Consider the following 144,179-nt stretch of genomic DNA (forward strand, 5'->3'; position numbering starts at 1 on the left):
GAAATTTGAAGATTATTGAATTCGATTTTGTGTTTAAAAACAAAGATAAGAAAGATTTGTCGAAAATGTGGAGAGGAATCGATACTCTCAATGGTTTCGGTTATGAGATTAAATAAATTGATGGATCCTAAACTTCCTTTCCACCTTTGAAATTCTATATATGCTTATTCCAAGCAAGAGATTTAAGAAAAAAAAATGATTCAAATCAATGGATTTTTAAATCCATTTATTTGAAATACAATCACAAATCCAAATCCACTAATCCAAGCACAACCTTAAATTTCTTGAACCTACATATACTGGAAAAAATAGAGTTGGTTTGACATGATTCTAACTTCTAAGATTTTTTGTCGATATTTTTCGTGCTTTACGGTGCTATAACGCCTTCTATTCGTCGCTGTGGTCTACACCCAACAGAACCAAAGGTGTTTCTTCTACAAACATAAAATATGGCCTCGGGGTAGAAGTTGATGTAGCTTCATTTTGAATATTGATTTTCTATCAGAATTTTATGTTATGCTTTATTTTTCCCAAATCTAAAATCCACTCGCTATTTAGGGTATTTCAAATTTCCCGTTTTGCGTCGAGCCTCCCTGCGTATCTTCGACTCAATTTCTATTGTTTCTTCTCCTTATTATTTTTTTTTTTGACTTATTCTGATTACTGCTTTGATTTATGCATTCATGTGTGTTGAAGGTGACCCAGAAAAGCGACGAGGATTATTGTGCAGAATTCTCGAGTGGTGCTTTTTCTATAATATCATAAGGATTTTGTACTGATTTATTCTTTCATTAAATTGTAAAAAAATGGTAGCAAAATTGTGAAAATTATTTTGTTTTTTGCCGTCTTTTGTAATCTTGCAATATGATTTTTTCCCTTTTTCTTAAGGAATTTGAAGGAGAAATTAATACTGTGATGTTGAAATTTGAAGATTATTGAATTCGACTTTGGGTTTAAAAACAAAGATAAGAAAAATTTGTCAAAAATGTGGAGAGGAATCGCTACTCTCAATGGTTTCGGTTATGAGATTAAATAAATTGATGGATCCTAAACTTCCTTTCCACCTTTGAAATTCTATATATGCTTATTCCAAGAAAGAGATTTAAGAATAAAAAATGATTCAAATCAATGGATTTTTAAATTCATTTATTTGAAATACACTCTCAAATCCAAAATTCACTAATCCAAGCACAACCTTAAATTTCTTGAACCTAGATATACTGGAAAAAATAGAGTTGGTTTGACATGATTCTAACTTCTAAGATTTTGTGTCGATATTTTTCTTGCTTTACGGTGCTATAATGCCTTCTATTCGTTGCAGTGGTCTACACCCAACAACACCAAAGGTGTTTCTTCTACAAACATAAAAGTTGGCCTCGGGGTAGAAGTTGATGTGGCTTCATTTTGAAGATTGATTTTATAGTTAATTTCAGAATTTTATGTTATGCTTTTTTTTGTATTTAATTTATCATGTATACTTCATATTTTTATGTTTATGTCATTTGGTTGGTCCCTTATGAAATTTTTTAGAATGTCGTAAATATTATTTTGTAATGTTGCGTTGGAAAATTGTATATTAATTTTATTTTCAATTTTTTTTAATGATTTATAATATTAGAATTTTTATTTAATTTAATTTTTTTTTGAAAAAAAAAGACAACAATTTTTTTCCTGTTGTCGTAAGGGTTTAAAACTGTTGTAGAAGGTCCTGTTGTTAAAAGTCAAGCTCAAAGACAACAGTAATCACAGGACAATAATTGTAAGACCCTGAAATTAATTATTTCGTGATTAGCAGAGTTGATTATTATTTATTTTGGAATTAGTGAAGATTAATTGAGCAGGGATTTCATTATTTAATTTGAAGTTTCAGGGATCGAATTGCAAATTGGTCAGTTGACTAGTCTTTGAGGAGTTATTATTATTATTATTATTATCCATCACCATCACCATCACCATCACCATCACCATCACTTCTCTCCTTCCTCCTCTCTCCCATGCGCGTGAACCGAGTAGCCCTGGATGGCTTTTCAAGCTTTTCTTCCTTCCGATTCGCACGATCCGACTGTCAGATTTTCGTTTCGAGTTGAGATTCACAATCACCGCAATGAGGGCATCGTTTTGACGTAAGTTTCGCTACGATCCATGAACTTTGATTTTTGTCGGGTTGTCAGAATTTGATAATTTTCTAGTATGTTGTTCATGAGCTAGCATAAACCGTGTATTCGAAGTCGGTTTGGAAAAAGATCGAAGTTTGGATTTTATATGATTTTTGGAGCATAATTTCGAAAATGGGTTTTTGGATTTTTTTTGGATTTGGTCGTTTATATTGGTTTGGAAGATGGTTTGAATTGTGTGGATGATGATTGTTGAGTTGAGATTTTTAGTTTGACCGTTTATAGCCGTTATGCCATCGAAATCGAGTTTTGGATTATCGGTTGTATTGTTTCGGTTTGATTTCCGGGTTTGTTTGAATTAGTAGATTGATATTGAATCCGTATGTTCAACATTTTCAGATTTGGGTTGAAGATTCGGGTTTGGAACGAACTTGGGAGTTTGAACCGATTCGAGAGTTGAAGACGGTATAGTATTGAACTTCTTGTATTGATTCGTTTTGATTCGATTCGATATTGATTGAGTTCGTTGTCATTTTCAGATTTGAATCCTCGACGTACTTGAAAGGTAAAAGACGACATTGAATTGAATGGGGTTGAATGCTCGAGTTCGATTGATTCTTGAGTCCCGAAAATCACAAATTGCATGTTTATTTGTTGGTGTGAACTTGATTGATTTATTTGTTTACACTTGCATTCATATTGAGCCGAATATTCGATTCGTTTTAAAATTAGACGATTTAGGGAGCTATATTGAAGTGGCCTTGGATTTTGAGTTTTTCCAAGTGCTAGAATACTTCTTATAGTTGCTCTGAAGTCTAAGGGTTTGAGTTGTGCGACATCCACCCCGAATGGGAGTGTAGGTGGGTTGTTTGTAATAACATAACCCCGGGATCCGAATCGAGTACCGATTGTTATTTCGATTATCTGACTTGATAATCCCGATGTTTTGAAGTCATGCATACATCCACTCTCATTTGATTTATTTATGATTGATACATTTCAATATGAGGTGTTTAATTGATATTATATGCCTGTCTTTTTTACTTAGAAATTATATTTCTAACTGGGTTATCCGGCTGTAGTTTTTGTTTGTATGTGTACTTCACAACAGGAGGATCAGGAGCTGGACTGTAGTAGCCCGGTTCCATTTTACAAGATTAAGTGATTTTAAACATGTTAGAAAATGACATATAATTTTAAAAATGTCAAAACATGTATAAGGAGTCCTTATTTGGTTAAAACAAGTGGAAAATCAGATCCGGAACGTCCAAAAATGGTGGGGTAGGTCCCGGGGGTCCCGGAGGACCATAACCAGTTCGGAAGCATGAGAAACAGTTCGGAGCTACCGGGAAGATCGGAGCTTCCGATCCAAGATAGGAGCTTCCGATCCGAGAACGGAGGTTCCGATCTCAACCAGAAACAGGTGTCAAGGAGATTGAAACACGTGGCCAGATGCAGGAGATCGGAGCTTCCGATCCTGCGATCGGAGCTTCCGATCTCGGCCGTCCAAAACGTGGGAAACGTGCACCGATCGGAGCTTCCGATCAGGAGATCGGAGCTTCCGACGTGGCCTATAAATAGGGGTCTGAATCCCTCATTTTTAAGTGCAATTTTCCCTCTCCTCTCCCGGTAATCGCTCTATTTAAGGGCTTCGGGACTCTTTCTTTAAGAGTTGGAGTAGGAAATAGTTTATTTTATAGCGGACAGTGTCCGCCGTAGCAGCCAGGTGGCGGAGCTTTGGCGAGGCATCTAGGAGTCGTAGCTAGGCTATGCCTAGGCTCTGGGGCATGCGACATCAGCGGACTGACGATGGACGAAGGTATGGCTTTGGTTCCCTATAGTAAATAGGGAGTAGGCTATAGTTTAATTAAGGCTTTTAGAGCCTAGAAGGTGATGTTTGGCATGCTAGGTAATGCATGGTTATTTATGCTGTAGTGCTGCATGGTAGGCTTGGACCTAGAGGGGGAGCTTCTAGGATCTGCCTTAGTAAGGTACGGAAGTATTATTCGAGATATCCAGATTGAGTATGCATGTATTATGTGTTTGCATGGATTATGTGATTGCATGTTTTATATACCTTTATATACAGCATGTCATGACTGTATGTTGCATACATGAACATATTGAGCTTTTACCTTAGAGGTATCCTGTAGTAGGGCGCTCACCCTACGAGTTTGTGGATGGTTGGATACGTAAGTCTTGTGTCAGGTCACCTTTATGGTTGGACACATGTACTAGTATCAGGTCACAATTATCCACTGGGTATATGAGCCACCTCCTGATGCGACGGCGCAGCGTGCTATATACCCTGGGCCCGGTCTATGAGCTTGTTTCTTGATCTGAGAGTTTTGGTACCCAGTTCACTTGCATACATGCACACATAACACCGTATACTCATACTCTCGTACTGAGCATGTTAGGCTCACTTTCGGTTATTTTCTGTTGGCTGGATGCCCTATTCCATGGGGCAGATGCAGGTAGTTCTCCCGGAGACAGGGAGGTTAGGTGGTGACCAAGACTGGATAGCGGGGTTGACCACTAGGTTTTGCTTACCTGGTATTTGACTTACTTTAATTCCGCAGTTTCTCTGATTAAGATTATTTTATTAATTAATTGCATGCTTAAGTTCTGATTAGTAGGTGATCACGGTGCAGGTCACTACACGGACCGAGTCGTCTGGGGTAGCTCGGGGTGAGAATGATAGAAGTGAGACAACATGTGTCGTAGGGTTGTGCCTTTTGGACTTGTATTATTTTGATTAGTCGAACGAACCCTATCGTCAAACTTATTATTGTATTTTGGGCAGAACTTAGAATATTGTATGTTCTAATTATTGATATGTATGTGTTCTTGAGTTTAGAATTGATTGGAGTTGGCTTTGTTTGATTTTCAAGGTTCCTGCCCTGTTATGCCCATTTGGCCTGCGCGCACGCGCGCGAGGATCCTGGAGGGGCTCTATTTGTGTTACCCGCACGCGCGCGAGCATCCCGCGAGGCTTCTGGCCTCTTTGCCTGCACGCGTGCGAGGCGATAGCTCGCGCGGGCGCGAGGCTTTTTAAAAAAAAAAATTTGATTTGTTTCCTCGGCTCTTTGTGTTCGATTGTAGTTTATTCTTCGAGATTAGAAGATTAGAAACGGGGTCTCACAATAATCATGGACAATTTCATGGACACATATATAAGCACTGGTTGACGTGACATCTTGTAATGGTTACCAATATATATATATATATATATATATATATATATATATATATTTAAAGCTAGTGTACTGTTATAATATTGAAATCCAAAACCGAAAGCAACATATTTTGTGTCGAGAAATCACAATTTCCGCTTTGTATGTCTGTTTTATTATTATTATTATTTAAGAATGGAATAAAATTAAATTTGTATTACCCATTCCATTCCATTGTTAATTCGGTATGATAGCAATAATATATAGGTATGGAATATAAAATATCATTCCATTCCAATATTAATTACATTCATACTTTATTCAATTCATTCATATCAATCATGTACTTAATGTCTATCTTAGTAATCATTAATCTTTCAATTAATTTTGGCAATTTTAGTACTTTACGTACATTAGGATGTGGCACTGTATCTGTCATGACCACATTGACGTCGGCAAAATTATTGAAATTGCAAAAAGAATTACAAAGATGATTGACCAAGACTTATATTTGATAACATATATATAGGATCAAAACCGGAAAAACAATACAATTCTTCGTTTTTTCTTTTCTTTTTTTTTCGGCGTACATGTTCGTATAAATGGGAAGTGTGAAGACTAGAGTTGACTTCTCATTAGTTTTCATTGGATGGTCAGGATTTAATCTTAGATATAAATCATGATCCGGTGGCTGAGATCTAATTAGGAGCTTGGTTTACTAATCTGTTAAGTTAGTTAGCAGAGGTTATAACAGAGTCTTTAGCAGATCTATTTGGTAATTGAGATTAGATCGATTGAAGAGAGAAAAAGATTATCGTATCCTCTGAGAGAATTCGAGATCTACACTATTGGAATCAAGCTCATCTCTTCCCTCAAAGCTCGAACTTGAGACAAGAGCACAAGATCCAGGAGCTGCTACTGAATTCCAGATTTCATTGGCTAAGTTTTTCTTTTCCTGTTAGTAAAGATTGTAGTGGTTCTCGTGTGAGGGTTGTAATGATTGAAACTCTTGGTTCTTATTTAATTCACATGAGAAATATACCAGATCCTTGGATGTAGGATTGAAATCAATCTGAACCAAGTAAATGTGTTGTTCTTCTATTTTCTTGCATTATTATTGTGCTGTGATTTTGTTGGCTTTCTTGTGTACTGCGTTTTTTGAGAATTCAATTCTTTGAGTTGATTTAGTCCTCTCACTCTGCCCGTCGGTCTCGGGTGGTAGGCTGTACTCAAACTCAGAGTAGTGCCAAGAGCTCGCTGAAAGCTACCCCAAAACCTAGAGGTAAACCTCAGATCTCTGTTGCTGACAATACTCAACGGAATTCCGTGCAGACGAACAAACTTTTGTACACATAAACGTGCCATCCGATCAAAAGTAAATTCCCGATTATAAGGCAAGAAATGCGCGGACTTCGACAATCGATCGACAGCAACCCAGATAGCATCATAATTCCTGGAAGACATCGGCAAGTGGGTGACAAAATCCATCGTCACATGCTCCCACTTCCACTCAGGAATCTCTAAACTCTGGAGCAATCCACTGGGTCGTCGAAATTCTGCCTTGACCTGCTGACACACAAGGCATTGAGACACGAACTAATAAACACTGCGTTTCATCCCTTTCCACCAGAACCTCTGTAGTAACCCGCATTTCTGATTAGTGATTAAATTAGTAATTAATCATGTGATCATGTTTAGATTAAGTAAAACATGATTAAGTAAGTTCCTGTTGGGATAACGGACTTCAGAAATGGATTCAGAGCACTCGAATTAATTGAATTGGTTCAGCAGGATCGGACGGTCCGAAGAGGAAGTTCGAACGATCCGAAGAGGATCGGAAGCTCCGTGCCAGGATCGGAGGCTCCGATCGAGTTCGGACGCTCTGTCGGCAAGTTCGGAGGCTCCGATCTGGACCAAGGCACACGTCATCATTTACGTCAGCAAGGTGACATCATGACTGACGTAATATTGAGCGATCGGACGCTCCAAAGGTGCGATCGGAGGTTCCGATCGAGTTCGGATGGTCCGAACCGGGTTCGGAGGCTCCAAACGTTGCCTATAAATAGAGGGTCTCTAGAAATCATTTTCTCGCACCGATTCCCTCTCTTCTCTCTGATTCCTAAGCCTTCTAACTCAGATCTAGGGAGATCTAGGCGTCCTACGGAGAATCCGGAAGTGGCTTAGTGATCTAGACGTCGTCGCGGAGCTACGACCTAGTTTTGAGGCTATCGTCAGCAAAGGGCTAACGACGGACGCAGGTATAGCTTTGGCATCCTAAAAATATTTAGGAGTATGCAATAGCTTAATTAAGGCTTTTAGAGCTTAATTGTTGATGCTTGGATATTTGCATTGTAGTAGCAGTAGACTGGACTAGTAGGCTTGGAGTCTAGGTCAGTGGAGCTAGGTTTGACCAGCAGTGTTAGAGGTACGTAAGTACTGACCGAGATAGCCGGCATGATATATTTGCTTATATGCTGCATGAGTATGTGCTATATGTTTTATCATGTTTTAGCATGTTTTACCGTCTTAGCACATACATGATTTTACGTGTGACTGCATCCGGAGAGATGTGAGTCATTGACAGTCTCCATAGGGAACGATGATCTCATTTTTTACTCGAGTCAGGTATGACAGTTTCCATATGGGACTTGTATCCTGTTTTGGATTCGGGTCAGGATGGGGTTGGCTCAGCCCTGATATGGAATATACGAGTTGTTGGAGAACGGCGATCAGATCAATCAGAATTGATACCCGGTGCAGCGGAAGTTTAAAAATTTTATATGGAACGATTCCATAATGGGTATCAAAACTTTACGATTAAATTGTGTGTGTAAAAATTAAATAACAATTATAAATTTTTACCTCCAATCTTGAATCGAGATTATGGACACCAACAGATTACTCTGCTCTTGTTGTATATCCCTGGAACTGATGGACGAACTGTTCTTCAATCAGGTCCACGAACAGAGATTTAATCCCTCTGATAGATTGCACTAGAAAATCTATCAGAAGTTTCTACGAAGAGAATTAACGAATTTGATCCGTTAAACCAGACTGCAAATTCAAAATTCACAGACTGGAATTTTTGACAGAGAGAGGGAGGGGGCGGCGGCCACTGTGTAAAAACAGCTAGGGTTTTCAAAAATATTTTGTGACCTCTGTTCTGTAATTTCTGTACTGCAATAACTTATTTATAATGTGGGCTGCTAATAGCTTAGGGCCCATTAGTTATAAGTTCAAGCCTGACAAGCAAAGCCCGCATGTTCAGAAATTAATATAAAATTCATCGTGACTCAGATTGATAAACCAATTTCACCAATGTTCACAGAAACCATTTCTGCATCTTTTAGAGTCAAGATAAATTTTCTGAATCCGAATTCAGTGATTTCCAAAAATGCCCATCCCTATGTAATTTTAGGAAATCTTACTCCTCTACTCTTAAATAAGAAGTCCCACTTCTTTGTTCATTAAATTTAACTCTTTAAATTTAACTATCTCAACGTGGATTAAAAATCCATTACTCTGTGTGACCCTCAATGGTTCGGGGATACAGCTAGCCGTGGGCTCACAACTCCTTGTGACTCGGAACAACAATTTCCGACTTGCCCATCGAATCATGGTAAGAGCGCCTAGCAACATCGCCCCATGATTCCCTAGGTATCACTGATTGTGCCTGCAAGAACCAATAGATTTTGGTTAGCGTACAGTACGGTCCCTTCATCCATATATCCCGATCGAATCAGCAACCATTGGTAAATCGAGAGTCGTTCGAGATTTGATAACTATGCAGTGCATCTTAAAGATCAAATAGTGACATCGCATGTGCTACTAAGAAACCATTTCTTAAAACACATCATGTACTCTGGCCAGAGATTCGTCACACTAATATCTCCTCAGATTGCATAGGATATCCACACTCGCAAGTATGTGGTGAATCCTTGACAACAAAGCATCGACTCCTATATGTGTTGTAACTATACCCAATCCCGACACCTGATGACCCCAATAGAGTCGGTAAACGAGTCAAAGCATAGTACTAACATATAGAGTCTCAATGATGTTTCAAGTAGTAAGGACTAATGGTGTACAACCAAAACCGCGGACTTTATCCACTCGATAAGTGATAACCACTTGGAAAGTCCGGATAGGATAGTTCGATCATTCATCGTATGAATATCCATTTGCATGCTTTGAACTTCTCTATGTTCCATACCAATGAAACGTGGTACTCGGCATCGCAAATGCTAGTCTCAATCTCGAGCGATCATTATCCTTATTTACGGACGGCTCAATCGACTAGGAACCATTTAGAATATACAGTGACTATAAGATGTGTTTCATGATAGACATCCCCATGTACTACCACATCTTACATACACTATAGTATATTCAAGGTCTTTATCAAAACAACAATAGTATATCACAATATAACAATATGAAGAAAGATAAAGTCATTGCCATTAATAAAAGTGTAAATTATATTAAACAAAAGATTGTTTATACAAAGAGTCATCAAAGCCCTTAGCCACAAGTTGGCTCACCGGGCACCCACTCTTTCACGAGTACCCCGCGGAGTAGCTCTCTAGCCGGTACTGTATATTCCCGGCGCCATGAGCAAGTGTTTTCACTTGAGTTTTAAATCATCTGTATGCGCATATTTGTATTTATATCATTGCTTCGTATTGAGCGTTCTAGCTCACGCCCCTGTGATTGGGTATTGTGTACCTCGTGGCAGGGCAGGTTTGAGGCTGGACGGTCCAGGAGGCTCTCAGCAGGATTGAGCTTTGGAGAGGGCGAGGTTGTAGAGGGTAGGGATTTATTACCCTGAACCTTCGATTTGGTTGTATAACAGTATTTATACACTTGTGACAGCGTCGATTGTATTCTGCCGATTGGATTTGTTGTATTTTAATTATCCGCACTTTATGCTTAAAGCTTTTATTGCGTGCGCTTTTTCTATAACTCTGATTAGGTAGTGGATCCGGGTTGGGTCACTACATTTTTGGTATCAGAGCGACGCATTGCAATGGGAATATCGTAAAGCGGATTAAGTAATTATCTGTTCTTATGTAACAGATGGCAGATTACGACGAGAGTCTCAGTAGCATAGACGGCGGTCGTTGGGGCGATCTGGATGATCGTAGACGTCGGAGACAGCCCGAGGAGCACAGGCGAGTAAGCATGCATAGATTCAAAGAAGTTAGCCCGAATCCTTTGACGGGTGGTGAGACAGCCGAAGAGGCGGAGGATTGGATGGAGAGGATGGAGCAGTGCTTCCAGGAGTTCCATTGTACGGCTGAGGATAGGATGGAGATTCTTGCCTTTATGCTTGAGGGCAGAGCAAGGAAGTGGTGGAGATCTACTTCCGCACCGTTCATAGCAGCCAGAGGTGCAGCTACTTGGGTGGAGTTCCGTACTGCTTATCAGAGATTTTATTTTCCTCCAGCTCTTTGTCAGGCAAAAGCCAGTGAGTTGCTGAGTTTGCAACAGGGGACGATGACGATCGAGGAGTACCAGCAGAAGTTCTTTGATCTGCTACCCTTTTGTCCTCATATTTCTGATAGTTCTATGGCGAAGTTTGATCATTTCCTTCAGGGGTTGAACCCTGACATTCATCGTATGGTTGTTGTGGGCGGCGATGGGACTTACGAGGATTTGGTGAACCATTGTTTCCAGACCGAGGACAGTATTCGGAGGAAAAGGGGACTTTACTCTTCTTCTTCCAGGCCAGTGAGCTCTAGTCCTTTGGGTCCGAGAGGACAGTCCTTCAAGAAGCAAGGAGGTACTTCTTCTTCTTCCTCTGGATCTGGTGGGGTGCATCGTTTTGGCGGACAGAGACCGAACCGGTGTACTCAGTGCTGACGCAGACATCCGCCAGGGCAGTGTGGTCGGTCAGCCACTGCATGTTTCCAGTGTGGCCAGGAAGGTCACATGAAGAGAGATTGTCCTATGCTGGTTGGAATAGCGAGTGGTTCCGGAGGTTCTCAAGCATATGTTCAGCAACCTCAGTACCAGCAGCCACATTTCCAGCATCAGTATTCGCAGCAGCGCCAGCATCCGCAGCAGTCTCAGAGTCAGCCTACTCAGACTCCTTCTCGGGGTCATTCTTCGTTGAGACCACGTACCCAGGGTCAGGTCTTTGCGCTTAACCAGGAGCAGGCAGAGGCTGACAGCGATCGGATGATTGCAGGTATCTGTAGTTTATGTGGTTTTCCTGCATATGTTTTAATTGATACCGGTGCATCGCATTCTTTTGTCTCAGCACGTTTTGCTAAGAAGTATAGATTGCCGTTTATTCCTTTAGACGTATTGCTAGTGGTTTCTACTCCTATGGGGAGCGAGGTTTTAGCCAAGCGTCTAGTTGTGGGTTGTGTTTTGGATTTCGAGGGACATCAGCTTAGTGCTAACCTAATGATTCTAACAATGGAGGATTTCGATTGCATCATTGGGATAGATCTATTGACTACCTACCGAGCGATAGTGTATTGCTATCAGAGGTTTGTTCAGTTTCCTCCAGAGGATGACGAGTCATGGTATTTCTATGGTAAGGGAGCGCGACCCCCAATGCCAGTGGTTTCAGCTCTGAAGGCACGACATGCTTTAGAGTCTGGCGGGAAAGGCTACCTTATCTACGCCATTGACACATCCTTAGGAGAGCCAGATATCCAAGAGATGCCAGTGGTTCGTGACTTTCCAGATGTGTTTCCGAAGGAGATTCCAGGTTTGCCACTAGTAAGGGAGATTGAGTTTGGCATTGAGTTACCAAGACTCCTTACCGATTGGCACCATCAGAAATGAAAGAGTTGCAGAAGCAATTGCAAGATCTTCTTGATAAGGGTTATATTCGACCTAGCGTTTCGCCATGGGGAGCCCCAGTACTGTTTTTCAAGAAGAAGGATGGTTCGATGCGGTTGTGTATTGACTACCGTCAATTGAATCAAGCGACATTGAAGAATAAGTATCCTCTTCCGCGGATAGATGATCTCTTTGATCAGTTGCAGGGTACTTCTGTCTATTCGAAGATTGATCTTCGGTCTGGGTATCATCAGTTGCGAGTTCTACAGGAGGATGTTTCTAAGACAGCATTTCGTACGCGGTATGGACACTATGAGTTTCTAGTGATGCCGTTTGGTTTGACGAATGCTCCAGCTGTTTTTATGGATCTGATGAACAGAGTTTTCCGCGACTTTCTGGATAAGTTCGTGGTGGTGTTCATCGATGACATTTTGGTGTATTCTCGCAGCATGGATGAGCATGCCTACCACCTCTATACTGTACTGCAAGTCTTGAGGGAAAGACAGTTGTACGCAAAGCTGAGTAAGTGTGACTTCTGGATTGACCGAGTGGTGTTCCTTGTTCATGTCATTTCTCAGGATGGCGTATCTGTTGATCCTAGCAAGACAGAGGCTATTCTAAATTGGTCACGACCGACTACAGCTTCTGAGATTTGTCGTTTCCTTGGTTTAGCAGGATACTATCGTCGTTTTGTAGAGAATTTCTCTCAGATAGCTAAGCCTTTGACTCAGTTGACGAAGAAAGACGTTTCTTTCGTTTGGTCTGATGCTTGTGAAGATAGTTTTTGTGAGTTGAGACGCCGTCTGACGACAGCTCCAGTTCTTGCTTTACCGTCTAGATCAGGTGGTTTTGTAGTCTTCACTGATGCTTCTCTCCAGGGTCTGGGGTGTGTGTTGACTCAGAATGGCCACGTGATCGCTTATGCCTCCAAACAGCTGAAGACTCACGAGGAGAACTATCCCGTACATGATTTAGAGATTGCAGCCATTGTCTTTTCTCTTAAGATATGGCGTCACTATTTGTACGGAGAACGATTCGAGATCTTCAACGATCATAAGAGTTTTAAGTATCTGTTCACTCAGGCTGAGTTGAACATGCGGCAGCGTCGTTGGATGGATCTATTGAAAGATTACGACTGTGAGATCAAGTACCATCCAGGTTCTTCTAATCCCGTTGCTGATGCGCTTAGTCGCAAGGTTTATGTGAGTTCCCTTCGTGCCAGTTCGGTTTCGGAGGCAGTGGAGGAGTGTTGTTCTTTGGGATTCACGTTCCGACATAAGAAAGAACAACAAGGGATTCGTGTCTCTTCTGTGCTTGCAGAGCCAGCGCTATACAGACGAATTCGGGAAGCTCAAAATTCTGATCTGAAGACTCAGAAGTTGGCCCTCCTGGCTGAGAGTGATAATACTTCTGGTTTTCATCTGCAAGGAGACGGTCTGTTATGTCTTTCTGGTCGAGTTGTGGTACCTGAGGATTCTACTTTGAGGGATGAGATCTTATTGCAAGCTCACCGCAGTCGATTCTCTGTACATCCAGGCAGCATGAAAATGTATAAGGATCTTCACACTAGATTTTGGTGGAAAGGGATGAAGCGCAGCGTTTATCAGTTTGTATCCCGATGCCTTGTGTGTCAACAAGTCAAGGCAGAGTTTAGACGACCCGGAGGATTACTTCACAGCTTAGAGATTCCTGAATGGAAGTGAGAACATGTGACGATGGACTTTGTCACCCACTTGCCGATGTCTTCCAGGAATTGTGATGCTATTTGGGTTGTCATGGATCGGTTGTCGAAGTCAGCGCATTTTCTTTCCTATAACCGCGATTACACCTTTGATAGGATGGCGCAATTTTATGTGCGGGAGATTGTGCAATTGCATGGGATTCCGTTGAGCATTGTCAGCGATAGAGATCCGAGGTTCACCTCGAGATTTTGGGGTAGTTTCCAGCGAGCCCTTGGTACTACTTTGAGCTTGAGTACGGCTTATCATCCAGAGACGGACGGACAGTCGGAGCGTATTATTTTCACTTTGGAGGATATGCTTCGCGCGGCGGTGATTGATTTTGGTCCAGCGTGACATGATCATTTACCCTTGGTGGAGTTCGCTTACAACAATAGTTTCCATTGCAGCATTGGCATGTCACCATTTGAGGCTCTTTATGGACGCCGTTGTCGTACACCTTTGTTTTGGGACGAGGTTGGTGAGCGTCAGGTTGAAGGTCCTCAGATGATTCAGCAGATGATTGATGAAGTGGAGTTGATCCGACGCAGGATTAAGGCAGCCCAGGATCGACAGGCTAGCTACACGAACACTCACCACAGGCCACTTCATTTTGAGGTAGGGGAATATGTTTTCTTGCGTGTCTCACCTTTCCAGAAGGTGATGAGGTTTGGTCGCAAGGGTAAGCAGACACCTAGATTTATTGGTCCTTTCGAGATTCTTGAGAAGGTTGGGGATGTGGCTTATCGTCTGGCCTTGCCACCTGATCTTTCGGAGATCCACGATGTGTTCCACGTGTCCTTGTTAAGGCAGTATGTGGCGGACGAGTCGCATATTTTGCATCCGACTGAGGTAAAGGTAGACCGAGATCTATCATATGTGGATAAACCCCTACGGATTCTTGACAGGAAGGACAAGGTACTTCGTAACAAGCGCATACCATTGGTTATGGTACAGTGGCAACGCAAAGGGACAGAGGAAGCTACTTGGGAGTTGGAGAGCAGGATGTTAGCCGAGCACCCCGAGTTATTTTGAGATTTTGTACTTCCTTGTATCGAGTTATACTTGTTCAATTGTAATAAAGAACATTTGGTTGGCTATTTATATTTTCCTCTAAGACTAAAATTTCGAGGACGAAATTTCTTAAGTGAGGGAGAATGTAGTAACCCGCATTTCTGATTAGTGATTAAATGAGTAATTAATCATGCGATCATGTTTAGATTAAGTAAAACATGATTAAGTAAGTTTCTGTTGGGATAACGGACTTCAGAAATGGATTCAGAGCACTTGAATTAATTGAATTGGTTTAGTAGGATCGGACGGTCCGAAGAGGAAGTTCGGACGATCCGAAAAGGATCGGAAGCTCCGTGCCAGGATCGGAGGCTCCGATCGAGTTCGGACGCTCCGTCGGCAAGTTCGGAGGCTTCGATCTGGACCAGGGCACACGTCATCATTTACGTCAGCAAGGTGATGTCATGGCTGACGTAATACTGAGCGATCGGACACTCCGAAGGTGCGATCGGAGGTTCCGATCGAGTTCGGACGGTCCGAACCGGGTTCAGAGGCTCCGAACGTTGCCTATAAATAGAGGGTCCGAGAATTCATTTTCTCGCATCGATTCCCTCTCTTCTCTCTGATTCCTAAGCCTTCTAACTCAGATCTAGGGAGATCTAGGTGTCCTACGGAGAATCCGGAAGTGGCTTAGTGATCTAGACGCCGTCGCGGAGCTACGGCCTAGTTTTGAGGCTATCGTCAGCAAAGGGCTAACGACAGACGCAGGTATAGCTTTGGCATCCTAAAAATATTTAGGAGTATGCAATAGCTTAATTAAGGCTTTTAGAGCTTAATTGTTGATGCTTGGATATTTTCATTGTAGTAGCAGTAGACTGGACTAGTAGGCTTGGAGTCTAGGTCAGTGGAGCTAGGTTTGACCAGCAGTGTTAGAGGTACATAAGTACTGACCGAGATAGCCGGCATGATATATTTGCTTATATGTTGCATGAGTATGTGCTATATGTTTTATCATGTTTTAGCATGTTTTACCGTCTTAGCACATACATGATTTTACGTGTGACTGCATCCGGAGAGATGTGAGTCATTGACAGTCTCTATAGGGAACGATGATCTCATTTTGGACTCGAGTCAGGTATGACAGTTTCCATATGGGACTTGTATCCTGTTTTGGATTCGGGTCAGGATGGGGTTGGCTCAGCCCTGATATGGAATATATGAGTACCCCGCGGAGTAGCTCTCTAGCCGGTACTGTATATTCCCGGTGCCATGAGCAAGTGTTTTCACTTGAGTTTTAAATCATCTGTATGCGCATATTTGTATTTATATCATTTCTTCGTATTGAGCGTTCTAGCTCACGCCCCTGTGATTGGGTATTGTGTACCTCGTGGGAGGGCAGGTTTGAGGCTGGACGGTCCAGGAGGCTCTCAGCAGGATTGAGCTTTGGAGAGGGCGAGGTTGTAGAGGATATGGATTTATTACCCTGAACCTTCGATTTGGTTGTATAACAGTATTTATACACTTGTGACAGTGTCGGTTGCATTCTGCCGATTGGATTTGTTGTATTTTAATTATCCGCACTTTATGCTTAAAACTTTTATTGCGTGCACTTTTTCTATAACTCTGATTAGGTAGTGGATCCGGGTTGGGTCACTGCAACCTCGTACGTAGATCCTTGTACATTTTCATGCTGCCTGAATGTACAGAAAATCTACTACGGTGAGCCTGTGATAGAATCTCCTCTCGTAACGTGGAATCATCGGGAACTACTACACGTCCAGAGAGACACAACATACCATTATTCTGCAAATGAAAACCAAAGGTATTCCCATCATGAGCCAAACGAGCTAACTTCTGCGTCTTCGGATCAACGGTCTGCGACTCACGTATATGCGTATACAACACTGGTTCGGCAAGTACAGATGAAACGTGAATTCCCTGTTGTTCCTTATTGTGTCGAAAAGTGAAACCCAAGGAACAACACTCCTCTACCACTCGTGCAACCGAGCTGGTACGAAGCGAACTCACATACACTTTGCGGCTAAGAGCATCCGCAACTGGATTAGAAGTGTCTGGATGGTACTTGATATCACAATCGTAGTCCTTCAGCAAATCCATCCAACGACGCTGCCTCATGTTCAACTCAGCCTGAGTGAACAAGTACTTCAAACTCTTATGGTCAGTGAAGATCTCGAACTTCTCATCGTACAAATAATGCCGCCATATCTTAAGAGAAAAGACAATGGCTGCAAGCTCTAAATCGTATACGGGATAGTTCTCCTCGTGAGCCTTCAATTGACTAGAGGCATAGGCAATCACATGACCTCTCTGTGATAACACACATCCCAAAACCTAGAGAGAAGCATCGTTGTGAACTACAAAGTCACCTGATCCAGACGGTAGAGACAATACTGGAGCTGTAGTCAGACAAGGCCGCAACTAGTGAAAACTCTCCTCGCACTCCGACGTCCAAACAAAAGGTACATCCTTCCTCGTTAGCTGCATAAAGGGCTTAGCAATTTGAGAAAAGTTCTCCACGAATCTCCGATAGTAGCCTACCATCCCAAGAAAACTACGAATCTCTGAAATTGTTGTCGTGCGCGACCAGTTTAAAATGGATTCAGTCTTACTAGGATCAATGAAAACACCATCTCGTGAAATCACATGACCATGAAAGACAACTCGATCAATCCATAATTCACACTTGCTCAACTTAGCATACAACTGCCTCTCTCTCATTATCTGCAATATAGTACGGAGATGGAAAACGTGCTCGTCTATACTACGAGAATACACAAGGATATCGTCGATAAACACTACCACGAACTTATCCAGAAAGTTGCAAAATACTCTCACTACAAGAAAAAAGGCCAACAACAACGATTTTTCCGCGTTGTAGTTGTCCCAGAAAAAGTGTTTTCGTAGGCAGTGTTGTAAAAGACCGCGGTCAAAGACAACACTTTGAAAGCATTGTGGTATTTGAAAAAGACAACGCTTAAAAAGCGTTGTGGTAGTTGGAAAAGACAATGCTTAAAAAAGTGTTGTAGTTTAATGCAAGGACAATGCTTTAAAAGCGTTGTGGTATTTGGAAAACACAACGCTTAAAAAGCATTTTAGATTAATGCAAGCACAACGCTTTAAAAGCGTTGTGGTATTTGGAAAATACAACGCTTAAAAGCGTTGTAGATTGAGTAAAAGACAACGCTGAAAAAGTGTTGTTGTTTCTAGAAATGACAACGCGTAAAAAACGTTGTCGATTGAAGCTAGGACAACGCTTTTTAAGTGTAAAAAAGCATTGTGCTTTCTAGAGATGACTTAAAAAAACGTTGTGCTTCGTTGTTAATTTGGGCAAAAATAACCAATAAAAAACGTTGTTTTCGACTCTTTTGTTTTTCAAATTTAAATGTCTATATAAATAACATCATTAAAATATATGAAAGTGCAAAACTGTGGGCAAAATATTCTCATAAAAAGTACAAGATATGTACCCAAATCACACTAAAACACATTTCATACTGAAAATCTTGGTAATATTTGTCCCAATCCTTAAGCATGAGGATCAGCATGTACCAACAAGGTATCAATAAGCATTAGCTATGTATGCTACTAGAAAAGAAAAAAAAATGTGATTTATGTTATTCCTACTTAGTTCGGTATAGAGAAGATATGAGTTCCCCACGAATGTGACTATAGAAGGAAATGTTGATGAGGCCCAAGAGAATCCCCACCACAATCAGCGACGATCTCCGCCACCAGTAAGAACCAGACTTCTGAAATACGACATTAGATAACTCATGTTAAATTTAACACAGCAGGGGAAAACGAAATTTGAAATAATTGAGAAGGTAGGAAAATCAAAGATGAGTGGCAAACAACATACTATGCGCATTTATGGAGAAAACGAATGATATAATAGAGCCGCATATAAGCACATAAAAAATAACTTGAGAGAATAAGCTAGCTAGAATCTACAGTTAAAACATTAAAGAAAGCCACAAATAACGAGTAAAGGAGTGCATTTAGTTTCCACCAAATGAAATTGAGGAAGATTCCTTTGAGATACTTCGAATATATTCAGGTTCAAGCATAGGCATTCGGTGGGAAACTATGCATAAACCTAGTAGAAGAAGGAAATTCAAATCGAATGGAACAAATTTATCAGACAAATATAAAGCTCTTTCATTTAACATTAGATACCCGTTCCTACATAAGTAGAATAATAAGAGCGTCACGTCCCGAGTCCAGGATATGATGTAATAGACTAACAGATGTAAACCTCATAATGAAAATAGACAGAATATTTCAATTCCCAGAAAATAGCCATAGTTACCTGATTTTTCATTTTTAACAAGAAAACTTCAAGTTGATAAGTGGTTAACAACCTATTTACCCAAAGAGTTGAGAAAAAAACCATGTCATTACATCTAAATCGTGCTGGAAATTAAGAAATTTTACTAACCAGTAGCTCAAATCTCACTTGTCTCCAAGTAAATAACAACCCAAAATGCCAATATCAGCATTTTCCAGCAAATCTAACCGATGAAAAATTCTCATATGATGCTCTCCTTGGTTCATAAGTTGGTGTTACATATCAAACATCAGGAAACAGAAAATAGACTAACAGATGTAAACCTCATAATGACAGAATATTTCAATTCCCAGAGACTTAAATCCGCACTCCAACACGATAGCCTAAGGAGCAATCCAACATAAAAATCTCGCACAAAAAAATATAAAGAATGAAACAAGAAACTAAAAAGAAAATCATCAGGCTTTTCTAAAACAAGAAATTAAGCAGAGAATCCTCAGGCTTCTCTGAAATAAGGATGAATTAGATAATGCCTTTGACATCAAATTACTAAAATGTAACATTAACATAATCTTCATCCACCAATCATGTTCATACATATTAAAAATCATGCACCAGTACAGAACAACCTAGGCCTCTAGATAGCTGTTGCAGGTTGTTATCTCCACTTAAAAAAACTTCGGTAGCAGTCTAATTAATTAACCAATCCTTTTCAGAAACTTTACGCATATTAATTAATCTGGATGAAAAAAAGTGAGTTCGATTGCCATATGTTATATATTAATTCTTGGTAATCAAGATAAACAGAGTTCCAAGATTTTAACTTCAACGACTAAAGCAACTATCTTTGTGCAATAAAATCTGTTATATATATCAAGTATTTAATTTTACCTCCAAGCTTGTGTGAATACTTCCAATAGTAGCATTCTTCAAGACACAAAATACATGTGCATACCTATTCATAAACGTGTTCTTGTATACATTCTGTCAACTCCGAAAGCACCTCTTTAATTTCTTCTAAAGAGTACTTACCTTTTGAGAACTGTCGCATAGATTATGTTAATAAAAAATCAATCAACAATAACTTTGCAAATTTAAAACAATTTAGTTGTAATTATTTGAGTTAAAAAAGATTACTATTGATCGTAGTGAAACATTCTCGATATTCTCAACTTCTTGAATAATTTGTCTCATATATCTCATCACATAAATATCACATTGTTTTGCATCTGGTTGTCGAGGACCCTATGGTGGTAGAGAAAAATTGTTGGTGACAAATTTAGATATTTAAACATAAATTATGCATACCTGTACTACTACCCACATAGCATTCTTCCTACCCTTCCTTCCTTTGATTGAGTTAAACAATCTCAAGGCCCTTCATATACTTGATATATGAGTTTTTGAATGAGTGAAATAAATATTTGATAAAAATAAATAAATATGAACTCACATTTCCACTACATATTTCCAATCATCATCATGAATGCGGTGACTTAAGGAATCCAACACATAAATAACCTCCTTGTATGGTTGAATAACAGTGAGAATTCAATGACAGCTACGGAAAAAAAAAATTTAGTGATTATAATTCAATAAATTATCGAAATAAAGCAACCAAATTGATATTTAAATTTTTACTTACCCGATATTACATGGCGCCAAAACAAGTTGATCAACCGATGCACCAGTCAGTCTATTTGCTAAAGCACTCGCCCTTTGGTTCAACCTTTCAAGCTTACTCTTTTTGTCGTATGTAGTCTCTTCCATATCCGAGATTCTGTGTGGATTCACAAATCTGAATTTTCCTTCCATGTTATCTCCCAACATTTTTTTGTAAAGATACCTTTCATTGCAAATATAATAAAATAAACATGCATGTAAGCACAAATATGAAGTTGCTGAATTGCTTAGTTTAAACCAAAAAAATTACAATATATAGGATTGCCTGATATTGGCCCAACATGATACAAATGATCAATGTCCTCACAGTGCAAAAGAATTACACAATCATCATCGAACACCTCACGATCTAAACGGAGTGATATAAATCTTCCTTCACCCAAAGCATTCTTGCTATAACAATACATCATATGTAGTGACATTGGGACACCAGGTAACACAACATGTGTTCTCTTTGGGTGGTGTCAAATCCTTCTTTCGAGGCTTCTATTAATTGTAAAAACATACAAGTTAGATAGGTTGAATAATGAAAAAAGTTACAATATCACATATACCTTATCCTGCTCCACTATCAAGTGTTATGACCAAGCCACATGGTTCCAAGAGCATCACCCACTACTTCACATTCATTTGCAATAGGAAATGGCAAAGGCACTGATTTCTCAATTACTACATCAATAGAGACTCGGTAGCAATTCTTTGGTAATGGAACCCCATGAAGCAACTTTTGAGGATCAACACAAATAATTGTACCATAAGCAACAATATTTGTGCTAGATTCCGAAGTTAATGCAGCTGATTTACCCTAAAAAAGACAAATGGGCATGACAATAAATTTTATTACCTCTATTTAATATGACTAAAACTACTGCCATACCTGTAAAGCATCGACTTTGCTCAAAATATGCACGTCATAATCATTGTCTTCCATCTTGGCTTGGTTAACTTGATTTTTCACTGAGCAACTGCCTTTGTCCTCCATTAAAACGTTGCCTGCACCCATGTTAGACATCATTGTTTCAAGTCTTTGTATAAGTGCACCTTGTTCTGAAATTATTCTATTTCCATCAACTTCCTTTCATGCTCATTGATTACATCTGTGGGAACTCCAACGCTCTTCAATGTTCTGCCAGCATTGAAATATAAGGTTGGAGTGACATGACCTCCAATCCCCCTCACACGCCCATCATATTCTTTGGTCTCAAGTGCTTTTGTAAGGATATCCTCTTTTGTCCCTTCAATTCTCAGCACACCATCTCGTTTTTGTTGGATATAATCATCCTGCCATGCACATTAAAAGAATAATTAATAAAACAATTGTCATTTCAAAAAAATTGCTGATTTTCTGAAATGTGAATTCACTTATAATCTTTTGTACTCTTTGAGTCAAATCCTTCCCTTCAAAGTCTCCTGCTTTGTTGGCTCGTCCTTTCTTCCACATAATAGCCCTGTTATTGTCATCATCGTCACATAATTCAGCCGTCTACAACAAGAAAAATACAATAACATATGTGAATAAATTGTATGTGAATAATTTGGAGGGTTTGTAAAGAAATACTTACTATTTCAGACGCAAAGCGTGCATATCCCTTGCGTGAAAGCCGATGAGGATATACTTTTTGTTTTGTTCTATCTTTTTGATGCTCACTTAGTTTCTAGTCATTTCAAATATGCGACAAATAAAATTTGAATAATAGTTAAAGAATGACTTTTGGTTGATTATGTACAAATTATAAATAATAAATAATCTTAAAATGATGTCTCCAGACATACGACTGATGACAAACGCACTCCAATCAGCTTTTGGTATACCATGACCAGCAGGTGGCTCATACAACTCCTCAGGTTTATCAAGCTTGCTTAAAATAAACGTCTGAGTGAGATGGGCTTTGTATTGACGTCACTTACTGTTTGCTGATCTCAAACAACCCTTCTTCCACTTTGCGTCAACATTATATAACAACTACAAATAACAAAAGCGAAAATACATTAGAAAGATTTAATCACATAATATTAAATATATCCTAAATTTTAATACATGCTACATTAACCGAATCCCATATCAATTCTTTAACATCTCCTGGAACTTGCTTCCAAGTCTTGTAAGAAATCTTAACCTTCTCCCGTGCAACCACACCAATGTAATTTTGCTTTGCAATAGCAGCTTCTCCAACTGGCTGTCCAAGTTTATTGAATGAAACATCCTTTTTAACTCCTTGAACTCTTTGTATTGCAAGACTATCCATTTTTTTGCGACCTCTAGGAGTTCTAGTGGTTTCGGTGTCAACAGAATCCAACCCAGTGTTACCACACCAACTCTCTCTAGTGGCAGCATATTCTACTTTTTCTTTACCCTTGCCCATTTTTGCGTCTTCTCTAGTGGCAGCATATTCTACTTTTTCTTCACCCTTTCCCATTTTTGCTTCTTTCACTAATCTTTATTGTTTGCAATTGTAGAGGGCAGAACCAATTTCACTTTGTCATGTAAACCCCTGCATAGAAGAGTAAATTTAATAAGAACATAATTAAAGGTGCAAAACATTGTCAAAGATATTTGGGCAGCTCATCAAATAAGAAAGCACATCGATTTTTTGTTGGCTAAACTCACCCTTAAACGGCAACCATCAAAGTTCTAGCCATCTCTTCCCCTGACAGCATCTTCTGCATATCTCAAGAATTCTCAAACTAAACATAGTGGGATAAAATTAGTCGGATAAAAATTATATTGTTAAGTTACTCAAAACTAAATAAAACATGCTAGCATAAGCATTCACAAAGCAATGACAAAGAGGACAAGGCAGAATCTTCAATTCGATGCCCAATATGCGACCAAACTGCACGAGGATAGTAGGTACAAGAAAAGCAACGATATCAAGTTTGCAATTCAGCAAAAAAAAGAATATTTAATCAGGCAGTTCAATTATATCACAAAATCTCAAGTTTTCTTTACTTATAAATTATAGCTTTTTTCTATTTTTTTTGTGCGACAGTTCAATAATTTAATAATCATGTAAGATAGAAGTACTCTCAATATCCAAGATCTACTGATTTGCCCTTGTTCGATTACTGAATGTCAAAAAATATCTGATCATAAATAACAATGTCAAACAAGCATCTTCAAAGCGTAAATAACATATCAATGTAATTTTTTTTACAAACTCATATCAAAAGTGAAACTTCAGTACTTAATTATTTTTAACCCAAATCATATCACAGTCTTCACGAATGCATGGTTCATTGTCATCTGCAACATCAACATCCATTGGTGCTAACCCTCTGCTAGAAGACTGATAATGCATTGTAGTTTCTTCCAACTCTTCACCCATTTGTGTATTCAAAGTACTCCCTACTTTGAGTCTCAAGTACAACACTCCATAAATGATCTTCAGGATCTTCAATGTAAAGAACTTGCTTTGCTTGGCTCGCTAAAATAAATGAATCAGATTTGTATCCAATTCTATGGAGGTTTACCAACGTGAATCCAAGATCATCTACCTTGATACCATTACTATTCTCCAACCAATTACATTTAAACATAATTTGAAATTTGTGGTAATCAACCACCCATATTTCTTGTATTACTCCATAAAAATCCATATCTGACACGATAGGATGTTTATCCTTTGCACTAGAAACTTGCATTGTCATTGCAACTAAACTGACTCCGGAGTTTTGAACAACTCGAATATCATCACGATCTCTTGTAGCATAAGCAACCCCATCAATCAAATAACTAGAGTACTTTAAGACTTGCTTGGAAGGTCCACGCGTCATCCACTTTAATATTTTGAATACTTGATAAGTGGAATGATTATCTACATGTGAAACCTATATTATTTATGTGATAACTTATTATTTATGCACAATCATGATAATGAATGTACGCCAATTGGGATAACTAAATGAACTCACACGATCAAGCAACCAGGTACTAAATGTTTGGTTATGCTTATCCTGTAACCATCTCTTGGACTTAGCCCTTTGTGGAAATCTTGCATTCAAATATGCCATGTGTTCCCTATTCAAATTATTATTAAGAGTAAGCTAACATGTAGATTTAAGAAAACTTAATGAACATATTAGTAAGTGGAAGAAATTACTTGATATAGCGATCAATGTCAACATCATTTTCCAATACATAACGATGTTCTTGTTGCAACTCATCATCAGTAATGGATTGCACAACTGCAGCCGACAAAGGCTTAGTAAGTTCTATTTGTCGATGACTTGTAGGGATCCAAATTGTGTGCAAACTACGAAGATAGTCTGAGCAAAATTCAACCGCCTCTTCAGCAATATAACATTCAGCCATGCAACCTTCCGGTCTATTGCGATTTCGCACATAACCTTTCAAAATCTTCATGTATCTTTCAAAGTGATACATGAAACGACCCTAACTCTACTTTAAATAATAATTAAATAAAATATGGATTTTTCAAAAATTTTTGGCATGACCTATTTATTAATATAACAACCCACCTATCACAGACAACAAATTTAAAATCACAACCAACAACACTAAACAAGATAGACCGAAAAAGAACGGGAACCTAAGAAAAAGATTTGTCATACAAACAACCAAATGTTAAATAATTTGATAATTACATACCCAATAACTTACAATAAATCCTTACGTTTTCATTAATCCAATCAATAAAATAATAGACTTTAAAACATTAAAATTTGAACTACTATTGTGGAAGACTGGCATAGGTCGGAGGGATGTTCCGTGCCCGCATCGCAGTCCACTCGATAGTCTTGCTCCTCGATCTCAATGAAATACTTCTCACCTGAAAACAATAAGTATAGTGAGTTTAAAAGACTCAGCAAAAATATGGGGGAAATAACGAGTACTACATAAATACAAGCACAAGCAGATTAAAATATCTTGTAATAAAATACTTTGTACCCTTAACTTAAACAATTGATTTTTAAAAGAATGAAGTGAACATGAATGGAATATATGCATGGCTAAGTCGAGCATGAGCAATGTAACTAAATAAACTGTACTGAAACATGGATATAAATGATTTAAACTTAGATCCTTGAATTGTGACTCTGTAGTTTTCAATCATGATCATGGCTGCAGTGCACTATGCCGCAAGAAAGTCAGGATATTTTCCAACTCGTCTTGCCCTGTGGGTGGTAAGGGAAGCCAAAATTCCTCTCAAGTCGTCCAAACCCATAAATTTGGTAAGGGAAGCTAAGACGTCTCTTAACTCGTCCAAACACATGAATATTTTGGTAAGGGAAGATAATACGTCTCTTAACTCTTCCAAACACGTGATAAATGTAGTCATAATCATCTCACTTTGTTCGTAAAATGCTTTCTTTCATTCTTGAATATGGGACTTAGCATGCATATGTAAATATGACGTACATGTAAACATTAATCTATAATCATGCAAATGACTCACACATGTATGACCGGGATGGTGATTTAGGAGACAAACCAAATGAAGAAAATCTAAACCATAACATTGCACTTAGGACAATTTAAGCGGTTTGCCCGTAAAACTTGTAATTTACTCAATTCTTTTTCAAAAAGAGTTCTGCTTGAAATCACGACTCCCACACACTTAGAATTAAATAAAGAGGTCATCCTAGGGGTATTATTTCTATCCAATCATTTTATAAAAATTTATTTCCGTACAGCCCCTCATTAAATCCAAAATTCTGCACCTATCCAACGAATAGCCTAGAACTCAACAAAAACTTAACCGAATTAATTCCCTCTTGAACCAAAATATTCCCAACATCTTAGACTAATTTCAGACCCGAGCCCTTGACCAAAACTTGAGTTTAACCCTGTTTTAAAATTTCATTTCGGGACAGCGCTGTTACTTAGAAAATTCTGCTCATGTCTTAATTCTATACACAACAAAAAATTTAGCCATTTAACTCCCAAGTTCCAAACCAATAAACTAGGTCCATGACCAATACTTAGGCTCATCTCAAACACTAAAAAAAACACACCCAATTAGCTCAACTTAACTCCATAGGAAAGCCTTGACCATCCCCAAAACCGAGCCCAAAACTCTAGCCAATTCGTAATGCACTTAAATTCAAATCCAACCACTAACTTCGAGTCATCCTAAGCACTACCATGTGAGCTAAATTTTCACTCATGGTATCCCCTAATCACCATCCACGCAACACAAATATCAACACCAATTTTTTTTAACCAAATGCCATGAAGAATCTGAAAATTTTGAACAACATGCTATGAAAAATTTCTGAATATTTCGAACCAACATACACATTACATTCAACATTTCAAGTCCAAAGATATTTCAACCTCATCAAACACATAATTTCTCAAGCATGATTAAGGTAAAAATCTCGGCTATACCATAACCGAAACAGGGCAAATATATATATATATATATATATATATATATATATATATATATATATATATATATATATATATATATATATATATATATATATATATGTGTGTGTGTGTGTGTGTGTGTGTGTATTTCGAATATTTCATGGAATGCAACACACAATATACTAATCTAGATGGTGAAGAAGGGAAGCCATATCCTTGCCTAGCTACCAAAATCGAAGACAAGAGCTGGAGGTGGACTTAGCTTCGACTCCTAGGGCTGCTAAAAATGGAAATGGAGGTGCTAAGAGGCTGCACCAGCTCGACCAGCTGGTGGGGAAGATGCTCCGCCGGTGAAGAAGAAGAAGCGGCGGCTGCGGCGACAAGAAATGGTTGAAGGAGCTGAAGCCGATGGGTTGCAAAATGAGCTGGAATGGAGTTGAAATCGAGCACAATGGAGTTAGGAAATATCGACCAGCTCGCTAAGGAGCTGCCTCACCGGAGATGGAAGCTGCTGGCGGCGGCTTGAAGAAAAAGAAGACGTCGATGGTTGCTTGGGAGAGAACTGGGGCAAGTCGTGTATATGTGGGTGTGTGTTAGGCGTTAGATTGAGTGGGGTTTGAGAGTGATTTGGCGCTAGGGTTATGTATTTAAGTTTAAGTGTGTAAGTATATGTGTATCTATAGAAAGAAAATGTGAGTGTATGAATTTTAGGGAAAAGTGCTACACACTTTTAAAAAGTGCCAATCCAAAATAGTAACTAGGAAATTAAAAATCAACACTTTAAATATTTTGATGTCACATCGATAAATAAAATATTTAAATAATAAAAAAAGCGATTAAAATAATTTAAACAAACTTGACGAACGATTAAAAGTCATTTAAATAAATACACAAGAGGAAATAAAACCTTGAAAATGATTTGCACAATTAAAAAGGGTTTAAAATAAATAAACTAGACATTTAAAATGATTTAAAATAACTAACCGCTAAACTAAGGCTATTTAAAATAAATAAGTTGGACACTCAAAAATATTTAAACAAATAAGCTAAACAATTAAAATAATTTAAAAGAATAAACTAAACAATTAATTAAAATCATTTAATTATGCAAGCTTAAACATTTAAATTATTAAAACAATTAAATTTCATATTAAAAATCATTTTGATAAATAAACTTAAACAATTAAAAACATTAATTAAATAGTTAGTAAAATAAAATCATTTGAACAAATAATAAAATATTTTATTAGCACATAATTTCAAATAAATAATTTAAATCAATTAAACGAAAAAAATAATAATCATAATATTTATTAAATTTAATATATGCGAATTAGTAAATTGGGTTTTAGGTAATACAATACATGTACCTATAACAAACTGGGCCACATAATTTCACCTCTCGCACAAGATGAACTGTTAAATGAATCATTATGTCAAAAACGAAGGTGGAAAATAGTTTTCAAGTAAACACAATATGATCACAATCTCTCTCTGCAGCTCATCAAACTTTGAGGAATCCATCACTTTATTACATAGCTCATTGAAGAAAAAGCACAAACGAGTGATAGTGTCTCTGACATGTGATAAGTGCATTTTGTATGCATTATTTTGTGATAGGTTTATGTCTTTTTTTGTGTGCATTCATACTATTTTTATGTGTTTTTGTAGTAGCCCGTACCCTAATTGAGTAATTAAAGGATTAATGCTAATTAAATAAATTGGGTATCGGACGGATCGGAAGCTCCGAAAGTACGATCGGAAGCTCCGATCAGGATCGGAAGCTCCGATGAAAGATTGGAGGCACCGATGATATTACGTCATCCATGACGTGTGGTTGGATCGGAAGCTCCGATCAGGATCGGAGGCTCCGATCACCCCTATCCGAAGTCAACAAGTGATATTTTGACACGTGGCAGATCAGGATCTTCGGAAGCTCCGATGTCAGGATCGGACGTTCCGATCGAGGTTCGGACGTTCCGATCGAGGATCGGAGGCTCCGATCGTTGTCTATAAATAGAAGGCCGAGAATTCATTTTCAATTGCCAATTTCGGATTTCCTCTCTACTCTAGTCGTATTCGAGTTGTTCTAGCCTTCCTAGGCTTGACCCGGGAGTCGTCGAGGCTTTCGATAGTCATAGCGGAGTTGTGCCCAAGTTCTGGAGGCATCGACATCAAAGGGCTAACGACGGACGAAGGTATAGCTTTTGCTTCCTATAAATATTTAGGAGTATGCAATAGCTTAGTTAAGGCTTTTAGAGCACTTTAATGATAGTAGTATCATTTGGCAGTGTAGAGCAGACTATAGGCGTGGACCTAGAGCTGGTAGAGCTTGTACTGATTTGAGGTACGGAAGTACTGTTCGAGATATCCTGACTGAGTATGCATGTATTATGTGACTGCATGGTTTATATGTCATTGATTTATGCTGCATTCATTTGCATACTGAGCTATCTCCTTCGAGATGTCTATTAGTAGGGTTTTTCCCTATCCTGTTAGTGGTTGGACTTCCATCGATTTGGGTTCGGCATATCCACTGGTATTATGGTATGGGAGCCATCTCCTGAAGCGACGGCACAACGTGCTACATACCAGGGCCCGGTCTGTCTCTGTTATCTGATCCCTGACCTCGAGTTTATAGGGAGTTCACTTTGCATGCATGTATACTCATACTCTCGTACTGAGCGTTTTATGCTCACGTCTCGTACTCTGTATTTCTGGACACCCTATTCCATGGGGCAGGTTTGCGATTGGACGAGGCGGGTGGATCCAAGAGGGGCTAGGCAGTGGTTGGCCAGCTGGAGCTTCATCTAGGTTTATTTATGTTGTTTTGGGTTGATACAGCTTTCGATTTGGTTGTATAATATATTTTCGATATTTACAGATTCCTTGCCTTGGGATTGTAATTTTAGTAATGTTTCCGCAGTTTATTCTGATATCTGTTTATTATGTTATTTGCATGCCTAAGTTCTGTTTAGTAGGTGATCCAGGTAAGGGTCACTACATTTATGGTATCAAAGCATGCATAGTATTATTGGGATTTAGACTCTGCATAAGGTAACCGTGAGATGCTTTTGTAGACGGCGAACTATGATGACCAGAGTAACCATGGTAGTGGAGGTGGACGCTGGGGAGATGACGATCGTGAGCGTCGTCGGGACCGTCATCATCATTGTCGTGATGAGGATCGTTTCACTGTACGGCGATTTCTGCAGATGGGTCCTAAGCCCCTTGTTGGAGGTGAGTCTCCGGAGGATGCGGAGAACTGGTTAGACCGTATGGAGATGACTTTTTAGACTTACCACTGCACCGAGGAGCAGAAGATGGAGACCCTTGCCTATCTTCTGGATGGGCGAGCCCGTAGGTGGTGAAGGTTTACTTCTGCACCCTTTATTGCGGCGAGAGGAGTGGAAACCTGGGCCGAGTTCCGCACAGCTTTTCAGAAGCTGTATTTTCCTCCTACACTCCGTCAGTCGAAGGCAGGTGAGCTACTGAGTCTGCGACAGGAAACCATGTCTATTGATGAGTATCAGCAGAAGTTCTTTGATCTGCTATCCTATTGCCCCGAGATTGCTGACAGCTCTGGGATGAAGTATAATCTGTTCCTTCAGGGCCTTAACCCTGAGATCCATGACCGTGTGGCGGTTGGCAACGACATGTCCTGCGAGGGTTTGGTGAGCCGTTGTCACCAGGCGGAGGACAGCATTCGGCGGAACAGGTCTTTCTCTCAGTCGAGGCCTGCTAGTTCTTTGGGTCGCCGTGCCCAATCTTTCAAGAAGTCTGGATCTACTTCTTCCTCTGGTTCTGGAGGTGTTGTCCATTTCGGTAAGAAGGACAAGTGTGATCATTGTGGGAAGAACCATCCGACCGACCGTTGCCATAGAGCTTCTGGAGCTTAATTTCCGTTGTGGAGAGACTGGTCATATCCGGAGGGATTGTCCACTATCTGGGGGAGGAGGTTCTGGTTCTGGTTTAGGATCTGGTTCACAGGCCACCGTTCAGCAGAGGTCGCAGGCACAGCCTGCTGGGAGTTCTCATTTGAGGCCACGAGCTTCTGGTCAGGTGTTTGCCCTGAGACAGGATCAGGCAGTGGAGGAGAATGAGAAAGTCATCGCAGGTACATTTCTGCTTTATGGTATACCTGCTCTTGTACTTATTGACACTGGTGCATCTCATTCCTTCATTTTTGCACGTTTTGTTAAGAGGCATAAGTTACCATGCATTGCACTAGACGTAGTGATGTCTGTTTCTACTCCGACGGGCCAATCTGCTTTGGCTAAGCGTCTAGTGATGGGTTGCCCTTTAGAGTTCGAAGGGAACATTCTGTTAGCGAATCTCATGGTCCTGGCGATGGACGACTTTGATTGCATTCTGGGAATAGATATGTTGACTACCTATTGAGCTTCAGTGGACTGCTATCAGAGATTAGTACGCTTTCATCCGGAAGGGAGTGAGAGCTGGTTTTTATATGGTGAGGGAGCGCGACCCCCGATGCCCTTGGTATCAGCTTTGAGAGCCTGTCAAGTTCTAGAGTCTGGCGGGGAAGGCTACCTTATCTATGCAGTTGATTTGTCCGTTGAGAGCATTGGGATAGAGAGTATTCCTGTTGTGGATGAATTCCCAGATGTTTTTCCTGATGAGATTCTGGGTTTTCCTCCTGCTAGGGAAATCGAGTTTGGCATAGAGTTGATGCCGGGTACTTCGCCTATTTCTCGAGCACCGTATCATCTGGCTCCATCAGAGATGCGTGAGTTGAAGATTCAGCTACAGGATTTTTTGGACAAGGGTACATTCGTCCTAGTGTATCTCCTTGGAGAGCTCCTGTTATTTTTGTAAAGAAGAAGGATGGGTCGATGCGGCTGTGCATTGACTATCGGCAGCTAAATTGAGTCACTGTGAAGAACAAGTATCCGTTGCCTCGTATTGATGACTGTTTTGATCAGCTGCAGGGCACTTCAGTTTACTCCAAGATCGACTTGAGAGTCCGTGATCAGGACGTAGCCAAGACTGCATTCCGTACTCGCTATGGGCATTACGAGTTCCTAGTGATGCCATTTGGTTTGACTAATGCACCGGCTATGTTCATGGATCTGATGAACCGCGTCTTCAGGGAGTATTTGTACAAGTTTATCGTGGTCTTCATTGACGACATCTTGGTGTATTCGCGTAATACGGAAGAGCATGTTTCTCACTTGCGGTTGGTATTGCAGACTCTTAGAGATGAGCAGTTGTACGCCAAGCTGGGCAAGTGTGAGTTCTGGATGGATCGAGTGGTTTTTCTTGGCCATATCATATCCAGGGAGGGGATTTCTGTTGATCCAAGCAAGATTGAAGCGGTACTTAATTGGTCGCGTCCGACGACAGTTGCTGAGATCCGTAGCTTTCTGGGTCTAGCAGGGTATTATCGTCGCTTCATTCTAAACTTCTCTCAGCTAGCTCGACCTTTGACGCAGCTTACTCGCAAGGGTGTTGATTTCGAGTGGTCCTCCGAGTTTTAGGAGAACTGCTATGAGCTTCGACGGCGGTTGACTTCCGCGTCGGTGTTGGCATTACCGTCAGGATCTGGAGGGTATGTGGTGTACACTGATGCTTCTCAGCAGGGGTTAGGTTGTGTCCTGACTCAGAATGGGCATGTGATCACATACGCTTCTAGACAGCTGAAGCTTCACGAGGACAACTACCCAGTCCATGATTTGGAGTTAGCAGCCATTGTGTTCGCTTTGAAGATCTAGCGTCATTATCTGTATGGCGAGAAATTTGACATCTTCACCGACCATAAGAGTCTCAAGTATTTGTTCACTCAGGCGGAGTTGAACATGAGGCAGAGAGGTTGGATGGACTTGCTTATGGACTATGATTGCGAGATTAAGTACCATCCGGGAGCTGCTAATCTCACCGCTGATGCTTTGAGTCGCAAAGTGCGACTATCCGCACTTCAGACTTGTTCGATGTCTAGTGCGATCAGTGACTGTTGTACTTCGGGATATACCTTCAAGCATAAGAAAGGTATGCAGAGTATCCAGATGTTTGCGATATTATCTGAGCCAGCTTTGTATTCGAGGATTCGAGATGCTCAGATATCTGATTCGAAGACCCAGCGTTTAGCTCATCTAGCTAACGAGGGTAGCTCGTCTGGATTTCATTACCAGTCAGATGGCTTTCTGTGTTTGTCTGGTCGGCTTGTGATTCCGCAGGATGAAGAGTTGCGAGAGGAGATTTTGTCTCAGGCACATCGCACTAAGTTGAGTATTCATCCTGGGAGCAACAAGATGTACAAGGATCTACGTACTCGTTTTTGGTGGAAGGGAATGAAACGCAGTGTTTATCAGTTTGTTTCGAGATGTTTGGTGTGTCAACAGGTCAAGGCAGAGCACCGACGACCTGGAGGATTGCTTCACAGTCTGCCTATTCCTGAATGGAAATGGGAGTTTATTACAATGGACTTTGTGACCCATTTACCGTTATCCCCGAGGAACTGTGATGCTATCTGGGTTGTGGTGGACCGACTCACCAAGTCAGCGCATTTCATTGCCTATAGCCGGGAGTACAATCTGGATCATATGGCTCGGTTGTACATTCAGGAGATTGTTCGACTTCATGGAGTGCCTGTGAGCATTGTCAGCGATCGGGATCCCAGGTTTACTTCTAGATTTTGGGGGAGTGTTCAGCGTGCGATGGGTACTACTCATAGTTTGAGTACTGCCTATCATCCAAAGACTGATGGCCAGTCAGAGCGCACTATCCGTACTTTGGAGGATATGCTTAGAGCGTGCGTCATGGATTTTGGTTCAGCCTGGCAGGATCATTTGCCATTGATCGAGTTCGCGTACAACAACAACTATCATACTAGTATTGGGATGGCACCTTTTGAGGCGTTTTACGGGCGACGTTGTCGTACTCCACTCTTCTGGGAAGAAGTGGGGGAGAGACAGGCTGAGGGACCGGAATTCATTCAGCAGGCGATAGATATTGTTGATCAAATCAAGAAACGGATTAAGACTGCACAGGATCGTCAGGCCAGTTATGCTAATATCAAGCGTAGGCCTTTGCATTTCGATGTCGGGGAGAAAGTGTTTCTGAGAGTGTCACCTTTCCGCAAGATTCTCAGATTTGGCCTTAAGGTCAAGTTGTCTCCCAGGTTTATCGGTCCGTTTGAGATCTTGGAGAGCATTGGCGATTTGGCTTATCGACTAGCTTTGTCACTGCATCTTTCTAGTATTCACGACGTGTTCCACGTATCTCTGTTGCGACGGTATGTGGCGGATGAGTCTCATATTCTGCAGCGGTCTGAGGTTCAGGTAAGCAAGGATTTGACTTATGTTGAGAAACCTATTCGTATCCTAGATTATAAGGATAAGATTTTGCGGAACAAAGTCATTCCTCTTGTTTTAGTTCAGTGGCAGCGCCAAGGCATTGAGGAAGCTACTTGGGAGCTTGAGGACAAGATGCGTGAAGACCATCCTGAGTTGTTTTGATTTCATTTTCGATTTGTATTCAGTTGTAAACCCTGTAAGCGTTTGACTGGAATAAAGAATGTTTCTGATTTCTGTATTACATTCAGTACTTAAGATCTGTTTTCGAGGACGAAATATCTTAAGTGGGGGAGAATGTAGTAGCCCGTACCGTAATTGAGTAATTAAAGGATTAATGTTAATTAAATAAATTGGATATCGGACGGATCGGAAGCTCCGAAGGCACGATCGGAAGCTCCGATGAAAGATCGGAGGCACCGATGATATTACGTCATCCATGACGTGTGGTTGGATCGGAAGCTCCGATCACCCCTATCCGAAGTCAACAAGTGATATTTGACACGTGGCAGATCAGGATCTTTGGAAGCTCCGATGTCAGGATCGGACGTTCCGATCGAGGTTCGAACGTTCTGATCGAGGATCGGAGGCTTCGATCGAGGATCGGAGGCTCCGATCGTTGTCTATAAATAGAAGGCCGAGAATTCATTTTCAATTGCCAATTCCGGATTTCCTCTCTACTCTAGTCGTATTCGAGTTGTTCTAGCCTTCCTAGGCTTGACCCGGGAGTCGTCGAGGCGTTTGATAGTCGTAGCGGAGTTGTGCCCAAGTTTTGGAGGCATCAACATCAAAGGGCTAACGACGGACGAAGGTATAGCTTTTGCTTCCTATAAATATTTAGGAGTATGCAATAGCTTAGTTAAGGCTTTTAGAGCACTTTAATGATAGTAGTATCATTTGGCAGTGTAGAGCAGACTATAGGCATGGACCTAGAGTTGGTAGAGATTGCACTGATTTGAGGTACGGAAGTACTGTTCGAGATATCCTGACTGAGTATGCATGTATTATGTGTCTGCATGGTTTATATGTCATTGATTTATGCTGCATTCATTTTCATACTGAGCTATCTCGTTCGAGATGTCTGTTAGTACGGTTTTTCCCTATCCTGTTTGTGGTTGGACTTCCATCGATTTGGGTTCGGCATATCCACTGGTATTATGGTATGGGAGCCACCTCCTGAAGCGACAGCACATCGTGCTACATACCAGGGCCCGGTCTGTCTCTGTTATCTGATCTTTGACCTCGAGTTTATAGGGAGTTCACTTTGCATGCATGTATACTCATACTCTCGTACTGAGCATTTTATGCTCACGTCTCGTACTCTGTATTTCTGGAGACCCTATTCCATGGGGAAGGTTTGCGATTGGACGAGGCGTGTGGATCCAAGAGGGGCTAGGCAATGGTTGGCCAGCTGGAGCTTCGTCTAGGTTTATTTCTGTAGTTTTGGGTTGATACAGCTTTCGATTTGGTTGTATAATCTATTTTGGATATTTACAGATTCCTTGCCTTGAGATTGTAATTTTAGTAATGTTTCCGCAGTTTATTCTGATATCTGTTTATTAAGTTATTTGTATGCCTAAGTTCTATTTAGTAGGTGATCCAGGTAAGGGTCACTACAGTTTTTATGTGTTTTAGTGCATGTGTGTGTATTTCACTGCTCAGGTTGATTTTGTAGGAAAATGGATTTTTGAAGTGTGAATTACGGAGCAGCTTTGTTTGAAAAATCAAATTAAATTCTAGAAGGATCTAAATTCAATCTCCACCGTTCAGATTACAGTTCAAGATGTTTTAAAGCTGCTGTCAAAATTTCAGCTCGATCCGACTCCTAGATCTTTAGTTATGAATTTTTGAAAATCGTCGCTCGGCGCAGAAAATTTGTACTGCGCGCGCGCAAGTCGGACGTCCAGACTTCTGTTTTTTAATGCCGCGCGCGCGCGCATGTTTCGGGGTCATATGTGTTCCGAAAAATCCTTGTTTTGAGAGGAAATTAACTGGTAGGCATTCCGGACCATATATATACAAGATATAACATAATTTGGAGGGTTTCGAAGTTCCAGAGCGCAGACAACACAGAGGAGGCGGCTACAAGGCTTGGGAGAGAAGATTTCTTCTTTTCTTCTTCTTATTTTTATTTTTGAATTATTATTTTTAATTATTGAGTAGTTTATTTTCAACCAAGATGACGTGATTGGGCCGAACAAATTTATGTAGAAAACTTGGATGTTTGTTTGGGATTTTTCAGAGTTGATTTTATTTTATTGATTGTCAGATTTATATTTGTCTTGTGAATAGTTTGATCAACTGTTTACTTGCATGTTAATCGATTCCAAGTCGACAGAGGAGGTATTGATTTCGATCACTCTAATAATTAACACATGGTAAAACCGACTAGAAATAGAATTCGGTTTCAGTGTGCGGTTTGGGTGTAAACTGAATTTTCACAAATATTTAATGCATTCAAATTTGATTAGAATTATGAAAGATTAGTTCATCAATATTTGAATAGGTTTGATTGTTCTAGAAATAGTCCTTTGAACAAATTAGGAGAATTCTCGTGAATTAAGATTAAATCTGAGTCCTAAATCGACTACATGTTACATGATTTGTTCGGTACCTACGTGTGTCTTGGTTGTCTCATTTTAATTATTTTTATCTGCAGTTATTTTAATTCTTATTTCTTTAGCAGTTTTTATTATAAATTCTTATTTTATTTAAATCAAATTGTTTTTTATTATTTTTTCTAGATTAAGTAAAATAATTAATTCTTGAGAATTGACAACAGTCCCTGTGGGATCGATACTTGGACTCTGTCCACTTTACTATTATTTGACCCGGTACGTTTGCCAGTAGATTTATATCACAGTGATTTAGCCGGTCAAGTTTTTGGCGCCGTTGCCGGGGACTATTTAGTTAATATTAGGATACATTATTTGTTTGAGACTAGATTATTTTTCCCCTTCTGTCTTTTCTTTCTTTTTGTTATTTTTAATTTTAATTTTATTTTTTCTTACTTGTGAGGTACTTGGAGATGGATCATCGACAGGTGTTCACAAGATTTGGCCAGCAATACTTGGAGCCTTTCGATGCTGCTTGGGGGAGATTCAATGATTTGGCGAACAGATTTCAATGCCATCACTTTTCGACTTACACCCTCACTAAAATTTTTTATGGTGGTTTGGATGAGATTACAAGAAGTTGGGTAGATTCTGGAGCTTTGGCCACTGCCAGTCAATTGTTTAGAAGAGATTAAGACAGTGCGATGCACTTGTTAAATGATATGGCAGATTTTGACTACCATTGGCATTGTGATCCTTCATTGCAAGGTTGGAGTCACAAATATCCTCCAGATATCAACTCTAAAAATTTTATAAACCAACCATCGGAGAGTCAAGAAGAGTGTGTAGGGTGTTCTGAAGATTATGTGGCTCAGTTGGAGATTCTTTTGCGGCAACAGACAAAGACAAATCAATTCTTAGAAAGTCGTATCAATTCTTGGAGTCTTTTGGATGAACAGATTGCGCTTCTTAGATAACCAAATTTTGAGATCTGCCAAGGGAGTGAAGTAACTGAGCCAGCGCATGAAAAAATAATTTTTGAGGAATTTTCTTGTGAAGAAGAGCCAATAGTGGACTTGGAGGAGGAAGAAACATACAAGACTACAGATTTTACCTCGTCAATGGTTGTTCCATGTACACCGTTAGAAGATTCTTTCTTGCCATTGACGCCACCTCCAAAATATTCCATCCTCCATGAGCTTCAGCCTGCAATCCGAATCTCCTTCCAAACTAATTAGTTCAAAATGAGTGTTGTTGGATCGACACGCTTAAATTGTCAATATCACGCCAAGCTTGAGGGCGAAGGAAATCAAGACCCATACGTAGAATCGTATGATTATTACTATGGGTGGCAGCCGATCTTTGATGGTTGCTTCTGCATAGTCGGGCATTAGACTATAAATTTGGCGCTGACTGGGAGGCAACCCAGTTTTCTTTCCCTTGTTTTTTATTTTATTTCTGGTTTTTGTTTTTATTATTTTATTTTTACTTCTTTCCCATTCCAGTTTGCCGAGCCTGCCGATATACACAATCTGCTACTGCTGTCCCAGCTGATATTGTCAAGAAGGAAGAGGACGAATACGCAACCAGGGGTGTGTTATTTTTGTTTTCATTGTGTGTTTGTTTTGCATTCTGTTCATTGTTCTAAAGTATTGACGGCAATGCTTTGGATAAGTATGGGGGGGGGGGGGGTAGACTAGTTTATTGCATTGGTTATTGTGTTGTTGTTTAGTTATTATGTTTGTGTTCATTCTGTTTGCATTCATTTGGTTTACTTTTTGTGTTTGGTTCATAATCATGCATATCATTTTGTTGTTGTTCGTGTTGTCTTGCATGAGTAGAATGATGAATGTTAGTCGATGATGATAGAGTTGAAAAAAAAATTAGAAAATGTTTCTTTTGATTGAACATGAGAAACTTTTGGTTGAATAGTGAATATTTTTAAGCACGCGTGTTAGACTGGTGTAGTGTAACGATGTAATTGATGATGTTCGTGTTTGTTTGACCATTGCACGACAATAGATGTTTGTTGATCATGATAGTGTCTTTGGATTCTTGATAGTTTTTAGACATTGCATGTATGATCTTGGGCGTACTTATAAAATTTTTGAAAAAACTTTTGTTGAAAATTAAGTTAACTTCATCCGGGTTACGAGCAGAGATTGAAATCCTAATCTCTTATTCTTGACTAATTATGCGGATTCCATGGGGTTAATAAATTTAAATTTTAAAGTAACAATTCCATCCGGGCTTGGACAATGATTGAAATCCTATATTTGTTCCATAGCTAAGTTTGCGGGTTAAATGGGATTGATGCTCCATCCGGGCTATAGACGAGGGGATTGAAATTTGAATCATATCTTAGTTATAGCTAAGTTTGCGGGTAATTATTGGGGCTTATTAAAAATATCGGATGCAAAATCCGGAGGTACGTAATTAATCTCAAGAAAGTTCATGTTTTTGTTTGGGATTGTTGAGATGATGGAGTGCTGGATTGTGATACTTGCATTGAATTGTCATAGGTCGCTAAGCATTCTTAGGACATATTCTTTTGAAGTTGCATGAAACTGGAATGACATGACATACACACACTTTTACATTAAATTGACAGTGTATTGTGAACAATTAAAAAGTTTTTGTGGTTTTTGTTGTTGAAGTTGAAACTTATCGGAGGCTATGTTGTTCATGATTCATTCTTACTTATGTCATTGTTTGCATATTATTTTTGTATGTCTTGCTCGAGGGCGAGCAAGATTTAAGTATGGGGGTGTTGATAAGTGCATTTTGTATGCATTATTTCGTGATAGGTTTATGTCTTTTTTTGTGTGCATTCATATTATTTTTATGTGTTTTAGTGCATGTGTGTGTATTTCACTCATCGGGTTGATTTTGTAAAAAAAAGGATTTTTGAAGTGTGAATTACGGAGCAGCTTTGTTCGAAAAATCAAATTAAATTCTAGAAGAATCCAAATCCTATCTCCACCGTTAAGATTAATTCAGGATTTTTTGAAGCTTCTGTCAAAATTTCAGCTCGATCCGACGGCTAGATCTCGAGATATGAATTTTTGAACATCGTCGCTCGACGCAAAAAATATGTACTGCGCGCGCGCACGAGTCGAACGTCCAGACTTCTGTTTTTTAATGCTGCGTGCGCGTGTTTCGGGGTCATATGTGTTCCAAAAAATCCTTGTTTTGAGAGGAAATTAACTGTTAGGCGTTCCGGACCATATATATACAAGATATAACATATTTTTGGAGGGTTTCGAAGTTCCAGAGCGCAGACAACACAGAGGAGGCGGCTACAAGGCTTGGGAGAGAAGATTTCTTCTTTTCTTCTTCTTATTTTTATTTTTGAATTATTATTTTTAATTATTGAGTAGTTTATTTTCAACCAAGACGGCGTGATTGGGCCGAACAAATTTATGTAGAAAACTTGGATGTTTGTTTGTGATTTTTCAGAGTTGATTTTATTTTATTGATTGTCAGATTTATATTTGTCTTGTAAATAGTCTGATCAACTGTTTGCTTGAATTTTAATCGATTCCAAGTCGACAGAGGATGTATTGATTTCGATCACTCTGATAATTAACACATGGTAAAACCGATTAGAAATAGAATTCGATTTCAGTGTGCGGTTTGGGTGTAAACTGAATTTTCACAAATATTTAATGCATTCAAATTTAATTAGAATTACGAAAGATTATTTCATCAATATTTGAATAGGTTTGATTGTTCTAGAAATAGTCCTTTGAACAAATTAGGAGAATTCCCGTGAATTAAGATTAAATCTGAGTCCTAAATCGACTACATGTTACATGATTTGTTCGGTACCTACGTGTGTCTTGGTTGTCTCGTTTTAATTATTTTTATCTTCAGTTATTTTAATTCTTATTTCTTTAGCAGTTTTTATTATAAATTCTTATTTTATTTTGTAGTGACCCTTACCCGGATCACCTACTAAACAGAACTTAGGCATGCAATTAACTTAATTAAACAGATATCAGAATAAAACTGCGGAAACCATAAACATTATACAATCCCAAGTAAAGGAATCTGTAATTTATCCAATAATATACAACCAAATCGAATAGCTGTAATCAACCCAAACAACAGTAATAAAACCTAGACGAAGCTCCAGCTGGCCAACCACTGACTAGCCCCTCCTGGATCCACCCTCCTCGTCCAATCGCAAACCTGCCCCATGGAATAGGGTGTCCAGAAACACAGAGTACGAGACGTGAGCATAAAACGCTCATTAGCGAGAGTATGAGTATACATGCATGCAAAGTGAACTCCCTATAGACTCGAGGTCAAGGATCAGATAACAGAGACAGACCGGACCCTGGTATGTAGCACGCTGTGCTGTCGCTTCAGGAGGTGGCTCCCATACCGAGATAACCGTGGATACGCCGGACCCAAATCGATGGAAGTTCATCCACTAACAGGATAGGGTACAACCCTACTAACAGACATCTCGAAAGAGATACAGCAAGATGCAAATGAATGCAGCATAATATCATGGCATATAAATCATGCAGTCACATAATACATGCATACTCAGTCAGGATATCTCGAACAGTACTTTCGTACCTCAAAACAGTGCAAGCTCTACCAACTCTAGGTCCACGCCTATAGTCTGCTCTACACTGCCAAATGATACTACTATCATTAAAGTGCTCTAAAAGCCTAAGATATCCACGAGCAGAATAAATGAAGGCAATCCTTGAATTAACTAAGCTATTGCATACTCCTAAATATTTATAGGAAGCAAAAGCTATACCTTCGACCATCGTTAGCCCTTTGATGTCGATACCTCCAGAACTTGGGCACAACTCCGCTACGACTACCGAACGCCTTGCCGACCTCCGGACTAAGCCCAAGAAGACTAGAACAGCTCCAAAAGGACTAGAATGGAAAGGAGAACTCGGAATTGGCAAATGAAAGTGAAGTCTCGGCCTTCTATTTATAGACAACGATCGGAACTTCCGATCCTTGATCGGAACGTCCGAACCTCGATCGGAACGTCCGATCCTGCCATCGGAGCTTCCGAAGATCCTGATCTGCCACGTGTCAAAATATCACTTGTTGACTTCGGATAGGGGTGATCGGAGCTTCCGGTCCTGATCGGAGCTTCCGATCTTGCCACACGTCATGCCTGACGTAATATCGATCGGAGCTTCCGAACTCACCTTCGGAGCTTCCGAACTCTACCCAAGTAATTATGATTAATTCCTTAATTACTGATTTTGGTTACGGGCTACTACGTTCTCCCCCACTTAAGATGTTTCGTCCTCGAAATCAAATCTTAAGTACCGAATGTAAATACAGAAATCAGAAACATTCTTTATTCAAATCAAGCGTTTACAGAGTTTGCAACTGAATACAACTTAAAGAATGAAATCAAAACAACTCAGGATGGTCTTTACGCATCCTGTCCTCAAGCTCCCAAGTAGTTTCCTCAGTGCCTCGGCGCTGCCACTGAACTAAAACCAAATGAATGACTTTGTTCCGTAAAACCTTATCCTTATAATCCAGGATACGAAGAGGTTTCTCAACATATGTCAAATCCTTGTCTACCTGAACCTCAGACCGCTGCAGAATATGAGATTCATCCGCCACATACTGTCGCAACAGAGATACGTGGAACACGTCGTGAATACTGGATAGATGCGGTGGCAAAGCTAGTCGATAAGCCAAATCGCCAATGCTCTCCAAGATCTCAAACGGACCGATAAATCTGGGAGACAACTTGCCCTTAAGGCCAAATCTGAGAATCTTGCGGAAAGGTGACACTCTCAGAAACACTTTCTCCCCGACCTCGAACTGCAAGGGCCTACGCTTGATATTAGCATAACTGGCCTGACGATCCTGTGCAGTCTTAATCCGTTTCTTGATTTGATCAACAATATCTATCGCCTGCTGAATGAATTCCGGTCCCTCAGCCTGTCTCTCCCCCACTTCTTCCCAGAAGAGTGGAGTACGACAACGTAGCCCATACAACGCCTCAAAAGGTGTCATCCCAATACTAGTGTGATAGCTGTTATTGTAAGCGAACTCGATCAACGGCAAATGATCCTGCCAGGCTGAACCAAAATCCATGACGCACGCTCTAAGCATATCCTCCAAAGTACGGATAGTGCGCTCCGACTGACCATCAGTCTCCGGATGATAGGCTGTACTCAAACTGAGAGTAGTACCCATCGCACGCTGAACACTCCCCCAGAATCTAGAAGTAAACCTGGGGTCCCGATCGCTGACAATGCTCACAGGCACTCCATGAAGTCGAACGATCTCCTGAATGTACATCTGTGCCATGCGATCCACAGAGTACTCTCAGCTATAGGCAATGAAATGCGCTGACTTGGTGAGTCGGTCCACCACAACCCAGATAGCATCACAGTTCCTCGGGGATAACGGCAAATGGGTCACAAAGTCCATTGTGATAAACTCCCATTTCCATTCAGGAATAGGCAGACTGTGAAGCAATCCTCCAGGTCGTCGGTGCTCTGCCTTGACCTGTTGACACACCAAACATCTCGAAACAAACTGATAAACACTGCGTTTCATTCCCATCCACCAGAAACAAGTACGTAGATCCTTGTACATCTTGTTGCTCCCAGGATGAATACTCAACTTAGTGCGATGTGCCTGAGACAAAATCTCCTCTCGCAACTCTTCATCCTGCGGAATCACAAGCCTACCAGACAAACACAGAAAGCCATCTGACTGATAATGAAATCCAGACGAGCTACCCTCGTTAGCTAGACGAGCTACACGCTGGGTCTTTGAATCAGACATCTGAGCATCTCGGATCCGCGAATACAAGGCTGGCTCAGATAATATTGCAAACATCTGGATACTCTGCATACCTTTCTTATGCTTGAAGGTATAACCTGAAGTACTACAATCACTGATCGCACTAGACATCGAACAAGTCTGAAGTGCGGATAGTCGCACCTTGCGACTCAAAGCATCAGCGGTGAGATTAGCAGCTCCCGGATGGTACTTAATCTCGCAATCATAGTCCTTAAGCAAGTCCATCCAACGTCTCTGCCTCATGTTCAACTCCGCCTGAGTGAACAAATACTTGAGACTCTTATGGTCGGTGAAGATCTCAAATTTCTCGCCACAAAGATAATGACGCCAGATCTTCAAAGCGAACACAATGGCTGCCAATTTCAAATCATGGACTGGGTAGTTTTCCTCGTGAAGCTTCAGCTGTCTAGAAGCGTATGCGATCACATGCCCATTCTAAGTCAAGACACAACCCAACCCCTGAAGAAAAGCATCCATGTATACCATATACCCTCCAGATCCGGACGGTAATGCCAACACCGGCGCAAAAGTTAACCTCCGTCGAAGCTCACGGAAATTCTTCTCACACTCGGAGGACCACTCGAAATCCACACCCTTGCGGGTAGGCTGCGTCAACGGTCGAGCTAACTGAGAGAAGTTCAGAATGAAGCGACGATAATACCCTGCTAGACCCAGAAAACTACGGATCTCAGCAACTGTCGTCGGACGCGACCAATTAAGTACCGCTTCAATCTTGCTTGGATCAACAGAAATCCCCTCCCTGGATATGATATGGCCAAGAAAGACCACACTATCCATCCAGAACTCACACTTACTCAGCTTAGCGTACAACTGCTCATCTCGAAGAGTCTGCAGTACCAACCGCAAGTGAGAAACATGCTCTTCCGTATTACGTGAATACACCAAGATGTCGTCAATGAAGACCACGACAAACTTGTCCAAGTACTCACTGAAGACACGATTCATCAAATCCATGAATATAGCCGGCGCATTAGTCAAACCAAATGGCATCACTAGGAACTCGTAATGCCCATAGCGAGTACGGAATGTAGTCTTGGCTACGTCCTGATCACGGACTCTCAACTGATGATACCCAGATCTCAAGTCAATCTTGGAGTAAACTGACGTGCCCTGCAGCTGGTCAAACAAGTCATCAATACGAGGCAACGGATACTTGTTCTTCACAGTGACTCGATTCAGCTGCCGATAGTCAATGCACAGCCGCATCGACCCATCCTTCTTCTTCACAAAGAGAACAGGAGCTCCCCAAGGAGATACACTAGGACGAATGTACCCCTTGTCCAAAAGATCCTGTAGCTGATTCTTCAACTCACGCATCTCTGACGGAGCCAGACGATACGGTGCTCTAGAAATAGGCGAAGTACCCGGCATCAACTCTATGCCAAACTCGACTTCCCTAGCAGGAGGAAAACCGGGAATCTCATCAGGAAATACATCTGGAAATTCATCCACAACAGGAATGCTCTCTATCCCAATACTCTCAGCGGACAAATCAACTGCATAGATAAGGTAGCCTTCCCCGCCAGACTCAGAGCTCAACAGGCTCTCAAAGCTGATACCAAAGGCATCGGAGGTCGCGCTCCCTCACCATAGAAAAACCAGCTCTCACTCCTCTCCGGATGAAAGCGTACTATTCTCTAATAGCAGTCCACTGAAGCTCGATAGGTAGTCAACATATCTATTCCTAGAATGCAATCAAAGTCGTCCATTGCCAGGACCATGAGATTCGCTAACAGAATGTTCCCTTCGAACTCTAAAGGGCAACCCATTACTAGACGCTTAGCCAAAGCAGATTGGCCCGTCGGAGTAGAAACAGACATCACTACGTCTAGTGCAATGCATGGTAACTTATGCCTCTTAACAAAACGTGCGGAAATGAAGGAATGAGATGCACCAGTGTCAATAAGTACAAGAGCAGGTATACCATAAAGCATAAATGTACCTGCGATGACTTTCTCATTCTCCTCCACTGCCTGATCATGTCTCAGGGCAAACACCTGGCCAGAAGCTCGTGGCCTCAAATGAGAACTCCCAGCAGACTGTCCCTGCGACCTCTGCTGAACGGTGGCCTGAGAACCCAATCCTGAACCAAACCAGAACCGCCTCCCCCAGACAGTGGACAATCCCTCCGGATATGAACAGTCACTCCACAACGGAAACAAGCTCCAGAAGCTCTACGGCACTTGTCGGATGGATGGTTCTTCCCACAGTGATCACACTTGTCCTTCTTACCGTAATGAACAACACCTCTAGAACCAGAGGAAGAAGAAGATCCAGACTTCTTGAAAGTTTGGGCACGGGGACCCAAAGAACTAGCAGGTCTTGACTGAGAGAAAGACTTGTTCCGCCGAATGCTGTCCTCCGCTTGGTGACAACGGCTCACCAAACCATCGTAGGACACGTTGTCGCCAACTGCCACACGGTCATGGATCTCAGGGTTAAGGCCCTGAAGGAACAGATTATACTTCATCTCTAAGCTATCAGCAATCTCGGGGCAATAGGATAGCAGATCAAAGAACCTCTGCTGATACTCATCGATAGACATGGCTCCCTGTCGCAGACTCAGTAGCTCGCCTGCCTTCGACTGACGGAGTGCAGGAGGAAAATACCGCTTTTGGAAAGCTGTGCGGAACTTGGCCCAGGTGGCCGCTCCTCTCGCCGCAACAAAAGGTGCAGAAGTAAACCTCCACCACCTGCGCGCACGGCCATCTAGAAGATAGCCAAGGGTCTCCACCTTCTGCTCCTCGGTGCATTGGAAAGTCTGAAAAGTCGTCTCCATGCGGTCTAACCAGTTCTCCGCATCCTCCGGAGACTCACCTCCAACTAAGGGCTTAGGACCCATAGCTAAGAATCGACGCACAGTGAAACGCTCGTCGTCATGATGACGATGATGCCGTTCTCGACGAGGCTCCCGGTCGGCATCACCCCAACGCCCACCAACACTGCCATGAGAACTCCGGTCGTCATGATTTGCCATCTACAAAAATACCTCAAGATGAGACTAAATCCCAAGAATTCTTTTGCATGCTCTGATACCATAAATGTAGTGACCCTTACCCGGATCACCTACTAAACAGAACTTAGGCATGCAATTAACTTAATTAAACAGATATCAGAATAAAACTGCGGAAACCATAAACATTATACAATCCCAAGTAAAGAAATCTGTAATTTATCCAATAATATACAACCAAATCGAATAGCTGTAATCAACCCAAACAACAGTAATAAAACCTAGACGAAGCTCCAGCTGGCCAACCACTGACTAGCCCATCCTGGATCCACCCTCCTCGTCCAATCGCAAACCTGCCCCATGGAATAGGGTGTCCAGAAACACAGAGTACGAGACGTGAGCATAAAATGCTCAGTAGCGAGAGTATGAGTATACATGCATGCAAAGTGAACTCCCTATAGACTCGAGGTCAAGGATCAGATAACAGAGACAGACCGGACCCTGGTATGTAGCACGCTGTGCCGTCGCTTCAGGAGGTGTCTCCCATACCAAGATAACCGTGAATACGCCGGACCCAAATTGATGGAAGTCCATCCACTAACAGGATATGGTACAACCCTACTAACAGACATCTCGAAAGAGATACAGCAAGATGCAAATGAATGCAGCATAATATCATGGCATATAAATCATGCAGTCACATAATACATGCATACTCAGTCATGATATCTCGAACAGTACTTTCGTACCTCAAAACAGTGCAAGCTCTACCAACTCTAGGTCCACGCCTATAGTCTGCTCTACACTGCCAAATGATACTACTATCATTAAATTGCTCTAAAAGCCTTAACTAAGCTATTGCATACTCCTAAATATTTATAGGAAGCAAAAGCTATACCTTCGTCCGTCGTTAGCCCTTTGATGTCGATACCTCCAGAACTTGGGCACAACTCCGCTACGACTACCGAACGCCTTGCCGACCTCCGGACTAAGCCCAAGAAGACTAGAACAGCTCCAAAAGGACTAGAATGGAAAGGTGAACTCGGAATTGGCAAATGAAAGTGAAGTCTCGGCCTTCTATTTATAGACAACGATCGGAACTTCCGATCCTTGATCGGAATGTCCGAACCTCGATCGGAACGTCCGATCCTGCCATCGGAGCTTCCGAAGATCCTGATCTGCCACGTGTCAAAATATCACTTGTTGAATCCGGATAGGGGTGATCGGAGCTTCCAGTCCTAATCGGAGCTTCCGATCTTGCCACACGTCATGCCTGACGTAATATCGATCGGAGCTTCCGATCCTGATCGGAGCTTTCGAACTCACCTTCGGAGCTTCCGAACTCTACCCAAGTAATTATGATTAATTCCTTAATTACTGATTTTGGTTACGGGCTACTACATATTTAAATCAAATTGCTTTTTATTATTTTGTCTAGATTAATTAAAATAATTAATTTTTGAGAATTGACAACAGTCCCTGTGAGATCGATACTTGGACTCTCTGTCCACTTTACTATTACTTGACCTGGTATGCTTGCCAGTAGATTTATATCACACCGATTTAGCCGGTCAACATGTTTGGGCAAGACACCACGTATGGCCACTGGAAGTAATTGCTGCATTAAAGTATGTTAGTAATGTGACTTAAGGCCAACAAGTTTCAAGTCCTTCATCGAAACAAAGTTTTTAACGTTGGATGAATAACATGTAGGTAATTGCATTCCAGACAAAGAATTCAAAATATTTCTTTTCTCATCCTTTGTAAGTGTATAACATTCTGCTGGAAGAAAATATTTCTTCTCCCCCATCACTGGAGCAAAATCTGTCCTCAAATTCATTTCAGCAAGGTCTAATCTAGCTGCAATATTCCATCCTTTGTTTTTCCCGGAATGTCAAGAAACGTACCGAGAAGACTTTCACAGACGTTCATTTCTATATGCATCACATCAAGAACATGTCTAACATATAGATGTTTCCAATACTCAAGTTCAAAGAAAATTGATTTTTTTTTCATGATGATTTTACATCATCCTTCATGTACTGAATCTTCCTTCTCATTTTTCCCCAATGACAATGAATTCTATCGACTTTTTTTAACACTTCATCGCCACTCAATGGTTTTGGTGCAGGGTTGAACTCTTGGTCCCCATTAAATACCTTTCTCTGCCTTCGATAATGATGATTTGCATGTAGAAACCTTCTATGGCCTGTGTACAACATTTTCCTACTATGTTTCAACCTTGTTGAATATGTTTCTTCACCACAAATAGGGCATGCGTGATATCCTTTAACAATACATCCTGACATGTTTCCATATGCAGGAAAATCATTGATCGTCCATGTAGTGACCCTTACTCGGATCACCTACGAAATAGAACTTAGGCATGCAATTAACTTAATAAACAGATATCAGAATAAACTGCGGAAACATTACTAAAATTACAATCCCAAGGCAAGGAATCTGTAAATATCCAAAATAAATTATACAACCAAATCGAAAGCTATATCAACCCAAAACAACAGAAATAAACCTAGACGAAGCTCCAGCAGGACAACCACTGACTAGCCCCTCTTGGAACCACCCGCCTCGTCCAATCGCAAACCTGCCCCATGGAATAGGGTGTCCAGAAACACAGAGTATGAGACGTGAGCATAAAACGCTCAGTACGAGAGTATGAGTACACATGCATGCAAAGTGAACTCCCTATAAACTCGAGGTCAAGGATCAAATAACAGAGACAGACCGGGCCCTGGTATATAGCACGTTGTGCCGTCGCTTCAGGAGGTGGCTCCCATACCATAATACAAGTGGATATGCCGGACCCAAATCGATGGAAGTCCAACCACTAATAGGATAGGGAAAAACCCTACTAGCAGACATCTCGAAGGAGATAGCTCAGTATGCAAATGAATGCAGCATAAATCAATGACATATAAACCATGCAGTCACATAATACATGCATACTCAGTCAGGATATCTTGAACAGTACTTTCGTACCTCAAATCAGTGCAAGCTCTACCAACTCTAGGTCCACGCCTATAGTCTGCTCTACACTGCCAAATGATACTATTATCATTATAGTGCACTAAAAGCCTTAACTAAGCTATAGCATACTCCTAAATATTTATAGGAAGCAAAAGCTATATCTTCGTCCGTCGTTAGCCCTTTGCTGTCGAGTGCCTCAAAACTAGGCCACAGCTTCGCTACGACGCCTGGATCGCTATGCCACTTCCAGATTCCCCACGGGACGCCTAGAATTCCCTAGATCTGAGTTAGAAGGCTAAGGAATCGAGAGATAAGGGAGGGATCGGTGCACTCAAAAATGAGCTCGGCACCCCCTATTTATAGACGGAGTTCGGATCGTTGGAACTGGGCTTCGGGTCATCCGAACACGTTTGGGTCGTGCGAACTGGGCTTCGGGTCGTCCGAACCCGATATTATATCATTGCTAACGTCAGAATGATGGCGTCATCCATGACGACTGTCGGCAGCACGTTCGGAGCGTCCAAACCACTCTTCGGATCGTCCGAACCCTGACTTCGGACCGTCCAAACCTTGACTTCGGAGCCTCGAAACTCGATGACCCTCAAACCATTTCCAAGTGTTCTGAATCCAATTCCGGACTCCGTTAACCCATTAAGAGTTCCCTTAATCATGTTTACTCTTAACTAGTAGGATTAATGAATTGATTAATACTTAATCGCTGATTTTGGGCACGGGCAACTACATTCTCCCCCACTTAAGATGTTTCGTCCTCGAAAACAGATCTTAAGTACTGAATGTAATACAGAAATCAGAAAAATTCTTTATTCAAATCAAACTTTTACAGAGTTTGCAACTGAATACAACTTAATAATTAAATCAAAACAACTCAGGATGATCTTCACGCAATTTTGTCCTCAAGTTCCCAAGTAGCTTCCTCAGTGCCTCGGCGCTGCCACTGAACTAAAACCAAAGGAATGACTTTGTTCCGCAAAACCTTATCCTTATAATCCAGGATACGAATAGGTTTCTCAACATAAGTCAAATCCTTGCTTACCTGAACCTCAGACCGCTGCAGAATATGAGACTCATCCGCCACATACCGTGGCAAAGGCAAGGCTAGTATGATAGCTGTTGTTGTACGTGGAACACGTCGTGAATACTAGAAAGATGCGGTGGCAAGGCTAGTCGATAAGCCAAATCGCCAATGCTCTCCAAGATCTCAAACGGACCGATAAACCTAGGAGACAACTTGCCCTTAAGGCCAAATCTGAGAATCTTGCGAAAAGGTGACACTCTCAGAAACACTTTCTCCCCGACATCGAACTGCAAAGGCCTACGCTTGGTGTTAGCATAGCTGGCCTGACCATCCTGTGCAGTCTTAATCCGTTTCTTGATCTGATCAACAATGTCTATCGCCTATTGGATTAACTCCGGTCCCTCGGCCTGTCTCTCCCCCACTTCTTCCCAGAAGAGTGGAGTACGACAACGTCGCCCGTACAATGCCTCAAAAAGTGCCATCACAATGCTAGTATGATAGCTGTTGTTGTACGCGAACTCGATCAATGGCAAATAATCCTGCCAGGCTGAACCAAAATCCATGACGCACGCTCTAAGCATATCCTCCAAAGTACGGATAGTGCGCTCTGACTGACCATCAGTCTCCGGATGATAGGCAGTACTCAAACTGAGAGTAGTACCCATCGCATGCTGAACACTCCCCCAGAATCTAGAAGTAAACCTGGGGTCCCGATCGCTGACAATGCTCACAGGCACTCCATGAAGTCGAACGATCTCCTGAATGTACAACCGAGCCATACGATCCACATTGTACTCCCGGCTATAGGCAATGAAATGCGCTGACTTGGTGAGTCGGTCCACCACAACCCAGATAGCATCACAGTTCCTCGGGATACCGGCAAATGGGTGACAAAGTCCATTGTGATAAACTTGAAAGAGTGGGTGCCCGGTGAGCCAACTTGTGGCTAAGGGCTTTTATGACTCTATGTATAAATAATCTTTTGTTTAATAAAATTTACACTTTTACAATGGCATTTACTTTATCTTTTATCATATTATTATGTTGTGACATACTATAAGATGTTTAGATGAAGACCTTGAATATACTATAGTGTATGTAAGATGTGGTGGCACATGGGGATGGCTATCATGAAACACATCTTATAGTCACTGTATATTCTAAACAGTTCCTAGTCGATTGAGCCGTCCGTTAATAAGGATAAGGATCGCTCGAGATTGAGACTAGCATTTGCGATGCCGAGTACCACGTTTCATTGGTATGGAACATAGAGATGTTCAAAGCATGCAAATGGATATTCATACGATGAATGATCGAACTACCCTATCCGGACTTTCCAAGTGGTTATCACTTATCGAGTGGATAAAGTCCGCGGTTTTGGTTGTACACCATTAGTCCTTACTACTTGAAACATCATTGAGACTCTATATGCTAGTATTGTACTTTGACTTGTTTACCGACTCTATTGGGGTCATCAGGTGTCGGGATTGGGTACAGTTACGACACATATAGGAGTCGATGCTTTGTTGTCATGGATTCACCACATACTTGCTAGTGTGGGTATCCTATGCAATCTGAGGAGATATTAGTGTGACGAATCTCTGGCTAGAGTACATGATGTGTTTTAAGAAATGGTTTCTTAGTAGCACATGCGATGTCACTATTTGATCTTCAAGATGCATTGCATAGTTATCGAATCTCGAACGACTCTCGATTTACCAATGGTTGTTGATTCAATCGGGATATATGGATGAAGGGACCGTACTGTAAGCTAACCAAAATCTATTGGTTCTTGCAGGCACTATCAGTGATACCTAGGGAATCATGGGGCGATGTTGCTAGGCGCTCTTACCATGATTCGATGGGCATGTCGGAAATTGTTGTTCCGAGTCACAAGGAGTTGTGAGCCCACGGCTAGCTGTATCCCTGAACCATTGAGGGTCACACAAGTAATGGATTTTTAATCCCCGTTGAGATAGTTAAATTTAAAGAGTTAAATTTAATGAACAAAGAAGTAGAACTTCTTATATCAGAGTAGAAGAGTAAGATTTCCTAAAATGACATAGGGATGGGCATTTTTGGAAATCACTGAATTCGGATTCAGAAAATTTATCTTGACTTTAAAATTTAATTGTTATTTAATTTTTACACGCACAATTTAATAGTAAAGTTTTGATACCCATGATATGGAATCGTTCCATATAAAATTTTAAAACTTCCGCTGCACCGGGTATCAATTCTGATTGATCTGAACACCGTTTTCCAACAGTGGTATCAGAGACATGTTGCTCAGATCAAGCGATTAAATTAATCGATTGTACAAAAATTTTTAAGCCTCGGTTTTTGAAACAAAACAAATTTTTAAAATTAAATTTTTGACGGGCAAAACACGGGCAGCGATTGGTTCGCTGCCCGGGGCAGCGATCCAAGGGCAGCGATTTGTCGCTGCCCAGGGCAGCGATGGTCGCTGCCCAAGGGTCAGCGACGGGCTGCCCGGCCCGAGCCCCTTTTGGGGCGCGGGCTGCCCAAGATCGTCCTGGGCGGCCCGGGAAAATTAATTTTTTATTTTTAAATAAAATTTTAATATGTTAAAATTCTATTTTTGGTCCGATCGAAAATTGTTTTTGATTGGTCCACGAGGCGTCGGATCGAATTGTTCGAGTCCGAAAATTTTAAAATTTATTTTTGGATAAATTTGAATTTTTGGAAAATTTATAGATTTTATCCGTTAAATCAGATTTTATGAAATTAATTATTTTTGGTACAATTGATGATAATATATGATCTTATGGAAATATTGAGTAAAATATGATTTTATATATAAAATTGGATTTTATATGTAAAATATGATTTTATTTGATAAAAAGGTAAAATATGATTTTGTATGTAAAATAAGATTTTATATATGGAATATGATTTTATCCTTTTTAATTTAATTGTCATTGCATGTTATCCAATAAATTAATTTTGAATTAAATATTATTGGATAAGGATGATCGATTGCCATGACCAATTTTGTAGGTGTATGTTAGGGAATTTACATTTGTTTTTATTGTTGTTGGATTTATTAATGGGCCTGGTTTATGGCCCAATATGAATTGTCATATGTAATAAAAGTGGGCCTGGTTTATGGCCCGTTCCCACCCCTTAAAATGTATCCCCTACTTGTCATAGTTATTTATTGTAAATAAATTATACTTAATGGGAGATGAAAATTTGAAGACGGAGGTGGGCCCAGCAGATAATAAAGACTGAAAAAATGTAAATTGGAAGCACAATGTAATAGGATTGCATTGCATACTTGCATATCACCTAGGATTGGACTTAGACTCGTGATTGGCAACCACGGGTCGATTAGTAATGGAATCGATCATCCTAAAATATAATATATGATATTATCGTTGTATGCATGTTTAGACTAAATTGTATGAATCCCGCAAGCATACAAATTTTAAATGATGAGACAAATTTTCAAAATTAAAATCCCTCATTTTAAATATGATTTAAAATTGATATCAAGATAAATAAAGGGAATTTAAATATTGTTTAAATGTTCCTACCTTCCATCAACGATCAATGTATGAGATGCTACCCGCGGATACGGTCCGACTCATATTATTGGGGGGGCCCGTTCGTCGGAAAGCTGTACATTGGATCGACACATGTTGTAAGTTGGGTGGAACTCCCATGGGATTTGCTCATATTATTGGGGATCCACATGGCGACCGTCCATCACAACTTAATATTGATGGGTCATCTTGACATGTCACAATAAACGGCGTCATATTATTGGGCCCTTATTGGACATGAGGTAAAAACATGGAGGTTGCATTGGAAGCAATTGGGCTCTACCTTTTGAAAATTATGGTTGGCTGATATTATTCGGGACTATAGTTTGTCAATTGGACTCCATGTTCCCACTAAAGAAAATGTTTCTGATTTTTACTAGAGGGTAGTGAAATCGTTAAAATAATGGGAGTGAGATTCATAAAATAAATTTCGCCTATTTTATGTCTTAGTAAATTAATTAAACAATCACTGATTATTGTCTGTTTCTTTTCAGTATTTCATTAAGATGAATTCGCGCAATCCACTATTCTCTATTCTCGAACAAAATAAACTGACAGGCGCAAACTATACGGAATGGTTCCATAAGTTGAAGATTGTCTTGACCTCGGAGAAGATGCTCTACGTGTTAGAAAAATCTCCTCCGAAGGAAGCTCCAGCGGATATAAGTCCGGAAGAGTTGGCCAAACTTGATAAATGATGGGACCATGATATCAAGGCCAAATGCTATATGCAAGCTTTGATGTCTGATGAACTCCAGAGGCGATTTGAGGATACCGTGAATGCTGCTGACATTCACGTGCAACTCAAGGAACTTTTTGGGGCTCAATCGAGAGCTAAAAGGTTCGCTACGGTAAAAGAGTTAATGACGTGTCGCATGCGTGAAGGGACTTCGGTCCGTGATCATGGGGTACGCGTGAATTGGCTCATTCAGAAGTTGGTAATGCTTGATTTGGTATTGGAGCATGAACTCAATGTGGACTTATTACTTCTCTCTCTTCCTTCATCGTTTGACATTTTTGTGGTGAATTTCAATATGAACAAGATAGAGGCCTCCCTTGAAGAGATGGTCAATATGCTTGTAACTTATGAAGCCACTTTAAAGAAGGATAAACCGGTTCTCTTGGTGGGCTCCTCTTCTTCTGCTAAGAAGGGGCCAAGTACAAAGGGTAAGAAACGTTCTGCCCCATCCAAGAAAACCGGACCCGAGAAGAAGAACAAGACAAAGGCTTCAAACATGGAAAAGTCCAAGGATGTTTGCCATCACTGCAAGAAACCCGGTCATTGGAAACGTAACTGCAAGGAATATCTAGAGCAGTTGCGAACTGCGAAGGGTATGTTTTATATTGAAATAAATATTCACTTAATACTACTTCTTGGGTATTGGATACCGGATGTGGATCTCACATTTGCAATGATTTGCAGGTGATGACAAGAAGTCGCAAGCTTAGAATGGGTGAGACCCAGCTGAGGCTCGGAAATGTTCTAGAGTTGAAGCCAAAGCTGGGGGAGACGTTTATTTAATTTTGCAGAACGATATTAAGTTACTTTTGAGAGATGTTTTATTTGTTCCAGACTTGATTAAAAACATTATTTCTATTTCTATGCTTGATAGAGATGGTTTTTCTTGCAATTTTGTGAATGGGATTTGCAATATTTACAAGAATGAATGTTTGATTGGAAATGGACAACTTGAAAATAATCTATATAACTTAAAATTAAAAGACATTCCAATAAATTATGTTGATAAACCGGTAACAACGAACAAAAGGAAAATCGATAGTCAAAACCCGGCAAACCTTTGGCATGCTAGGCTAGGTCATATTTCCTCAAGGAGGATGAACAAGCTAGTGGGAGAGGGCATGTTTGATATGTCCGATATTAACTCTCTACCTACTTGTGAATCCTGCCTGAAAGGAAAAATGACTAAATCTCCATTCAAGGGGAAACCTGAGCGTAGTCAAAATCTGTTGGATTTGATCCATACAGATGTTTGTGGTCCATTTAGAATTGGTACTCAATTTGGCCACACCTACTTCATTACCTTTACTGATGATTATTCAAGATATGAGTATTTATATTTAATGAAATATACGTCTGAAGCATTTGAAAAGTTCAAAGAATTCAAGGCTGAAGTAGAAAACAAGCTAGGTAAAAGTATTAAAGCACTTTGATCGGATTGAGGTGGAGAATACTTAAGTACCGAGTTTTTGGACTATCTAAAAGAGAATGGGATTCTCTCTCAGTGGATTCCTCCTATGACACCTCAGCTGAATGGTGTATCGGAGCGTCGTAATCGAACTTTGTTGGACATGGTTCGATCCATGATGAGTTTCACTGAGCTTCCACCTTCGTTTTGGGGCTACGCGCTTGAAACGGCGGTGTTGTTGTTGAACAACGTCCACACCAAAGCAGTGGATAAAACACCATACGAGTTATGGAATGACAAAACTCCTAAGTATTCGTACTTGAGGATTTGGGGATGTCCAGCTTACGTGAAGCAGACAGTGGGAGATAAGTTGGATAGTCGATCCACCTTATGTTATTTTGTAGGGTATCCGAAGAATTAAATCGGATATTATTTCTATCATCCTACTGAAACAAAAGTGTTTGTTTCAAGGAATGCCACCTTCTTGGAGAAGGAGTTCTTATTGGATAAGAAAGGCGAGATGATGGAACTCGAAGAAATTCGAGAAGAACCCGAAATACAAAATAATGATCCCATACCTCAAGAATCTTCAGAGGACACGCCTATACCAAGAAGATCCGAGAGGACTTCTAGACCTCCTATTCGATATGGTCTTCTTCTTGAAGGGGATCAAGATGAACCCGACGTTGGATGTGATCCAAAAAACTTGAAGGAAGCAATTTCTGATGCGGATTCAAATTTATGGCTTGAAGCTATGCAGTCGGAAATAGATTCGATGCATACAAACCAAGTTTGGTCTTTAGTAGATCCTCCCAATGGAATTGTTCCAATAGGGTGTAAATGGATCTACAAGAGAAAGCTTGGGCCTGATGGTAAGGTATTGACCTACAAGGCACGATTGGTGACGAAAGGTTATACTCAAAGACAAGGAGTTGACTATGATGAAACCTTTTCACCAGTTGCAATGTTCAAGTCCATAAGAATCCTTATTGCCATAGCTGCTTGGTATGACTATGAGATATGGCAAATGGATGTGAAGACTGCATTTCTTAATGGAAACATTAAGGAAGAGATCTATATAACGCAGCCTGAGGGATACACATCCATGGGAAGCGAGCATAAGGTATGCATGCTTCAAAGATCGATCTATGGTCTCAAACAAGCATCAAGAAGTTGGAACCAGAAATTTGATGAAACAATAAAGGATTTTGGTTTCATCAAGAACCCGGAGGAACCGTGCGTGTACAAGAAAGTAGTTAAGGATGCTGTGATATTCTTAGTACTTTATGTTGATGACATCCTACTCATTGGGAATGACGTAGGGATGTTGCAGTCAACAAAGATATGGTTATCAGGTAGATTCTCGATGAAGGATTTGGTGAGGCATCCTATATTCTAGGGATACAGATCTATAGAGATAGATCTAAGAGAATGATAGGACTCACTCAAGCAACCTACATCGACACTATATTGAAAAGGTTTTCAATGGATGAGTCCAAGAGAGGACATCTACCTATGTGTCATGGAGTTTCTCTATCCAAGTCTATGTGTCCCAAGACTGACGAAGAGATAGAGAAAATGACACATATACCATATGCGTCAGCCATAGGTAGTATCATGTATGGGATGATATCTACTAGACCGGATGTGGCCTATGCTCTGAGTGTCACGAGCAGATATCAAGCCAATCCCGGTCAAATGCATTGGAAAGCTGTGAAGGATATTTTTAAGTACTTGAGAAGAACTAAGAATGTATTCATGGTTTATGGAGGAAGAGAACTGAAATTGGAAGGCTATACCGACTCTAGCTTCCAAAGTGATGTGGATGACTCGAAGTCAACCTCTGGATTTGTGTTCATGCTCAATGGTGGTGCTGTCTCTTGGAAGAGTTCCAAGCAGGACACCACAGCGGATTCCACCACTGAGGCAGAATACATTGCGGCATCAGCTGCTGCTAAAGAGGCCGTTTGGATGAGGAATTTCGTCCAAGAGTTGGGCGTTATTCCTGAAGTTGTTGGTCCAGTCCCGGTGTACTGTGACAACACGGGTGCCGTTGCTCAGGCAAAGGAACCAAGGTCTCATCAAAGATCCAAACACGTACTGAGGAAATACCACATCATCCGGGAGATCGTGGAAAGAGGAGACATCACTGTCGAGAGAGTGGCCTCTGCAGACAATATCGCTGATCCACTTACTAAGCCCTTGCCAGGACCATTATTTGACAAACATCGCGAAGCAATGGGTCTACGTAGTATGACTAGTTGTCTTTAGGGCAAGTGGGAGATTGAAAGAGTGGGTGCCCGGTGAGCCAACTTGGGGCTAAGGGCTTTTATGACTCTATGTATAAACAATCTTTTGTTTAATATAATTTACACTTTTATAATCGCATTTACTTTATATTTTATCATATTATTATGTTGTGACATACTATAAGATTTTTAGATGAAGACCTTGAATATACTATAGTGTATGTAAGATGTGGTGGCACATGGGGATGGCTATCATGAAACACATCTTATAGTCACTGTATATTCTAAACAGTTCCTAGTCGATTGATCCGTCCGTTAATAAGGATAAGGATCGCTCGAGATTGAGACTAGCATTTGCGATGCCGAGTACCACGTTTCATTGGTATGGAACATAGAGATGTTCAAAGCATGCAAATGGATATTCATACGATGAATGATCGAACTACCCTATCCGGACTTTCCAAGTGGTTATCACTTATCGAGTGGATAAAGTCCGCGGTTTTGGTTGTACACCATTAGTCCTTACTACTTGAAACATCATTGAGACTCTATATGCTAGTACTGTACTTTGACTCGTTTACCGACTCTATTGGGGTCATCAGGTGTCGGGACAGTTACGACACATATAGGAGTCGATGATTTGTTGTCAAGGATTCACCACATACTTGCTAGTGTGGATATCCTATGCAATCTGAGGAGATATTAGTGTGACGAATCTCTGGCCAGAGTAAATGATGTGTTTTAAGAAATGGTTTCTTAGTAGTACATGCGATGTCACTATTTGATCTTCAAGATGCATTGCATAGTTATCGAATCTCGAACGACTCTCCATTTACCAATGGTTGTTGATTCGATCGGGATATATGGATGAAGGGACCGTACTGTACGCTAACCAAAATCTATTGGTTCTTGCAGGCACTATCAGTGATACCTAGGAAATCATGGGACGATGTTGCTAGGCGCTCTTACGATGATTCGATGGGCAAGTCGGAAATTTTTGTTTCGAGTCACAAGGAGTTGTGAGACCACGGCTAGCTGTATCCCTGAACCATTGAGGGTCACACAAGTAATGGATTTTTAATCCCCGTTGAGATACTCAAATTTAAAGAGTTAAATTTAATGAACAAAGAAGTAGGACTTCTTATATCAGAGTAGAAGAGTAAGATTTCCTAAAATGACATAGGGATGGGCATTTTTGGAAATCACTGAATTCGGATTCAGAAAATTTATCTTGACTTTAAAAGATGCGGAAATGGTTTCTGTGCACATTGGTGAAATTGGTTTATCAATCTGAGTCACGATGAATTTTATATTAATTTTTGAACATGCGGGCTTTGCTTGTCAGGCTTGAACTTATGACTAATGGGCCCTAAGCTGTTAGCAGCCCACATTATAAATAAGTTATTTCAATACAGAAATTACACAACAGAAGGCATAATTTTCGAAAACACTAGGGTTTTCTCTCTAATGGCCGCCGCCCCTCTCCTTTCTCTGTTAGAAAATCCAGCCTGTGAATTTTGAATTTGCAGTCTGGTTTAACGGATCAAATTCGTTAATTCTCTTCGTAGAAACTTCTGATAGACTTTCTAGTGCAGTCTATCAGAGGGATTAAACTTCTGTTCGTGGACCTGATTGAAGAATTGTTCGTCCATCAGTTCCTTGGATATACAACAAGAGCAGAATTATCTGTTGGTGTCCATAATCTCGTTTCGAGATTCAAGGTAAAAATTTAATTGTTATTTAATTTTTACACGCACAATTTAATCGTAAAGTTTTGATACCCATGATATGGAATCGTTCCATATAAAATTTTAAAATTTCCGCTGCACCGGGTATCAATTCTGATTGATCTGAACACCGTTTTCCAACAGAACTCCCATTTCCATTCAGGAATAGGCAGACTGTGAAGCAATCCTCCAGGTCGTCGGTGCTCTTCCTTGACCTGTTGACACACCAAACATCTCGAAACAAACTGATAAACACTACGTTTCATTCCCTTCTACCAGAAATGAGTACGTAGATCCTTGTTCATCTTGTTGCTCCCAGGATGAATACTCAACTTAGTGCGATGCGCCTGAGACAAAATCTCCTCTCACAACTCTTCATCCTGCGGAATCACAAGCCTACCAGACAAACAAAGAAAGCCATCTGACTGATAATAAAATCCAGACGAGCTACCCTCGTTAGCTAGACGAGCTAAACGTTGGTTCTTTGAATCAGACATCTGAGCATCTCGAATCCGCGAATACAAAGCTGACTCAGATAATATCGCAAACATCTGGATACTCTGCATACCTTTCTTACGCTTGAAGTTATATCCCGAAGTACAACAGTCACTGATCGCATTAGACATCGAACAAGTCTGAAGTGCGGATAGTCGCACCTTGCGACTCAAAGCATCAGCGGTGAGATTAGCAGCTCCCGGATGGTGCTTAATCTCACAATCATAGTTCTTAAGCAAGTTCATCCAACGTCTCTGCCTCATGTTCAACTCCACCTGAGTGAACAAATACTTGAGACTCTTATGGTCGGTGAAGATCTCAAATTTCTCGCCATACAGATAATGACGCCAGATCTTCAAAGCGAACACAATGGCTGCTAACTCCAAATCATGGACTGGGTAGTTGTCCTCGTGAAGCTTCAGCTGTCTAGAAGCGTATGCGATCACATGCCCATTCTGAGTCAGGACACAACCTAACCCCTGCAGAGAAGCATCAGTGTACACTACATACCCTCCAGATCCTGACGGTAATGCCAACACTGGCGCAGAAGTCAACCGCCGTTGAAGCTCACAAAAATTCTCCTCACACTCGGAGGACCACTCGAAATTCACACCCTTGCGGGTAAGCTGCGTCAAAGGTCGAGCTAGCTGAGAGAATTTGAGAATGAAGTGACGATAATACCCTGCTAGACCCAGAAAGCTACGGATCTCAGCAACTGTCGTCGGACGCAACCAATTAAGTACCGCTTCAATCTTGCTTGGATCAACAAAAATCCCCTCCATGGATATGATATGGCCAAGAAAGACCACTCGATCCATCCAGAACTCACGTTTGCTCAACTTGGCGTACAACTGCTCATCTCGAAGAGTCTGTAGTACCAACCGCAAGTGAGAAACATGCTCTTCCATATTACGCGAATACACCAAGATGTCGTCAATGAAAACCACGACAAACTTGTCCAAATACTCCCTGAAGACACGGTTCATCAGATCCATGAACATAGCCGACGCATTAGTCAAACCAAATGGCATCACTAGGAACTCGTAATGCCCATAGCGAGTATGGAATGCAGTCTTGGCTACGTCCTGATCACGGACTCTCAACTGATGATACCCAGATCTCAAATCAATCTTGGAGTAAACTGACGTGCCCTGCAGCTGATCAAACAAGTCATCAATACGAGGCAACGGATACTTGTTCTTCACAGTGACTCAATTCAGCTGCCGATAGTCAATGCACAGCCGCATCGACCCATCCTTCTTCTTTACAAAAAGAACAGGAGCTCCCCAAGGAGATACACTAGGACGAATGTACCCCTTGTCCAAAATATCCTGTAGCTAATTATTCAATTCACGCATCTCTGACGGAGCCAGATGATACGGTGCTCGAGAAATAGGAGAAGCACCCGGCATCAACTCTATGCCAAACTCGACTTCCCTAGCAGGAGGAAAACCCGGAATCTCATCAGAAAAAACATCTGGAAATTCATCCACAACAGGAATACTCTCTATCCCAATGCTCTCAGCGTACAAATCAACTGCATAGATAAGGTAGCCTTCCCCGCCAGACTCTAGAGCTTGACAGGCTCTCAAAGCTGATAACAAAAGGCATCGGGGGTCGCGCTCCCTCACCATAGAAAAACCAACTCTCACTCCCCTCCGGATGAAAGCATACTAATCTCTGATAGCAGTCCACTGAAGCTTGACAGGTAGTCATCATATCTATTCCCAGAATGCAATAAAAGTCGTCCATCGCCAGGACCATGAGATTCGCTAACAGAATGTTCCCTTTGAACTCTAAAGATCAACCCATCACTAGATGCTTAGCCAAAGCAGATTGGCCCGTCGGAGTAGAAACAGACATCACTACGTCTAGTGCAATGCATGGTAACTTATGCCTCTTAACAAAACGTGCAGAAATGAAGGAATGAGATGCACCAGTGTCAATAAGTACAATAGCAGGTATACCATAAAGCAGAAATGTACCTGCGATGACTTTCTCATTCTCCTCCACTGCCTGATCATGTCTCAGGGCAAACACCTGGCCAGAAGCTCGTGGCCTCAAATGAGAACTCCCAGCAGGCTGTCCCTGCGTCCTCTGCTGAACGGTAGCATGAGAAACAGATCCTGAACCAGAACCAGAACCTCCTCCCCCAGATAGTGGACAATCCCTCCGGATATGACCGGTTTCTCCATAATGGAAACAAGCTCCAGAAGCTCTACGACAACGGTCAGATGGATGGTTCTTCCCACAGTGATCACACTTGTCCTTCTTACCGAAACGGACAACACCTCCAGACCCAGAGGAAGAAGTAGATCCAGACTTCTTGAAAGATTGGGCACGGGGACCCAAAGAACTAGCAGGCCTCGACTGAGGGAAAGACCTGTTCCGCCGAATGCGGTCCTCCTCCTGGTGACAACGGCTCACCAAACCCTCGTAGGACATGTCGTCGCCAACCGCCACACGGTCATGGATCTCAGGGTTAAGGCCCTGAAGGAACAGATTATACTTCATCCCAGAGCTGTCAGCAATCTTGGGGCAATAGGATAGCAGATCAAAGAACTTCTGCTGATACTCATCAATGGACATGGCTCCCTGTCTCAGACTCAGAAGCTCACCTGCCTTCGACTGACGGAGTGCAGGAGGAAAATACAGCTTCTGAAAAGCTGTGCGGAACTCGGCCCATGTGGCCATTCCTCTCGCCGCAATAAAGGGTGCAGAAGTAAACCTCCACCACCTACGTGCACGTCCATCCAAAAGATAACCCAGGGTCTCCATCTTCTGCTCCTCGGTGTTGGAACACGCGTTTTCTCTGATCAAATGGATGTGATACCCGAAGCAGCGGAAGTTTAAAATTTTTATTTTGTGATATGGAACGATTCCATATCGTGGGTATCAAATTCTAACGATTAAAATTGTTGCAAGTAAAAATAAAACACAATTAATATTTTTACCTCTTCAAGCAAAGGCTTGATTATGGACTCCAACAGAATTAATCTGTTCTTCTTGTAAATCTCGGGAACCGATGACTTGCTCGATCAATCTTCGAAATTAGGTCCACGAATGGAAAACAGAAACCCTCTGATTGATTGCACTAGAAATCAATCAGATGTTTATCGTAGAGAATAAACAGATTTGATCTGTCAATTCAAAATGTAATTTTCCACAAAAATCACAGCCTGAATTATCTCAAAAAGAAGTAGAGGATTTTCGAAAAATCCCCTTGAAAATATATGTGTGTAATTCGAAAATTGCAAGAGGAATTGTGTGTAATTTTCGAACACTACAAATGTATTTAAAGATAATTTCGAGACAAGATTAAGTTATAATTGTATTAGGACTCTAACTCCTTAGGGCCCACAATCCATAAATTAAGCCCAACAAGCCAAGCCCGCTATTATAGAAATTAATATAAAATTCATCGTGACTCCGATTGGTGCACAGAAACCATTTCTGCATCTTTTGAAGTCAAGATAATTTTTCTGAATCCGAATTCAGTGATTTCCAAAAATGCTCATCCCTATGTCATTTTAGGAAATTCCACTCCCTTTAGTTAATAAGTCCAACTTCTCTTTCATTAAATTTAACTCTTTAAATTTAACTATCTCAACGGGGTTTAGTAATCCATTACTTGTGTGACCCTCAATGGTTCAGGGATACATCTAGTCGTGGGCTCACAAATCCTTGTGACTCGGAACAACAATTTCCAACTTACCCCTCGAATCATGGTAAGAGCGCCTAGCAACATCGCACCATGATTCCCTAGGTATCACTGATAGTGCCTGCAAGAACCAGTAGATTTTGATAACTATGCATTACATCTTGGAGATCAAATAGTGACATCGCATGTGTTACTAGGAAAACCGAGTAACCTAAAACACATCATGTACTCTGGCCAGAGATTCTTCACACTATTATCGCCTCAGATCGCATAGGATATCCACACTCGCAAGTATGTGGTGAATCCTTGACAACAAAGCATCGACTCCTATATGTGTCGTAACTGTACCCAATCCCGACACCTTATGACCCCAATAGAGTCGGTAAACGAGTCAAAGTACAGTAATAGCATATAGAGTCTCAATGATGTTTCAAGTAGTAAGGACTAATGGTGTACAACCAAAACCGCGGACTTTATCCACTCGATAAGTGATAACCACTTGGAAAGTTCGTATAGGGTAGTTCGATCATTCATCATATGAATATCCATTTGCATGCTTTGAACATCTCCATGTCCATTACAAATGAAACGTGGTACTTGGCATCACAAATGCTAGTCTCAATCTCGAGCGATCCTTATCCTTATTAGCGGACGGCTCAATTGACTAGGAACTGTTTAGAATATACAGTGACTATAAGATGTGTTTCATAATAGTGATCTCTCTTTATTCACTATCTCATCTTACTTACACTATAGTATATTCAAGGTCTTTATCAAAACAACAATAGTATATCACAATATAACATTATGAAGAAAGACAAAGAAAATGCCATTAATGAATGTAAATTATATTAAACAAAGATTGTTTATACATAGAGTCATAAAAGCCCTTAGCCACAATTTGGCTAACCGGGCACCCACTCTTTCAATCTCCCACTTGCCCTAAAGCTAACTAGTCATACTACGTAATCCCATTGCTTCGCGATATTTGTCAAACAATGGTCCTGGCAAGGGCTTAGTAAGTGGATCAGCGATATTATCTGTAGAGGCCACTCTCTCGACAGTGATGTCTTCTCTTTCCACAATCTCCCGGATGATGTGGTATTTCCTTAGTACGTTTTTGGATCTTTGATGAGGTCTTGGTTCCTTTGCCTGAGCAATGGCACCAGTGTTGTCGCAGTATACCGGAACTGGACCAACAGCTTCAGGAATTACGCCCAACTCTTGGACGAAATTCCTCATCCAAACGGCCTCTTTAGCAGCAGCTGATGCTGCAATATATTCTGCCTCAGTGGTGGAATCTGCTGTGGTGTCCTGCTTGGAACTCTTCCAAGAGACAGCACCGCCATTGAGCATGAATACAAATCCAGAAGTTGACTTCGAGTCATCCACGTCGCTTTGGAAGCTAGAGGCGGTATAGCCTTCCAATTTCAATTCTCTTCCTCCATAAACCATGAATATATTCTTAGTCCTTCTCAAGTACTTAAGAATATCCTTCACAGCTTTCCAATGCATTTGACCGGGGTTGGCCTGATATATACTCGTGACACTCAGAGCAAAGGCTACATCCGGTCTGGTAGATATCATCCCATACATAATACTACCTATGGCTGACGCATATGGTATGTGTGTCATTTTCTCTATCTCTTCGTCAGTCTTGGGACACATAGACTTGGATAGAGAAACTCCATGACACATAGGTAGATGTCCTCTCTTGGACTCATCCATAGAAAACCTTTTCATTATGGTGTCGATGTAGGTTGCTTGAGTGAGTCCTATCATTCTCTTAGATCTATCTCTATAGATCTGTATCCCTAGAATATAGGAGGCCTCACCCAAATCCTTCATCGAAAATCTACCTGATAACCATATCTTTGTTGACTGCAACATCCCTATGTCATTCCCAATGAGTAGGATGTCATCAACATAAAGCACTAAGAACGTCACCGCATCCTTAACTACTTTCTTGTACACGCACGGTTCCTCCAGGTTTTTGATAAAACCAAAGTCCTTTATTGTTTCATCAAATTTCTGGTTCCAACTTCTTGATGCTTGTTTGAGACCATAAATTGATCTCTGAAGCTTGCATACCTTATGCTCGCTTCACATGGATGTGAATCCCTCAGGCTGCATCATATAGATTTCTTCCTTAATGTTTCCATTAAGAAATGCAGTCTTCACATCCATTTGTCATATCTCATAGTCATACCATGCTGCTATGGCAATAAGGATTCTTATGGACTTGAACATTGTGACTGGTGAAAAGGTTTCATCATAGTCAACTCCTTGTCTTTGAGTATAAACTTTTGCAACCAATCGTCCTTGTAGGTCAATGCCTTACCATCAGACCCAAATTTTCTCTTGTAGATCCATTTACACCCTATTGGAACAATTCCATCGGGAGGATCTACTAAAGACCAAACTTGGTTTGTATGCATCGAGTCTATTTCCAACTGCATAGCATCAAGCCATAAATTCGAATCCGCATCAGAAATTGCTTCCTTGAAGTTTTTTGGATCACATCCAATGTCGGGTTTACTTTGATCCCCTTCAAGATGAAGACCATATCGAATAGGAATTCTAGAAGTCCTCTCGGATCTCCTAGATGTAGGCGTGTCCACTGAAGGTTCTTGAGGTGTGGGATCGTTATTTCGTATCTCAGGTTCTTCTCGAATTTCTTCGAGTTCCATCATCTTGCCTTTCTTATCTAATAAAAACTCCTTCTCCATGAAGGTGACATTCCTCGAAACAAACACTTTTGTTTCAGTAGGATGATAGAAATAATATCCAATTGAATTCTTTGGATATCCTACAAAATAACATAAGGTGGATCGACTATCTAACTTATCTCTCACTGTCTGCTTCACGTAAGCAGGACATCCCCAAATCCTCAAGTACGAATACTTAGAAGCTTTGCCATTCCATAACTCGTATGGAGTTTTATTCACTGCTTTGGTGTGAACATTGTTCAACAACAACACCGCCGTTTCAAGTGCATAGCCCCAAAGCGAAGGAGGGAGCTCAGTGAAGCTCATCATAGATCGAACCATGTCCAACAAAGTTCGATTGCGACGCTCCGAGACACCATTCAGCTGAGGTGTCATAGAAGGAGTCCACTGAGAGAGAATCCCATTCTCTTTTAGATAGCTCAAAAACTCGGTACTTAAGTATTCTCCACCTCGATCCGATCGAAGTGCTTTAATACTTCTACCTTGTTTGTTTTCTACTTCAGCCTTGAATTTTTTGAACTTTTCAAATGATTCAGACTTATATTTCATTAAATATAAATACCCATACCTAGAATAATCATCAGTAAAGGTAATGAAGTAGGTGTGACCAAATTTAGTACCAATACTAAATGGTCCGCAAACATCTGTATGGATCAAATCCAACATATTTTGAAAACACTCATGCTTTCCTTTGAAAGGAGATTTATTCATTTTTCCTTTTAGGCAGGAATCACATGTAGGTAGAGAGTTAATATCAGACATATCAAACATGCCCTCTCCCACTAGCTTGTTCATCCTCCTTGAGGAAATATGACCTAGCCTAGCATGCCAAAGGTTTGCCGGGTTTTGACTATCGATTTTCCTTTTGTTTGTTGTTACCGGTTTATCAACATAATCAACTGGAACGTCTTTTAATTTTAAGTTATATATATCATTTTTAAATTGTCCATTTCAAATCAAACATTCATTCTTGTAAATATTGCAAATCCCATTCGCAAATTTTCAAGAAATATCTTCTCTATCAAGAATAGAAAAAGAAATAATGTTTTAATGAAATCTTGGTACAAATAAAAACATCTCTCTCAAAATATAGCTTAAAATTGTTTTTGCAAAATTAAACAAATGTTTCCCATAGCTGTTGGATTCAACTCTGGAACCATTCCCGAGCCTTAACTGGGTCTCACCCATCCTAAGCTTACGACTTCTTGTCATCATCTGCAACTCAATGCAAATGTGAGATCTACATCTGGTATCCAATACCCAAGAAATAGTATTAAGTGAAACATTTATAAAATATATCATTTGTAGTTCGTAACTACTCGATATACATTCTTTGCAGTTGCGCTTCCAGTAACCGGGTTTCTTGCAGTGATGGCAAACTTATTTAGACTTGTCCATCTTTGCATGTAACATTTGGCCTTGAGATCATGGTCCTACCATTTCTCTAGTTCGGCCAACCTTTCCGCAGTTACATCAGCCGGGGCTGTTTTTCGAAGGAGCCTTTTCTAACACTTAGAAAATCTTTTCCGAACTCAGGACAATCTTAACTTATGGAACCATTCCGTATAGTTTGCACCAGAAAGTTTGTTTTGTTCGAGAATTGAAACATGTGGATTACAAAGATTCATCATAATGATATACTGAGATGAAACATACAATAATCGATGATTGTTTAATTAATTTACTAAGACATAAAATATGGCGAAATTTATTTTATGAATTTTACTCCCACTATTTTAACGATTTCACTACCCTCTAGTGAAAACAGAAAACTTGTTTCCTTAGTGGGAACATGGAGTCCAATTGACAAACTATAGTCCCGAATAATATCAGCCAACCATAATTTTCAAAAGGTAGAGCCCAATTGCTTCCAAAGCAACCCCCATGTTTTTACCTCATGTCCAATAAGGGCCCAAAAATATGACGCCGTTTATTGTGACATGTCAAGATTACCCTGTTGGAAAACGCGGCTCTCAGATCAATCACGATTGATACCCGGTGCAGCGGAAGTTTAAAAATTTTATCATGGAACAATTCCATGGTGTGGGTATCAACCGTTTAACGATTAAATTATTGTGTGTGTAAAATTTAAATAACAATTAAATAAATTTTACCTCAAATCTCGCAACGAGATTAATGGACACCAACAGAACAATTCTGCTCTTGTTGTCTCTCCCTGGAACCGATGAACGCCTTCAATCAGGTCCACGAACAGAGGTTTAATCCCTCTGATAGATTGCACTAGAAAATCTATCAGAAGTTTTCTGCGAAGAGAATACACGAATTTGATTCGTTATTCCTTACTGCGATTCAAAATCACAGACCGGAATTTTCTCGGGCAGAGGGAGGGAGAGGCGGCCGAAAACGTTTTGAGAGGGGCTAGGGTTTCGAAAATCCTGTCTCAAAATTATGACCTATTGTCTTTAATTTCTGTACTGAAATAACTTATTTATAATGCAGGCCACTAACACCTTAGGGCCCATTAGTCATAAGCTGGGGCCCGACAAGCAAAGCCCGCACGTTCAGAAATTAATATAAAATTCATCGTGACTCCGATTGATGAAACGATTTCACCAATGTGCACAGAAACCATTTCTGCACATTTTAAAGTCAAAATAAATTTTCCTGAATCCGAATTCAGTGGTTTCCAAAAATGTCCATCCCTATGTCATTTTAGGAAATCCTACTCCCTTACTCTTATTTAAGAAGTCCAACTCCTTAGTTCATTAAATTTAACTCTTTAAATTTAACTATCTCAACGGGGATTAAAACTCCATTACACTGTGTGACCCTCAATGGTTCAGGGATACAGCTAGCCGTGGGCTCACAACTCCTTGTGACTCGGAACAACACTTTCCGACTTGCCCAACGAATCATGGTAAAGCGCCTAGCAACATCGCCCCATGATTCCCTAGGTATCACTGATAGTGCCTACAAGAACCAGTAGATTTTGGTTAGCGTACAGTACGGTCCCTTCATCCATATATCCCGATCGAATCAACAACCATTGGTATATCGAGAGTCGCTCAAGATTCGATAACTATGCAATACATCTTGAAGATCAAATTAGTGACATCGCATGTGCTACTAAGAAACCATTTCTTAAATCACATCAATTACTCTGGCCAGAGATTTATCACACTAATATCTCCTCAGATCGCATAGGATATCCACACTCGCAAGTATGTGGTGAATCCTTGACAACAATGCATTGACTCCTATATGTGTCGTAACTGTACCCAATCTCGACACCTGATGACCCCCATAGAGTCGGTAAACGAGTCAAAGCACAGCACTAGCATATAGAGTCTCCATGATGTTTCAAGTCGTAAGGACTAATGGTGTACAACCAAAACCGCGGACTTAATCCACTCGATAAGTGATAACCACTTGGAAAGTCCGGATAGGGTAGTTCGATTATTCATCCTATGAATATCCATTTGCATGCTTCGAACATCTCCATGTTCCCTACCAATGAAACGTGGTACTCCGCATCGCAAATGCTAGTCTCAAACTCGAGCGATCCTTATCCTTATTATCGGACGGCTCAATCGACTAGGAACGGTTTTAGAACATACAGTGACTATAAGATGTATTTCATGATAGACATCTCCATGTTCTACCACATCTTACATACACTATAGTATATTCAAGGTCTTTATCAAAACAACAATAGTATATCACAATATAACAATATGAAGTAATATAAAGTCATTGCCATAAAAGTGTAAATAATATTAAACAAAATATTGTTTATACAAAGAGTCATCAAAGCCCATAGCCACACAGTTGGCTCACTGGGCACCCACTCTTACAATCTCCCACTTGCCCTATAGCCAACTAGTCATACTACGTAGACCCATTGCTTCGCGATGTTTGTCAAACAATGGTCCTGGCAAGGGCTTAGTAAGCGGATCAGCGATATTGTCTGCAGAGGCCACTCGTTCGACAATGATGTCTCCTCTTTCCACAATCTCCCGGATTATGTGGTATTTCCTCAGTACGTGTTTGGATCTTTGATGAGACCTTGGTTCCTTTGCTTGAGAAACGGCACCCGTGTTGTCGCAGTACACCGGGACTGGACCAACAAATTCAGGAATGACGCCCAACTCTTGGACGAAATTCCTCATCCAAACGGCCTCTTTAGCAGCAGCTGATGCTGCAATGTATTCAGCCTCAGTGGTGGAATCCGCTGTGGTGTCCTGCTTGGAACTCTTCCAAGAGACAGCACCGCCATTGAGCATGAACACAAATCCAGAGGTTGACTTCGAGTCATCCACATCACTTTGGAAGCTAGAGTCGGTATAGCCTTCCAATTTGAGTTCTCGTCCTCCATAAACCATGAACATATTCTTAGTCCTTCGCAAGTACTTAAGAATGTCCTTCACGGCTTTCCAATGCATTTGACCAGGATTAGACTGATATCTGCTCGTGACACTCAGAGCAAATGCTACATCCGGTCTGGTAGATATCATCCCATACATGATACTACCTATAGCTGACGCATATGGTACATGTTCATATTCTCTATCTCTTCATCAGTCTTGGGACACATAGACTTGGATAGAGAAACTCCATGACACATGGGTAGATGTCCTCTTTTGGATCCATCCATTGAAAACCGTTTCAATATGGTATCGATGTAGGTTGATTGAGTGAGTCCTATCATTCTCTTAGACCTATCTCTATAGATCTGTATCCCAAGAATGTAGGATGCCTCTCCCAAATCCTTCATCGAAAATCTACCTGATAACCATATCTTTGTTGACTGCAACATCCCTACATCATTCCCAATGAGTAGGATGTCATCAACATAAAGTACTAAGAATGTCACCGCATCCTTAACTACTTTCTTGTACACGCAAGGTTCCTCCGGGTTCTTGATGAAACCAAAATCTTTTATTGTTTCATCAAATTTCTGGTTCCAACTTCTTGATGCTTGTTTTAGACCATAAATTGATCTCTGAAGCTTGCATACCTTATGCTCGCTTCCCATGGATGTGAACCCCTCAGGCTGCTTCATATAGATTTCCTCCTTAATGTCTCCATTAAGAAAAGCAGTCTTCACATCCATTTGCCATATCTCATAGTCATACCATGCAGCTATGGCAATTAGGATTCTTATGGACTTGAACATTGCAACTGGTGAAAAGGTTTCGTCATAGTCAACTCCTTGCCTTTGAGTATAACCTTTAGCCACCAATCGCGCCTTGTAGGTCAATACCTTACCATGAGGCCCAAGCTTTCTTTTGTAGATCCATTTACACCCTATCGGAACAATTCCATCGGGAGGATCTACTAAAGACCAAACTTGGTTTGTATGCATCGAATCCAATTCTGACTGCATAGCTTCAAGCCATAAATTCGAATCCGCATCAGAAATTGCTTCCTTGAAGTTTCTTGGATCACATCCAATGTCGGGTTCATCTTGATCCCCTTCAAGAAGAAGACCATATCGAACTGGAGGTCTAGAAGTCCTTTCGGATCTTCTAGGTGCAGGCGTGTCCAGCAATGGTTCCTGAGGTGTAGGATCGTTATTTTGTATTTTGGGTTCTTCTCGAACTTCTTCGAGTTCCATCATCTCGCCTTTCTTATCCAATAAGAACTCCTTCTCCAAGAAGGTGGCATTCCTAGAAACAAACACCTTTGTTTCAGCAGGATAATAGAAATAATATCCGATTGAATTCTTCGGATACCCTACAAAATAACATAAGCTGGATCGACTATCCAACTTATCTCCCACTGTCCGCTTCACGTAAGCAGGACATCCCCAAATCCTCAAGTACGAATACTTAGGAGCTTTGCCATTCCATAACTCGTATGGTGTTTTGTCCACTGCTTTAGTGTGGACGTTGTTCAACAACAATACCGCCGTTTCAAGCGCATAGCCCCAAAACGAAGGTGGAAGCTCAGTGAAGCTCATCATAGATCGAACCATGTCCAACAAAGTTCGATTACGACGCTCCGATACACCATTAAGCTGTGGTGTCATAGGAGGAGTCCACTGAGAGAGAATCCCATTCTCTTTTAGATAGTCCAAAAACTCGGTACTCAAGTATTCTCCACCTCGATCCGATCGAAGTGCTTTAATACTTTTACCTAGCTTGTTTTCTACTTCAGCCTTGAATTCTTTGAACTTTTCAAATGCTTCAGACTTATATTTCATTAAATATAAATACCCATACCTTGAATAATCATCAGTAAAGGTAATGAAGTAGGTGTGGCCATGTTGAGTCCCTACTCTAAATGGACCACAAACATCTGTATGGATCAAATCCAACAGATTCTGACTACGCTCAGGTTTCCCCTTAAAAGGAGATTTAGTCATTTTTCCTTTTAGGCAGGATTCACAAGTAGGTAGAGAGTTAATATCAGACATATCAAACATGCCCCCTCCCACTAGCTTGTTCATCCTCCTTGAGGAAATATGACCTAGTCTAGCGTGCCAAAGGTTTGCCGGGTTTTGACTATCGATTTTCCTTTTGTTTGTTGTCGCCGGTTTGTCAATACAATTCACTGGAACGTCTTTTAGTTTTAAATTGTATAGATCGTTTTCAAGTTGTCCATTTCCAATTAAACATTCATTCTTGTAAATATTGCAAATCCCATTCACAAAATTACAAGAATAACCATCTCTATCAAGCATAGAAATAGAAATAATGTTTTTAATTAAATCTGGCACAAATAAAACATCTCTCAACAATAATTTAAAACCATTCTGCAAAATCAAACAAACATCTCCAATGGCCGTAGCTTCAACTCTGGAACCATTCCCGAGCCTTAGCTGGGTCTCACCCATTCTAAGCCTGCGACTTCTTGTCATCACCTGCAAATCATTGCAAATGTGAGATCCACATCCGGTATCCAATACCCAAGAAGTTGTATTAAGTGACATGTTTATTTCGATATAGAACATACCCTTTGCAGTTCCTAACTGCTCAAGATACTCCTTGCAGTTGCGCTTCCAATGACCCGGCTTCTTGCAGTAATGGCAAACATCCTTGGATTTTCCATTGTTTGAAGCCTTTGTCTTTTGCTTCTTCTCGGGTTCCACTTTCTTGGGTGGGGCAGAACGTTTCTTGCCCTTCATACTTGGCCCCTTCTTAGCAGAAGATGAGGAGCCCACCAAGAAAGCTGGCTTATCCTTCTTAAGTGTGGATTCATATGTAACGAGCATATTGACCATCTCTTCAAGGGTGGCCTCTATCTTGTTCATATTAAAATTTATTACGAATCCATCAAATGAAGAAGGAAGAGATAGAAGCAGCAAGTCCACATTGAGTTCATGCTCCAACACCAAATCAAGGGTCGCTAACTTCTGTATGAGCCAAATCACTCGTACCCCATGATCACGGACCGAAGTCCCTTCACGCATGCGGCACGTCATCAACTCCTTAACAGTAGAGAACCTTTCAGCCCTCGACTGAGCCCCAAAAAGTTCCTTGAGTTGCGCGTGAATGTCAGCAGCATTCACCGTGTCCTCAAATCGCCTCTGGAGTTCATCAGACATCGAGGCTTGCATATAGCATTTGGTCTTGATGTCATGGTCCCACCATGCATCAAGCTTGGCCAATTCCTCCGGACTAACATCAGCTGGTGCTTCCTTCGGAGGTGCTTTCTCTAACACATAGAGCATTTTCTCCGAAGTTAAGACAATCTTCAACTTCCGGAACCATTCCGTATAGTTGGCGCCAGTCAGCTTGTTTTGTTCGAGGATCGAGAATAATGGATTTCGCGAATTCATTGTATGAAATACTGAAAAGAAAACAGACATATATCAATGATTGTTTAACAATTTACTAAGACATAAAATAGGCGAATTTAATTTTATGAATCTCACTCCCACTATTTTAACGATTTCACCACCCTCTAGTGAAAACGGGAAACTTTTTCCTTAGTGAGAACATGGAGTCCAATTGACAAACTTATGGTCCCGAATAATATCAGCCAACCATAATTCTCAAACGGTAGAGCCCAATTGCTTCCAAAGCAACCCCCATGTGTTTACCTCATGTCCAATAAGGGCCCAATAATATGACGCCGTTTAAAGTGACATGTCAAGATGACCCATCAATATTAAGTTGTGATGGACGGTCGCCATGTGGATCCCCCAATAATATGAGCCGATCCCATGGGAGTTCCACCCAACTTACAACATTTGTCGATCCAATGTACAGCTTTCCGACGGACGGGCCCCCCCAATAATATGAGCCGGACCGTATCCGCGGGTAGCATCACATACATTGACCGTTGATGGAAGGTAGGAACATTTAAACAATATTTAAATTTCCTTTATTTATCTTGATATAAATTTTAAATCATATTTAAAATGAGGGATTTTATTTATAAAAATATTTGTCTCATCATATTTAATTTATTGCATGCATTGCCGGATTCACGCAATTTATGTCTAAGCATGCATACAATCATAATATCACATATTATATAGGATGATCGATTCCATTTCTAATTGACCCGTGGTTGCCAATCACGGGTCTTAGTCCAATCCTAGGTAATATGCAGTATGCAAATGCAATCCTATTACATATGCTTCCAATTTACATTTCTTCAGTCTTCATTGTCTGCTGGGCCCACCATCTTCAAATCTTGATCTCCCACTAAATCTAATGTATTTACAGTAAATAACAATGACAAGTAGGGGATACATTTTTAGGGGGTGGGAACGGGCTATAAACCAAGCCCACTTTTATTACATATGACATTCATATCGGGCCATAAACCAGGCCCATTAATAAAACCAACAATAATAAAGACAAAATGTAAATTCCTAACATACACCTACAAAATTGGTCATGGCAATCGATCATCCTCATCCAATAACATTTAATTCAAAATTAATTTATTGGATAACATGCTGTGGCAATTCAAATTTAAACAAGATAAAATCATATTTTATATATAAAATCTCATTTCACATATAAAATCATATTTTATCTCTATATCAAATAAAATCATATTTTATCTATAAAATCCAATTTTACAAATAAAATCATATTTTACTTAATATATCATAAGATCATATCTTATCATCAATTGTACCAAAATAATTGATTTCAAAATTCAATTTACGAATAAAATATTAAAATTTTCCAAAAATTCAAATTTATCCAAAATCAATTTTAAAATTTACGGACTCGAACAATTCGATCCGAAATCTCGTGAACCAATCAAAAACAATTTTTGACCGGACCAAAAATAAAATTTTAAATATTAAAATTAATAAAAATATAATTTTTCCCGCGGGCCGCCCGGGACACTCCCGGGCCGGCCAGCACCCGGGGCGCGGGCCGGGGGCAGCCCGGCTGCCCCCTTAGGGCAGCGCCTGGCGCCGCCCCTGGGCGGCGCCGAGTGCTGCCCTAGGCGGCGCCGAGCGCCGCCCTGCGCAGCGCCCAGCGCTGCGCTGGGCGGCGCCGAGCACCGCCCCTGGGCAGCGCCCAGCGCTGCGCTGGGCGGCGCCGAGCACCGCCCCTGGGCAGCGCCGAGCGCTGCCCTGCGCAGCGCACAGCGCTGCCCTGGGTGGCGCCGTGCGCCGCCCTGGGCGGCGCCGTGCGCCGCCCGGGGCAGCAACAATTGCTGCCCCACCGGGCAGCGATCCAATCGCTGCCCGGGTTTTGCCCCGAAAAAAAATTTTTTTTTTTATTTAAAAATATTTATTTTGTTTCAAAAACCGAGACTCAAAAATTTTGTACAATTGATTAATTTAATCGTTTGATCTGAGCAACCTGGCTCTGATACCACTGTTGGAAAACGCGGCTCTCAGATCAATCACGATTGATACCCGGTGCAGCGGAAGTTTAAAAATTTTATCATGGAACAATTCCATGGTGTGGGTATCAACCGTTTAACGATTAAATTATTGTGTGTGTAAAATTTAAATAACAATTAAATAAATTTTACCTCAAATCTCGCAACGAGATTAATGGACACCAACAGAACAATTCTGCTCTTGTTGTCTCTCCCTGGAACCGATGAACGCCTTCAATCAGGTCCACGAACAGAGGTTTAATCCCTCTGATAGATTGCACTAGAAAATCTATCAGAAGTTTTCTGCGAAGAGAATACACGAATTTGATTCGTTATTCCTTACTGCGATTCAAAATCACAGACCGGAATTTTCTCGGGCAGAGGGAGGGAGAGGCGGCCGAAAACGTTTTGAGAGGGGCTAGGGTTTCGAAAATCCTGTCTCAAAATTATGACCTATTGTCTTTAATTTCTGTACTGAAATAACTTATTTATAATGCAGGCCACTAACACCTTAGGGCCCATTAGTCATAAGCTGGGGCCCGACAAGCAAAGCCCGCACGTTCAGAAATTAATATAAAATTCATCGTGACTCCGATTGATGAAACGATTTCACCAATGTGCACAGAAACCATTTCTGCACATTTTAAAGTCAAAATAAATTTTCCTGAATCCGAATTCAGTGGTTTCCAAAAATGTCCATCCCTATGTCATTTTAGGAAATCCTACTCCCTTACTCTTATTTAAGAAGTCCAACTCCTTAGTTCATTAAATTTAACTCTTTAAATTTAACTATCTCAACGGGGATTAAAACTCCATTACACTGTGTGACCCTCAATGGTTCAGGGATACAGCTAGCCGTGGGCTCACAACTCCTTGTGACTCGGAACAACACTTTCCGACTTGCCCAACGAATCATGGTAAAGCGCCTAGCAACATCGCCCCATGATTCCCTAGGTATCACTGATAGTGCCTACAAGAACCAGTAGATTTTGGTTAGCGTACAGTACGGTCCCTTCATCCATATATCCCGATCGAATCAACAACCATTGGTATATCGAGAGTCGCTCAAGATTCGATAACTATGCAATACATCTTGAAGATCAAATTAGTGACATCGCATGTGCTACTAAGAAACCATTTCTTAAATCACATCAATTACTCTGGCCAGAGATTTATCACACTAATATCTCCTCAGATCGCATAGGATATCCACACTCGCAAGTATGTGGTGAATCCTTGACAACAATGCATTGACTCCTATATGTGTCGTAACTGTACCCAATCTCGACACCTGATGACCCCCATAGAGTCGGTAAACGAGTCAAAGCACAGCACTAGCATATAGAGTCTCCATGATGTTTCAAGTCGTAAGGACTAATGGTGTACAACCAAAACCGCGGACTTAATCCACTCGATAAGTGATAACCACTTGGAAAGTCCGGATAGGGTAGTTCGATTATTCATCCTATGAATATCCATTTGCATGCTTCGAACATCTCCATGTTCCCTACCAATGAAACGTGGTACTCCGCATCGCAAATGCTAGTCTCAAACTCGAGCGATCCTTATCCTTATTATCGGACGGCTCAATCGACTAGGAACGGTTTTAGAACATACAGTGACTATAAGATGTATTTCATGATAGACATCTCCATGTTCTACCACATCTTACATACACTATAGTATATTCAAGGTCTTTATCAAAACAACAATAGTATATCACAATATAACAATATGAAGTAATATAAAGTCATTGCCATAAAAGTGTAAATAATATTAAACAAAAGATTGTTTATACAAAGAGTCATCAAAGCCCATAGCCACACAGTTGGCTCACTGGGCACCCACTCTTACATACCCATCAATATTAAGTTGTGATGGACGGTCGCCATGTGGATCCCCAATAATATGAGCCAATCCCATGGGAGTTTCACCCAACTTACAACATGTGTCGATCCAATGTACATCTTTCCGACGAACGGGCCCCCCCAATAATATGAGGCGGACCGTGCCCGCGGATAGCATCTCATACATTGATCGTTGATGAAAGGTAGGAACATTTAAACAATATTTAAATTCCCTTTTGTTTATCTTGATATCAATTTTAAATCATATTTAAAATGAGGGATTTTTAATTTTGAAAATTGTCTCATCATGCAATATTTGTATGCTTGCGGGATTCATACAATTTAGTCAAAACATGTAGACAACAATAATATCATATATTATTTAAAGGATGATCGATCCCAATCACTAATCGACCTGTGGTTGCCAATCACGAGTCTAAGTCCAATCCTAGGTGATATGCAAGTATGCAATGCAATCCTATTATATTGAGCTTCCAATTTACATTTTTTCGGTCTTTATTGTCTGATGGGCCCACCTTTGTCTTCAAATATTTATCTCCCACTAAGTCTAATAAATTTACAATAAATTTCGATGACAAGTAAGGGATACATATTTAAGAGTGGGAACGGGCCATAAACCAGGCCCACTTTTTATTACAAATGACAATTCAAATTGGGCCATAAACCAAGCCCATTAATAAAACCCAACAACAATAAAACCAAATGTAAACAACCTAACATACACCTATAATATTGGTCATGGCAATCGATCATCCTTTTATCCAATAATTAATTAATTGGATAACATGTAATGACATCATAATTAAAAAGATAAAATCAAATTTTATCTTATCCTTTCATAAGATCATATCTTATCATCAATTGCACCAAAATAATTAATTTTATAAAATCTAATTTAACGGATAAAATTTATAAATTTTCAAAAAATTCAAATTTATCCAAAAATCAATTTTAAAAATTTCGGACTCAAACAATTTGACCCAAAGCCTCGTGGACCAATCAAAAACAATTTTCGATCGGACCAAAAACTAAAATTTCAAAAATTTAAAATTCTGGAAAAAATAAAAATTTAATTTTCCGGGCTTCCCGGGACGTTCCCGGGCAGCCCCGCCCCCACGTGGGGCAGGGCAGCCCCCACGTGGGGTGTAGGGCAGCCCCTTGGCTGCCCTGGGCAGCGATCTTGCTACCCTTGGGCAGCAACGATTGCTGCCCTTTTGGGCAGCGATCTCGCTGCCCCGCTGCCCTGTTCAAATTTAATTTTTGTTTAAAATTTTCGTTTTGTTTTCCAAAAACCGAGGCTAAAATTTTTTTACAATCGATTAATTTTAATCGTTGATCAAAGATTACGACCTGGCTCTGATACCACTATTGGAACACGCGTTTTCTCTTATCAAATGGATGTGATACCCGAAGCAGCAGAAGTTTAAAATTTTTATTTTGTGATATGGAACGATTCCATATCGTGGGTATCAAATCCTAACGATTAAAATTGTTGCAAGTAAAAATAAAACACAATTAATATTTTTACCTCTTCAAGCAAAGGCTTGATTATGGACTCCAACAGAATTAATCTGCTCTTCTTGTAAATCCCGGGAACCGATGACTTGCTCGATCAATCTCCGGAATTAGGTCCACGAATGGAAAAAAGAAACCCTCTGATTGATTGCACTAGAAATCAATCAAATGTTTATCGTAGATAATAAACAGATTTGATCTGTCAATTCAGAATGTAATTTTTCACAAAAATCACAGCCTGAATTATCTCAAAAAGGAGTAGAGGATTTTCGAAAAATCCCCTTGAAAATATATGTGTGTAATTCAAAAATTGCAAGAGGAATTGTGTGTAATTTTCGAACACTACACATGTATTAGGACTCTAACTCCTTAGGCCCACAATCCATAACTTAAGCCCAACAAGCCAAGCCCGCTATTATAAAAATTAATATAAAATTCATCGTGACTCCGATTGATAAACTGATTTTACCAATGTGCACAAAAACCATTTCTGCATCTTTTGAAGTCAAGATAATTTTTCTGAATCCGAATTTATTGATTTCCAAAAATGTTCATCCCTATGTCATTTTAGGAAATTCCACTCCCTTTAGTTAAGAAGTCCAACTTCTCTTTCATTAAATTTAACTCTTTAAATTTAACTATCTCAACGGGGTTTAGTAATCCATTACTTGTGTGACCCTCAATGGTTCAGGGATACAGCTAGTCGTGGGCTCACAACTCCTTGTGACTCGGAACAACAATTTCCGACTTACCCATCTAATCATGGTAAGAGAGCCTAGCAACATCGCCCCATGATTCCCTAGGTATCACTGATAGTGCCTGCAAGAACCAGTAGATTTTGGTTAACGTACAGTACGGTCCCTTCATCCATATATCCCGATCGAATCAACAACCATTGGTGCATCGAGAGTCGTTCGAGATTCGATAACTATGCATTACATCTTGGAGATCAAATAGTGACATCGCATGTGTTACTAGGAAACCGAGTAACCTAAAACACATCATGTACTCTGGCCAGAGATTCGTCACACTAATATCTCCTCAGATTGCATAGGATATCCACACTCGCAAGTATGTGGTGAATCCTTGACAACAAAGCATCGACTCCTATATGTGTCGTAACTGCACCCAATCCCGACACCTGATGACCCCAATAGAGTCGGTAAACGAGTCAAAGTACAGTAATAGCATATAGAGTCTCAATGATGTTTCAAGTAGTAAGGACTAATGGTGTACAACCAAAACCGCGGACTTTATCCACTCGATAAGTGATAACCACTTGGAAAGTTCGTATAGGGTAGTTCGATCATTCATCATATGAATATCCATTTGCATGCTTTGAACATCTCCATGTCCATTACCAATGAAACGTGGTACTTGGCATCACAAATGCTAGTCTCAATCTCGAGCGACCCTTATCCTTATTAGCGGATGACTCAATTGACTAGGAACTGTTTAGAATATATAGTGACTATAAGATGTGTTTCATAATAGTGATCTCTCTTTATTCACTATCTCATCTTACTTACACTATAGTATATTCAAGATCTTTATCAAAACAACAATATATATCACAATATAACAATATGAAGAAAGACAAAGAAAATGTCATTAATGAATGTAAATTATATTAAACAAAAAATTTTTATACATAGAGTCATAAAAGCTCTTAGCCACAAGTTGGCTAACCGGACACCCACTCTTTCACTCGGTGCAGTGGAAAGTCTGAAAAGTCGTCTCCATATGGTCTAACCTGTTCTCCGCATCCTCCGGAGACTCACCTCCAACCAAGGGCTTAGGACCCATAGCTAAGAATTGACGCACAGTGAAACGCTCGTCGTCATGATAACGATGACGCCGTTCTCGACGACGCTCTCGGTCGGCATCGCCCCAATGACCGCCTCCACTTCCATGGCTACTCTCATCATCGTAGTTTGCCATCTACAAAAATACCTCATGATGAGACTAAATCCCATGAATACTTTGCATGCTCTGATACCATAAATGTAGTGTCCCTTACTCGGATCACCTACGAAACAGAACTTAGGCATGCAATTAACTTAATAAACAGATATCAGAATAAACTGCGGAAACATTACTAAAATTACAATCCCAAGGCAAGGAATCTGTAAATATCCAAAATAAATTATACAACCAAATCGAAAGCTGTATCAACCCAAAACAACATAAATAAACCTAGACGAAGCTCCAACTGGCCAACCACTGACTAGCCCCTCTTGGAACCACCCGCCTCGTCCAATCGCAAACCTGCCCCATGGAATAGGATGTCCAGAAACACAGAGTACGAGACGTGAGCATAAAACGCTCAGCATGAGAGTATGAGTATACATGCATGCAAAGTGAACTCCCTATAAACTCGAGGTCAAGGATCAGATAACAGAGATAGACCGGGCCCTGGTATGTAGCACGCTGTGCCGTCGCTTCAGGAGGTGGCTCCCATTCCATAATACAAGTGGATATGCCGGACCCAAATCGATGGAAGTCCAACCACTAACAGGATAGGGAAAAACCCTACTAGCAGACATCTCGAAGGAGATAGCTCAGTATGCAAATGAATGCAGCATAAATCAATGACATATAAACTATGCAGTCACATAATACATGCATACTCAGTCAGGATATCTCGAAAAGTACTTTCGTACCTCAAATCAGTGCAAGCTCTACCAACTCTAGGTCCACGCCTATAGTCTGCTCTACACTGCCAAATGATACTATTATCATTATAGTGCTCTAAAAGCCTTAACTAAGTTATAGCATACTCCTAAATATTTATAGGAAGCAAAAGCTATACCTTCATCCGTCGTTAGCCTTTTGCTGTCTAGTGCCTCAAAACTAGGCCACAGCTTCGCTACGACACCTGGATCGCTATGCCACTTCCGAATTCCCCACGGGACGCCTAGAATTCCCTAGATCTGAGTTAGAAGGCTAAGGAATCGAGATAGAAGGGAGGGATCGGTGCACTCAAAAATGAGCTCGGCACCCCCTATTTATAGACGGAGTTCGGATCGTCCAAACTGGGCTTCAGGTCGTCCGAACACGTTCGGGTCGTCCGAACCCGATATTACGTCATTGCTTATGTCAGCATGATGACGTCATCCATGATGACTGTCGGTAGCTGATAGTAGTGTTTTGTTTGCATTTTTAGTGTCTTTTTGATTAGTGTTTTGCATGCATTTTGTGTCATTATTTATGTTTTAGTCTAGTTTTATTTTATGTCGTGCATTTAGCTTCCTAATGTTTTATTGGTTTATTGTGTAGAAATTGATATGTTGTTGGTTAAAGAAATTCGAACGCGTCCATGAATCGAAGGAAATAGGAGAAGTCAAAATTTTCATCAACAAGTGATGCGCTCGATCCGGGAAAGTTGTAGGATCGAGCGCGGCCAAGGAAGTCTGAAGGCAGTAGGATGATCAATGTTGTGCGCTCGATTGGGTGAAAGTCCCGGATCGAGCGAGCTGAAGGAATTTTCGAGGCAAAAGTTTGCTATTTTGTACGCGCTCGATCCTAGCATTTTCCCGGATCGAGCGCGCGAGTCTATTGCGGAAAAAAATTATAATTTTGGAAACTCTTTTAATTAAGGCTCTAGACTTTTATTTGATTTTTAAGTCGGTTTTAGGGATTTTATCAGACATTCTACATGGTGAGAACGCGAAGAACTCTTTGTGGACGGCTAGGTTTTCATCTATCTTTTCTTATTTTTATTTTCTCTCATGATTTTTTGTAGAAAATTCATGAGTATTGTTGGCTAAACCTTAATACTTGGTTGAGGAAGACAAAACCCTTGATTTTACTTATTCATGAGATTTTGATTTACAATGTTTGATTTTTATCAAGTATCAAGAATTATTCTGAATTGATTGATATGCTTGTGTATGAGATTTTTAGATTGGCCATCTTAGGATTTCATTATACAGTCGAATGCTAAATTAGAATTCAAATCCGTAATTGTTTGAAACCTCTAATTTGCGAAGCAACTGCGTGTAATATTTTCTGCTGTTGAATTTATTATTTCGTAGGGATAATAATTGACTAGGCTAAATACAACCGCTGGTGTTTGTGTTGTCTAGTTTTGTCAGTTTTACTAGTTTGAATGCTACCGTGAATTTAAATCTGATCGCTGGTATTGGGTTAGTTTATGGGGTAAGGGTTAACTTAGACTGCTGTTGTCTAGTTAACTAAAATTAAGGTGAGACTGGAATTAAATTTCCAATGACGAATATTTGATGAGATTAATTTTTATTCTAGTGAATCGATGATTGAATGAATGAATATCAAGGGTGTAGTCGACCGATACCAAGTCTTATTTCTTATTGATTTTCTCAGTTAATTTTTAATCTTGCGTGATAGTGATAATTCAATTATTTAATTGCTAAGATTTTTAGTAGTTAATCTCAACTCCAAAACCCCCTTTTATTTTAAAGAACATTTTTAAATTTACCTTTCCTCATGGGAACGATCCCTACTCACACTACTGCATTATTTGTTTATCTGATTGAGTCGGGTAATTTGGGCGTACACGATAAGCGCTACCAAATTTTGGCGCCGTTGCCGGGGACCGGTGTTAATTTATTGTGTTCTTCTTACTTTTTTTTTTAATTTTAATTTTTTTTTATTCCTCGTAGTGCTACTCTGGTTTGTTCATGCTTTCAGGTGACTCTACTGAAGAAGATTTTTTCTACGATTCGGAAATAGAAAGGAACTTGCATAAGCGGAGGAGAGAACTTCGTAGAAAACAACAAGAGGAAGCTGCTCGAGCTGCATTCCCAGAAGAAGCGATGGCTGCTAACGCCAATCTGAGTTTAAGACAATTGGGCACTTCCGATCCTAACCAACAGCCCTTATGCATTACTTTCCCCACTCTAGAAAATAATGCTAATTTTGAATTGAAATCTGGACTGATACACATATTGCCTGCTTTTCATGGTCTTGAAGGTAAGGATCCGCAAAAACATCTGATGGAATTCCACGTGGTGTGTTCAAGCATGAAACCGCATGGAGTTACAGAGGAACAGATTCAGCTCAGAGCCTTTCCTTTCTCTTTAAAGAGTTCTGCTAAAGATTGGTTGTACTACCTACCTTCTGGATCCATCACAACCTGGACTGAGATGAAGAGGATATTTTTAGAGAAGTACTTTCCAGCTTCTAGAGCAGCAAACATCCGGAAAGAAATTTATGGGTGCAAACAGCAGATGGGAGAGTCACTGCACGAGTATTGGGAGCGCTTCAAGAAACTTTGCGCCAGCTGTCCGCAGCACCAGATAAGTGAAAATTTACTAATTCAATACTTTTATGAAGGGTTGTTGTCTCATGACAGGAGTATGCTGGATGCGGCCAGCGGTGGGGTTTTTGTGGATAAAACTCCAGTGCAAGCAAGAAATCTAATAGAGAATATGGCTGTCAATTCTCAGCAATTTGGCACCACTAGAAGTGATCCTGCGCCCAGAAAAAGTAACGAGGTAAACGTTTCTTCCCTTGAACAACAACTAAGCGAACTGACGTCTCTTGTGCGTCATATGGCTGTAGGGAATGGACAAATTGCTAAGGTATGTGGAATTTGTACTCAAGTGGGACATGCAACTGACATGTGTCCCACTCTTCAAGAGGAATATGCAGAACAAGTTAATGCGGCAGGAGGATTTCCAGGGCCACCTCAGCAGAGGTATGATCCTTACTCTAACACATACAATCCAGATTGGAAGGATCATCCAAACCTCAGATATGGCAATCCACAAGCGAATCCACCTGGACCTCAAGCACCACAGCACAATCAATCTTATAGGCAACCGTACCCTCCACCACAGCGCCCTCAGATTCCTACGCCAGGTGAGTCTCTTGAAAACATATTTCAGAATCTTGCCACAATACTCTGGCTTTTCAACAGGACACCCGGACGAGCATCCAAAACTTAAGTACCCAAATGGGGCAGCTCGCTGCAGCAATCAGCAAGTTGGAAGCACAAAATTCCATCCATTTGCCTTCACAAACAGTGGTGAATCCGAGGGAGAATGTGAGTGCTATTACTTTGAGGAGTGGAAAAGAGCTGCAGATTCAAAATGGATTGGTCAAAGAACCGGTAGAGACTGAAGGGGACGAAGAATCTACGGTGGAGGAGAGTGAGCCCATCCCTAAAGAAGCACCGCGAGGTAAGTTTTCCCCTTTTTATGAGTATAAACCTGTAGCCCCTTTTCCCTTAGCTTTGAAGGATTCTAGGAAAAATGAGGGGATTAAGGAGCTCTATGAAACATTTCGTAAATGCGAGGTAAACATTTCACTGTTAGATGCTATTAAGCAAGTACCTCGCTATGCTAAATTTTTGAAAGAATTATGTACTGCGAAAAGAGAACAAAAATTGAAGGGTTGTAAGAAAGTTGAATTGTGAGAACAGGTCTCTGCTGTTATTCAAAGAAAGGTACCTGCAAAATGCAAGGACCCAGGTATGTTCTCGATTCCATGTAAAATAGGAGATGTTCAGCTTGATACAGCCATGCTAGATTTAGGAGCGTCGATTAATGTCATGCCATACTCTGTATATGCTTCCTTAAATCTTGGGTCTTTGAATGAAACTGTTATTGTTATCCAAATGGCTGATCGATCTACTATTTTCCCGAGGGGTTTATTAGAAGATGTCCTAGTTCAAGTTGGCGAATTGGTCTTCCCGGCTGATTTTTATATTTTTGACATGAAAAACAATGAATTGAATAATCCTATTTTATTAGGAAGGCCATTCTTGAAAACTTCTAAGTCTGTAATAGATGTTGATAACGGTACTCTCGCTATGGAATTAGATGGGAAAATTGCCAAATTTAATATTTTTTATGCCCTGAAAAATCCTGTTTGTGAAAGTGTTGTTAATATACTTGCAACGCCTGCTGAAATTTCTACTGCTGAAAATTTTATCTCTGATATGCAGGCACCAAAAACCGCGACAAAACATCCTCCTGACCGAGCGAAAAGAATCGCCAAGAAGTCGAAGCAGAAAAAGCATGGAACATTGACTGGAAAAATTATGAAGTGGGTAAAGGTGGACAAAGGAACCAGATTTAAACCACCATGAGGAACTGCAACATTCAGTTGAGCCAACGACCGTAAACAAAGGCGCTGACTGGGAGGCAACACAACAATTAGTTTTTTTTTTTTTTTTTTTTGATTCGTTCTATTTTTTTTTTTCGTTGAATTTTTGTTTTTAATTTTTGTTTCGGAAAATTTTTGGAAAATTAAAAAAATATAACTTCAAAAGTAGCAGGCGCGCTCGATCCTAACTTTTGTTAGGATCGAGCGCACCGAAATCGTAAGTCCACTGCCCGCACATTTTAACAGGCGCGCTCGATCCAGGAAAGTTATAGGATCGAGCGCGCTCCTTACTTTGCTCTATTTCTGAGCGTTTTCTCCCTCTTTTCCCCCACTCCCCCTTTCAAAATTCCCCTCGGCCCTTAGAACCAATTTTCTCCAAATTTTCAAAATTTCCAAAATTTTCACAATTGGTTATCTATCTATTGCAGGATCATTCAAGGGCTTGGAATCTTCATTTTTTCCCTCCTCTCTACTCCTCCAAGGCCATATTTTGCTAGAAAAGCCGGAATTGTTCGTGCACACAAGGTGTTCGATGAATTGCCAATATTACTCATCCTTGCCAATTTTTGAGTGATCATGGGTCCAAAGCGTACTACTGAGAGAGGCGAATCTTCTCGCCAAGGCACACGAGCTACAACCGCATCCTTCAACCTTGTCGGCCGTTTTGTCAATCAAGCGGCCCGGGATCGCTACGACCATGCTAAGAACCATCACGACCCTATTACTGAGAGGGGTTTTGATCTCGATGTGACTGTAAACGAAGTAGCGGCTCAAGTCTTGGCACGTGGGTGGGGAACGTTCTGTAAGCAACCCGCTCCAGCCATTGTCCCTCTTGTTAGGGAATTCTATGCTAATGCTGCGGAACGGACGGATGGCAAGGGATTTGTCCGGGGCACTTTGATTTCCTACGCAGGGTCTGAGTTGAACGCCTAGAGACACCAGATGTCGATGACAGCATTTTCCAAAGTGCTTCCCTTTCCCCGGACGTTCACGAGATCCTTACTCAGCTGTTCTTTACCGGGGCTGCTTGGTTGGATCCGGTTACTTACAAGTGCTTCCAAGAGAAATATTTTTTTGTGAATCCGGCCACCTGGTACGCATTCCTCTGCCTCCGCCTAATGCCAATCTCACACAAGAGTGAAGTTCATGTTGAGCGTGTTGTGCTGCTATATGCTCTTGATGTCGGACTTCCGATCAATGTGGGTCGAGTTATTCATGATCAGATACGGCAGTTGATCACTTCTAAGACATCTGGTCTTTTCTTTCCCATGATCATTACATAGTTATGCCTGCGCACTGGTGTGAAAGCTAGAGAAGACGAGTAATGGTTGCAGCCGATGCGACCCATTGACCAAGCAACTGTTGATGCCAAAAGAGCTTATAGGCGGAGCCTATTTCTGGTGGATGATCAATTTGTGGCGGTGCACCAACCGGTGCATCCTATTCCACCTCCACGCCGCACGACTGCAGTTACTGTTCAAGATATGGCCGCTTTCACTCAGCACCAGAACATGTTCAATGCGGCCACAACTGCAAATTTTCAGGTGATAGATTACATTACTCGTGGCATCTCCGAGAGACTTGGGATTGATCCCACCACGCTCCCACCAGCTGTTCCTTTCCCGCCACCTTTTGAGTTTCCATGGGTAAACCCAGTGCCACCGCCAGAGCATGATGAGGACGGGGCGGACGCCAATCCATGAACCTGGGGAGTTTTCTTTCTCTCTTTTCATTTCTTTGCATTGCATTCATTTTCTTTTGTGTTGTTAGTTGTTTAGTTTAGTTCTCGAGTATTGAGGGCAATGCTTCGTTTAAGTGTAGGGGGTGCATTAAGTGTTTTGTTATTTGTTTTGCATTGTGTTTTTTGCATACTTGCATATAGTTCGTAAATTTCTTCATGAGTGTTTTGTGTACATGAGTAGGATGATGATTGTTAGCCTATGATGAGATAGTTGAAAAATGATGATTTTTGAAAAAATTTTAACTCTTGATTGGATATGAGAAACCGTAGGTTTTTTGTTGAATATTCTTAAGCACGCATGTTTAACCAGTGAAGTGTAGCGATGTATTAGATATCGTGGATGTCTGTTGGACCATTGCACGGCAATAGGTGTTTGTGAAACTTGATAGTGTTTGAATCTTGATGATTTCTTTGATATGACATAAATGATATTGGGCGCACCTAGAAAAAAAAATTTACAACTCCATCCGGGCCTGAAATGGATTGAAATCCTAATCCTAAAAAAATCAAATTCAAGGCTAAGTATGCGGATAAAATGAGGTTGATGCTCCATCCGGGCTATAGACGAGGGGATTGAAACTCTAATCCTTTCTTAGTTGTAGCTAAGTTTGCGGGTAATTATTGGGGCTAAAGCAATACCGGGTGTAAAATCCGAAGGTGCGTAATCATTCTCAAGAAAGTTGTGTTGTGTTGAAGGATTGTTGGGAGGAGAGTTCTTGATGGTGTAGCTTGCACTGAATTGTTATAGGTCGGCGAACAGTCTTGAAACTTTTTCTTTTGAAGTTGCATGTAACTGGGGTAACATGGCACACACACACGTTCACATTCGACTGAAGGTGTATCATTGATAATTGAGAGTTTGCTATGAGCTTATTTTTTTTTTAGGTGAAAATGGTTTTCTCTGAGGCTATGATTTGCGTGATTCATTCTTGCTTATGTTTTTGTTCTGTTTCATTTTGTTTTTGCATAACTTGCTCGAGGGCGAGCAAGGTTTAAGTGTGGGGGTATTTGATAGTAGTGTTTTGTTTGCATTTTTAGTGTCGTTTTGATTAGTGTTTTGCATGCATTTTGTGTCATTATTTATGTATTAGTCTAGTTTTATTTTATATCGTGCATTTAGCTTCCTAATGTTTTATTGGTTTATTGTGTAGGAATTGATATGTTGTTGGTTAAAGAAATTGGAACGCGTCCATGCGTCGAAGGAAATAGAAGAAGTCAAAATTTTCATCAACAAGTGATGCGCTCGATCCGGGAAAGTTGTAGGATCGAGCGCGGCCAAGGAAGTCTGAAGGCAGTAGGATGCTCAATGTTGTGCGCTCGATCGGGTGAAAGTCCCGGATCGAGCGAGCTGAAGGAATTTTCGAGGCAGAAGTTTGCTATTTTGTGCGCGCTCGATCCTAGCATTTTCCCGGATCGAGCGCGCGAGTCTATTGCGGAAAAAAATTGTAATTTTGGAAACTCTTTAATTAAGGCTCTAGACTTTTATTTGATTTTTAAGTAGGTTTTAGGGATTTTATCAGACATTCTACACGGTGAGAACGCGAAGAACTCTTTGTAGACGGCTAGGTTTTCATCTATCTTTTCTTATTTTTATTTTCTCTCATGATTTTTTGTAGAAAATTCATGAGTATTGTTGGCTAAACCTTAATACTTGGTTGAGGAAGACAAAACCCTTGATTTTACTTATTCATGAGATTTTGATTTACAATGTTTGATTTTTATCAAGTATCAAGAATTATTCTGAATTGATTGATATGCTTGTGAGAGATTTTTAGATTGGCCATCTTAGGATTTCATTATACAGTCGAATGCTAAATTAGAATTCAAATCCGTAATTGTTTGAAACCTCTAATTTGCGAAGCAACTGCGTGTAATATTTTCTTCTGTTGACTTTATTATTTCGTAGGGATAATAATTGACTAGGCTAAATACAACCGCTGGTGTTTGTGTTGTCTAGTTTCTTCAGTTTTACTAGTTTGAATGCTACTGTGAATTTAAATCTGATCGCTGGTATTGGGTTAGTTTATGGGGTAAGGGTTAACTTAGACTGCTGTTGTCTAGTTAACTAAAATTAAGGTGAGACTGGAATTAAATTTCCAATGACGAATATTTGATGAGATTAATTTTTATTTTAGTGAATCGATGATTGAATGAATGAATATCAAGGGTGTAGTCGACCGATACCAAGTCTTATTTCTTATTGATTTCCTCAGTTAATTTTTAATTTTGCGTGATAGTGATAATTCAATTATTTAGTTGCTAAGATTTTTAGTAGTTAATCTCAACTCCAAAACCCCCTTTTATTTTAAAGAACACTTTTAAATTTACCTTTCCTCGTGAGAAGGATCCCTACTCACACTACTGCATTATTTGTTTATCTGATTGAGTCGGGTAATTTGGGCGTACACGATAAGCGCTACCAGCAGCACGTTCGGAGCGTCCGAACCAATCTTTGGATCGTCCGAACCCTGACTTCGGACCGTCTGAACCTTGACTTCGGAGCCTCCGAAATCGATGACCCTCATACCATTTCCAAGTGTTCTGAATCCAATTCCGGACTCCGTTAACCCATTAAGAGTTCCCTTAATCACGTTTACTCTTAACTAGTAGGATTAATGAATTGATTAATACATAATCACTGATTTCGGGCATGGGCTACTACAGTCCACAACAAGACAACTCTAAGAGAGAAGGTTTCTTGTCTATATGCGTCATATGCTTCAACACCTGTATCCCATAGGAATTTCAAGTCATCGATTAGAGGTTCTAAGTAAACATCGATATCATTTCCCGGTTTTTTGGCACCATAAATCGACATTGTGAGCATCATAAATTTTCTCTTCATACACAACCACGGGGAAGATTGTAAGTGATCATTAAAACTGACCAAAAACTATATGTAGAACTCATCAAACCATGGGGATTGATCCCATCAGCTGAAATGGACAATCTAAGATTTCTGGCATCAGCAGCAAAATTTGGCCACTTGTGATCTACTAATTTCCAAGAAGGTGCATCAGCTGGATGGCGTAAGTATCCGTCATGAAGTCTTTTATCAGCATGCCAAGTCAGCTCCTTGGATAACTCCTTATTCCGAAACATTTGTACAAATTTCGAAATTGGAGGGAAGTACCATAGAACCTTTGCAGGAACTCCTTCCTTTATCGTATCTTTTTGGCTCATCTTCCACCTTGACATCCCACATGTAGGACAACTGTTAAAATCCTCATACTCCTTCCGGTATAAGATGCAATCATTAGGGCAAGCATGGATTTTCTCATAAGTAATCCCTAATGCACACAAGCTTTTCTTTGCATCGTAGAAAGGTAAAGGCAATTCATTGTCCTCTAGAAGTATTTCTCTTAACAAATTGAGTAGGTCGGTGCAACTTTTGCCACTCCAACTATATTTGGCTTTCAAGTTGAATAATTTTACAACTGCAGATAACCTTGTAAATTTACTGCATCCAGGATATAAAGGTTTCTCAGCATCTTCAAGTAGATTTTTGAATGTGGTTGGATTATCAGCATAACTATCAAATGCAGCATGTACCATATCTATTGGTTCCTCGGCGTCAAACTATGGTTCATCTTCCCTTTCTTGATCACGATCATTCTTTGAGTTCTTTATCGCAGACCTTTCACCGTGCCATATCCAAGTATGATATGTCAAATCTATACCATTAGAATACATGTGTGCCCTTATAGTTTCTACATTTTTCTTCTTCAGATTACCTCATTTTGTACATGGACAAGATATTGCTTCCTGATCCTCGGCATTTTTTATTGCAAATTCCAAGAAAGACTCTACTCCATGATCATATTCACTTGATAACCGAGACTTTGGCATCCATTCTTGTTACTTGTTCTATCGGCTTCTTTGAGAATCATTTGCAATAAAACCAATATAATACATAAGTAATGTAAATTAATAATACGAAAAAAAGACAATTTTTTTTAATTTTTCAAAAGTTGTTTTCAAACTTAAAGAAAGCAGACAATGAAATTGGAATCTAAAATCTGGTCTTATTTTTCAGAAGTTGTTGTTTTCAAAATGACGGTGATTCCCCTTTATTCGTAAGGTTATTCTCTCACTTGACCTATTTCCCTTCTTTTTTAAAATTTTTTTTTTTATAAATAGACATAAATAAATCATTTATACGAAAATTAAAATTTTAAAATTGAACCATATTACATGGATAATAATAATAATAATAATAATAATAATAATAATAATAATAATAATAATAATAATAATAATAATAATAAGGACAAACAATAATTTTCAGCAAGAAAGAAATAGTGAAAAAAAATCTGAATTAATACTTTATGAATAAATAAAGAAAAAATTTTACCAACATTGTAAGAAAATCAACCACGTAACCAGTGGCAAATATGATGCGCATATCCGCATATGACATTTAAAAAAAAATAGACATGATAAAATCTAAAAATTGAAGTTAGTGCATTAGAAAACCAAAATTAAAAATTTAATGTCGACCCATGCAAGCAAAAAAAAATGATATGTTAATGGACAAGAAATCATAATTTAGACCAACTATATTGTTTAAAGATAAAATAATATTTTTAAAAATACAACTCGAGTTGTCAATTAGCTATTATACAATAACTCATAATCAATCTAGGGAATGAAAGATGAGATGCAATAGGAAAGTAAATTTCACTTCCTAACAATTGAACAGTAATGTTATGGAATCCAAATTAATGACTCTTAAACAAAAAATTAAATTAAATTAAAATAAAATAAGAAGCATCCAAAAAAATCATTGACTTGCATTGTAAGAACTCTCGAACATCGATAATTATTCTTCCACCAGATCAATAAATATTCCACACATACTTATACATTTCAAACCAACACAGTTCCAACACACAAAAGGAAAAGACATGAACACAATCACCAAAAACACCTAAAACCAGAAGAGTTTCAAGCCAAAAATACCTCTAAGCAACAGTGGAGATGTCGACTACACTGTAAGAAGCATAAAACCAAACACCTTGCGGGATTTGAGAATAAGGATTATGAAGTTCAGGATTTCTTCAATCGTTGAGATGCTGAACTGTAGTGACCCTACCCGGATCCACTATCTAATCAGATTTTAATTAGCGCATGCAATAATACTTAAAGAGTAAGAAGCGAATAATTTAAAATATAACAAATCTAATCGGCAGAATACAACCAACGATAACAAAAAAGTGTCGTGATATCATTATACAACCAAATCGTAGATTCAGGGTAAACAAATCCCTACTCTCTAAAACCTCACACTCTCGGATCCTCAATCCTGCTGAGAGTCGTCAGGACCGTCAAGCATCAAACCTGCCCCGCCACAAGATACACCACAATACCCAAACATAGGGGCGAGAGCGACAATACTCAATACATAAGCAATAATATATGTACAAATATGCGCACACAGATGATTTAAAATCCCAGGTAAAACACTTGCTCATGGCGCCAGGAATATACAGTACCGGCAAGAGAGCGACTCCGCGGGATACTTGTATATTTTATATCAGGGCTGAGCCAACCCCATCCTGACCCGAATCCAAAACAGGATACAAGTCCCATATGGAAACTGTCATACCTGACTCAAGTCCAACATGAAATCATTGTTCCCTATGGAGACTGCCAATGACTCACATCTCTCGAGATGTAGTCATACGTAAAATCGTGCATGTGCTAAGGCGGTAAAACATTCTAAAACATGATAAAACATATAGCACATACTCATGCAACATACATGCAAATATATCATGCCGGCTATCTCGGTCAGTACTTACGTACCTCTAATACTGCTAGTCAAAACCTAGCTCCGCTGGTCTAGACTCCAAGCCTACTAGTCCAGTCTACTGCTACTACAATGCAATTACCCATGCATCAATAATTAAGCTCTAAAAGCCTTAACTAAGATATTGTATACTCCTAAATATTTTTAGGAAGCCCAAGTTATACCTGCGTCGGTCGTTAGCCTAGAACTCCCTATATCTGAGTTAGAAGGCCTAGGAATATAGAGAGAAGAGAGGAGAGAGGTGCGAGGAAATGAGCTCTCAAACCCTCTATTTATAGGCGAAGTTCGGAGCCTCCGAACTCGACTTCGGATCCCCTGAACTGGTTCGGATCCTCCGTTCCTGACTTTGAAGCCCCCGTTCATGTTCGGAGCCCCCGATCCTGACTTTGGATCCCCCGAAGTCCCATCAATGATGTCACCCATGACGCATTATCTTCGGAGACTCCGATCCGAGTTCGGATCCCCCGAACCCGTTCGGATCCTTCGATCTTAGGTTCGGATCCTCCGAACCATCCGAACCCTTGGAACCTTCCCGACCATTTTTTAGTGTTCCGAATCCATTTTTGAACTCCTTAGAGCCTTTTGGAAAATCCTTAATCATGTTTTACTAATTTTAAACATGATCACATGATTAATTACTCATTAATCATTAATTCTGGATACGGGTCACTACATTCTCCCCCACTTAAGAAATTTCGTCCTTGAAATTAAAGTCTAGGGGAAAACATGAATAGTAAACCAAATGTTCTTTATTACAACTGAACAAGTACAAACTTGATACAAAGAAGTAAAAAATCTCAAAATAACTCGGGGTGCTCGGATCGCATCCGGCTCTCTAACTCCCAAGTAGCTTCCTCTGTACCTCTGCGCTGCCACTGTACTATCACCAACGGTATATGCTTGTTACAAAGTGCCTTGTCCTTCCTGTCTAGAATCCGTAGGGGTCTCTCCACATACTACATATCCTGATCTAATTGTACCTCGGTCGGATGCAAAATATGTGACTCATCAGCCACGTACTGTCTCAACAAGGACACGTGGAACACATCATGGATCCCCGATAGATCTGGTGGCAATGCTAGACGATAAGCCACGTCCCTAAACTTCTCGAGAATCTCAAAAGGACCAATAAATCTCGGTGTCAGCTTATCCTTGCGACCAAACCTCATCACCTTCCGGAAAGGTGACACACGCAAGAAAACATGCTCTCCTACCTTGAAGTGTAACGGCCTCCGGTGAGTGTTTGTGTAGCTAGCCTGTTGATTCTGGGCCGCCTGAATCCTGTGTCGGATCAACTCCACTGCATCAGTCATCTGCTGAATCATCTGAGGACCTTCAACCTGATGCTCGCCAACCTCATCCCAAAACAGAGGGGTACGACAACGACGTCCATAAAGAGCCTCAAATGGTGCCATGCCAATGCTACGATGGAAACTATTGTTGTAAGAGAACTTCACCAATGGTAAATGATCATGCCACGCTGGACCAAAATCCATCACCGCTGTGCGAAGCATATCCTCTAAAGTGCGAATAGTATGCTCGGACTGTCCATCTGTCTCTGGATGATAAGCCGTACTCAAACTCAAAGTAGTACCAAGGGCTCACTGGAAACTACCCCAAAATCTCTAGGTGAATCTCGGATCTCTATCACTGACAATGCTCAACGGAATGACATGCAATCGAATGATCTCCCACACATACAATTGTGCCATCTTATCAAAGGTATAATCGCGGTTATAAGGAAGAAAATGCGCTGACTTAGATAATCGATCCATGACAACCCAAATAGCATCACAATTCCTGGAAGGCATAGGCAAGTGGTGACAAAATCCATCGTCACATGCTCCCACTTCCACTCAGGAATCTCTAAGTTGTGAAGTAACCCTCCGGGTCTTCTAAACTCTGCCTTGACCTGCTGACACACAAGGCATCGGGATACAAACTGATAGACACTGCGCTTCATCCCTTTCCACCAAAATCGAGTGCGAAGATCCTTATACATCTTCATGCTGTCTGGATGTACAGAAAATCTACTGCGGTGAGCTTGTGATAAGATCTCTTCCCTCAAAGCAGAATCCTCGGGTACCACTACTCGACCAAAAAAACACAACAGACCATCTCCTTGCAGATGGAAACCAGAAGTATTACCACTCTTAGCCAAATGGGCTAACTTCTGAGTCCTAAGATCAGAATTCTGAGCTCTCGGATTCGTCGATACAAGGCTGTCTCTACAAGCACAGAAGAAACACGAATCCCTTGTTGTTCTTTCTTATGAAGGAACGTGAATCCCAAAGAACAACACTCCTCCACTGCCTTCGAAACCGAACTGGTACGAAGGGAACTCACATAGACTTTGCGACTAAGAGCATCAGCAATGGGGTTCGATGAACCTGGATGGTACTTGATCTCACAATCATAATCCTTCAACAGATCCATCCAACGACGCTGCTTCATGTTCAACTCAGCTTGAGTGAACTGATACTTCAAACTTTTATGATCGGTGAATATCTTGAATCTTTTTCCGTACAAATAGTGACGCCATATCTTCAGAGCAAAGACAATGGCTGCTAGCTCTACATCATGTACGGGATAGTTCTCCTTGTGAGTCTTCAACTATATGGAAGCATACGCGATCACGTGGCCATTCTGAGTCAACACGCACCCCAATCCCTGGAGAGAAGCATCATTGTAGACTACAAACCCACCTGATCCAGACGGCAAAGCAAGAACTGGAGCTGTCGTCAAACAACATCTCAACTCACAAAAACTGTCTTCACAAGAATCAGACCACACGAAAGAAGCATCTTTCTTCGTCAACTGTGTCAAAGGCCTAGCTATCTGAGAGAAATTCTCCACAAAATGCCGGTAGTATCCTGCCAAACCAAGGAAACTACGAATCTCAGAAGCTGTAGTTGGACGCAACCAATTCATAATAGCATCTGTCTTGCTAGGGTCAACAGATACGCCCTCCTGAGAAATGACGTGACCAAGGAATACAACTCGGTCGATCCAGAAGTCACACTTGCTCAACTTCGCATACAACTGCCTCTCTCTCAACACTTGGAGTACAATGTATAGATGATAGGCATGTTCATCCATACTGCGAGAATAAACCAAGATATCATCGATGAACACTACCACGAACTTATCCAAAAAGTTGCGGAACACCCTGTTCATCAGATCCATAAAAATAGCTGGAGCATTCGTCAGACCAAACGTGTAAGGCCCGGGATTAATTAGAAATTAATCCGAACTTAATTTGATTTTAATCCAAGTATATTTAATTTGGGAATATTTTGAGTTTCGATTTAAATTCTAATATTCTTAAATTATTTAGGATTGAAATTGAATTAAAATAAGGGCTGAGGACCAAATTGCAAATATTGAAGAATTGAGGGGCTAAATTGCAATTAGGATTGAACTTATCAGATTTTTAGTTATTACTCAGCTTTCAACGTGTAAGATATAGAATTATTTCAGAATTGAGGAACAGAGAGCCGAAGTTCTTCCATTTTCTTTGGTTTCATGATTTTCGATTTGCCGTAACTTTTGCTCCGGTTATCCGATTTTGATTTCGTAAATTGTTCTGGAATCCTTACGACGAGGGCTTAGATCTCGTGTAAGTTTTATGATGTTTTATATGGATTTCGAAATCAGTAAGATGGCAGATGACAGATTTTGAGTTCTTGATTATGGTTGTCGACGTTTATGCGATTCAATTGCGAAACCGAATTGATGAGCTTATGTTATTTATGTTGAAGCATGATTGCATCATGTAAATGAATTATTATAGCTATTGAGATGAATATTTGAATGATATATCAGCTGGTTATTGATTTGAATACATGTATGAGTTGGTTGAAGTTAGAAATGATTTCGGGATTATGTCGGTTACCGATTTTCAATCGCTATGCCGTCGATTCGAGTTTTTGGACCGTTTTGATAGCCTATATCTGAGTTGAAGTTGTTATCTAGATGTTATGAATTTTATAGCATTTTTATTCTTCAATTTCAGTCGAGTTTGAAGGCCAATGATTCAAGACGCCGAGTTAAACCGAAGAAGAAAGAGTTGAGGTTTGAAATGAGTTTGATTGACGATCGATTAATGGTTTTGATTCGTTTCTGAAATAATAGTCTTGAATGAAGTTTGATATGAGTATTTTGGTTGTTATATTTCAGATTGAAGAGTTCAGAACCGAGATATTAGAAGGTATAATGACGACATCACGAAGTAGGGACTTTGAAACTCAAGAACGACTATTTTTGAGTTGGCCCGTAAAAACCACATACTTGTTTATGTCTTTTATTTAATTGTGATGTTGTCGATCCATCCCAGGTAGTGGATCTTTAAATTTGAGTTAATATGATGCTATATTGAATTGATTCTATGCCAAGGTTGTTGTTAACCTTATTTGCGAGTCGGTTACGAACTCGTTAGATGGATATCCATGTCAAGATCATTTATGAATCTTGATGGCCTCGAAGTTATATGAATCAGTTCTTATGCAAAGCGTTAATTTACTCTATTTGTTGAGTCGAGTTTAAATAGAGTCGATATGATGTATTTAAAGCTTTCTATATGTTGGTTATACTGAGATTGATTTCTCACCGGAGTTTATCCGGCTGTTGTCTTGTTTTGTATGTGTGCATGACAACAGATGGGGCAGGAGCTGGCCAAGGACGTCGTGGGTAGCTCATGAGAGATGATTAGATGTGGACTCGGGTTGTTCGAGATGGAACGTTGTAGCTAAGTCTTTATAAACATGTTAGAGAACATCTGGGTTTTGGACTTGGAAAGCTTAGCGACTAGTTGTGTCTTTTGTTACTTTTGATGCATTGTAAACTTCTAGTTTAAAGTATCAATACTTTATGGACATGTTTAGATGTTGTTTTATGTTAATATAAATGTTTTAGACTTGAATTTGATAGCTTGGAATGGATGGAAAGGATCAAGAATGACTGCTGAAAAACAGGGTGAAATTCGGCCCAGGAAGCGCCCCGAGCGCGAGCCTTCTGTTTTGGAAAAATCAGGGGCGCCCAGGCGGTAGTTTTTGACCGCCCGAGCCCACCCTCTTTTGAAAAAAATAAAAAAAAAATTATTGATCCTTATTCTTTCCTTATTAGATTAATGATGCTTATTCATTAATTGCCCCTTAAGATTTGAGATTAGCAACCCAAGGCCCCACAACAGGTGGTATTAGAGCATAAGTTTCTTGGACTGAGAATAGATGAGCGGGGTAGATCGAGTCTTTTATTCTGATTTAGTTCTTCTTGAAGCATGTTTATTATCTTACTTGTTTTACAGCTTTAAGAATTGCATGCTATCTGTTATCTGATATGATTGGAAGCATGAATGACTAAGACTGAATCAGATTCAATCTTTTGAGAAGGCATTGTGGACTGAAACAGACTTGTTCTATCTGAGATTGAACTATACACTAATCTGTTTGATTATCAGATATGCCTCCCCAACCAGCACCGAGAGTTAGACAGACATTGACAGTGAATGAACCAGAATAGACCAATGCTGCACAGGTCCCAGTGACAACAACTGAACATGGACAGGGTAGTACTTCTACTGATGAGTTCAGTGATGCTAATCCGATGGAGAAACTTCTGAAACGATTCCAATCATTCAAACCACCGAAATTGCTAGGAACTGAGAATGATGTGGAATGTGAAAATTGGTTGGAAGATATTCAGCAGTTATTCGAGTCCCTCGACTATATAGATGATCGTTGTGGGGACCCGGGTTGCTAATCTTATCTTAGTGCAATTTATTGTAATTAACAATTAAACAAGTACTTACAAGAATTAAAGAAACAAGAGCTAAAAAAAAATTTTTGTTTTAAAAGGCAGAGTCTCGCTCGATCGGGGAATATGCTATCAAAACTCTGCTGCCAAAGAATGGATAAACAAGTCATAATCTTTTATACATGCTACAAAATCAAATACATGCTATCTTATAACGTCTTACAAGCTTCTAAACATAATAAACATAAACTAGCATGTATTCAAGCCATAATATACAAAGTTCTTGTATCACTTCTAGCATGGTTCAACAACATAAAGTACAAGTCGTGCTACTTAAGCCCGTGTCCTCACTTGCTATGCCTCAATCTCGAGCTATCCTTGTCTTTTCTGACTAGCTCCTGCCCCACCTATTGCCATGCACACATACAAAACAAAGCAATAGCCGGATAACTCCGGTGAGAATAAAATCCCAGTATAAACAACTTTAAACGCGAGATAATAAACGTGAATGCAATGCAAATGGCAAAGGAAGGCTATCAAGCTGATATCAATAAACTTAGTTCTTTGGGATCCCAAGGAATAAAATAACTATCAAACCACCGACACTCCCATTCGAGGCGGCATCAAGTATTTTAGTCCTCTGACTTTAGTACAACTATAGTGAGTCTTCTGGCTCTGAACATAAATCCATATTCTGTGCCATGAGTCAAGCTGACTCTAGAAATAAATCTATATTTCATGTCACTCACTACAGCTCTCCAAACGTCATCTGCACTCTAGGCGATGGCTGCCCTCTGTGCTATTAAGGCTGGAGTTCAAGATGAATGCAACATAAGTTGTATGCATTAAAAGCTATAAAACACATCTTGAACAACTAAGCATATAAGCAAACAAAGCAGTACACACAAATAATCACATAAGAAATATAAAGAAACAAGTATGTGATTGACATGGGAATACTTGAAATGAAAGTTATTTCAAGCGTTCTATCCCATCTGGATTTGCTGTCATTTATACCTTTCGATGTCGTGTCTGACAGTACTTCAAGTCTGAAAACATCATAGTAAAACCATCTATCAAAATCTGTTCCAAAGCATAACAAAATTGCCACTAAAGAACTTCAAACCTTCTAAATCGTTCTCGATTCGAATCGACAATCTCGAGTTCGGAACACTTTGATCAAATCTGAAAAATAGTAGATACAATATAACCATATCAAATTCCAACTCTAATCATGCTTTGTTCACTCAATAAGAGCAAAATCTTGACAATTTGCAAATCGGCGGCATAACGGCTAAAACCGGCAATCCAAACAATATCCAAATCAATCCAACAATCCAGATAACTTATAATCTCTAACATATCATCTCATTACCATAAAAATCAGTATCAATCAAACATGATAGTGTTTGAATTATTCTTCCCAAATTCATATAAAATTCGAACGACAGTCTTTTTCCGAACCGTCTGTGAATACACGATCGGTACAGCTGATATACGCATATATGATAAAATCATAATTTTCCATCTTCAACATAAAAATAAAATCTGAGATATGTGAATAAAACATGTACCAAATCGAAGGTCTCGGAGCTGTGATCGCAGATATATATTTCTTTCGAATTTCTGACAACCGAAACGCAAGATATCGGAGCTTTTGCGGATAAAAATGGCTTGGGACAAGGGTTCAGCCGATGTTCTGCCTCTTTTCTTTTCTTTTGCTGATAACACACTGTTGGAAAACTGGCGAGTTCCCAGACCAATTACGATTGATACCCGGTGCAGCGGAAGTTTAAAAATTTTCTCATGGAACGATTCCATGGTGTGGGTATCAACCATACAACGATTGAATTACGTGTGTGTAAAATTTAAATAACAATTAAATAAATTTTACCTCAAATCTCGCAACGAGATTAATGGACACCAACAGAACAATTCTGCTCTTGTTGTCTCTCCCTGGAACCGATGAACGCCTTCAATCAGGTCCACGAACAGAGGTTTAATCCCTCTGATAGATTGCACTAGAAAATCTATCAGAAGTTTTCTGCGAAGAGAATACACGAATTTGATTCGTTATTCCTTACTGCGATTCAAAATCACAGACCGGAATTTTCTCGGGCAGAGGGGAGGGGTCGGCCGAAAACGTGTTGAGAGGGGTAGGGTTTCGAAAATCCTATCTCAAAAATTATGACCTGTTGTGTGTAATTTCTGTACTGAAATAACTTATTTATAATGCAGGCCACTAACACCTTAGGGCCCATTAATCATAAGCTGTGGCCCGACAAGCAAAGCCCGCTCGTTCAGAAATTAATATAAAATTCATCGTGACTCCGATTGATGAAACGATTTCACCAATGTGCACAGAAACCATTTCTGCACGTTTTAAAGTCAAAATAAATTTTCCTGAATCCGAATTCAGTGGTTTCCAAAAATGTCCATCCCTATGTCATTTTAGGAAATCCTACTCCCTTACTCTTATTTAAGAAGTCCAACTCCTTAGTTCATTAAATTTAACTCTTTAAATTTAACTATCTCAACGGGGATTAAAACTCCATTACACTGTGTGACCCTCAATGGTTCAGGGATACAGCTAGCCGTGGGCTCACAACTCCTTGTGACTCGGAACAACACTTTCCGACTTGCCCAACGAATCATGGTAAAGCGCCTAGCAACATCGCCCCATGATTCCCTAGGTATCACTGATAGTGCCTACAAGAACCAGTAGATTTTGGTTAACGTACAGTACGGTCCCTTCATCCAAATATCCCGATCGAATCAACAACCATTGGTATATCGAGAGTCGCTCAAGATTCGATAACTATGCAATGCATCTTGAAGATCAAATTAGTGACATCGCATGTGCTACTAAGAAACCATTTCTTAAATCACATCAAGTACTCTGGCCAGAGATTTGTCACACTAATATCTCCTCAGATCGCATAGGATATCCACACTCGCAAGTATGTGGTGAATCCTTGACAACAATGCATTGACTCCTATATGTGTCGTAACTGTACCCAATCTCGACACCTGATGACCCCCTCAGAGTCGGTAAACGAGTCAAAGCACAGTACTAGCATATAGAGTCTCCATGATGTTTCAAGTCGTAAGGACTAATGGTGTACAACCAAAACCACGGACTTTATCCACTCGATAAGTGATAACCACTTGGAAAGTCCGGATAGGGTAGTTCGACTATTCATCCTATGAATATCCATTTGCATGCTTCGAACATCTCCATGTTCCCTACCAATGAAACGTGGTACTCCGCATCGCAAATGCTAGTCTCAAACTCGAGCGATCCTTATCCTTATTATCGGACGGCTCAATCGACTAGGAACGGTTTTAGAATATACAGTGACTATAAGATGTATTTCATGATAGACATCTCCATGTTCTACCACATCTTACATACACTATAGTATATTCAAGGTCTTTATCAAAACAACAATAGTATATCACAATATAACAATATGAAGTAATATAAAGTCATTGCCATAAAAGTGTAAATAATATTAAACAAAAGATTGTTTATACAAAGAGTCAACAAAGCCCATAGCCACACAGTTGGCTCACTGGGCACCCACTCTTACAATCTCCCACTTGCCCTATAGCCAACTAGTCATACTACGTAGACCCATTGCTTCGCGATGTTTGTCAAACAATGGTCCTGGCAAAGGCTTAGTAAGTGGATCAGCGATATTGTCTGCAGAGGCCACTCGTTCGACACTGATGTCTCCTCTTTCCACAATCTCCCGGATTATGTGGTATTTCCTCAGTACGTGTTTGGATCTTTGATGAGACCTTGGTTCCTTTGCTTGAGCAACGGCACCCGTGTTGTCGCAGTACACCGGGACTGGACCAACAAATTCAGGAATGACGCCCAACTCTTGGACGAAATTCCTCATCCAAACGGCCTCTTTAGCAGCAGCTGATGCTGCAATGTATTCAGCCTCAGTGGTGGAATCCGCTGTGGTGTCCTGCTTGGAACTCTTCCAAGAGACAGCACCGCCATTGAGCATGAACACAAATCCAGAGGTTGACTTCGAGTCATCCACATCACTTTGGAAGCTAGAGTCGGTATAGCCTTCCAGTTTGAGTTCTCGTCCTCCATAAACCATGAACATATTCTTAGTCCTTCGCAAGTACTTAAGAATGTCCTTCACGGCTTTCCAATGCATCTGACCAGGATTAGACTGATATCTGCTCGTGACACTCAGAGCAAATGCTACATCTGGTCTGGTAGATATCATCCCATACATGATACTACCTATAGCTGACGCATATGGTACATGTGTCATATTCTCTATCTCTGCATCAGTCTTGGGACACATAGACTTGGATAGAGAAACTCCATGACACATGGGTAGATGTCCTCTCTTGGACCCATCCATTGAAAACCGTTTCAATATGGTATCGATGTAGGTTGATTGAGTGAGTCCTATCATTCTCTTAGATCTATCCCTATAGATCTGTATCCCAAGAATGTAGGATGCCTCACCCAAATCCTTCATCGAAAATCTACCTGATAACCATATCTTTGTTGACTGCAACATCCCTACATCATTCCCAATGAGTAGGATGTCATCAACATAAAGTACTAAGAATGTCACCGCATCCTTAACTACTTTCTTGTACACGCAAGGTTCCTCCGGGTTCTTGATGAAACCAAAGTCTTTAATTGTTTCATCAAATTTCTGGTTCCAACTTCTTGATGCTTGTTTTAGACCATAAATTGATCTCTGAAGCTTGCATACCTTATGCTCGCTTCCCATGGATGTGTACCCCTCAGGCTGCTTCATATAGATTTCTTCCTTAATGTCTCCATTAAGAAAAGCAGTCTTCACATCCATTTGCCATATCTCATAGTCATACCATGCAGCTATGGCAATAAGGATTCTTATGGACTTGAACATTGCAACTGGTGAAAAGGTTTCGTCATAGTCAACTCCTTGCCTTTGAGTATAACCTTTAGCCACCAATCGCGCCTTGTAGGTCAATACCTTACCATCAGGCCCAAGCTTTCTTTTGTAGATCCATTTACACCCTATTGGAACAATTCCATCGGGAGGATCCACTAAAGTCCAGACTTGGTTAGTATGCATCGAATCCAATTCTGATTGCATAGCTTCAAGCCATAAATTCGAATCCGCATCAGAAATTGCTTCCTTGAAGCTTCTTGGATCACATCCAATGTCGGGTTCATCTTGACCCTCTTCAAGAAGAAGACCATATCGAACTGGAGGTCTAGAAGTCCTCTCGGATCTTCTAGGTGCAGGCGTGTCCAGCAATGGTTCCTGAGGTGTGGGATCGTTATTTTGTATTTCGGGTTCTTCTCGAACTTCTTCGAGTTCCATCATCTCGCCTTTCTTATCCAATAAGAACTCCTTCTCCAAGAAGGTGGCATTCCGTGAAACAAACACCTTTGTTTCAGCAGGATAATAGAAATAATATCCGATTGAATTCTTCGGATACCCCACAAAATAACACAAGCTGGATCGACTATCCAACTTATCTCCCACTGTCCGCTTCACGTAAGCAGGACATCCCCAAATCCTCAAGTACGAATACTTAGGAGCTTTGCCATTCCATAACTCGTATGGTGTTTTGTCCACTGCTTTAGTGTGGACGTTGTTCAACAACAATACCGCCGTTTCAAGCGCATAGCCCCAAAACGAAGGTGGAAGCTCAGTGAAGCTCATCATAGATCGAACCATGTCCAACAAAGTTCGATTACGACGCTCCGATACACCATTAAGCTGTGGTGTCATAGGAGGAGTCCACTGAGAGAGAATCCCATTCTCTTTCAGATAGTCCAAAAACTCGGTACTCAAGTATTCTCCACCTCGATCCGATCGAAGTGCTTTAATACTTTTACCTAGCTTGTTTTCTACTTCAGCCTTGAATTCTTTGAACTTTTCAAACGCTTCAGACTTATATTTCATTAAATATAAATACCCATACCTAGAATAATCATCAGTAAAGGTAATGAAGTAGGTGTGGCCATGTTGAGTCCCTACTCTAAATGGACCACAAACATCTGTATGGATCAAATCCAACAGATTTTGACTACGTTCAGGCTTCCCCTTAAAAGGAGATTTAGTCATTTTCCCTTTTAGGCAGGATTCACAAGTAGGTAGAGAGTTAATATCAGACATATCAAACATGCCCTCTCCCACTAGCTTGTTCATCCTCCTTGAGGAAATATGACCTAGTCTAGCGTGCCAAAGGTTTGCCGGGTTTTGACTATCGATTTTCCTTTTGTTTGTTGTCGCCGGTTTGTCAATACAATTTACTGGAACGTCTTTTAGTTTTAAGTTGTATAGATCGTTTTCAAATTGTCCATTTCCAATTAAACATTCATTCTTGTAAATATTGCAAATCTCATTCACAAAATTGCAAGAATAACCATTTCTATCTAGCATAGAAACAGAAATAATGTTTTAATTAAATCTGGAACAAATAAAACATCTATCGAAAGTAACTTAAAACCGTTCTGCAAAAAATAAATAATTCCCATAGCTATGGATTTAACTCTGGAACCATTCCCGAGCCTTGACTGGGTCTCACCCATCCTTATCCTATTACTTCTTGTTATCATTTGCAACTCATTGCAAATATGAGATCTACATCTGGTATCCAATACCCAAGAAGTAGTATTAAGAAAAACATTTATTTCAATGTAAAACATACCCTTTGCAGTTCGCAACTGCTTGGGGTATTCCTTGCAGTTACGTTTCCAATTACCGGGTTTCTTGCAGTGATGGCAAACTTGTTTAGACTTGTCCAATTTTGCATGTAACATTTGGCCTTGAGATCATGGTCCAACCATTTCTCTAATTCGGCCAACCTTTCGGCAGTTACATCAGCCGGGGCTGTTTTCGGAGAAGCCTTTTCTAACACTTAGAAAATCTTTTTCCGAACTTAGGACAATCTTAACTTATGGAATCATTCTGTATTGTTTGCGTCAATAAGTTTGTTTTGTTGGAGAACAGAAACATGTGGATTACTGAGATAAAACAGACAATTATCGATGATTGTTTAAATAATTTACTAAGACATAAAATTGGCGAATTTTATTTTATGAATCTCACTCCCACTATTTTAACGATTTCACCACCCTCTAGTGAAAACGGGAAACTTTTTCCTTAGTGAGAACATGGAGTCCAATTGACAAACTTATGGTCCCGAATAATATCAGCCAACCATAATTCTCAAAAGGTAGAGCCCAATTGCTTCCAAAGCAACCCCCATGTGTTTACCTCATGTCCAATAAGGGCCCAATAATATGACGCCGTTTAAAGTGACATGTCAAGATGACCCATCAATATTAAGTTGTGATGGACGGTCGCCATGTGGATCCCCCAATAATATGAGCCGATCCCATGGGAGTTCCACCCAACTTACAACATTTGTCGATCCAATGTACAGCTTTCCGACGGACGGGCCCCCCCAATAATATGAGCCGGACCGTATCCGCGGGTAGCATCACATACATTGACCGTTGATGGAAGGTAGGAACATTTAAACAATATTTAAATTTCCTTTATTTATCTTGATATAAATTTTAAATCATATTTAAAATGAGGGATTTTATTTATAAAAATATTTGTCTCATCATTTTTAATTTATTGCATGCATTGCCGGATTCACGCAATTTATGTCTAAACATGCATACAATCATAATATCACATATTATATAGGATGATCGATTCCATTTCTAATTGACCCGTGGTTGCCAATCACGGGTCTTAGTCCAATCCTAGGTAATATGCAGTATGCAAATGCAATCCTATTACATATGCTTCCAATTTACATTTCTTCAGTCTTCATTGTCTGCTGGACCCACCATCTTCAAATCTTGATCTCCCACTAAATCTAATGTATTTACAATTAAATAACAATGACAAGTAGGGGATACATTTTTAGGGGGTGGGAACGGGCTATAAACCAAGCCCACTTTTATTACATATGACATTCATATCGGGCCATAAACCAGGCCCATTAATAAAACCAACAACAATAAAGACAAAATGTAAATTCCTAACATACACCTACAAAATTGGTCATGGCAATCGATCATCCTTATCCAATAACATTTAATTCAAAATTAATTTATTGGATAACATGCTGTGGCAATTCAAATTTAAACAAGATAAAATCATATTTTATATATAAAATCACATTTCACATATAAAATCATATTTTATCTCCATATCAAATAAAATCATATTTTATCTATAAAATCCAATTTTACAAATAAAATCATATTTTATCTAATATATCATAAGATCATATCTTATCATCAATTGTACCAAAATAATTGATTTCAAAATTCAATTTACGGATAAAATATTAAAATTTTCCAAAAATTCAAATTTATCCAAAATCAATTTTAAAATTTACGGACTCGAACAATTCGATCCGAAATCTCGTGAACCAATCAAAAACAATTTTTGACCGGACCAAAAATAAAATTTTTAAATATTAAAATTAATAAAAAAATTAAAAATTAATTTTTCCCGCGGGCCACCCGGGACACTCCCGGGTCGGCCCGCACCCGGGGCGCGGGCCGGGGGCAGCCCGGCTGCCCCCTTAGGGCAGCGCCTGGCGCCGCCCCTGGGCGGCGCCGTGCGCTGCCCTGGGCGGCGCCGAGCGCCGCCCTGCGCAGCGCCCAGCGCTGCGCTGGGCAGCGCCGAGCGCCGCCCCTGGGCAGCGCCGAGCGCTGCCCTGCGCAGCGCCCAGCGCTGCGCTGGGCAGCGCACAGCGCTGCCCTGGGCGGCGACGGTCGCCGCCTTGGGCGGCGCTGTGCGCCCCCTTTGGGCGGCGCCGTGCGCCGCCCGGGGCAGCAACAATTGCTGCCCCACCGGGCAGCGATCCAATCGCTGCCCGGGTTTTGCCCCGAAAAAATTTTTTTTTATTAAAAATATTTATTTTGTTTCATAAACCGAGACTCAAAAATTTTGTACAATTGATTATTCAATCGATTGATCTGAGCAACCTGGCTCTGATACCACTGTTGGAAAACTGGCGAGTTCCCAGACCAATTACGATTGATACCCGGTGCAGCGGAAGTTTAAAAATTTTCTCATGGAACGATTCCATGGTGTGGGTATCAACCATACAACGATTGAATTACGTGTGTGTAAAATTTAAATAACAATTAAATAAATTTTACCTCAAATCTCGCAACGAGATTAATGGACACCAACAGAACAATTCTGCTCTTGTTGTCTCTCCCTGGAACCGATGAACGCCTTCAATCAGGTCCACGAACAGAGGTTTAATCCCTCTGATAGATTGCACTAGAAAATCTATCAGAAGTTTTCTGCGAAGAGAATACACGAATTTGATTCGTTATTCCTTACTGCGATTCAAAATCACAGACCGGAATTTTCTCGGGCAGAGGGGAGGGGTCGGCCGAAAACGTGTTGAGAGGGGTAGGGTTTCGAAAATCCTATCTCAAAAATTATGACCTGTTGTGTGTAATTTCTGTACTGAAATAACTTATTTATAATGCAGGCCACTAACACCTTAGGGCCCATTAATCATAAGCTGTGGCCCGACAAGCAAAGCCCGCTCGTTCAGAAATTAATATAAAATTCATCGTGACTCCGATTGATGAAACGATTTCACCAATGTGCACAGAAACCATTTCTGCACGTTTTAAAGTCAAAATAAATTTTCCTGAATCCGAATTCAGTGGTTTCCAAAAATGTCCATCCCTATGTCATTTTAGGAAATCCTACTCCCTTACTCTTATTTAAGAAGTCCAACTCCTTAGTTCATTAAATTTAACTCTTTAAATTTAACTATCTCAACGGGGATTAAAACTCCATTACACTGTGTGACCCTCAATGGTTCAGGGATACAGCTAGCCGTGGGCTCACAACTCCTTGTGACTCGGAACAACACTTTCCGACTTGCCCAACGAATCATGGTAAAGCGCCTAGCAACATCGCCCCATGATTCCCTAGGTATCACTGATAGTGCCTACAAGAACCAGTAGATTTTGGTTAACGTACAGTACGGTCCCTTCATCCAAATATCCCGATCGAATCAACAACCATTGGTATATCGAGAGTCGCTCAAGATTCGATAACTATGCAATGCATCTTGAAGATCAAATTAGTGACATCGCATGTGCTACTAAGAAACCATTTCTTAAATCACATCAAGTACTCTGGCCAGAGATTTGTCACACTAATATCTCCTCAGATCGCATAGGATATCCACACTCGCAAGTATGTGGTGAATCCTTGACAACAATGCATTGACTCCTATATGTGTCGTAACTGTACCCAATCTCGACACCTGATGACCCCCTCAGAGTCGGTAAACGAGTCAAAGCACAGTACTAGCATATAGAGTCTCCATGATGTTTCAAGTCGTAAGGACTAATGGTGTACAACCAAAACCACGGACTTTATCCACTCGATAAGTGATAACCACTTGGAAAGTCCGGATAGGGTAGTTCGACTATTCATCCTATGAATATCCATTTGCATGCTTCGAACATCTCCATGTTCCCTACCAATGAAACGTGGTACTCCGCATCGCAAATGCTAGTCTCAAACTCGAGCGATCCTTATCCTTATTATCGGACGGCTCAATCGACTAGGAACGGTTTTAGAATATACAGTGACTATAAGATGTATTTCATGATAGACATCTCCATGTTCTACCACATCTTACATACACTATAGTATATTCAAGGTCTTTATCAAAACAACAATAGTATATCACAATATAACAATATGAAGTAATATAAAGTCATTGCCATAAAAGTGTAAATAATATTAAACAAAAGATTGTTTATACAAAGAGTCAACAAAGCCCATAGCCACACAGTTGGCTCACTGGGCACCCACTCTTACACACACGTGAATTGCATATGAAGCAAGTGGAAAAGATGATAAATATAAGCATATTTGCAGTTTAGTCCCTGAACTTTTGGCTATTTGCAATTCAGTCCCCAAAAAAGCGATTTAATTCAATTTCAACCCTTTTCAATTTAAGAATATTAGAATTTAATTCTAAACTCTAAATATTCCCAAATTACATATTCTTGGATTAAAATTAAATAATCCCGGGCCTTACATTTCTCCCCCACTAAGACATTAGTTCGTCCTCGAAATCACAAGCAAGCTGTATAGACAATCTGTATACACATAAGATAATGAAATAACGGAAAACAGAATAAGAACTCACATCAATGAAACAAATCTGGAAATCTCTGTCTCATGTCTGACTCAGTCTCCCAAGTCGCTTCTTCGATGCCATGTCGACTCCACTGAACTTTGACTAGCTGAATTATTTTGTTTCTGAGCTGTTTGTCTTTGCGATCAAGAATCTGAATAGGCTGCTCAAAATAACTAAGAGTATCGTCAAGTTCAGCTTCATCAGGCTGAAGAATATGGGAAGGATCAGGCTGATACTTCCGCAACATAGAGACATGGAATACATCATGAATACCAGACAAAGATGGAGGAAGAGCAAGTCGATAAGCAAGATCGCCTATCTTCTCGATAATCTCATATGGACCAATAAAATGTGGAGATAACTTTCCTCTCTTTCCAAATCTGACCGTACCTCTAAACAGAGAAATCTTCAAGAAAACTCTGTCTCCCTGATCAAAAGATAGAGGTCGTCGTCTGATATTTGCATACTTTGCTTGTCTATCCTGAGCTGTTTTCATTCTTTTTCTGAATAAGCTTTACTTTCTCTGTCATTTCTCGGATCATATCAGGCCCAACATCAGGAACATCTGAGATATCATCCCAGTACAACGGTGATCTGCATTTCTTTCCGTACAATGCTTCAAAAGGAGTCATCTCAATGCTCGTCTGATAGCTGTTATTATAAGAGAATTCTGCAAGTGGTAATGAATCTTGCCAACTAGTACCAAAATCTAGTACTACAGCTCTCAACATATCCTCAAGTGTCTGGATAGTCCGCTCTGACTGTCCGTCTGTTTGAGGATGATAAGCTGTACTCAGATGCAATTGAGTACCAAGAGCTTGTTGCAAGCTATGCCAAAAGTGTGATGTAAATCTAGGGTCTCGATCTGAAACAATAGATTTAGGCACACCATGTAATCTTACCACTTCTCTGACGTAGATTTCTGCCATCTGATCATGTCTGTACGTCATTCTGTACGGAATAAAACATGCTGATTTCGTCAAACGATCAATAATCACCCAAATGGCATCGCACCCTCTGGATGAACGTGGTAGCTGTGTAACGAAATCCATGGAAATGTGATCCCATTTCCATTCTGGAACTGATAGACTCTGCAATAGACCACCTAGTTTCTTTCTTTCTGCTTTTACCTGTTGGCAATTCAAACATCTGGCTACAAATTCAGTCACATCTGACTTCATTTGTTTCCACCAATACTGCATTTTCAAATCATTATACATTTTTCTGCCACCAGGATGAATACTGAATCGACTACTGTGAGCCTCTTTCAAGATTTGTTGTTTCAAAGCTGAAACATCTGGAACAACAAGTCTGTTATTCACATATAACACATTATCAGCACTGACCTGATATTCAGATTGATGTCCAGATCTGACCATAGCAATCGAATTCTGAATATTCTGATCCTCTTTCTGTGCTTCTTTGATTCGTATCAAAAGTTCTGGCTCAGCTCGTATAGCACAAACACAGATAGGGTGCATATCTGTTGCAAATATTAATCCAGAAAGACAACAATCTTCCACCATTTGAGATACACCTATCGTAGACAAGGATAAAGAACATACCTTTCTACTTAAGGCGTCCGCAGCTGCATTAGATTTTCCTGGATAATATTTAATCTCGCAATCGAAATCTTTCAATAAATCAAGCCATCTACGCTGTCTCATATTCAATTCTGATTGCGAAAACAGATATTTCAAACTTTTGTGATCTGAAAAGATTTCAAACTTCTCACCATAAAGATAATGTCGCCATATCTTCAATGCAAAGACAATAGCGGCAAGCTCCAGATCATGGATAGGATATCGAGTCTCGTGTGTCTTTAACTGTCTCGAAGCATAAGCGATAACATGACCTCTCTGCATAAGCACACAACCCAGACCCTTGTTAGAAGCATCACAATATACAACAAAATCACCTGTACCTGATGGAATCGTCAAGACAGGTGCACTTGTAAGCCTTTTCTTCAACTCCAAGAAACTAGTTTCACAGGCTTCAGTCCAGACATACGGCTTATTCTTCTGAGTCAGTTGCGTAATAGGCTTCGCAATGCTGGAAAAATCTCTGATAAAACGTCTATAATAACCTGCCAAGCCCATAAAACTCCGTATTTCTGGTACTGATGTAGGTCTAGGCCAATTCAATACAGCCTCGACCTTGCTTGAATCCACTGAAATCCCATCACCTGAAATAATATGCCCAAGAAACACAACTTTCTGCAACCAAAATTCACATTTCGATAACTTAGCATATAATTTCTCATTTCTCAAAGTCTGTAAAATGAGTCGGAGATGTTCAGCATGCTCATGTACATTCTTGGAATAGATCAAGATATCATCGATAAAAATAATGACAAAGTCATCCAAATATTTCTGAAATACCCGATTCATCAATCCCATAAATACTGCAGGAGCATTGGTTAAACCAAAAGGCATGACTATAAATTTATAATGTCCATACCTTGTTCTAAAAGCAGTTTTAGGAATATCTTCATCTCGTACTCTCAGTTGATGATATCCAGATCGCAAATCAATCTTCGAATAGATAGCTGAACCCTGTAGCTGATCAAACAAATCATCTATTCTAGGCAGTGGATATTTATTCTTGATGGTTACCTTGTTCAATTGACGATAATCAATGCATAAGCGCATGGAACCATCTTTCTTTCGTACAAATAGTACCGGAGCACCCCAAGGTGAAACACTCGGTCTAATGTACCCCTTGGCTAACAAATCTTCCAATTGATCCTTCAACTCCTTTAATTCAATAGGTGTCATTCTGTAAGGAGCCTTGGATATTGGTTGCGTACCTGGCATTAGATCAATACTGAAATCTATATCTCGTACTGGAGGTAAACCAGGAATTTCATCAGGAAATACATCAGCAAATTCATGCACAACTGGAATATCTGTTACTGCTGGACTGGATTTCAATACATCGACTGCATAAATCAGAAATCCTTTCGCCCCTCTCTGCAATAAACGGGTCATAGATAACACAGATATCAAAGGAATCTTGGCTCGAGAACCCTTACCGTAGAATTTCCATTCAGATGCCATTTCTGGTCTAAATCGAACCACTTTCTGGAAACAATCTACAGTTGCTCTGTACTTGGTTAACATGTCGATACCAACAATACAATCGAAATCTGATAATCCAAGTACTATACAATCTATATTAATCACATTCTCGTCATATTGCAACGCACAATTTCGAATCATTCGAACAGATATAATACCTTCACCCAACGGTGATGAAATAGAAACAACAGTAGGCAATGGCTCAGAAGATAAAGAATGCATCATAACAAATTTTTCAGAGATGAATGTATGAGATGCACCTGTATCTATCAAAACATAGGCAGGATAACCATAAATAAAGCAGTTACCTGCTATGACATCGTCAGGTGCCGCCTGTGCCTGTTCCTCAGTAAGTGCAAAAACTCGAGCCTGTTGTCTAGGAGGCTGAGTCACAGTCTGGCTTCCTCCTCCTCTGGTCTGTTGCTGAGGCTGAAACGAATGCACTGATTGCCTTTCGGCCTGAGGTATTGGTCGAGAATGAAGGAAAACTGGCGTTCAGATCAATCACGATTGATACCCGGTGCAGCGGAAGTTTAAAATTTTATTATGGAACAATTCCATAGTGTGGGTATCAACCGTTTAACGATTAAATTATAAGTGTGTGTAAAATTAAATAACAATTATTAAATTTTACCTTCAATCTCGAAGCGAGATTATTGGACTCCAACAGATTTCTCTGCTCTTGTTGTCTCTCCCAGGAACTGATGAACTTCTTCAATCAGGTCCACGAATAGAGGTTTAATCCCTCTGATAGATTTCACTAGAAAATCTATCAGAAGTTTTCTACGAAGAGAATAAACGAATTTGATTCGCTATTCCAGACTGCAATTCAAAATCACAGACCGGAATTTCTCACGCAGAGAAGGGAGGGGCGGCCGAATTTGAGAGAGAGGAGGCTAGGGTTTTCGAAAAACCTGTCTCAAATTATGACCTGTTGTTGTGTAATTTCTGTACTGCAATAACTTATTTATAATGCAGGCCACTAACACCTTAGGGCCCATTAGTCATAAGTTGAGGCCCGACAAGCAAAGCCCGCATGTTCAGAAATTAATATAAAATTCATCGTGACTCCGATTGATAAACCGATTTTACCAATGTGCACAGAAACCATTTCTGCACATTTTAAAGTCAAGATAAATTTTCCTGAATCCGAATTCAGTGGTTTCCAAAAATGTCCATCCCTATGTCATTTTAGGAAATCCTACTCCCTTACTCTTATTTAAGAAGTCCAACTTCTTTATTCATTAAATTTAACTCTTTAAATTTAACTATCTCAACGGGGATTAAAACTCCATTACACTGTGTGACCCTCAATGGTTCAGGGATACAGCTAGTCGTGGGCTCACAACTCCTTGTGACTCGGAACAACGATTTCCGACTTGCCCAACAAATCATGGTAAAGCGCCTAGCAACATCGCCCCATGATTCCCTAGGTATCACTGATAGTGCCTACAAGAACCAGTAGATTTTGGTTAGCGTACAGTACGGTCCCTTCATCCATATATCCCGATCGAATCAACAACCATTGGTATATCGAGAGTCGCTCAAGATTCGATAACTATGCAATACCTCTTGAAGATCAAATTAGTGACATCGCATGTGCTACTAAGAAACCATTTCTTAAATCACATCAAGTACTCTGGCCCGAGATTCGTCACACTAATATCTCCTCAGATCGCATAGGATATCCACACTCGCAAGTATGTGGTGAATCCTTGACAACAATGCATCGACTCCTATATGTGTTGTAACTGTACCCAATCCCGACACCTGATGACCCCCATAGAGTCGGTAAACGAGTCAAAGCACAGTACTAGCATATAGAGTCTCCATGATGTTTCAAGTAGTAAGGACTAATGGTGTACAACCAAAACCGCGGACTTAATCCACTCGATAAGTGATAACCACTTGGAAAGTCCGGATAGGGTGGTTCGATTATTCATCCTATGAATATCCATTTGCATGCTTCGAACATCTCCATGTTCCCTACCAATGAAACGTGGTACTCCGCATCGCAAATGCTAGTCTCAAACTCGAGCGATCCTTATCCTTATTATCGGACGGCTCAATCGACTAGGAACAGTTTAGAATATACAGTGACTATAAGATGTATTTCATGATAGACATCCCCATGTTCTACCACATCTTACATACATTATAGTATATTCAAGGTCTTTATCAAAACAACAATAGTATATCATAATATAACAATATGAAGAAAGATAAAGTCATTGCCATTAATAAAAGTGTAAATTACATTAAAAAAAAGATCGTTTGTACAAAGAGTCATCAAAGCCCATAGCCACAAGTTGGCTCACTGGGCACCCACTCTTTCAGAGAAGAACTTTCACCTATAGCTCTTTGAGGACATACCTTGGCATAGTGACCAGGTTGACGACAAATATTGCAATTACCTGTCACACCCTTGCACTGATCACTTGAATGTTTTCCACCACACTTAAAACAGAATGCTCCTGATTCACCAGTTCTCTGACCTGCCCCAAACTGTCTCTGTCCACTAGAACTTGAAGAACTACTACCTGGCTTCTTAAATTGCTGTCCCTTTGGCCTGAATCTAGAATCCTTTCTGCCACTGCTTCCTCCCTCAAATCTGGGAGATGTTTGCTGAAACTGTGGCGGATTCTGTGGAATGAAAGCTGATACAGGCTGGGGAAATGGCTGTGGAATGAACGGTGTTCCTCTTTGTCGCAAAATACCTGCTTCGGCTCCCTTAGCTTTGTTCAAGGCATCAGCAAAAGTATTTGGTCGTCCACTGTTCACCAAGGTAAACACCTCTGGATTAAGGCCATTGATAAACTGATCCGCCATTGCTTCATCAGTAGCTGCTATATGTGGTGCAAACTTCAAAAGACTTGAAAATTTGGCCACATATTCCTCGATATTCAAATTACCTTGCCTTAGATTGACAAATTCAGCACCCTTATCCTTCCTGTAGGAGACTGGAAAGAAACGTTGATAGAACTCTGTTTTAAATACAGTCCAGGTGATAATCGTACCTCGTTGTTCCAATGCCCGTTTGGTAGTAATCCACCAACTTTTGGCAACTTCATGAAGTTGATGTATTACTAGTCGGATACGACGATCATCTGTATAGTCAAGTGATTCAAATAGTTGTTCTATATCTTCAAGCCAATTTTCACAATCAACTGAGTTTTCTGTTCCTTTCAGTTTTGGCGGTTTGAATGACTGAAATCGCTTTAACAAAGTCTCCATTGGAGTAGCAGTAGGATCCAATGGGTCAGTAGATGTACTACCCTGTGCATTCTGAGTTTCAACAATTGGCGGTGGTACTTGTACTGGTTCAGCTGGAGGAACCACTAATGGCTGTCTAATGACCGGTGCTTTACAGGGAGGCATATCTGATTGTCAAACAGATTAGTGCATAAACAATATAATATGCAGAAATTTATTCCATCCTTCTCTGATAAGAATTCTCATGCATTCTCATGAGAATTCAGGTTCTAACTAAGGATATTCTGGAATACAATTGCATATATATAGCATGCAGTAGCAATAGAAGCACATAATCATGCAATCACATAATTATTTCTATATATAAAGCATGCTAGCAGATAATGCACATAATCAGATATAACTTGTACTCTCATGCAATATTAAACAATCAGACAGACTCAAACTACCCCGCTCATCAACTTCTATCTAAATCCAGAAACTTATGCTCTGATACCACCTATTGTGGGGACCCGGGTTGCTAATCTTATCTTAGAGCAATTTATTGTAATTAACAATTAAACAAGTACTTACAAGAATTAAAGAAACAAGAGCTAAAAAAAAAATTTTTGTTTTAAAAGGCAGAGTCTCGCTCGATCGGGGAATATGCTATCAAAACTCTGCTGCCAAAGAATGGATAAACAAGTCATAATCTATTATACATGCTACAAAATCAAATACATGCTATCTTATAACGTCTTACAAGCTTCTAAACATAATAAACATAAACTAGCATGTATTCAAGCCATAATATACAAAGTTCTTGTATCACTTCTAGCATGGTTCAACAACATAAAGTACAAGTCGGGCTACTTAAGCCCGTGTCCTCACTTGCTATGCCTCAATCTCGAGCTATCCTTGTCTTTTCTGACTAGCTCCTGCCCCACCTATTGCCATGCACACATACAAAACAAAGCAATAGCCGGATAACTCCGGTGAGAATAAAATCCCAGTATAAACAACTTTAAACGCGAGATAATAAACGTGAATGCAATGCAAATGGCAAAGGAAGGCTATCAAGCTGATATCAATAAACTTAGTTCTTTGGGATCCCGAGGAATAAAATAACTATCAAACCACCGACACTCCCATTCGAGGCGGCATCAAGTATTTTAGTCCTCTGACTTTAGTACAACTATAGTGAGTCTTCTGGCTCTGAACATAAATCCATATTCTGTGCCATGAGTCAAGCTGACTCTAGAAATAAATCTATATTTCATGCCACTCACTACAGCTCTCCAAACGTCATCTGCACTCTAGGAGATGGCTGCCCTCTGTGCTATTAAGGCTGGAGTTCAAGATGAATGCAACATAAGTTGTATGCATTAAAAGCTATAAAACACATCTTGAACAACTAAGCATATAAGCAAACAAAGCAGTACACACAAATAATCACATAAGAAATATAAAGAAACAAGTATATGATTGACATGGGAATACTTGAAATGAAAGCTATTTCAAGCGTTCTATCCCATCTGGATTTGCTGTCATTTATACCTTTCGATGTCATGTCTGACAGTACTTCAAGTCTGAAAACATCATAGTAAAACCATCTATCAAAATCTGTTCCAAAGCATAACAAAATTGCCACTAAAGAACTTCAAACCTTCTAAATCGTTCTCGATTCGAATCGACAATCTCGAGTTCGGAACACTTTGATCAAATCTGAAAAATAGTAGATACAATATAACCATATCAAATTCCAACTCTAATCATGCTTTGTTCACTCAATAAGAGCAAAATCTTGACAATTTGCAAATCGGCGGCATAACGGCTAAAACCGGCAATCCAAACAATATCCAAATCAATCCAACAATCCAGATAACTTATAATCTCTAACATATCATCTCATTACCATAAAAATCAGTATCAATCAAACATGATAGTGTTCGAATTATTCTTCCCAAATTCATATAAAATCCGAACGACAGTCTTTTTCCGAACCGTCTGTGAATACACGATCGGTACAGCTGATATACGCATATATGATAAAATCATAATTTTCCATCTTCAACATAAAAATAAAATCTGAGATATGTGAATAAAACATGTACCAAATCGAAGGTCTCGGAGCTGTGATCGCAGATATATATTTCTTTCGAATTTCTGACAACCAAAACGCAAGTTATCGGAGCTTTTGTGGATAAAAATGGCTTGGGACAAGGGTTCAGCCGATGTTCTGCCTCTTTTCTTTTCTTTTGCTGATAACACACGTGAATTGCATATGAAGCAAGTGGAAAAGATGATAAATATAAGCATATTTGCAGTTTAGTCCCTGAACTTTTGGCTATTTGCAATTCAGTCCCCGAAAAAGCGATTTAATTCAATTTCAACCCTTTTCAATTTAAGAATATTAGAATTTAATTCTAAACTCTAAATATTCCCAAATTACATATTCTTGGATTAAAATTAAATAATCCCGGGCCTTACAATCGTCGTGTCAGACTTGTGATTCATCAACTACATGGCCTTGCCAAGAGTTGGTGGATAGCAACGAAGAGAGCATTGAAAAACCAAGGTACTGTTATTACCTGGTCTGTATTTCGAACTGCTTTCTATCAGCGTTTCTTTCCTGTGTCTTATCGCAAGGACAAAGGAGCAGAGTTTGCGAGTTTGCAATAGGTACAGTTAAATATCGAGGAATATGTTGCAAAGTTCACTAGCCTGTTGAAGTTTGCTCCACATATTGCTGTTAGTGATGAATCTCAAGCCGATCAATTTATCAATGGCTTGAATCCTGATGTGTTCACATTTGTAAATTCGAGAAGACCGAATACCTTTGCCGATGCTCTGAATCGTTCAAATGGAGCTGAAGCAGGGATACTGAGACAAAGAGGAGCACAGTTTGTGCCACAGCCAGCGAGACAGTCGCAAGAGCAGCCACAGATTCCACCACCACCTCGATTTGAAGCTGGAGGAAGTAGTAGTGGAAAGAAAAATTTCTTCAAGGGCAAAGGGAAACAGTTTAAACGTCCTGGTGGTAGCTCTTCTAGTTCCAGTGGATCTCGACAGTCTCGAGCTGGACAGAGGTCCGATGTATATTGCACCAAGTGTGGAGGTCGACATACCAGTGAACAATGCCGAGGAGTTTTTGGTACTTGTCACATTTGCAATAAGACAGGTCATTTTGCACGAGTCTGCCCACAGCGTGGTTCTGGAGGTGCACAGGGTGCTGGATCATCGAGACCAGTGGTTCAATCAGGATCTTCTGTGCATTCATTTCAGCCACAACCAGTAGCACAGGGTAGAACAGGAGGACGAGTAGGTCAGTCAGTGAATCAACCTCCGAGGCAACAAGCAAAAGTGTTTGCATTGACTGAAGAGCAAGCACAAGCAGCACCAGACGATGTGATTGCAGGTAACTATTCTCTTTATGGTTATCCTGCCTATGTCTTATTCGATACGGGTGCGTCGCATACCTTCATTTCTGAACACTTTGTTACGTTGTATTCATTTCCTATTGAGTCATTAACTACTTTAGTGTCTATATCTTCACCGTTGGGAAAAGGTATAGTATCAGTAAAGTCTGTTAGAAACTGTGTACTACAGTACGAAGGTAATGAAGTTGAGCTTGACTGTATTGTTCTTGGTTTGTCTGATTTTGACTGTATAATCGGTATCGATATGTTAACCAAGTACAGAGAAACAGTGGACTGTTTTTAGAAGATCGTGAAGTTCAAATCTGATATGACTGATGAATGGAAATTCTATGGTAAGGGATCACGAGCCAGAATTCCTTTGATATCTGTTATTGCTATGACTGATTTGTTACAGAAGGGAGCAGAGGGATTTTTGATCTATGCAGTCGATATGCTGAGGACTAGTCCGAAATTGACTAATATACCAGTGGTGAATGAGTTTGCAGATGTATTCCCTGACGAGATTCTGGGATTGCCACCATTCAAAGAGGTAGACTTCAGTATTGAATTGATGTCAGGTACACAGCCGATATCGAAAGCACCTTACCGAATGGCACCGATTGAACCGAAAGAACTGAAAGACCAACTCGAAGATTTGTTGGCCAAAGGATATATCAGACCGAGTGTAGCCCCATGGGGTGCTCCAATATTATTTGTTAGAAAGAAAGACGGATCGATGAGATTATGTATTGACTACCGGCAATTGAACAAAGCAACGGTAAAGAATCATTATCCTTTACCTCGTATCGATGATTTATTTGATCAATTGCAGGGATCTTCGGTATATTCGAAGATTGATCTATGATCCGGTTATCATCAGTTGAGGGTTAGAGATGAGGATATTCCTAAGACTGCATTTAGAACTAGGTATGGCCATTATGAATTCATATTCATGTCTTTTGGTCTAACGAATGCACCAGCAGTTTTTATGGGATTGATGAATAGAGTATTTCAAATATATTTAGATGACTTTGTGATTATCTTTATCGATGATATTTTGATATACTCTAAGAATCTGTGTGAACATGCTGATCATCTCCGAATTGTACTGAGAACATTAAGAGAAGAGAAATTGTATGCCAAGTTATCCAAATGTGAATTTTGGTTGCAGAGAGTTGTTTTTCTTTGTCATATAATTTCAGGAGATGGCATTTCGGTTGATCCGAGTAAAGTTGAAGCTGTGATTAGTTGGCAGAGACCGACATCTGTGCCAGAAATTCGAAGTTTTATGGGCTTAGCTGGTTATTACCATCGATTCATTCGAGATTTTTCATCAATAGCGAAGCCTATTACACAGCTTACACAGAAGAATGCATCATTTATTTGGTCTGAAGCGTGTGAAAGGAGTTTTATTGAACTAAAGAAGAGATTGACTACAGCGCCGGTTTTGAAAATCCCTACAAGTACTGGTGATTTTGTTGTTTATTGTGATGCTTCTCACCAGGGTTTGGGATGTATTTTAATGTAGAAAGGACATGTTATTGCTTATTCTTCTCGACAACTGAAACCACATGAAGTCAGGTATCCGATTCATGATCTTGAATTGGCTGCAATCGTCTTTGCATTAAAGATCTGGAGACATTACTTATACGGCGAGAAGTTTGAAATCTTTTCTGATCACAAAAGTCTAAAGTATATGTTCTCACAAACCGAACTGAATATGAGACAACGACGATGGCTTGATTTATTGAAGGATTTTTATTGTGAAATCAAATACTATCCGGGAAAATCTAATGCAGCAGCGGATGCCCTGATTAGAAAGGTATGTGCTTTATCCTTGTCTACGGTAGGTGTATCTAATTTGATTGAAGATTGTTGTAGTTCTGGGTATGTATATTTGATTGAAGATTGTTGTAGTTCTGGGTATGTATTTGAGACAGATACAATGCCGATGAGAGTGTATGCAATGAGTGCTGAGCCAGAATTGCTAATTCGTATCAAAGAAGCACAGAAAGCAGATCAGAATGTACAGAAATCGATTGAAATGATCCGATCAGGACATCAGTCTGAGTACAAGGTTAGTGACGATGATATCTTGTAGGTGAATGACCGAATAGTCGCTATAGTGTTCACCCTGGAGGCAGAAATATGTACAACGACTTGAAGAGTCAGTACTGGTGGAAACAAATGAAGTCTGATGTGACTGAATTTGTATCTAAATGTTTGAATTGCCAACAGGTGAAGGCTGAAAGAAAGAAATCGGGTGGCTTATTACAGAGTTTATCGATTCCTGAATGGAAATGGGATCACATTTCCATGGACTTTGTAACGAAGTTACCACGATCATCTCGAGGATGCGATGCTGTTTGGGTGATCATCGATAGATTGACGAAATCTGCGTGCTTTATTCCTTACCGAATGACTTATCTTCATGATCAAATGGCGGATCTCTATATTCGAGAAGTGGTAAGACTACACGGTGTGCCAAAGTCGATTGTATCTGACCGAGATCCGAGGTTTACTTTGCACTTTTGGCATAGCCTACAGGAAGCTCTAGGTACGCGTTTACATTTGAGTACCGCTTATCATACTCAAACTGACGGTCAATCTGAACGAACTATTCAGACGCTTGAGGATATGCTTAGAGCTGTAGTACTTGATTTTGGTGTTACATGGCAAAATTCTATACCACTTATGGAATTTTCTTATAACAACAGTTATCAGACGAGTATAGAGATGACACCATTTGAAGCATTATATGGAAAGAAGTGTCGATCGCCTTTGTATTGGGATGATGTTTCTGAGGTACCTGAGTTAGGGCCAGATATGATCAGACAGATGACTGAGAAGGTGAAACTGATACAGCAGAGAATGAGAACAGCACAGCATAGACATTCCAGATATGCAGATATACGACGACGGCCATTATCTTTTGATCAGGGAGATAGAGTGTTTATGAAGATTTCACCGTTCAGGGGCACAGTTCGATTTGGCAAACGAGGAAAATTATCTCCAAGGTATATTGGGCCGTATGAGATTATCGAGAAGATAGACAATCTAGCTTATCGACTCGCTCTTCCTATGTCTTTATCTGGAATACATGATGTCTTTCATGTATCGATGTTGAGGAAGTATATATCTGATGCATCTCATGTGATTCGATCTGATGAAGCTGAGTTGGATGACACTCTTAGCTATTTTGAGCAACCTATTCAAATTCTCGATGGAAAGACAAAACAACTCCGAACAAATACCATTCAATTGGTGAAGATTCAATGGAGTCGGCACGGAGTTGAAGAAGCAACGTGGGAAGTCGAAGAAGATATGAAGCAACGATTTCCTTACCTATTTCACTGATGTGAGTTCTTATTCAGTTTTCAGTTATTCTTTATTCTTATGAGCATGCTGTTGCATAACTATACTGTTTATGAATTCGAGGATGAACTCATGTCTTAGTGGGGGAGAAATGTAAGGCCCATGATTAATTAGAAATTAATCCAAACTTAATTTGATTTTAATCCAAGTATATTTAATTTGGAAATATTTTGAGTTTCGATTTAAATTCTAATATTCTTAAATTATTTAGGATTGAAATTGAATTAAAATAAGGGTTGAGGACCAAATTGCAAATATTGAAGAATTGAGGGGCTAAATTGCAATTAGGATTGAACTTATCAGATTTTTAGTTATTACTCAGCTTTCAACGTGTAATATATAGAATTATTTCAGAATTGAGGAACAGAGAGCCGAAGTTCTTCCATTTTCTTTGGTTTCATGATTTTCGATTTGCCGTAACTTTTGCTCCGGTTATCCGATTTCGATTCCGTAAATTGTTCTGGAATCCTTACGATGAGGGCTTCGATATCGTGTAAGTTTAATGATGTTTTATATGGATTTCGAAATCAGTAAGATGGCAGATGACAGATTTTGAGTTCTTGATTATGGTTCTCGACGTTTATGCGATTCTATTGCGAAACCGAATTGATGAGCTTATGTTATTTATGTTGAAGTTTTATATGAGTATTTTGGTTGTTATATTTTAGATTTAAGAGTTCAGAACCGAGATATTAGAAGGTATAATGACGACATTGCGAAGTAGGGACTTTGAAACTCAAGAACGACTATTTTTGAGTTGGCCCGTAAAAACCACATACTTGTTTATGTTTTTGATTTGATTGTGATGTTGTCGATCCATACCAGATAGTGGATCTTTAAATTTGAGTTGATATGATGCTATATTGAATTGATTCTATGCCAAGGTTGCTGTTAACCTTATTTGCGAGTCGGTTACGAACTCGTTAGATGGATATCCATGTCAAGATCATTTATGAATCTTGATGGCCTCGAAGTTATATGAATCAGTTCTTATGCGAAGCGTTAATTTACTCTATTTGTTGAGTCGAGTTTAAATAGAGTCGATATTATGTATTTAACGCTTTCTATATGTTGGTTATACTGAGAGTGATTTCTCACTGGAGTTTATCCGGTTGTTGTCTTGTTTTGTATGTGTGCATGACAACATATGGGGCAGGAGCTGGCCAAGGACGTCGTGGGTAGCTCATGACAGATGATTAGATGTGGACTCGGGTTGTTCAAGATGGAACGTTGTAGCTAAGTCTTTATAAACATGTTAGAGAACATCTGGGTTTTGGACTTGGAAAGCTTAGCAACTAGTTGTGTCTTTTGTTGCTTTTGATGCATTGTAAACTTCTAGTTTAAAGTATCAATACTTTATGGACATGTTTAGATGTTGTTTTATGTTAATATAAATGTTTTAGACTTGAATTTGATAGCTTGGAATGGATGGAAAGGATCAAGAATTACTGCTGAAAAACAGGGTGAAATTCTGCCCAAGAAGCGCCCGAGCTACAGTTTTTAGCAGCCCGAGCGCGAGCCTTCTGTTTTGGAAAAATCAGGGGCGCCCGGGCGGTAGTTTTTGACCGCCCGAGCCCACCCTCTTTTGAAAAAAAAAAAATTTATTGATCCTTATTCTTTCCTTATTAGATTAATGATGCTTATTCAGTAATTGCCCCTTAAGATTTGAGATTAGCAACCCGAGGCCCCACAAAATGGCATCACTAGAAACTCATAATGTCCATATCGTGCACGAAATGTTGTCTTAGGAACATCCTCTTGCCGAACTCACAACTGATGATACCCAGACCAAAAATCAATCTTTGAATAGACAGAAGTACCCTGCAACTGATCAAGGAGATCATCTATCCCCGGAAGAGGATACTTATTCTTCACTGTCACTTGATTCAACTGACGGTAATCAATACACAACCGCATCGAACCATCCTTCTTCTTGAAAAACAGCACTGGGGCTCCCCATGGCAGAATACTGGGTCGAATGTAGCCCTTATCAAGAAGATCTTGCAATTGTTTTTGCAGCTCTTTCATCTCTGATGGCGCTAAACGATAAGGAGCTCTGGAAATCGGTGTAGTCCCTGGCAGTAACTCAATGCCAAACTCGATCTCCCTCACTGGTGGTAAGCCTGGAATCCCCTCTGGAAACACATCTGGAAAATTACGAACCACTGGTATCTCCTGGATATCTGGCTCCCCTAAGAATGCGTCAATGACGTAAATAAGGTAGCCTTCCCCGCCAAACTCTAAAGCACGTCGAGCTTTCAGAGCAGAAACCACTAGCATCGGGGGTCGCGCTTCCTCACCATAGAAATACCAAGACTCGTCATCCTTTGGACGGAACTGAACAAACCTCTGATAACAATCCACTATCGCTCGATAGGCAGTCAAGAGATCTATCTCAATGATGCAATCGAAATCCTCCATAGCTAAAACCATCAGGTTCGCACTAAGCTGATGCCCCTAAAAATCCAAAAAATAACCCACAACTAGACGCTTGGCTAAAACCTCGCTACCCATAGGAGTAGAAACTACTAGCAAGACATCTAAAGGAATGAATGGCAACTTATACTTCTTATAAAAACGTGCTGAGACGAAAGAATGTGATGCACCAGTATCAATCAAAACATACGCAGGAAAACCACATAAACTACAGGTACATGCGATCATCCGATCACTGTCAGCCTCTGCCTGTTCCTGGTTAAGCGCAAAGACCTAACCCTGGGCACGTGGCCTAATAGTCGTGTTTTGTTTGCATGTTTTAATTTTATTTTGTGAGTAGTTTGCATTCATTTGTTTGTGTTTGTTCATGTTTTATCTTAGTTTTGTCTTTTTTATGCATTTACATTCATAACATACTCTCGGGTTTAATGTGTAGGGAATTTCAAGTTGAACAAAGGAAGGCAGAATGTTGGCCAAAACTCATGCGCTCGATCCCACGTACTCATAGGATCGAGCGCATCATCTGGATTTTTAAGGCATTGAGAACTCCATTTTGCGCGCGCTCGAGCGGATGTACTTGCGCGATCGAGCGCGGCCGAGAAGTTTTCAAAACAAAGAGTCCGCATATTTTGACGTGCTCGAGCGGACGTACTCAATGTGCTCGAGCGCGCGAGGCTGTTCGGGAAGATTTTTATAATTTTGGAAACTCTTTTATTTTGGACTCTAGGCTTTATTAAGGTTTTAATTCCGTTTTGGAGGATTATTATCAGATTGTGGACAACCTCTAAGGCGGCTAGGTTTTGTTCTTTCAATTTTCTCTCGAGTTTTCTTCTCTTCTTTGAATTTTTATTGATTTGGTGATGAATCGTTGTAGCTAAACCTTTTTACTTGGTTGAGGGAGACAAAACCTTGATATAATTTATTCATGAGATTCAATTTGCAGTGTTTAATTCTTGTTAAGTATCAATATTTGATCTAGTTTATTTCATGTTTGTATCCGAGATTTTAGGATTGGCCATCTTAGGATTTTGTTTTGCAAACTATATCTAAATTAGGATTCAAATCCGTAATTGTTTGAATTAATTAATTTTCAAAGAAACTACGTTTGATATTTTTTGTTGTTGAATTTATTGAATCGTAGGGTCAAGTATTTACTAGGCTAAATACAACCGCTGGTGTTTGTGTTGTCTAGGTTCGTCAATTTTACTAGTTTTAATTCTATCGTAAATTTAAATCTAGATCGCTGGAATCCGGGTTAATTTATTGGTAAGGGTTAATCTAGAATGCTGTTTTCTAATTAGCTAAACTTAAGGTGAAACAGGAATTTGGTTTCCAATGATGAATATTTGATAGGATTAATTCCGGTTTGAGCTTAAGTCTGGATTAATTCACTTATTACCTGCTTTTCATGGTCTTGCAGGTGAGGACCCGAATAAACACTTGATGGAATTCCACGTGGTTTGCACGAGTATGAAACCCCATGGAGTAACAGAGGAGCAGATTCAGCTGAGAGCTTTTCCGTTCTCTTTGAAGAGTGCTGCTAAGGATTGGCTATACTACTTGCCCTCTGGTACTATCACAACGTGGACAGAGATGAAAAGAACCTTTCTGGAGAAATACTTCCCAGCCTCTAGAGCTGCGAACATCCGGAAGGAAATCTATGGAATCAAGCAATGCTCGGGAGAATCACTACATGAATACTGGGAGCGGTTCAAGAAGCTTTGTGCTAGCTGTCCGCAACACCAGATAAGTGAAAATCAATTAATACAATTTTGCTATGAAGGTTTGTTACCTCATGACAGGAGTATGCTAGATGCAGCCAGTGGAGGAGTTTTTGTGGATAAAACTCCGGTACAAGCGAGGAATTTGATAGAGAGTATGGCTGCCAATTCTCAACAATTTGGCACCATCAGGAATGAGCATGTACCAAGGAAGAACAACGAGGCAAATGTCTCTTACCTTGAACAACAATTAATTGAATTGACGTCTCTTGTGCGTCAGATTGATGTAGGGAATGGACAAACTGCAAAGGCATGTGGAATTTGTGCTGCAGTGGGACATGCTACTGATACGTGTCCCACACTTCAAGAAGAGTCGGTAGAACAGGTCAATGCTACTGGAGGATTTTCTGGACCACCACAGCGGAAATATGATCCCTATTCCAACACATACAAACCTGGTTGGAAGGATCATCCAAATTTAAGATATGGTAACCCTCAAGCAAATCAATCGGGGTCTCAAGCACCACCGCACAATCAAGCTTATAGGCCACTGTACCCTCAGCAATAGCAGCGACTTCAGATACCAAATCCAGGTGAGTTTCTTGAAAATATTGTTAAGGATCTTGCTACTAACACTGTAGCATTTCAACAGGAAACAAGAGCAAGTATCCAAAACTTGAATACCCAAATGGGACAGCTCGCCACCACCATCAATAAGTTAGAAGCACAGCATTCTAATGCTTTACCATCTCAAACAATCCTAAACCCAAGATAAAACGCAAGTGCAATCACTCTAAGGAATGGGAAGGAGTTGAAGATCAAGGAGAAAGAAGTGGACACTCCAGCCAAAGAGGAGCTACAAGAAGAGCCGAAATTGACTGATGGCGAAGCATCCAAGGAAGAGATGCCAAGAGGTAAGTTTCCTCCACTTTCTGAGTATAAGCCTGTTGCCCCTTTTCCCTTAGCACTTAAGGAGTCTAGAAAAGATGAAGAGATAAAGGATCTTTATGAGACTTTTCGTAGATGTGTGGTGAATGTTCCGTTGTAAGATGCTATTAAGCAGGTACCTTGATACGCGAAGTTCTTGAAAGAATTGTGCACAGCAAAGAGGAAACAGACACTGAAGGGTTGTCAAAAAGTGGAACTTGGTGAGAACGTATCTGCTGTGATCCAACGAAAATTGCCCACAAAATGCAAGGATCCAGGTATGTTTTCTATCTCATGCACTATAAGGAATGTTAGACTTGAGAAGGCCATGTTATATCTAAGAGAATCAATTAATGTTATGTCATATTCTATCTATGCATCCTTGAAACTTGATCCATTGAATAAAACTGGAATTGTTATTCAGTTAGCTGATAGGTCTAATGCATACCCTAGGGGAGTAGTAGATGATGTATTAGTGCAAGTGAATGACTTGGTATTTCCTGCAGATTTTTATGTGCTAGACATGGAAAACGGTGATCATAATAGTCCTATTATGTTAGGCAGACCATTCTTGAAAACTTCCATGACTAAAATTGATGTTCACAGTGGCACACTCACGATGGAATTTTATGGAGAAGTTGTGAAATTCAATATCTATGATGCCATGAAATTTTCTGATAGTGATGATTGTGTATTTTCTGTTGATATTGTGGATTACTTGCCACAAGATTTTTGTGAGCATGCAGGAAAAGATGATCTAGAGGTGGCTATTGTTGCACCCATTCAGCAGGATGATGGAATTGGATTCAGCAAAGAAGTGGTAGAGATGGATGGAATTCTGAACAGTGCTCCTGAGCTACCTCAGTCAGGTAATGTCTCTTACATATCTTTACAAATCCCTAATACTAGGCGCCTTCCATCTGTTTTGCAGGCACCAGTGGTCGAACTAAAGACGCTTCCCAACCATCTTAAGTATGTTTTCCTTGGAGAAGGAGAAACATTACCAGTCATCATCTCCAATAGTTTGGAAGCCAATCAAGATGAACAGTTGGTCAAAGTATTGGAAGAGCACAAGACTGCTATTGGATGGACCATAGCAGACATCAAGGGAATCAGCCCTTCTACATGCATCCACCGAATTTTAATGGAGGAAAGAGCAAACCCCTCGCGTCAGCCACAATGGAAGTTGAACCACCCATGATGGATGTAGCGACCCGACCCGGATCCACTACATAATCAGAGTTAAGAGCATAATTAAGCATGCATTAAATAAAATCGCTGCGGAAGACTTAAATACAAGCAGACCGGCAGAATACAACCGGCTAATCAAACTCGATTTATACAACCCAATCGAATTACTTTAAATAAAACCTATAGCTAATCCTGCTGTCTTCAAGGTCACTGGCTACTCCAGGCTCCTGGTGCTCAATCCTGGCCTACACCTGCCCCGTCGAATAGGGTATCCAGATACACAGAAAATGCTAGACGTGAGCTCTAAGCTCAATACGAAAGCATGGATAAACATACAAATATGATGCATGCAAATGACAGGGTATCCATATATGGGATAACTGTATACAAACTGCTCAGACTGGCACCTGGGATATAAGCTCGTCACATCGGGGTAGCTAACCACTGTGTGCGACCACTCATTCCCGAATCACGGATGCGGACCACGGATTCCTCAAAGTATCAGTACCTAAGGGTACTCGATATCAAACGTCCTAACAGGGCTGAGCAACCCTAACTGGCTCATCTCGAAAGATATACAGATGTTCAGGTACAATATGATATGCGCATGCCGCATAACAATAATAACATGCAAACACATAAATGCAACATATAAGCATGCATATCCGCTGGCAATCTTAGTCAGTACTTACGTACCTTTCTAAGGCAATCCTAGTAGTCCCACTCTAGGTTCCAAGCCTATCATCAAGTCTACAATGCAAATACACATGCATCATTCAATAAGCTCTAAAATCCTTAACTAAACTATTGAATACTCCTAAAAATTTATAGGAAGCAAAAGCTATACCTTCGTCCGTCGTTAGCCCTTTGCTGTCGATTGCCTCAAAACTAGGCCACAGCTCCGCTACGACACCTGGATCGCTATGCCACTTCCGTATTCCCCACGGGATGCCTAGAATTCCCTAGATCTGAGTTAGAAGGCTAAGAAACCAGAGAGAAAAGAAACTCGGTGCGCCTGAAAGTGAGCCACGCATCCCCTATATATAGGACGAGTTCGGGCCGTCCGAACACGTTCGGAGCCTCCGAACTCAGCTTCGGGTCGTCCGAAGTCACATCATGGACGTCAGCAATGACGAAATAGTTCGGGCCGTCCGAACCCAAGTTTGGATCCCCCGAACCAGTTCGGAGCCCACTTACCCTGTTCGGGCCCTCCGAACCATCCTAACCCTCGGAGCCTTCCGGACCATTTTCGGGCATTCTAAATCCCTTTTCGGACTCCGTTAACCCATCGGAAATCATCTTAATCAAGTTTAACCCACCTAATAATAATTAGACACTTTATTTGCTTAATTTGGATATGGGTTACTACATTCTCCCCCACTTAAGATATTTCGTCCTCGAAATAAGATCTTAAGTACCGAAAATACAACCAATATGCAGAAATACTATTTGCATAAATCAAGTCAGTATCCACATGAACTTTAGACTGATCGTCACATATCGTCGCAACAAAGATACGTGAAACACGTCTCGGATACTGGACAAATACGGTGGCAGGGCTAACTGATAAGCCAAATCACCAATGTTCTCTAAGATCTCAAACTGATCGATAAATCTGGGAGACAGCATACCCTTGAGACCAAACATGAGAACCCTGCGAAAAGGTGAAACTCTCAGAAATATTGTCTCCCCCACTTCTTTCTAGAAGAATGGAGTATGACAAGTCGCCCGTACAACGCCTCAACTGGTGCCCTCCCAATGCTATGATGGTACCTATTGTTGTATGCGAACTTAATCAATGACAACAGATCTGGCTAAACTGAACCAAAATCCATAATACATGCCCAAAGCATGTCCTTCAAGGCATGGATAACGCTCTCCATCTTACCATCTGTCTCTGGATTATATTCGGTATTTAAACTGAAAGCAGTGCTCGTAGCACGCTGAACACTCCCCCAGAATATGGAAGTAAACCTGGGTCTCGATCGCTGACAATGCCCACCGGCATCCATGAAGTAGAACTATATTCTGGATGTACAACCGAGCCCTACGATCAATAGAGTACTCTCGACTGCTCTTCGAATGCCCACTGTTCCTGCGAACCTTAGCAGTGATAGTTCCTCGTCAAGTATACCACTTGATACCGACTATCCCTCTTGCTAGAATAAGTTCGTACTAACGAGAAGACCAGATACAACCAACCTGTATCTCCACTGGTCTAACACTGACATCGAATCCCAGAGGTAACCGCAAGTGTTAACCAATCGATTCCCACTTGACATCCTGCCATAGATAACAACCAATCCCGAAAGTTCCTAGCATCGACAGACTTACATTCCGTACTTATTTTCTTCGATGCTGACTAATATTTCAAAGAATATCACCGCTATAATGCTGAACACATAGATGGGACTGCAACATCTACAACATTAGTAGTCTATATTAAAGATCACCACTATCTCGTCACTCAAGATATCAATTGAATTCGCAACACTGGTTATCCAACCATAGATAACAATCCCAAGTCACACTTGACTTGCTACCAAGATGAACAAAACTAGTTCACCTCAACCCTTCGCGCAATCCACGACACATGCGGTAGACCAACGAATCTACCTGATCGATCTTGGTCGATCCCAATACCTCAATGGCATAGCACATCAGAACGTACTGGGAAATCACCGACAACAATCTCGCTAAACTCGGAACACAAGTCTCAGCTGTCGTATCGTCCCACGAACAAACAACTGATATCGGCCTGCTAATGCTCACTGAATTCCGCAACACTCGTCGAATCACAATTCAACAAAAATCCTCCGAGAAAACTGCTGGAAACGCCTAAACAAGTACTCGGCTAACAGTTCCCAAAATTGTAGTCCAATAGCACGGAAAAATCCTATTTCCAAAACTGGGTCAACCATTGCTAATACCAAGCAATGTTCAGATCAATTATGTCTCCTCTTTCCGAGAAGATACTCTTCCTGAAATGTCACTAAGTCCGAACGTCTCTGCTTACCACTGATAACTTTACCCAAGTTTTTGAACTAGCCATGACTTACCAAAGCCAAAACATGCAATCACTTCCCGTGATCTATCGAACTCGAAAGTCCAAACGACTGCACTCCAAAAATCTCAACCACCCGAGAATCCTGAATGCAAATAATTCTCTTACTGTTCCGAGACATTTACTTAAAGGATCCAAACTCATAAGCACGACGGCTTGTAGTATCGTCCCAAGTATCTCTCGATTCATGATATCTCAATCACTGATCTGCTCAACCAATCGACCACGTCGATAAGTTGTGACTAACACACAACCTGTCAGTACCAACCAAAAATATGGCAACCATCCACCAAGTTTTGGTCATTTTAAAATCTCACATGGCTCGATAAATAATCATGATCTCACTGCCACACGTCCGCATATCCCAAATACTTGGAATCAAAAGAATCACAGCTGATTCAATCACTCATCTTTGACAGAGTCAGACAACAGTTACAAGTAGTCACTAGTGCTAAACCTGCACCAGTCTAGACATACTATCACTGTCTGTCTTCATCCAAGATGATCATAAGGACTTGTTCAACCCAAGCCGCCATACAAGTCCAAAATATTTCAACTAACGTTGAACATTCTCCTGATAACTATATCTCTTGCTAAGACTACAACAAATCGAGACTGAGGTTACTTGTCGCGGTGTCCCCCCTGAAATCACCACCAAGTGTATACTGGCATAAATCACGCTATCCTCACACCTCAAATAGTCATGTACAATCCTTAGCATCGGATATAATCTATCACTGAAGGAAACCATCAAAGCTGAAAACTACTCATCCCCGAGTCAAATGTTTCAGGAATTTCACAAATCCATCTCCTGGATAGCCCCTATCACAAGAGCATCCAAACCCTGACTAGATCCACTAGTCTAGCAGTATCCAATCACTAGTAGAAAAATGGCCTAAGACTTTGGTTAATAACCAAAGTCGTAGGACCTTTATTTACCGAAGTAGTGTCACGTGAAGTAATAGGTATGTTTTTACTTCGTTGAATCGCCGAAGTCTTATACGAAAAATTACCGAAGTCTTTGGTAATTTTTTGGAGGCAGAATTGGACCGATGCCGAAGTAAAAACATATATTTTACTTCGCTCATTTCATAATTGACGAAGTCAAAAATATACTTATACTTCGGTAGTTAATGATTTTAGTGAAGTAAAAACTATTATTATACTTCGGTGTTTATACGAAGTTAATTCAATCTTTTACTTCGCTTATTAAGGAATTACTGAAGCCAAAGAATATCTTTTACTTCATCAATTTTGTTAGCGGACGAATTGATATAATATCTTTTACTTCGTTAATTTCATATATTACCGTAGTAAATTGCTTTTTTATACTTCGTCTATTAATGAAATTGCTGAAGTAATAGAATATGTTTTACCTCGGTATTTTTATTAAAATACGAAGTAGAAGATAACGATTTACTTCGTTTATTCTAAAATTGCCGAAGCAATAGAACACATTTTATAAATTAAAATTTAGATACAATAATGCCATAAATATATTTTTGAAACTTAAAAATACACTAATAATTAATAAATCCATCCCAAAACGACACATACATAAATCAACAAGTACTCTATCCACCGAATTAACCCGAAATTATATGCACATATCCACACATGTTTTATCAAAACTATACGTGTACACATTCACACGTATTTCCTCAAAAAGAAGTATTATCCCAATTTCAAATGACATATTCAACCACATAAACATGTACACATCCACACGTATTCCCTCAAAACAAAGTATTATCCCAATTTGAAATAACATATTCAACCACCTACATGCGAGTAGACGAATTCACTCCATTCACTTCTAACTTCATCAAATTGTTCTTGACTGTACGCCTTATTCTTGACGCATCCTGCAAACTAAAATTCAAAAAAAGATAGGAATGTCACGGTAAACCAACAAGGCAACTAGTTGCAAACTGAAATCCAAAACAAAGAATAAGCAACCTATTTGGTATGCATGCTGACATGTATGATAAGCTTAATTGTTATGGGTTTTAAAACTTGCCACAAAAAATGTTATTCAATAATACCTTTGCTGCCAAGATCAGTTCTCAACAAAAAATTTATCAAACCAAGCCAAGCCAAGCCAAATACAATCCATACACTGTTGAAATTAATTGATTATATTGACACTTTAAAATAGATTTGTTCAAAACATAAACAGATTCTTAGCAGATTGTGTTAGAATGCTGACACTTTAAAATAGATTTTTTCAATCCATATGCATGCTGACACTGTTGTTCAAGATCCTCTTTGCTGCCAAGATCGATTCTTAGCAGATTGTGTTAGCATATGATGCCCAATTTATCAAGCCAAGCCAAAAATAAAATGTAAAAGCATGCAAGTGCATTGAAGCCTAGGCTCAAGAGACCAGGCAAGGGAGGGCTTGAGACACAGCAAACTACCGCTCGATCCTTTAGCACATGTGATTCAGAAGCTATAGTGCTGAAACCATCACTAACAGAAGCTATACTGCTGAAAAACCATTACTAACAGAAGCACTAACAGAAGCACATGTGATTCCTTTTGCCATATGGTAATAAAAACCATCACTAACAGATTGCTAACGTTATGCTTAATTGGCAAGCGTATTTTGAAATAAAGCAGAGCATAAATTAAAATTTGAAACTCACCATCGTTTCCACCCGTAGAACTTCACATTCAACTATTTCCTTCATATACCTCATCACATAATATCCACATTCAACACCACCACTTTGTTTCAGATTTCCCTATAATAAAATTGAAACTCAATTGCATCAATCACAATCCAAATAATATTTCCCTATCAATTAATGTCATTCATACGTAAGCACACCACATACCGTCAGTTGTTTAAAACCTGGCCATTTAGGAATACCCCTCGATGCATTGTACAGCTTGACCCCACTACATTTAAAAAGTAACAAGTTATTTTTTTTTCATATGTATAAGTGACTGCATATATAATATACTACCTACTTCATCACTATCTTTTTCCATGCATCGTCTCGGCATCTATTTGTTGTAGAGTCCAACAAATATATCATATTTTCAGCTACATTGACGATGGTCAAGATCCAATGGTACCTAAAAAAATGTGATGTTGAAAGAATAACTTGCGAGTTTAGAAACAACATAAAATAATTGACTAGTATCCATTATATATTTATAAAGAACTAAAATCATACCCAGTGTTGTATGGAATGAGGCATACGCTGTCTCTACAAACCGCTTCCAACTGGTTAGAGATATGTTGTGACAAGTGACTCTCATCGCTGTCAAGTGGGCATGTAGGTAAGTGTCCAGGATCCACAAATGAAATGCAATCTGTACGGTCTTCTTCCTTCAAATATTTGTAGAGGTGACTGCACTCAATATTACATACATGGGTGAAAAATTTATCATAGAATGGACACAAACCAAACAAAATATTAAATATGCAAACAAAAAAATTAAGTGCAACATAACATACCCCATGTAAACCAAAATCTGTCTCGCACCTATCTCCCTCATCTCCATAAATGGAACGATATCTTCTCTAATCAACCGTAGGCTTTGAGAACGTCCAAACATAGATTCCTCAAACTCTATGTGAATGCTGTCATCTTCGCCCATCAATCTAACACCATATGAGTAGATATACTTGCAAGCCATGGGTAACTTTTTTTCAATCTCCATGAACGTTTCACGCTGTCCAGCAACATCCATAATTGCAAATGGTTGAGTTTTCTCTTTCTACAATTTAGAATATTCGTACAATTTAGAATAAAGTAAAATATTATCCAAGAAACATATATGACAATTGCTAACATATAATTCAATAAAGCTTTTAAAATACCTTTGTCCTTGGAAAAATTACCAACACTTTTGGCCAACCAACGATGGCTCCAAGTGAATCCTTCATGACTATTGGTCCACAATTCATTGGTATTGGAAGCTCTGCTGCTTCATCTAGGACAACGTCAATCAACACCTTGAAGTTCTCTTCCCCAAGTGGAAGATCTTGAATCGTAACAGTTGGACCTCCACTTGATACTATTGTGCCATATGCCACCACATCTCCACGTGTTTTCACGACAAGGTGGCATTTTTTCCCCTTGAAAAACAATAAATTATCATATATACATATATAATTCAAGAATCGGAAAACTTGGTACACCCACGGTTTTGGCCAACCAAAGTGGTGACTGATTCATCCGGTACTGCACTAACAGCTACCAAGTAAGCCATGGCCAACATGCAAATTATGGTTGAGGGAGTTAGGGATGATGCAGGCCTTATATAGTGATATATGACATGCACTTATTATTGAAACTGACTTCAATTATTTAAGCTAAGGGAAATAAAACAGGCTGGCTATGTAACCTTCCAGTCAACTAAACATCCAAATTTGAATTTCAGCCAGCGCTTGGGGAAATAAAACAGGCGAGCTATGTAACCTTTCCCACACACGCACTGTTATATATATATATGTATTATTTTATCAGTCCCTTGGCTAAAAGTCATTATCAATGATCTATGAATTGGTCCTCAAATAATCTATACCAAATTTAAATTCATGTGAAATCGAGTAATAAATAACCTTCATGTCTGGAGGGCCGCATTCATAAAAACCTTCAAAATCATCAGACAGCTTTGGGTTCAGATTTTTGGATGCATTTGGGCCCTGAATTTCGGATGACTTGTTTGATGCTACCATCTCAGAAGCTCGATCGGTGATGATTGGCATAACAGCAGCAAGCTGCGCCTTCAATTTCTCCAACTCCTCCTTCAAAAGTTTAGTCTCTTCCAACTGTTTTTGGGAGATTTCCATCGTAGTTGTAGGGACTGATTCCCTTTTCTTTCTAGGAGTTTTAAAGAAAACTTGAGGTGTTACAAATCCGCCGACACCTCGAACCCTCCCATAATGTTCCTGGCTGCCTAATGCAATGGTTAGGACATCATTCATTCCAGAAACTTTGAACTCTCCACTTTCCTTCTTTTCCAACAAGTCATCCTACATTTATAAACATAAAAAATCAATCCAAGAGATATATATATGAAGGCATTATGGAAATCGATAAAGTTAAAAATTTACAATTTTTGCAGCGATTTCTGATGTCTCTGTATTTGTAATTTTTCCTGCTTTGTCTTCCCGAGCTTTGCGCCAAAGAATTGATCTGTCAACTTCTTCATCTTTGGCAATTATATTTTTTTCCTTCTGCAATTCAAAAATTCAGAATCTTAACTGAAGGGCTATCAAAATATTTTCAAAAACAACATAGAGGATAATTATGGACACCAAATGTGATTAACAGATAAATATATACAAGTACGTATATTCAAAAAAATAAGACAGTGTATTATACACGAAAAAATGACAATCGAATGACTCAAAGCTTACCAGCTCAGCCTCCAAGCCAATGTAACCTTTTCGAGACAGTCTATGGTGATATTTACAATGCTTGGTCCGGTATTTTTGCTTTTCATGAGTAATCTATATCAGAATTTACTTCAGACATGAAGGTTATTTATTACTCGATTTCACATGATATCATTCTTAAAGTACCTCCCATGATGGATGTAGTCTGGCATCCACAAAAGCCTTCCAATCTGCTACTGGTAGCTGATATTGACTTGGTGAAGAAATCAACGTTTCAGGATTATGTCTGTTGGGCCAGACATATCTACTAGTCAATTTGTTTTTAAAATCTCTCCATTTTTGAGCTGCTGAACTCATCACAGCTGACTGGCTTTGTGGCGCTACTTCAAAGACATTCTGAAAATAAAATATGTTAGTTGAATGATTGAATCGAATGGATTCAATCCCATAAAGAAAATTTATGTGTATAGACAAGAAAACAGTCAATCTATAGAGTAATACAACAATGAACCAATTAATTTTCATATTTATTATGTTTGGAAGATAAACTTACCGATATCTCTTCCCAAACCTTTTGTTTTATGTTTTCTGGAACATCAGGCCAAGACTTTATATTGATTGGCACCATGGATCTAGCAATGGAGCCAATGTATGATTGGAGTGCCCTCCCATTTGCGTTGTATGTTGGCCGCCCCAAGTCATCATAGTCAATCTTTGATTTTTTTTCCCCATCCTGCAGCAGCAGTTTGCTTAGCCATCATTGTACGACCTCGCTTGTTCTTTTGCACATCTACTTGTTCTTTTCCATTAGTAAGTGCATGTGGCTCTGCATCTTCACGAGTCTTACCAACACTTAATCCATGCATCTCCTCAATTGCAGCTTTATTTTTCTGCCTTCTCTTACTCATTATATGTGTTGTCCACTGCATAAGAATATTCAAACCACTATTAACATATAATGATAACATAAATATAAACATAAACATGATAAATAATAACAAAAGACATAATAACATATACATAAACATAAGGAAGGGACAGGAGAGTTCATAACATAAACATTAATAATAACAATAATAAAACTAATAAAAGTTCATAACATAAATTTTTGAAGTACATAGAGTGTCTTTACTCATACATAACAAAAAATGATATAAAAGTGCAAAACATCATTTTTTTCTGTTCGCTTCCCAGAAACCCTCGTGTTCTGTTCTAAAGTATCTTCCATGAACGGGAATTTCATGAGTAACAACATTGTCAATTGGTCGGATCTCGAGAATATTAGTCGAACAAACATCCTCCCCCTCATAACACCTATTTGGCACTGGGAGCACAATAGACCATCCTTTTCTTGCTGGGTCATCAATATAAAAGACTTGATTGACTTGACTTGCAAGGACAAATTCATCATTCTTGTGCCCTCTTTTGTTCAAATTGACCAAGGTGAAGCCACATTCGTCGTTGTTTATTACTCCTTTGTCATTCGCAACCCAAGCACACTTGAAAAGTGGAACTTGAAATTGATTATAGTCCAACTCCCATATTTCTTCAATCACTCCATAGAAATACACATCAGCCATCAAAGGATTTTTATCTTTGGCACTACTAACAAGCATGGTGTTTGCAACTAGAGAAACCCCACTGTTTTGGCAAACTCTCTCATCATCTCGCGCCTTTGTCTGGTATAAATTGCTATTTACCACATAAATACTATACTTGATGACTTGGGAGCGTGGTCCATGTGCCAACCATGTCAATGTCGATGTCGTTCCACCATTGCGGCTGTCTATTTCAGCAGCCACCTGAAATTTATTTAATTTGAACGAGTGATTAAAATATTAGATGCAACTTACCGCAAAATGCTTCAAAAAATATTTATTCATCCACCCAACCTTTGCACGAAACCAGTCAATGAACCTCTTATTGTGGGCATCTTGTATCCATCTTTCATCTTTCTCTTTTTTCGGAAATATCGATTTCAGAAAGGTCTTATGTTCACTGTGGAAATATTTTTCCATTAATTTTTAAAAGACAGCAGATATTGACAAATAAAAAAAGTGCAGAACTAAGTATTAATGCAATAACTTACATTATGTAGGGAAATACTTCTCCAGTATTTTCCAGCACAGTCAAATGTTCTTGTAGCATATCACTTTGTCGCACTGTCATTGGTGTGTTACATGCTAAGAAGCCAGGAACGTTTGAATTGGGGTCTCGGATTGATTGAGGGATCCCAACAGGATCAACTCCATTGAGGTATTCAGAACAAAACTCAATTGCTTCTTCTGTTGAATATCTCTGAACAATGCAACCTTCAGAATGTTTTCGACTGCCTACATAACTCTTAAACACTTTCATGCATCTTTCGAATGGATACATCCACCGGAAGCAAACAGGTCCACATAATTGGACTTCTCGAACAAGATGGACTGTTAAGTGCACCATAACATCAAAGAAAGAAGGGGGAAAATACTGCTCCAATAAGCAGAGTGTAACAACCAAGTCAGATTGCAGCTTATCTAACTTGGCTACATCTATAACCTTACTACAAATATCTTTGAAGAAGAAGCATAATCTTATGATTGCGTATCTAACATGTTTTGGCAGCGCATCACGTATGAGTATTGGCAGGAAATGCTGCATTAGAACATGACAATCATGAGATTTCAAGCCAGACAACTTCAGCTCAGACATGAACACAAGATTCTTCATGTTCGATGAGTAACCTTCTGGAACTTTTATATCCATTAATGACTGGCACACTTGTAACTTCTCTTTTTTTGTGAATGAGCATGAACTAGGAGGAAGATATGTTTTTTTCTCACCAAATTTAGGTCTCAATTCAGGCCTAACTCCCATTTGAAGCATGTCCAACCTAGCTGCCACATTGTCCTTAGTTTTTCCTTTAACATTCATCAAAGTATTAATGAGGGATTCAAAAACATTCTTCTCGATGTGCATCACATCGAGACAATGTCTAACATGTAGGTGTTTCCAATAAGGAAGATTGAAAAAAATTGACTTCTTCTTCCAACATTTTCTGAAATCTGTTGCTCCTAAATCCTTTTCCTCTGTACTGCCTTCCACATTATTCTCCTTCTCCTTCTTTCTCTTTTTACCTTTCACACCGATCTTCTTTCCAAACTCACACTTTATGTTCGAAAGCTTGTCATATAACATAACCCCAGATAATGGTGTAGGTGTTTCTCCATGTTCTTCTACGCCATTGAACTCCTTAGTTTGCCTCCGATAGGGATGAAACCGTGGTAAGAATCGTCTATGACCAAAAAATGACATTTTCCTCCCATTTTCCAAATGCTTTGCATAAGTATTTTCTCCGCATACTGGACATGCAAAATAACCATGTGTAGTACATCCACTAAGGTTACTATAGGCAGGAAAGTCATTGATGGTCCATAATAAAACTGCTTTAAGAGTGAAAAACTGTTTTCGATAAGCATCATAGACACCATCAACTCATTCCCACAATCGTTGCAAATCTTCAACTAGCACATCAAGGTAGACATCTATATCGTTACCTGGCTGTTTAGGTCCAGAAATGAGAATAGTTAACATGATGAATTTCCTCTTCATGCACATGTTTGGAGGCAGATTATATGTGGCCAACATGACTGGCCAGCAGCTGTACCGACTACAAAGTTGCTATGAGGATTAATGCCATCAGCTGCAAGTGCTAAGCGAAGATTTCTTGGCTCACTTTCAAAGTCGGGCCACATATGATCAACCAACCTCCAAGATTGTGAATCAGATGGATGACGTAACTGACCAGCAACTCTTGTGGTTTCTTTTAAATTTTTTGAGGTCTCTAAAGATTTATACATACGTTTGAATCTTGGTATGGGGGGAAAATACCACATCACCTTGGCAGGAACACCTTTCTTCTCAATGTTCTTCTTGGTTAGCTTCCAACGCGACAAGCCACATTTAGGGCAGCTTACACAGTCTTTATATTGTTTTCTATAAAGGATGCAATCATTGGAACAAGCATGGATCTTTTCATGACTCAACGACAAACAACTCAATGTCTTTTTTGCATCATACGTTGAGGATGGCAGATTGTGATTATCTGGTAGCATATCCCCAAAATCTGTTAATAGATCTGAAAATAGAGCATCACTCATCCCATGCCTTGCTTTGGTATTGTACAGTTTCACTAGTGCACTCAACTTTGTGTAACGCTTACATCCATTGTACAATGGTTTCTCTGTGTCCTCCAAAAACTTCACAAATGCTTCTGGATTTTCTG

At 40.1% G+C, this 144,179-nt stretch overlaps 1 protein-coding gene across 1 annotated transcript; it reads left to right on the forward strand.

The window, feature by feature from the left end:
* Positions 1-27,644: 27,644 nt before the first annotated feature.
* LOC140877689 (uncharacterized) lies at positions 27,645-88,209 on the forward strand. The gene is made up of 8 exons (XM_073281244.1): positions 27,645-27,729; positions 85,219-85,380; positions 85,501-86,016; positions 86,092-86,391; positions 86,556-86,711; positions 86,763-86,860; positions 86,954-87,579; positions 88,068-88,209. Exons 1-8 carry the CDS (start codon positions 27,645-27,647, stop codon positions 88,207-88,209), a joined length of 2,085 nt encoding a protein of 694 aa, XP_073137345.1.
* Positions 88,210-144,179: the final 55,970 nt, after the last annotated feature.

The sequence above is a fragment of the Henckelia pumila genome, chromosome 2 (assembly GCF_033568475.1).
Source record: "Henckelia pumila isolate YLH828 chromosome 2, ASM3356847v2, whole genome shotgun sequence".
Taxonomy (NCBI): domain Eukaryota; kingdom Viridiplantae; phylum Streptophyta; class Magnoliopsida; order Lamiales; family Gesneriaceae; genus Henckelia; species Henckelia pumila.

Coding starts and splice junctions, on each gene's coding strand:
- LOC140877689 (XM_073281244.1), top strand. CDS start 27,645: ATGGAAGCTGCTGGCGGCGGCTTGAAGAAAAAGAAGACGTCGATGGTT. Junction 86,712..86,762: donor CCCTAAAGAAGCACCGCGAG/GTAAGTTTTCCC, acceptor CTTTTCCCTTAG/CTTTGAAGGATTCTAGGAAA. Junction 86,861..86,953: donor TGTTAGATGCTATTAAGCAA/GTACCTCGCTAT, acceptor TTGTGAGAACAG/GTCTCTGCTGTTATTCAAAG.